The sequence below is a fragment of the Anoplopoma fimbria genome, chromosome 9 (assembly GCF_027596085.1).
Source record: "Anoplopoma fimbria isolate UVic2021 breed Golden Eagle Sablefish chromosome 9, Afim_UVic_2022, whole genome shotgun sequence".
Lineage (NCBI taxonomy): Eukaryota > Metazoa > Chordata > Actinopteri > Perciformes > Anoplopomatidae > Anoplopoma > Anoplopoma fimbria.
Genome location: NC_072457.1, coordinates 4,567,174 through 4,692,128, shown reverse-complemented (window position 1 = coordinate 4,692,128; position 124,955 = coordinate 4,567,174). Strand labels below are relative to the sequence as shown.

The window sequence follows — 124,955 nt, the reverse complement described above, 5'->3', positions numbered from 1 at the left end:
AGAGGATACAGTACGCAAAGACGGACTCCGAGGTCATCGCCAAGGTGAAAGGCACGTACGGCGACAAGGACAAGAAGAAGGACAAGAAGAAGAAACCGCAGGAGCCGCCAGCCAGCCTACTAAAGAAACCAGCAGGGGTGAGTGGCGTTTGTGTGTACAACGTGTGGTTTGATGTCTTTAAGTAGACATGAACACAACAGTGGCTTTGTAAGTTATGATTGGATACTTAAAGTTCTCATGTACAGATTAATACTGTTAATTTTTCAAAGCAAGATCTTTGAATCCATTTTCCTCCCTTGAGTCGGCCATTAGTCTCTCTTCATGTCACTCCTCTATTAAACTTTTACGGTTTCAATACAGTGAAACACTCAGTTTTGTCCTCGTATCACGGTTGAATACTAAGAGATATTCGGTATCAGATCGGTACTCGGGTAATGGGAACAATGGGGGGAAAAATGGGAAAAGTTATCAGTTGCATCGGTTTCTTTCATAAACTTCTTTAGATATGAATCTGTATGAGTGAACATGTCTGCCTAGGACAGAATGTTTGAGGTCCTTTTTAGAAAAATTATCTTCATTACAAACTGTAGTTTGACCACCAGAGAGCACTAACAAGGTTATTTTCACTCTGGAAAATATCTCGCATGTCAGGTTCACAATTCTTTCATGACTAAATTAAACATTAGCTAATCCATCATTTTCAGATGCTTAAAACTCATAAATATCTGTATGTGCCTCAAAAATCAAGTTATAATCTTGCAAAAAAAACCTTTACACGCCTTTTTCCATGCAATTAACTTGTAAGTAAATATATATTTTCGAACTGTAATATTTTGCAAATAAAGGCATCAACCAATCACGTTGCGCGTACACTGTATTGTACAACAACACAGAGGCTCTGTGGTCCAAACAAAGATGGCAAACTTTAAATTTCTCTTTCAACCTTTAAAAGGCAGCACAGACCAGATCCACACCTTCTGTTCCTTCCTTTTCACAATAAAAGCCCTAGACACAAACACTGTGCAACTGTTCAAACGGAACTCAACATTTTGCTAAAAGGAAACTCAATAAAATATCTAACAGTAGTTTAGGCTTTACAACAGTTTACCTCAGACAGACAGGACATGGGTATCTGGTCCTCTGCCTGTGCAAATCTATTCAAACCTTTTACTAGAATGTGTTGCAACTTTTCTCAATTTCACTTAGCTGCTGGCACGAATTGTTTTAATGCAAAAATACACTCCTGTGAATATCTGGTAATTTCTTGATGTTTATTTGTAAAGGCCTTAATGCTTTTGCTTGGAAAATGTTGATTGTTACTTGTAATAGTGTATTTGTACACTGTTATATTACTACATTTGATTAAGTGAAAGATCAGAGTACTTATTCAACCACTGCAAATATGAAATAAGTTACATCTGAAAATTATAAACATGATTTTATGATTCAAAAAGATGTATTTACCGCGCTTTCTTTTTAGGAAGTAAGCAATGCAATGTATTCACAGGAAATAAAAACTTCAATATTATAGAAAAACCTTTAACTGTAATACTAGTAATACACCAAACACTGTCTCACAGCTACTTAAAGTCACATTAAAAAACTTAATCAGCCCTCCACCCACAAGACGCCACTTCTGCTTCCTCCTCCGCTCAGAGTTGATGAATTTTGGATCACTGAACTTCACACATTACTGTCATTTAACAGGAAGACTGATGACTGTAATAAAAAACAAAACGGCGGAGGAAAAGAAACGGCTGGAAAAATATTCCCCAAAACTCCTTATTTCTCATGATTTGTGAATTTTATGGGCGTGTGATTTTTAAATATGTCAGTAAGTAGAAGCAGAGGAGAGAGGCGGCTCATCAGTCGGCCTGGTTAACATGAGAGAACAGTCAATCTGACACACACACACACACACACACACACACACACACACACACACACACACACACACACACACACACACTCTGTAGCTCTAACAGAGGTTTCAAACAGGAAATGGTTTGTTGGAGGAGTCAGAGCTTTGGACCGACGCGTCTCTATAATAACTTTCTGATGATAATAACGGAGGCTGTCAACAGTTATTCACGTTAATAAATAACGTCACTTCTGTTCTTGCTCACTGTTATTTGTGTTTTCTTTTTTAGCAGGGATCAGCAGCACCTGTTCACTCCAATGCAGTCCAGGTAAGACTTCAGTTGGCTGCAATATGAAACCTCACCACTAGATGCCACCAAATCATTAACACTGTGCCTTTTTAAAATCTAGCTGAACATTTTTTACTTATTGATACTATAAGAAAATGCATTTTGTTGCAACTTAAAATCTTTTCACATTATTTTGCTGCCTTTTATTCATCTAAACTTTAATACTTAAAGCCTTGTAAAAACGATCATCTGCGTATAAGCATTGATTAGACAAAGCTTTTGTACAGTAAAGGACAGTAAGGTGAATATATACGTGCTCTTCTTTTATTTATATATATATATATATATATATATATATAAATAAATAAATAAATGATGATGATAGCGTTTGTGGTGTATTGATCTCTGCTGTCTCCTCAGGTTCCGGACAATCCACCAAACTACATCCTGTTCCTCAATAACCTTCCTGAAGAGACCAATGAGATGATGCTCTCCATGCTGTTCAACCAGTGAGTCCACAGTCAGCACGTTTATCTTCACATTCTTAACAGAAAACATGTGTTGACAGAGTTTTAACTGTTTTTGTTTTTAATTCTCTGCAGGTTTCCTGGTTTCAAAGAGGTGCGGCTCGTCCCGGGGAAACACGACATCTCCTTCGTGGAGTTTGAGAGCGAGACGCAGGCGGGCGTGGCCAAAGACGCGCTGCAGGGCTTCAGAATCACGGCGACCTGCGCCATGAAGATCACGTACGCCAAGAAGTAGTCCCAACGCCGGAGACACAAAGAGACTCTGAGTCGGAGGACGCTCCCTGGATTTCCGTTGTGTTCCCGGATCTTTTTGATTTTTGTAAATGATACCGAGCTTCTTCTTCTTTTTTTTTTGTTGTTGTTACTTTTGGTTTTGGTAAAATTCTCTGACGTCATTCATGAGTTGGAGCGAATAATCCCTGGCCTATATTTTGTTTTGTAAAATAAAAGTCTTTTACATTATTGTTGCCACAGATGTGAGTTTTAATCCTGGATTTTCAGGAACAGATGTGAGTTTAATACCAAACTTCTGGTATAATAATAAATTATAATACTTTATCTTTAGTGTTCTGAAGTCTTTAAGGGCTGGAAGTAAACTATACTTGAATTATTGTCAACAAATCCCATTGCAATACTTTCTGACTTCCTGTTTGTTGCTCTCTGCTCCAAGCCCATTGGTTCCTACTAAAGACGTTAATATTTGAAGACCTATATTTATAGTTTATTTCTTTTTTTTAAAAGGTCCAGTAATTGCCTTAAACAGCTGGTCACTGTAGTTTTTATCAAACAGGAGGAAATGGAGCATTTGTCAGGGACTATTTTCAGTGGCAGATGAATCCACATTTGGTGTTCCAGTGAGTATCTGTGGCAGCAGGACGGTGTGTGCGGGTCATTGATACGATTAAATGGAGCTCTATGGAACAGAGGAAGAAGATGCATCATGCTTTGATACACACACACAACACATCACCGTTTATTAGATAAATCTGGAATATTACCAGACTATATTTAACATGGCTGTCCTCTAATGTAGCTAGTTAAGGGAAATTTGAGGCATGTAAATCCGTGATTTTAAATAAATATTATGGAGCATGAGTGTTTTAATTTGAAGTTGTTTTTTTTTAGTGGGATGCTTATCTTCTAGTGTTAATTAAAACATTGATTTATTATTATTCTGTGTCATAAATTCAGCTTTAATACACTCTTTTATCGTAATCTTTTATAGTAATCCAATATATAACCTTTATAAGTGTTTTTTTTTCCTTTAAGGAACATCTTAAACACTTAAACTCTCTAAATCTTAAAAAAAAACTTTTAGAGCTGAGATGCTGCACTTCTTTCTACATGTTATCCATCCATCGGTCGAAGGCCTTCTCCAAGTCCACAAAACACATGTAGACTGAATGAGCAAACTCCCATGCACCCTCCAACAGACTTGCAAGGGTAAAGAGTTAGTCCGCTGTTCCACGTCCAGGACGGAATCCGCATTGCTCCTCCTGAATCTGAGGTTCGACAATCGGACGGAGCCTCCTTTCCAGCACCCTGGAGTAACCCTTCCCGGGGAGGCTGAGCAGTGTGATATCCCTATAATTGGAGCACACTCTCCGGTCCCCCTTTTTGAAAATGGGAACCACCACCCCGGTCTGCCACTCCACAGGCACTGTACCCGACTTCCACGCGACAGTGAAGAGACGTGTCAACCAAGACAGCCCAACAATGTCCAGAGCCTTTAGCATCTCCGGTCGAATCTCATCCACTCCTGGCGCTTTGCCGCTGAAGAGCTTTTTAACTACCTCAACGACCTCCGCCAGGCATATGGACGAGACTTCCCCTGAGTCTTCAGACTCTGCCTCTTCCACAGAGGACGTGTTGGTCGGGTTCAGGAGTTCATCAAAGTGTTCTTTCCACCGCTCGACAATATCCCCAGTCCGGGTCTGCAGTTCTCCCCCCCCTGCTGAGCACAGCCTGAGAAAAGCCCTGCTTCCCCTTTCTGAGTCATCTCACGGTTTGCCAGAACTTCCTTGAGGCCATTCGAAAGTCCTTCTCCATGGCCTCGCCGAACTCCTCCCTCCTACATGTTATGAGTGACTATAATCATTCATAAACAAGAGAATACTCACTTCTTAATAGTCACATTTCCTCCTCCAGCTGTCATTGATCTGTGTAAGTCGCTTTGGATAAAAGCGTCTGCTAAATGACTGTAATGTAATGTAATGTAATGTAATGTGTAATTTCAACAGTTTCCCATCATTCATGTAGCCGGCAGGGTGAGAACCACATTTCACCGTGTCGAGAGACGGCAACACGTTTTTTTTTTCCCTCTTCTATATATACGACCCGAGGGGATTTATTGATCAGTCGGCACATCAGGACTTTGTGAAATTGCAACAGCAGACGTTTATGGGATGCGGGAGAAGAAGAGGAGGTTATTTACTGGTGGGTGTCCTCACAGTGATGGGAGAGCTGCTGGTCATGGCTGAGTGACCTGATGGGACGATAAGACCTGGAGATTGAAAACTTATCTTTTCAAGGGGAGGATTCACATATTCAGGTTATCAGCTCGCACAGTGACTCGTTATTATTTACTCTAGATCTTCTTCATCGCCAGTGTTTTGGTTCATTTTGAAAAAAGAAATAAAGTTAAATGAAATCTTAAATACGTAATAATGAAAAGCCAAATTATGGTTTTTAGTATGTACTGCATTGTCTTTTGCAAGTGCCTTCATCATTTGAAGTGTTAATAGTAAAAATAAATGTAATTTCAAGCTGTTTAACAAGCAGAGGAGCAGCTGACTGCTGTTATTCACTCGTCCTACATACCTGTCTGATCTCCATTTATAATTCAGGTTAGCATAAAATACAATCATTTTGTTGCCGCAGAAAAAAACAAAACATTAAATTAATATAAATCAACAGAATTTTAAATATTTTTTTGACAGTTTCTTTTCAGTATTCATCTCAATTTAAATATTATATTTTTTCCTGCCTACTGATGGATGATGACTTACATGATGTGACACTAAATGGAAATGCATTAGGAGACCGCAAAACAGGAGAAGTGTCAACAAACTGAGCCTCTTTTGTCCTCTAATAAATCCGTTAGCGCAGGTCATTAAGTAAAGTGATGTTGAAACAACCTTGCAGAGCCTCCTGCTCTGATATTTACCTAACTGTTCTACGTTCCTGTCTGACCTCAAATGTACAATTCAGGTCAGCATGGCAACACATAGAATAATGTAAGAAATTGTGAGGGTGTTAATGAAAGCAGTACATTTACTCAATTACAGATTTGAGCTACTTTACTTGAGTATTTCTCATGTTGACAATCAATCAAGTAAGACTACTATAAAATCAGACAATCTTTTTGCAACCAGAGGAGTCGCCCCCTGATGGCCATTAGAGAGAATGCAAGTTTAAGTGGCTTTTCTTTTCAGGAGCTTTTCTTTCATCTATGAATTGTGTAAAACATATTGACAAAATGGCATTCAGAGTCTATAATGATGTCCTCAATGTGCTATATTTTGTTCGACCAAATGTCAGAACGTTTAAATATTATATTTACTGAGATAAATGACAGAACAGCAAATCGTCACATATGAGAAGCTTGAAGCAGAGAATGTTTTGGCAATTCTTTGCTTGACAAATGACTGAAACGATTAATCGATTATCAAAAGAGTGTTCTTAATCCACAAGCAGCTCTAATAAACATGTCATAATGTAAAAGGGTGAATTTATTTCCTCAAACTCTCCTCTTGGACAGCTGCAGACAATCTTTTTGCAACCAGAGGAGTCGCCCCCTGATGGCCATTAGAGAGAATGCAAGTTTAAGTGGCTTTTCTTTTCAGAACCGTTTTTTTAATCAAATATACGTCAAAGTGATTCTTCCAAGATAAGCAGCAGACGTTATTTTATCGGCTTGACGTGCTCTGTTCATCATTAAACCAATAAATAACTATTTTGTCAGTTTCTATCCATTTAAAGCCAAAAGCATACCCTGCTTCATGGTCTATTTGACTCTAAATGGAGCATCATTTACTAAATGAACATCATGCTGTGTTGAAGAAGACTTGAAACTAGAGATTGAGACCATAAACTCATGTTTACAATGTTTACTGAGGGAATAAATCAAGAGAGAAGTAGAGTCATTTTCTCATAGACTTCTATACAACCAGAGGAGTCGCCCCCTGATGGACAGTAGAGAGAATGCAGCTTTAACACACTTCAGCATTGGCTTCACTCTTCAGAACTGGACGTTGCAAACAGGGCAGCTTCATAACAGGCTTCTTGAGAAACATAATTCCTGGAAGCCTGTTCCCTCTCTGCCTGGAAGAACTGGACATGTTGTGATATATTCCCCATGCTGACACACACACACACACACACACACACACACACACACACACACACACACACACACACACACACACACACACACCTAGAATGCATTGATTTTCTTTTAATCCTGTCCTAAGAATCATGTTTTGTACTCATGTATATATTTTATTTGTTGTATTGTCTGTTATTGTGACCTGAGCAAAATTAAATACAACAAAGAACATCTATCTACGATACGGTCCAAAACTCAACATAATTAATAATATTTTACAATTATTAGGGTATAATTAGGAAAAGAAAAGGCAGTAAATCTCCTCATTTGTGAAGTTGGAACTATGAAATATATGAAAAATGACTTAAACCATCAAAGTAGCTGCAGAATAATCAACTAATTAATTAATTAATGAACCGACACTTAAATTGTTGAGTTTAATTCATTTTCTCAAGGAATCAAGTGCGTGCACGCGCGCCTGTCCGTGCGTGTTGGGTCGCAAGACGTCGTGAACGCGCCTCGCGGTCTGGCTGTCATTCAGTGGATCAGAGCTCGTGGAGAAAGCAGCTTCAGGTCTGTGTCATCAAATATTACCTCCTTTATTTAAATGTCACCTCTGTGTTCAGACTGCAGTCATTAAACACCTGGTTTCATTTATGTAAAGGGATCCTGTTTAATGTCAGATGGAGATTCTTTAGTGTTTTAAAAACCTGAATGTCAGATTTTACATTTCACACATTGAAAACTTTGTTATTTGTTCTTCACACAGTCACAAATATTGAATGTACAACATTATTGAAATGATGTTTGCAGCTGGTTGCTCTGCTGCAGATCAGTCACCTCTCTCATGTGTTTATTATGCTTTTTTTTATTTTAATTTCTCATTAATCCAGAAGTGTCTCACTTGACTTGTTATTGATATTGCCAACAATCAAGGTCTCATTTGACTCTAATTCTAATATTTTTATATAACTGTATATTGATGTAAAGTTTGTAATGTTTCTTTTTCATTAACTACTTTTATACACACAGAGAGAACACAAACGTCCATGAGTAAAAAAAAAAAACATATTTCATTATCATCGTTATTATTATCATTATCATTATCATTATATTCGGCAAGTTGACAGTCTCAATTATACAGGTAAATACTGTAATTATGAATCGAGCAATAACAGCTAAATGTTCATAATTTGTAATTACCAGTTATGATACAGAGTGCTGCCTTCCATCATTTAAACATCATTGGAGACAAGTGAAGACTTAGCTGAAGCGTCTGTTTGACTGATTTAAGTAAATGTATTTCCAATTACCAGGTTATCTAATAAACAGATGCATCTAAAAACATATTAGAGCGGCAACTGATGTTTTCATTATGAATCTGCCTGATGAATTATGGATATGTTCTTGACTAATTGATCAGTTTAAGCTATGAATTGTGTAAAACATAGTGAAAAAATGGCATTCAGAATCTATAATGATGTCATCAATGTGCTATATTTTGTTCGACCAAATGTCAGAACGTTTAAATATTATATTTACTGAGATAAATGACACAGAACGGCAAATCGTCGAATATGAGAAGCTTGAACCAGAGAATGTTTTTGCAATTTTTTGTTTGACAAATGACTGAGACGATTAATCGATTATCAAAAGAGTGTTATTAATCCACAAGCAGCTCTTATATACGTGTCATAATGAAAAAGGGTGAATTTATTTCCCCAAACTCTCCTCTTGGACTGCTGCAAACGATGACTCCCAGTGGTGCAAAGTAACTAAATACATTTACTCAAGTACTGTACAAATATGAGGTACTTACGCTTGACTAGAGTCCTTTCTTTTTCTGCAACTTTATACTTCTATGTCTATATATATTTATATGAAAGCTTTAGTAACTTTAGAGATGAAGATATATTTCTCAAGTTTATACAGGTCTTCAATTAATCAATTCGTCAATTGACAAAAAAAATTGCTTTTGTAAAAACGTCAAAATGTTTCCAGCTTCGCAAATGTGTATCTCTTCCTTTTAAAGGTCCCACATTGTATAAATGGATATGTTCATCTTTTGGTTATAAAACAGGTCGAGGTGAAACATAAATACTGTGAAAGTATCAAAAAGCTCAATCCATGTAGAGATACACAAAGCCCTTATTCAGTCACTGTGCCTTTAAACGAGCCCTCAGGATCTCTGTATGGTTGTGATGTCACAGCTATAGAGAGGTGAGGCCCCTCCCCTTTTGGTGTCCACCATGGTACAATTTTTGGGAAGAAATAACAGTCAACAGCAAAAGCATTTCCTACTTTTTTCAACTGTGATTAATGGAGAAAATACTTAGTAGATGAATCAGTAATGAAAGTAATCAATAGTTCATAATGAGCTCTAACAACAACAACAACAGTAAAATTCTACTTATATAATAATGAATGAGTAATAATAATCCAAATATATAATAGTATAACAGTCACAGGGGACATTTTTATACTTATATGCTATATATTTATTTATTGAGGTAGTAGTACTTTTACTGAAGTAAAACATCTAAATACTTCCTCCACCTCTGTTAACTAGCTGTCCTTTAATTTAAAACAATGACCAGTGATGAGAACAAACGCTCTGATGAACAACAACAGAGTATTAAGTAGTATAGAGCTCTGGTGTCGGGGCTCTGAAAGAGTTTTTCAGACGTCTGAGCCGAGACGTAACATTCCTCGACCGGCGGACAAATCTAACAAGTAGACAACATGAACTCTGTAACCTAGCAACGGCAAAACTATGAAAATGATGCATCAAAAACTCAGATGTAACATCTGTAAAGTTGCACTGAACGGCCAAACAGATGTCAAACACTAACTCTAGTGTTGGTACTGTATGTGTGTGTGAGAGGCCGGAGATACACTGGTGACCTGTCCAGGAAGTGTACTTTCACGCAGTGCATGCTGGGATAGACTACAGTGTCCCGATGTATCTTCTTCCTCTGAGCCATAGAGCTCCATTTAAAAACCCATCAGTGAGCCTCACTGTTGTTCCTTCATCACCATGAACACAAATACTCACCAGAGCACCAAATGTGGATTCATCCGCCGCTGAAAATAGTCCCAAACAAATGCACTATTTCCTCCAGTTTGTTTGATAAAAAAAAATACAGTCCAGCTGTTTTAGGAAATCATTTTTAAAGATGAAACTATATATTTGTGTTTTTATGTATTGATTGATGTATTGAAGGGCTAACACACTGTTGGTTTTGATCTTTTCATGGGATTTGTTGACAGTAAGAAGACGTAGGTGTTGACGGGTTCTTCCAAATGTTTCTTTAGTAAATCTTCATCCTACTTCTTGTTTTTCTTTCTGTCCATATATTGAGTCATTTGACAACCAAGTGTCTGCTGATAAACTTAATTAGAGACCACCTTGGGATCACATTCACATCACACACCGCCAGACAAAATCGGACCAGTGGCGTAAATTTCGTCTTCGTCCAAGTTGAATTACAAACGTCAAAATGTCTCTGATTGGTCTAAATGCGAGCTACAGCTACAGCTCAAAGCTAGGAGATGGTGCTCCCAATAAGATGGAAAATATATTAAGTTTGTAAACAACAGTTAACTAAACTAATCTCCCCACACTGTCCTTTATAATCTACTCTTCTAGATCAGTGAAGCAGATAATACATAGCTTATTGAGGATTTCTCCACCATGGTTGCTCAAAAGTTAAGATTGGAACTTCATTCTTGATCTTGAAACACTAGTTGACAAATGTAAAGGTCCATTTAGTATTTAGTTCTGGGGCTTCAGTTTTATCACATGATTTCTTGTGCAATCAACTGTGCAATAATAACATTATTCTTTATTATTATATTCCTTTATTGATCCCCATGGGGGAAATTCGGGTGTTGCAGCAGCTCAACTACATAGAAACAGATAATAAATACAACATATTATACAATAAAATAAAAATAGAATAAAAATAAAAATGTACAGTATTCTGTCTGTTTATATAATATTTTATTTTAGTTATTGTGGATTTTTAAAGTTTTACTATTTATTATTCTTTACTGTGTGATTACTTATTTATAATACTTGTTTTGATCTTGTATTTGTTTTACTTATTCCTCTTGTTTGCACTATCCTCTCTGCTGCTGTAATCCTGCAAACGTCCCCGCTGTGGGACTAATAAAGGATTATCTTATCTTATCTTATCTTATCTTAGCAGAAACTCAACTCTTAAAGAAGTTCTCTGATGAAGAGCTTATGTATAAACATTGTGGTCAGACTGTTTTTATGATTTCACAGTGATCATAACCTTCCTACCTGAGCATGTTGACCTGACCCGTAAAAGATGGACGACCCGACCAACCGCAGCTCGACCCTGACGGACTACTTCCTGTCCAGCGTCAGCCCGGACTACGAGATTCCTCCGGACGACATCCCGGACACCACGCAGGGCCGGGCCTTCTTCGTGGCCACCATCGTCATCGCCTTGGTCCTGGTGGGCATCATGTTGGTGTGCGGCGTGGGGAACTGTCTGTTCATCGCCAGCCTCGCCCGCTACAAGCAGCTCCGCAACCTCACCAACCTGCTGATCGCCAACCTGGCGGTGTCGGACGTGCTGGTGGCGGCCGTGTGCTGCCCCTTCCTGCTGGACTACTACGTGGTGAAGCAGCTGTCGTGGGATCACGGCCTGCTGCTCTGCGCCTCCACCAACTACCTGCGCACCGTCTCCCTCTACGTGTCCACCAACGCACTGCTGGCCATCGCTGTGGACAGGTGAGTCCAGCTGTGACCTTCATCAAAACACAGTTCAGTCATTGGTTTTTAACAAGTCCATTAAGGGGGTTTTGGTTTAGTTTGCAAGATATATTAAATATTTACTTTTTTAAAGATTTAAATGTGATCTAGTGGAGGATTAGATCACGGGATGAGGAACAAGTGATCTGGTTTGGGTTTTTACAAAGTTTGAGCTGCAGAGGCAAAACATTTGTATAACATTTGTATGAACATAACATTTATTTATTTTGTGCATCAGTTTATTCACCACTCCAGTTTAATCTTTACCAGAATTAGTACTCCTTACTGTTTACCTTTCATTGGTTGGCAAATTCTGTTTAAAGCTTTTCATGACTCCTATTGCAAATTTCCCCGCTGCGGGACTAATAAAGGATTATCTTATCTTATCTTATCTTATCTCTATTGTACAACTGAAAACAAATTGAGACTTGAGTCATTCTAATATCACCTCTCGGTTGATCGTGAGCAATTTTATGGCTTTCGGCACAACAGCAACATGCTAAGTTTAAATGGCTGTAACTTAGTGGTCAAGTGTCTAGAATTGGTACAATTTTGCATGTTTTTATTAAATGCTTTTCCAGTTAAATCATCTGAGAAGAAAGATGGAGGATTAACTAACAAGCCCAACGAATTAAACATATAAAAATGTTGTTTATCTAGAACGACACATAGAAACGTTTTCTGGTTTGACTCCAATAATAAATGTAATATATATATAATAAATAAATCTGTTTTATGATGTGAAAATAGGTTAGGAATGTATTGGGTTTAGACAGAAGAAATATTTGGTTTTGGTTAAAGGGTAACTTTGCTATTTTTCAACCTGGAACCTGAATGTTTTTGTGCAAAAGTGACTGAAAAAAGATAAAGAAAAACATATTATTTCACTGTAGGATTCTTTCCATAATGTCGTCAGATGCTTATAACAAATAATAAAAGCACTTTTAGTGGATGTATATTGACGGTGAGCAGTTGCCCCTAGCGATGACATTACAGCCGTTGATTGAAATTGAAATTGAACCAATTTACTTTCCCTCAAAGAAAAATCTAAATTACCTCTTGGTGGTCTTCGCCATCATGGTTACAGTAATAACCGCGTGTCAAGAACTCAAGATAAAAGCAGGACGACAGGATCAGTGCAGTGATTTCATGGGAAAAAAGCTGCAAACTTACAGAGTTACAAGGTAGACAGGTGACAGAATCCGGGTAAATCCAGAACAGGGAAACAGGAACAAAGACAAATGACTGAAAGTAGTGGAAGTAGTGAGCAGTGAGAGGCTGAGGAGGGATTGAGGTGCAGGTGTGTAGATGGGTGGAGCAGTCAGGTGATGGAGAAAAGGAGGGAAAGTTCTGGACTTGGAGACAGGAAATGAACAACAGTTTTGGACTTGAAATATTGCTTTTTCACTGTTTCTGGGGACTTTATTCACCATATTCTGTATGTTCTCTTCAGCCCAGATGTCCATATATATATATATATATATATATATATATATATATATATATATATATATATATATATACAGTACCAGTCAAAAGTTTGGACACACCTTCTCATTCAACTACTTTGAAGAATGTAAAATATAAAACATATTCTGGTTTGTTGAGCATTTGTTTGTTTAACATGATTATAATAGTTTGGATGTCTTATATTAATACAATGTAGAATTTTTTTTTTTTTAAATTAAGAAAAACCATTGAATGAGAAGGTGTGTCCAAACTTTTGACTGGTACTATATATATATATATATATATATATATATATATATATATATAAAATGCATATTATACACATCATTTCATATTATATACGATGTTTCTGTATTAATATTGCTGTTGCATTAATGTGTAGGTGTTTTTTACTCCTTTAAATACTGTCTAGTTTAATCTACATCAATGCATCATATTCTATCAGATCATCATATGTTTGCAGCATATCTGTCCTGTGAGAATATCTCTAAAAAGAAAAACAGCCTTTTTCAGCTGATCCAAAAGCTGTTTGTCTCTCAAGTATTTTTACATCGTGACGCATGTTCACAGCAGTAACACAGACGGAGTGGATAACATGTGTTTCTTGACAGTCTTTCTGTCTCTCCGTGTTTTCTTTCTTGACATTTCCCACCCCCTTCCTCCTTTCCTTCCATCCTCTTTCATGTTGTAGATCAACAACACCTCCACCTCCCACCTCCCTCCCTCTCTGTGTTCGTGTGTGTTCCTCTCATCACCTCCTTCGCTTATTACTCTTGCATGTACGTGACCGCCCGCTGTGACCAGATCACATAATCAACATGTATGTGTGGGAGAACAGCCGAGGGCCGTGTTCTGGTTGGTTTGTGATAACAACCGAGACGGGAAAGCAAACCACCTCCTCCTCCTCCTCCTCCTCCTCCTCCTCCTCCTCCTCTCTGCTACTGTAGCTGCTGCCTTGCTGTTTGAAGCAAAACACAGAACACAAGGAGAGTTTTAATCCTCATTGTTAGCTGTGTTCTTCAGAATGTGCAGCTCATCTAAGCTAACTTAAGCTCTCTGTGTCGCTCCAAGGCTCGACCTTTTCAAAATAATAACCCATGTGTGAATGCAGCATAAATCCTTTAAACCTCAGCTTTAATTAATTCAACAAATCAACATGTTGGTGCGCCAACACATCGACCATTAGCCCCTTGCTAACATTAGCATGTCGCAGGCAGACTCAGTTTGGCCGAACTACAGAGCCTCATCCGTCAGAGAAACAGGAAATATTAATGATGGCTCCACATCAGACAAATCTCCGGACCTCTTGAGGACGATCTGACGAGGTGATTTACATTCCGCTGTATTAAAAGCGGCTTCTGCGTTTCCCCTAATCCATCATCGACTGACGCTCACACTTTAGGACCAGCAGCCCCACTCCATGTTTCATTCATCATGGCTGACATCCTCTCATGTATAAACAGCATCTGAAGGGAGGAAAGATGAATAATATCTGGGTATCCGGGAAGGTCAAAGTGGTTCCAGTTTTAAATCTTAAGTGTTGGAAGCTAAACATCTGGCAGTGGGTCCGATTGTGTCGTCCTCTCTGTATCGAGGGTTCAACACATCTGCATTGAATCAAATGAGACAAAGAAACATCCTCTCTTCCTGTCTGCAGGTACATGGCCATCCTCTACCCTCTGAGGCCTCGGATGAAGATCCAGACGGCGTACTGCGTGATCCTGACGGTCTGGATCGTCCCCATCCTCGTCTCCATCCCCACCGCCTACATGGCCTCCGAGATGACGTACCCGCACGTGGAAGGGCGCACCCACAAGACCTTCTGTGCCCAGATCTGGCCCGTGGACCAGCAGGTTTACTACCGCTCCTACTTCCTCCTCATCTTCGCCCTGGAGTTCTTGGGCCCCGTGACCGTCATGGCCGTGTGCTACATCCGGATCTCCAGGGAGCTGTGGTTTAAGGACGTCCCGGGTTTCCAGACGGATCAGATCCGGAAGAGGCTCCACAGGCGCCGGAGGACGGTGGTGGTGCTGATTCTGGTGCTGGTGGCCTACATCCTGTGCTGGGCGCCGTACTACGGCTTCGCCCTGCTGCGGGACTTCTACCCCACGCTCATATCCAGGGACAAGAACTCGCTGGTGGTGTTCTACATCATCGAGTGCCTCGCCATGAGCAACGGGGTCATCAACACGCTCTGCTTCATGAGCGTCCGGCACAACAACAAGCGCCTGAAGAAGGCGGGAAAGTTCCAGCTGAGGTTGGTGACGTTTGTGGCCGCCAAGTCGCTGGATGACGGGGAGGCGCCGACCTGCTCCCTCCGGGTGACGGAGGACTCGGCTCGGCTGAAGTAGAGGTCCAACATCTGACAGCTCAAACGGAATGCTGGATCTGCTGCAGCTCGACCAGGAGCAGGTCAAAGAGGCGAACATGAAGTGGGAATTTACAACCCTTATGACCCGACCAGAGACGGCGGTGCCTCCAACAGGAGGGCTGCAGGAACGAGTCCTAAAACCCTGAAATGAGGCGGCATTTTTACACTTCGGGTTCCTCCGTCTCGAAAAAAGGTCTAGGATTTACAAATGCTTTTAATGTTTTGTTCTACAACATAAAATACGTCAGCAAATATCCCTCTTGTGATTTTGGGATTTTAAAGCGTCTTAAAAAAGGCGGGTTCTGACAAGAGGCTTAATGAAACTACAAAACCTCATCACGCAGAACACCATGACGACGCTAAGCTTAGTAGTGGGGACAAGAAGTCATGTGACCGTGGTGTAGTTCCTATAAAGCCTAACGTTAGCTTTTTACTTCTGGCAAATTGCATTCATGCTTCAAAAACGTGGTCATTGGTAAAGAATATCTGGCTGAACAAAAGGGTCATAAACAGTTTGTTTGCCACAGAGCAACATGAGCAATAATCCAAAATCAAATGGAAAAATCCATTTCCTGGGTGGCCTATTAAAACAAAACATCACTGCATCATCACTTTTTGTGCGTAGAGGCTGTAGGTCGTACGTAGAAGAGTAAAATGTGGCCATGTTTGTAGTTCTGTTTCTGAGAGGCTTGGTACAGTCTTTTAAAATACTGGATTTTAACATTTGTTTAGTCCTCATCCTGGTCAGACAGTTAACACCTGTGTGATCAGGAACCATGAAAAGATACAAACCTCTATCGCACAAAAGCACATCTGCTGTTTTTGTTCATGTGCTCATCAGCTGTGCAAGGTTCAAAAAGATGCTGACTGAAGTGGATTATCAATCAGAGGGTGTGGTGATTAATAAAAACACTCTCGGCCAATCACATCTCTCTGAAACAGCTGAGCCAATCACAGGGGAGCATGACAACAATGACTCAACAAATGAAGAAGCCTCTTTTTCAGGAAATCCTACAGAGACAGATGGTTTGTTATTTTATTTGTACAATGATGATGAATAATAATAAAGAAAAAGTATTGATGAAGTCGTTTATATGATCGCATCAATCCAACAGTATTTCAGTTTGACTTCTACTGTCCCTCACGTCATAAATGGATCCATCATATTTTTAAATGTGCAGCTTTTACACCGTTATGGATCTCAAGATTAAAACTTGAAACTCCATTTCTGATAAGAAGTTTAAAGAAAATTGATTTTACAGAAGGACTCAATTTTGTGTTTACAGTGTATAGCAGCATTGGAAGAAGTATTGAGAGGCTTTACTTCAGTAAAAGTACTAATACCACACTGTGAAAATGCTTCAATACGAGTAAAAGTCCTGCATTCAAAACCTTTATTAACTAAAAGTATTATCAGTAAAATGTACCTAAAGCATGAAAAGTAAAAGTAGACATAGTGCAGTAAAATGTTCCCTGTCAGTGTTTTACTATTATAGAATATGTTTAATAATGGGTATGTTGAATTTTACTGCTAATTTTAACTCTTTTATATCGTGTTGAGTAGTTTATTCTACATCAATGCATCATATTCTATATGATCATCATCTTTTTAAATAGTTTATGTAGCTGAAGAAGTAGGAGGATTTTCTCAACACACAAAGAAACACAACATCCACATACGAGTTGTGATATGAAGATCATTTTCTCCAGCAGTAAAGGATGATGGGAAGCGGTTCGTGGTTGTGTGTTCGTAGGATTTAACTTCCCAATTGGACCATGTGTGAACAGAGATCACGTTTGCAGCTGTTGATATTCATGAGGCGCCCTGTCTGTCATGAATATTAATCAATGAGTGCAAAGCGTCAGGAGACGGGCAGCAGACCTCAGATCAGCTCTCTGTGTGATCTGTGCTGGTTCTGAAAGGAGCTGCACTTCTGCAGGTTTTTACTCAAGTAGTGAATTTAAAAGGTGCTAAAATTCAGAGCATTTCTTTTGCCTCCAAACTGATTCTGACTCAGGTAGACTTTACTCCACTGTAACTTTACATAGAGCTAACAGTTGAAATGTCATATCGGTACCTTTAACAACACTTTTGAGGTACTTTTCACGCTAATTTCTACATCACCACATTTTGGAGGCCAGTATTGTACTTTTTACTCCACTACATTTATCTGATTTATTAGATTATTTTCAGATTCAGGTTATTAATACTAAATATAAATGAGTAAAATATAATTACAGGTTAAAACATAATTTAAATAATCTCCACCTTTATCAGCTGCAACATTAAAGTGCTTAAGACATTAATGCATCAATAATTATCATCGAATAATATCAAATATTATTCTGAAAGGTGCCATTCTGCGTAAAGAGTCCTTTGACTTTTTGAGAAACAGCGGCTCTAGAGAGGAACAGTTTGTGTTTTCACGTTCCTCCGTTGGCAACCGTAGTTCTCTTTGTGCTTGAAACAGAGGAGAAGATGGAGTTAGATCCAGATGTTGTTCTAGATGCAGAATAAGATTTGTAATTCATGCAGCAGGATTGTACAGCCTTGGCAAACATGTGTGTGTGTGAATGCTAGTTTTCTGTTTGAAAACACCTGAAAATGTGACTCCAAATATTGAGAAAATCTGCTCTTATTTATGTTTAAAGATGAGAGTGAATAACATCAGAAGCGATAAAAGCTTCTATTAGTTTTGCTCTTGTGTTCAAGTAGAAATCACTTCAATTCCACGTAATTTATCTTGTGCAAACAATCAACCTTCAGTTTCAGGAAGACGTGTCCCTCAGTGTGGAGGTGACCTTCCGCAATATGTAAACCGTCGAGGGCATTGACGGGTTTGTAACTAAGAACTGTGATCCAGAACTAATGAGATTCCCATCAGCCTCAGATGGACTTTGTGTTTACTGCTAAATAGTAGGGCTGCACAATACAGTATATGATGTCAACTTGCATGATAAACACTTCCACCAAGGGAGTCTTTTTGTTAGGTCTAAGAGAGTATCAGAAGAGAACTGCATTTTAAAAAGTAACTTTTTTCTTTCTTTTTTTTAAATTGTGCCTTGTGTGTTCAGTTCAATGTTCCATTTGTTAAAATGTTTTGGGAAATAAATGTGTTTTTTTATTTTTTTCTTCCACAACCAATTTGTTGTCTTTAAGCAGAGAGCAGCCAAAAGGCAAAAAATAGTTCACTTTAATATCCGTTTATGTATCACAAGTAATATCGTCATTGCAATGTTCAATGTTGTCGCATAATTTCCTCTTATCGTTTAGCCCTACCAATTAGCGAATGTTAGCATGCTGACACGCTAAGCTAAGAAGGTGAACATTAAGCCTGCTAAACATTAGCCTTTTAGGACATTGATAAGTAAATACAACTATATAAAATGAAACAAATGTAGTATTTTCCACTAGAATGACTTTCATAATAACACTATAGAATCAAAAGGCAGAAAATACTTTGTCTTCATCAAATGTATTTAAACAAAGTAAGAAAAACAGTGCAACAAATTAGAGTAACAATTATAAAAGATCTACTCCTAAAACTCATTTTTACATATTTACATGAGAAGAATCAATCCCAAACAGGAACGGAATTACTGGAAGCGTTTATCTGGAATAAAATCCAAGCGAAAAAATACATTTTAGAAAATAAAAATCATTCAGTTTGGACTAATGCATAAATACTGTATCTCTGTCACAGCGTTTTCAGTCGTTCACAAAGAAACACTCAGTGGTTCGACGTATCGACTTCTGTGCTTTGTATCTTCAGTAAACAACCTGAGCCGATGTCCTGGGAACATTCCTCATTTTAAATTTGCATTTTAAAGCTGCTGGAGGCATGCTTTTCATACAACAAAACCTATTTTCTTTAATCAGCCTGAATTACTGCAGTCCACTGTTGTGTTTGAGGTTACCATGACGACACCTTGGCGAGGACACCTGATGGCTTTTGCACGTCGGCAGCTTGAAAGCGACCGTAGAGAAAGGAAATCATACTCAGAGATCTTTAAATGGGGTGTCAGTAAACAGACGAGTGCTGCTAGTAATTCACTTTTAAATGGATGCTCTTGTAAAGCTTCAATTCACGGCTTTTAAAGGGACAATTCAACACATAATTGAAAAAAAACATGTATTTGTCCTTTTACCCGTAGTTCTATTGATCAATCTTGATTGTTTTGGTGTGAGTTGCCTCAACTTGGAGATATCAGCCCGCCTTCTCTCTAATTTATTGGGATTAGAAGACTCTCGGCTTGAGGTGCTCAAAGCCCCCAAAAAACCTTTGAAAAACTCAACAACGATGTCTCTTTCCAGACATCATGACCCAGTTACTCAAGATAATCCACACACCATGTTGTGACCGGTTTCATGTAGGAACTACTTTCTTTCAACCGATTCACTGCGCAGAATAAAGCATTCATCTATACTCGATGCTGCTAACTCACCTAGCACGAATTAGCTAGCTAACGTTACAGCTCACCCGAGGAGGACGCAATCAATGTTCACGTCTCGTGATTTCAAAAGCATCTCATCAATGGACGCTTTCTTCTGTGCAGTGATACGGTTGGCGGGAAGAAAATAGTCCCTAAATGAAACTAACCTCAATAAGGTCTGTGGATTATGTTGAGTAACCGGGTCGTGATTACCGGATATAGACATTGATGTTGAGTGTCCTTTCCTTTGTTTTTGACTCTTTCACACCTGCAACGAACAAATAATAAAAAAATTCATAAAAAAAAATGTCTGAATCTACTTCCTCCTCTTCATGAAGGCCTTCGCTTCCTTCTGCAGTCCCGTGACGTCCTCCTTACCGCTGTCATCGGAGACGGGAGGCATGTAGTCGGAGTCGTCGCCCGCGTCCTCGCTGTCGTCATTGATGAAGCCGTCGTCGTCCCCAGAGTCGTCATCCTCGTCTTCGTCCTCAGCGGGGGGCTTCTTGTGGACGGTTCGTGTGGTGCGAGCTGTAAAAAGCATCAGCAGTGAGGACAGAGTGAGTCATAGATGGAGAGACAAGAATGAAAGGCTGGAAGTGCTTTTACTCTTGAAGAGAGTTTTGTTTCATGTCCGTCTTTGATGAGCTGGTTTCACTTTTTTTACTTTTGGTAAGAAGGAAAAAAACAGACGAAGGAACAAGTTTGAAATGTATCTTTTGAAATAAAGGTTTGTGGTTTAGGCAGCACGACACCTCCACGACTCGTCTACAAATACCAGACATGTTTGTGGAAAGTTAAACCAAGACTTAAGATTTTATAAAGATAGAACTTCTATTGTTATTTTCCCTTGACCTCTAGCAATAACATGTCAAATATAAATCTGCTCTTTCCTTATGTGTATTTTGATGCAGATGAGTCATTTCTCACACACTGTTTATTAATTGGCTGTCAGGCTGCACAACCAACTCTGCTCCCAGTAGACCACACATCAAATCTGTATAAATTTGTATAAATATATAAAAAATATAAAAATATGTGCAATCCACCTTACAATACTACAATAATTATTTCTGTTTATATAATATTTTAGTTATTGTGGATTTTTAACTTATTTATTATTCTTTACTGTGTTATAACTTATTTACTTATTTCTAATACTTGTTTTGATCTTGTTTTATACTCATGTCACCTGATTGCAGTATCCTCTCTGCTGCTCTAATCCTGCAAATTTAAGAATAATAAAGGATTATCCTATTTTATTTTATCTTAATTAAAAGAATGAACGAGGATTGAGAGCCCCCTCTAGCTGCTTTAGTTTTTATTTTTATAATTAAAATCATAAAAAATAAATAAATAAATAATAATAATAATAATAATAATAAATCTAGCAAACACCATTGGTGCCTGGGCCACTTATTAAATAAAATGTAAATATATATTGTAATTTTTACTACATATTTTATTCAGTAACCATCAATATAACACCCTATTTCTTTTCTCCGCTCCTCTATGGGTAGCAGTGCTGTCGGAGCCATCAGAGTGGATGAAATAAAGGGAGCCATCATTTCTCCGTCCTCCGTCCTCCTGTCAGCGGGGTCGAGGTGGAGACGCGTCACGGCGTCTTAAATCAGGAGACGACCGTCTACCGAGCGTGAACGAAGCGTCTAAGCTGAATATCAAGTGAGGCGTTAACGATCACGCTTCTCATCAATGTAGAGTGTTTCCTATTAAATGGTGACTGATCCAGTGTGTGTGTGTGTGTGTGTGTGATGTTCTTCTTCTTCTTCGAGGATCTGTCTCTCATCCCTTTCAGAGATGGAAATCCTCTTGATTTTCACTTTTGTTAGCAAGCTTTTTGAAATCCTCCTGGGCTGCTGTCGGTGTTTACGACTCATATCACTGACTGACAACCGTTTCCATAACGATAAATGTGGCGCTGTCACTTTTTAAATGCCTTTTCTTTTTTTCACCACCTTCCAGGTGCCCATTGGTTTAGTAATTGAAATGGTAAATGGACTTGAATTAATTCAGCGGCTCTCTATTTTTCCGACCACTCAAAGCACTTTACCCTTCACTCATTCACATACACATTCATACACTGATAGCAAAGCCTTCAGAGGTGGTTTGGGGTTTAATATTTTGCTCAAGGACACTTTGTCATCCTTAATCAAAATCATCTGAAAAAGAGACTTGAAACAAGCTGCATCACAATGAAACACACGTCTGCACTATTTTTTCTTCAAAGCTAATTAAAAGAGTTTAAATAGGGTTTAAAATAGTGAATCCTTCCTGGTGGTGCATTCAAGTCCTGAGGTGAAAGTCTGACATTATCGATCTAAAATGTTTGGTTATTATAGTCGGTAAAGCAGATAAAAGACAAAAAGTAACTTTTGTAATTAAAATAACACAGAATTTTACAGAAAAGTTATTAAAATAGGAAAAACTAATATGTTTAATCATTAATCCACTTTAAAAGACTTTATTGATTAGTATAATTTACCTGAATTAATGACTCGTTCCTGCATTTAGTAGACGTTTTCCTCAGTTCAAGAAATACATTTTATTTTGAAACGTATTATATTTGTAGAGAGCAGGAACATTTCTTTGATTAAAGACATTGTCTTTAGTGTTGTTGCTGATTTTAACTGATCTCAGCATTAATAAGAATCAACACATCAAGACATTGACAAACAGAAAACAAAGAGGTGAAGCCTCTTACCTGGTTTCTTTGTGTGTTTGAATTCTTTCCCGTGAAGAGGATTTTTCCTGTTAGGGAACAAAAAGTCAAAATCACTGTCAAGTTTTTCTGTAATAAATTCCATTAATAAACAAGATTAATGTTACTTTCAGACCAAGACAGTGATGCGTTTATGACCAACATTAACACCTCACAGTATTTAGACGATGTCACAAGAGGAAAGGTCATAACGGGGTAATTCAAATCGAAAGGGTTCATCCTCTGGGGAGCAGGAATGTGATCAGGAAATATCATGGAAATCTGCCTGTTTATATTGATTATAAGATATCTTGAGTATTTTGGTCTCTTTGATAATCCTTTGAAGTCAATGAAAAAAAAAACCCGAAAATAAAAAGACATACGGATGTTTCTGAGGCACTTTTTAAGGACAGGAAATGACGGATAAAGAGAGAGAGAGGTGCAACAAAGGTTACCGTTCAGACATGAAAGTGGATGTTGCAGTTCAAGGTTGGTGCTTTCATCTCTGAGCTACAGAGGCACTCCATCTAATGACTGTTTTAATGTCTTATTTAACCATCTGTAATATGTGTGTGTGCGTGTTCCACCTGTCCGGTAACACCTATTGTTTACTACCAAAACATGTCTTTTCTTCGGCACAGCATCTTGTGACATCACACCATCTCTGCCATTGAGGTCGGCTTCATCATCGGGTCACCAGGTTTCCCATCATGCCTTTCAATCCCTCCCTTTCATTTCGGGCTGCGCTGTGATGTCTGACCTGTAGCAGTCGGTGCCGTAGGGGCACTCGGGCAGATCTGCCTCCTGCGTCTCCTCATCTTCCTCCTCCTCCTCCTCCTCGTGGTCAGTGTCACCCGGGTGACTGCACTCCTGGAAATGGACCGGGTTCTTCCTGGAGGAACAAACAGGGAGGTCATGATGGATCTTCAGAGACACGTTGGAAGTCTGTGCACACACCAAAACATTTCTGCAGGATGTGTCCCTGCTGCTAATCCCTCTTTATGTACTTTTAGTTAAAAAAAAACAACCAAACAGTGGAAGTTCAATCCATTTTCAACCACTGGGGTCAGACTGTTCTTTTTGAAATGAAGAGCGATAATTTGAGCAACATTTTGTGAGGAGGTCAAGACAAACAAGCAGACTAAAAAAAAATAAGAATTACAGCTTGCGGATTACATTTAAACATCTTTAGATGTTGGTGAGGAAAAATGAATTACAGTTAATAACATCATGACTTGTAATCTTGCGAGGTCCAGTTTTGAGAAAATGTTCTCAAGCAAACATCACAATAATGGTGAAGTTGCGCTATGATTTGGTGCCAAATTTATATTGAAGAAGTTGAGTAGTTGTATCAATGTCGTGAGGAATAGTAAATAATATATACTCTAATAATAAATAAATGTTCGTCTCTCATTTCAGGTACAATAAGGGCTGGATTTAAATAAATAAAATACATTACGGAAAGCTTTTTGAAAAATGTGCATCTTAAAACAAAGTGCGGAATTTTAGAAAAATGTATTTAACTGATTTGTCAAATTTAGTTCTTTCAGTTGTAAGAGAGACAATTGTGTGCTTTTAGTGACCCATGATTTAAAACAATAACTTATTACATTTGGTAGCTAAATGACTAAAGCTGTATTAAGAAAAAAAACGTAAAACTCTAAGGTCTGTGGTGTGTTTGTGTGTTGTAGGTAAAAAGATTAATTAGAAAGTCCATTTAAAACTGTTGCCGTCTGTTGCTTTCAAGGTAAACTGTAGATTTAAAACATTGCTGCTACAGAATTGGAGGTGGCGAAAAAAGACAACTGAATATTTTAAATTTTCAAATGATAAAAGACTCACCCATAAATAATATGAAGAAGTAGTATGGCCAAATTCTTTGCATACTGCACGCAACAGAAAAATACAAACTGATAGCTGATAGCAAGTTAAAGAGCTTAAAATATTCTAAACATGGCCTCAACTTAAACTGCTATTTATTCTTTTAAGTGTCTGAATTATGTCTACAGCAGTACATTGATTTTCCTCCTGTACTGGGAGATTATTGAACCTCCATCTACTATGGATAAGTACATCATACAACCCCAGTTCAAAACACCCGTACTATCCCTTTAAAGCTCTGCAGACCGATGATATTGACTGATCTGGAGTCAGGTGCTTTACATCAACGTGAATGTCGTTAGCTTCTCTGATTTATGTCTGTTTTGGAGCCTCAGAAGTAAATCAATGTTTCTGTGAGGCTCTTTTCTCCACTGCAGTCCCACTTTTTCAAGAGACCTCACAAAATGAATGTTTCGCTTTAATGATTATGGAATAATCTTTTATCTTAAATTAAAGAAGGAGTATCTCTTGTGGCTAAAAATCAGAGAGACGATGAGGCGTCTGCTTTGAGAAGCTTTTGGACCTGATCCAGATTTTGTCTCTTTTTCATGTTTATCAGCTCGAGTGCACTTCATCTCATCTTTGTTGGAAAAATGAGGCACATCAAAGAAAAAGCCCCCAGTCAGGACTTCCTAATTCTTTTTTGTTTTTGCTCTGAAGAAGCTCAGCTGTTGTGTTTTTTATCAGGTGAATGTACCTGTAGCAGTTCTTCCCGTACGGACACGGCGCTCTGAGTCGAGGTCCGGTCGCAGAGACGCTGCTCGACCCGACTCCTTTAGGCTGTTGTCGTCCGTTTTTCTGCTTCTTTTCCTCATCGTCATTAGATTTAGCGATCACATTCGTCGGTGTTGTGGTGTCTAGGTCAGCTGTAGACGACTCTCCTCTGTCCTCCTCCTCCTCCACCTCCATGGTGAAGCCGTCAGACTCGTCGCTCACCTCCGACCTCTTGGATTCACTCTGAAGTCTGACTGAGCTCTTCTCTGGAGAGACATCCTGAGAGTCAACAACAGATACGGACAAACAAAAAGAGGTTTAATGAGTCTGTAAAGACAGAATGAAGACATTTTTGGACAGTTATTTTACAGAGCTACTCATTTACAGGTAGGACTGACTGTGACAGGAGGACTTATTTTGAATTTTTGGGAAAAAAGACAAAGAAAATAACAAATAAACGGTAAACAAGTCATTTTATTCTATTTAAATTCCATTTTAATTAATTAAATTAAATTTAAATAGCCCAATATCACAAATTTGCTTTGCATTCTGTAGAGCATGTGACATGGGGAAAACAGGGAAAAAATAACTACTACTCCCTAACAATACTCAACTGTTTTAGACTGAGCCGATTCCTCTTCTTCATCACTCAACTTCCTTCTCCTCTTCCTCGGCATTTCCTCCTCGCTGAGCTCCGCCTCCTCAGGTGAGGAGGTCTTGGTGGGCGTGGCCTGTTTGGCTGCTGCTGGTTTAGTGCTGGTCGAAGGTCCTTTCCTTCTCTTTACAGCTGACTGAACTGAAACAGAGAGACAAACGTCGATTTCAGAGGATAAAACGAGAACTAGAGCCCAACTGATACTAAATAATGTAATATTTCATCATATAAAATCTGTTAAAAATCAATACTAGTATTCACCGTATGAATCGGAATATCAGAAGGAAAACTTATGAATTAATTTAACACATCTTACAGTAGATGAAGAGGTATTCAGATGCTTTAATTAAGTAAAAGTACCCGTACAACTAAGAAAGTAAAAGTCCTGCAAAATGTTACTTGAGTAAAGTAATTATTAGCAAAATGTACTTAAAGTATCAAAAGTAAAAGTACTTTTTCTGGAGCAAAATGTCCCCTGTGACTGTTTTATTATTATTTATTAATGAAATTATTAAATGACTACTGATCCATCAATGCAGAAGTAAGTTTTTACTGGTGTAGCTGCTCGAGGTAGAGCTACTTTATAAAAGGTAGCTAGTTTAGCTCAGTGGTTTTCAACCTGGAGGTCAAGCTTCTGCAAACGGTCACCAGATAAATCTGAGGGCTCGTGAGAAGATTAGTGTGAGAGGAAAGAAGAAGAAACTTAGTTCTGATATGAACATTTAAATGTTTTTTTTTAATTTTCTCTCATTTTTTATGAAATACTATATAGTTTGAACAGCTTAGAGGAGAAAAAATCTCTATGGTGGATCAAGTAAGAGAGATCCGAAACATGGTAAGGAGACACAGCTACACAAGAACATACAAAAAAAAGCCTCACACAAGATTTTTTATGTAAAATCTTAATCTGAAAAGTAACTAAAGCTGTCAGTTAAATGTATTGTAGAGAAAAGGTGCAATATTTCCCCATAGAAATGCAGACGAGTAGAATTGTAAAATACTCAAGTAAAGTACAAGTACTTAAAACTTGTACTAAGGTAGAGAACTTGAGAAAAAGTACTTCATTACTTTCCATTGCCATTTGACAGTTTTTGTCAAATGTGACAGTGAACACATTTGTGAAAAAGACTCTGTGAATGAAACCAGACAGACAGAAGCCACAGTCACAAGTTTTTCTCTTTAGGAAACTGGAACTTTTCCATCTGCCCACTCTTCCCAGTTAAATTCAGCTCTCTAAGTGCAGCACAGAGCGGATGGACGCAGTGATGGACGCAGTGATGGAGGCAGTGATGGAGGCAGTAATAAGCTCACTGAGGGGCCAGTCCAGCGGAGCAGAGCCGTCTGCTTCCCTTCAAAGTAAATATCACAGCAGCAGAAAGGGAGGATCTCCATCGTCCTCTTTTAAACGGCTGTAATTATCAAAGAACACTCTGATATATACAGACAAAAGCTTCCGCTGTGTTAAACTTCTACTGACTCTCTTGTTAACGTCACTTCTTTAAATATCACGGCAGTCAGTCTGTCTGCCAGTCAGCTGCTATTAATGGTCAACAAGCGTCTGCAGCGTTCAGGTGGCGTCACCTGGACAAGATCACCTGAAAACAGACTCTCGTTCCTTCACCAGATACACTTTGGTCATTAGTGCTGAAAACGCACCACAGCTCAAGTAAAAAATGATATATTTTTTAATCCTGGATCTAACGGATCCATATCAAGTTCATGTTAGGTGTTTATGTTTAATATAATTTATTTTAAACTCTCAAATATCAACATTGGCCTTAAAAATCTGTTATCAGTTGGGCTTAAAATTATATATTTTTTAATCTTGGTTCAACTGTTTAAAACACTTTCTAACTTTTTTCTTTTAAGAAATATTTGCTGTATAAATAAAGTTTATTATAGTTAGTGCAGTGCACTATTCGGAACGGGTTGAATGGTTGGCCTGCTGTGTTTCTAAAGAACTGGTCATCCAAAAAACGGGTCCTCAGCAATGAACCCGCCAAGTGGGAAGCCGATTGGATGACGATTGTCGAGAGAATTGAAGGAAACACAGAAAGACAGACAGATATTCCCTCCATTTTAGTTGGATTATTATTGCACATATATTGGTATTGATCTATATGTTTATATGTAACAAGATGTCGGCTGATACGTTAGAAGAAAATGCAGTAGAGAAATGCAAAACTAGTTTTTGAGTTTATTTAGAAAGTTTTTTTTTTTACTCTGTTAAATATCCCACAATTTAAAAAACACATTTAACGTATTCATATCAACATTGTCAGTTCATGTTATGTGTTTACTTTTAATATATTTTCTATTAGCCAATATATTGTTTTCTGACTTTTTAAACTCTCAAAAATCAATATTGGCCTCAAAAAACTGTAATCAGTCGGGCTGAAGGGAGAAATAAAGACATACAGAACAAAAAAAAAAAACACAAAGTGCACTCTCTTATTCTTACACAAATTGAATTGAATGCCTCCCAAAAAATCTGGACATTTAAGACAATTTTCAGAAACGGAAAATAAGAATGGAACTTTCTGAAGGATACTTGAGGAACCAACAAATGTATTGTGACGTCAAGACAGATCCAATCAAGTGTGAAGTGCGGACGGACACAGGAAAATAAAAGCAATACATCAATGAAACCGGAACATGCTGGTACCTTTTGGGCTGGAGGAGGAGGAACCCTGTGCCGTTGCTACAACCGCCATCATCCACGCAGGTAAAACTCTTCTCCTGGTTACAGACGGAGCGACGTCCCTTTGGTCGTCCTGAACTTCTTTTGGACGTGCAGAGTCTCTCTTCATGAAACAAAAACAGAATAAACAGTTGTCAGTAGTGTGCAGTGGGTTTATCATCAGAGCTGGAAACAATGAGGCTGAAAACTAAAACGCTGATCATCTTAACTTATTGATATTAATGAAAGTTTAACTGTTAGAATTTGACTCCTAAAACTACAGAAACATTCGGTTCACTCTACTTGTACAGAGTGGAGCTTCTTCCTACACAGACTTTTCAGCCTCATTTTCTAAATGATTTCCATCCATACTAACAAGCCTGAAAACACATCACATGACTATTCACGTACACCGTGCATGTGGGCCCCGGTGTAAACAGGAAGTAGATTGGTTGCTTAGTTACAGTATATACAGCATATGATAGTACTCTTTAATAAGAAAAGTTTGTGCTTGATACTTATAATGCCGTTGGACACGCCGCCCACTAATCGCTCCAATAATAGGTTTCCTCCTTCGCATGTAGTAGAATTATACAATGCAGAAATGAAATGCACAACAGCTGCTAGTAAAGACAACGAGGTCAGCAATCCACTGGTTATTGGTCGAAGGCTGTTGAGGGAAGGACACGTCAAAGTCACTTAAACACAAAAACATGGGAACAAAGGGTCCAGGTTGAAATATACTAGTTAACCTTTAGGTAACTATCTTCACAGCCTCAGCAATCGTTTTTAGTTTTTCATCAGAAAAGATGAAATTTGGCGATAATGATCAATAACATTGGACAGAAAACTGATGTGAATCTGTCCATGGATCAAATGTGTGTTTTTTGGTAATCCAGTGAATTAAATACCTGAAAAGTTTAAGTACTTCATCCCAATACCACAAAAATATATAAAAGAAAAAGATACAAAATAAGCAGAAATGCTGATTTGGACCCTCTCATGGTTTATAATGACGTCATATGACCAAACAATAAAAGAGACGGACGTGACATGACTTCCTGCTGATGAACATTTGGATGCGAGTCGACACAAACCTTGTTCGAGCTTCTGTTGACGGCTTCCTCCTGGTTGGACAGAGCCGCTGGTATCGACTCCTGGCGAGGCGGAGAAGACCGTTTAACAGGAGGAGGTGGCTCGAAATCTGGCTCGGGAGAAACGGGACGCTCTTCTTCTTCAAACATCTGCCTGTTTCTACGGGAAGTTATATATGAGAAAATAAAAGAATAATAATGGTTTAAAGCCAAAAAACTGAGGATGAAGTGCACTTTTAAAACTCCTAATAACAACAAAAACCTTCTTCTTCTGCTGCTCAGATAGAAGCAGCTATTCCTGCATTCAATACAACATGAGCCTCTGCTGGTTTACATTTGTTTGAGTGTCCTTTTCCTGTTTGTTTGATCTAAACTTCAAGCAGACAGACGATATAAGGACAACGGATGGGGGCCCTAACAAAAAGATTAAACATTAAAGAAGCCTTCTACCTAATCTTGGCTTTTAATTGAACCAACAGACAACACTTGAACCAGACCCGTTTCAACCCCACGCAGTCCGCTCTGCAAAGATAAAAGACTTTAATCAAACAGTGGAGAGCAGCCTCTTCCATCTTGATTTAATGGCTCACGAAGACGTCGGGGGCGATATTGCAGAAAATGAGATTCATCTCTTGATCTTGATGGTGTTAACATGGAGAGGAGCATTTTTTTTATTTTTAAGTACCTGGGAGTGCGGTCTTCTCCACCCACGGCCACCACCTGGAAGATGAACTGCCCCGGCAGCAGAGAGAACAAGTCTCCGTGATGAAGAGGGTACCAGGAATCCCTCTGCAGAGGTCGGGGGTCGTCGGTCAGGGACGACTGAACAAAGCACGGGTTCATGTGGGTCTGGAGATCAAAACGAGAGGATGAACAAATAAACACTAGCAGGTTTTCATCCTTTTGTTTGAAAAAAAAAAAGAATAAACCTCTGTTCTTCTGTGGAACCAGGTTCCAGTTTCAGTCCAGGGGGCAGACACACTCACCACTTTTAAGAGCAGGCTTAAGACCTTCCTTTTTGATAGCGCTTATAGTTAGGGCTGGTTCAGGTTCGCCTTGGTCCAGCCCCTAGATATGCTGCTATATGCCTAGACAGCCGGGGGACTACTTAGAATACACTGAGCTCCTCTCTCCTCTTCTCTCACTCCCTCTTTATGTATTAATCCCCTATTTATGCACATTACTGATTTTGCTTCTTCCCCGGAGTTCTTGTGCTTTCTCGCCTCGCAGGTTCCCAGGAATCAGGGTTATATTTGGACTGTCATCGTGCCACCTGCTGAGGCCCTGCTGACACCCACTACTACTACCACTATCATTATTAGTCACATTACTATTATTATTGCCTGTACTATTACGCTTATTGACTTGCTTCTACCCTGGAGTCTTTGTGCTTTCTCGCTTCGCAGGCTTCTATAAATCGTGGCTGTACCTGGACCGTGGTCGTGCATCCTGCTACGGCCCTGCTGACACCGACTGCTACCACCATTATTATTACTAGTCACATTACTATTACTATTACCTGTACCATTAAGCATTTTAGCTTTACTTCCACCCTGAAGCCCTTTTTGCTTTCTCGCTCTGCAGGTTTCCATGAATCGTTGTGGTACCTGGACCGTAGTCGTGCCTCCTGCTGTGAGCCGACTGACACCCACTGCTACTTCCATTATTATTATTAATCACATTACTATCCCTATTTTCATAATTATAATTCTACTATAATAATTGCTGCTGTTATTATAAGTAGTCTTATTATATGAATCATTTATGTCATATACATTGAATGTGTTGTATCTCTGTTATGCTGTTCATTCTGTACACATGACATCTATTGCATTCTGTCCATCCTGGGAGAAGGATCCCTCCTCTGTCTTTCTCCCATAGGTTTCTTCATTTTTTCTCCCTGTTAAAGGTTTTTTTTAGGGGAGTTTTTCCTGTGCCGATGTGAGGGAAGGACAGAGGATGTCGCATGTGTACAGATTGTAAAGCCCTCTGAGGCAAATTTGTAATTTGTGATTCTGGGCTATACAAAATAAACTGAATTGAATTGAATTGAATTATTTCATGACGCAGGTATGAAGGTTAAAGCATCAACAGAGCCTCTGTGAGGATCACTTGTAGCTGTGTGTTTTCCACCGTGACATTTATTGATACTATTGATTCCTTCTTACGGTTAAAAGATTGGTTGTGGTGCCGCGACTGTGAAGAGTTCATTATTTATCTGAGACGTGAAGATGCATTGATGTCTATAACGCCTTCTACTCTTTTCCAAACAGACCTCCATCTGACATCTGCTTCTGGTGGGACTCAGTTCTCCCTCAAGACTAATAAAGATTTGAATATTGAATGTATCTGTTGGGAAAAAAGTCACAACTGTAAAAGGAGGCCTTTTCAGTAATCATTGACGGCCGTTACTCCTGAAACACGAGGGTCCTCTTGATGACGCCCTGGAAAGGTCGCCAGTCAATCACATTCTATTTTTAAATGATGTCTTTATTAGTGCACTGTATTTATTTTTTTTTTTTATTTATTAGTCCCGCAGTGGGGAAATGTACAGGATTACAGCAGCATAGGTTATAGTGCATTAAATAAGTAAAAAAAAAAGTAAAAAAATCCACAATAACTAAAAACACTGTATATACAGACAGGTAGGTAGGTAAACAGCTTCTGATTCTGATTTCTTTTTAGTTTATAGGGTATGTTTTAAATTTTGTTTCATATTTATTCTCATTATTTTCTACCCAAGATCTTCCTTGTTCCCAGTGTTTTGGTTCAGTTTGTAAAAAGAAAAAATAATAAGTTTAATGAAATCTTAAGTAAAGAGGTAAAAATGAAACACCAAAAAAACCACACTTGTCATTTGCAAGTGCCTTCATCCTTACAAGTGTTGATGTAAAAATAAATTATTTAATTATAGACAGAGAGAAGACTCTAGTTTGCACAAACTTAATTTCAAACCACACAGGCAGAAAAACATTGAATAATCAAATTTTACGGATTCTAGCTTTTAAAAACTAACGGTAAGCTTTTGGAAAAGGAAAACCACCGTCGTGGTGAGAAGACGTACCGGTTTGAGACGCAGCTGTCCGTTCAGGTTCTCCAGCAGCCCGTGAAGTCTGGACACCCTCTTATCGCTGACCTGAGACCACGTGAGGACAAACACAACAACAATATAATAACAATAATTCCAGTTCGAATCACAAATAATTTGCTGAAAAATGTGGAGATAACAAACAAAAGCTTCTTTTTTTTGTTTGTTTTTCACACACTAGATTTTCTTTACCAAAAAACTAGGAATGCCCAAACTTCAGCATTCCTGCTGTGAATTGTTAATTTATTACCAGATTTCCACCTGGATTTTTTTGTTTAAACATATATATATTGCAGATTTTCTTCTTCAGTTTTTTGGATATTCATAATACTATTTGACAACACTCCTTGCAAGTTGTACCAGAGGACATAAAATCAGGCTTTACAAGCAGAGATACTTTAGAGACTCGGATGTACAAATAAAGGCAGTAATAAATTATTGGAAAATCTGTCATTTAGGTGACAGCTCTGATAACATTAGTACTACACAGAAAATAAAATGACCCGTCCGGTTCCATGTTATCAGTAAAACAGAGTCCTCCAGTGGTTCAGCAGTAGACCTGCAGCTCTGCTGAAATACATGTTCTTTGATTTCATTCTTTAAGAGGCTGTCTTAAAACACAATGATGTTATATTGATCAGTTTGTCTGTATCAAGTATCAGTGCAATAAATAAACATGGACGATCTAATCTATTAATAATATAATCTTTGAATGCGACTATTTCAGGACTGTGTGAGAGTGACTGGAAAAATTCAAGTGCTGTATCAACATCATATGATTGCAATGAAATAAATATCAGCTGAAATGGCCACAGAAACACAGATTCACTGTTTGTCAATTCGTTTTCGGTTATTCAATTAATTGTAAGTGTGTTAAGAGAATTTACACTGATTAAGTACAATATAATGTTAGGCAGGTCCTAAAACTAATTTGATAATCAAACTACCACAAATGTACTTCAAAGTATTGAAAAGTGTAAAACATGTCCCTGTGACTTTTATTCTATTATATATTACATCATTAGATTATTATTATTACTCATGCATTCATGTAAAAGCAGGATTCTACTGATGTAGTTGGTTGAGTTGGAGTTCATCTGAACTATTAACCAATGATTATTTTCATTATGGATTAATCTGCTGATTATTCTCTCCATTATTTGATGATTGTTTGGTTGGTAACAATAGTGAAAACAGTAAGAAATGCCGTCACGATTACAAAGAGCCCAAAGTGACTCCTTCACAATGTCTGTTTAGTCAAACAGTCCAAACCTCAACATTATTTTTAACACATCACAATTATTAACATTATTAAATGGAAAAGCAACACATTTTCACATTTGTGAAGCTGAAACCATGATTTTTTTTTACATGAAAAAATGACTTAAACCATCAAAATGAATTAATTTTCTGCAAATTGTATAACGAATAATCAACTAATCATTTCAGCTGTATTATAAAGTATTATAAATAAGTAAATTTTAATAAAAACAGGAAAGTTATTTAAGTTTAATGCTTCAGATAAAATTGTACTTTTTATCAAAACATTATATTTTCCTCTGAGATTTAATAAACCAATAGTATTAATGTAAAAAGTATGTTAGTAAAACTATACTAATCCCAATCATTTACAGCAATGTTTATTAATGTGCATGTGTTTAGAGTATTGTTAGTATGAAACTATACTAATCAATCATTTACACCAATGTTTATTAATGTGCATGTGTTTAGAGTATTGTTAGTATGAAACTATACTAATCAATCATTTACACCAATGTTTATTAATGTGCATGTGTTTAGAGTATTGTTAGTATGAAACTATACTAATCAATCATTTACACCAATGTTTATTAATGTGCATGTGTTTAGAGTATTGTTAGTATGAAACTATACTAATCAATCATTTACACCAATGTTTATTAATGTGTATGTGTTTAGAGTATTGTTAGTATGAAACTATACTAATCAATCATTTACACCATGTGTTTAGAGTATTGTTAGTATGAAACTATACTAATCAATCATTTACACCATGTGTTTAGAGTATTGTTAGTATGAAACTATACTAATCAATCATTTACACCAATGTTTATTAATGAGTATTGTTAGTATGAAACTATACTAATCAATCATTTACACCAATGTTTTTATGTGTTTAGTATTGTTAGTATGAAACTATACTAATCAATCATTTACACCAATGTTTATTAATGAGTATTGTTAGTATGAAACTATACTAATCAATCATTTACACCATGTGTTTAGAGTATTGTTAGTATGAAACTATACTAATCAATCATTTACAGCAATGTTTATTAATGTGCATGTGTTTAGAGTATTGCTAAAGCCAAACTCTACTAATAAATAAAGCCACAGGTGGACTCACTCCCAGTAAAGGACCTCTGCCAAACACCGTCTCCCCAGGCGGCAGGTGGATTGGACCCCCGCCGCCACCGTCCACCGGGACCAGGTGGAAGTCGAAGCCGGACATCTGCTCTGCGGGACGGGCACTGGAGAGAGCTTCACCCCGGTTCACTGGAGGAACTGGAAGAAAACACAAAACATTCAAAGTGTTTAGCATGAAGTTTATGTGATTTGAAAGCTGTGAGGTGAAATAAATCCGGATTTAAGGAGCTCCTCTAACTTGTTGTTTCCTTCAGTAGAGACAAAGTATTCAGTCACGCTAACAACCATCATTGCAGTAATATATTTAACTTCTCCCAACCTGTAGTGGAGGTATACTGGATATGTTTTGTCTCTCAGGGGTTAAAAACACGCACCGAAAGCCCAGAAAGCGTTTACAACTTTCGCTGTCAGCTGCAGGCATGGATGCGATTCAAAACTTCCGGGTTTGCGCAGTAGACGTATTGCGCAGCTTCTTAGATCTTGCCTGGACACCGAACTCCGCTCAGATTTTGTTCAATTAAAGATGTTTCTGTTGTATTTGCGTGTAACTTAAGCTTATAAAATTAATTTAAAGTGGGTTTATGAATGATTAGATATCACTCTTTAATTCGGCATACATATAAAGTACATTGCACGACTTTATTACGACAATTTAAACGTTTTAACTTGAGAGTTTATTGAAATAGACCTCGGTTGAGCACGAAAATGGTTGAAATCTTGATAAATATAAACACGAAATTTATAATACGTGAATGCCGAATGAAAGAGTGATATTTTGTCGATTCATAACCGTCTGGAGATGTTATTTCGTTAACAACGAGAACATTTAAAATTCTAAAGTTTCAGTATTGGGGGAAAAAAAAACCTTTGTACGCATGCGCAAAGTGCACAGTGACGTCATCGCTACGTCTGTGTGTAAACAGCCGTCGAGACATTTAAACAGTCAGCTGTCACGGAGCGACCACACTGCCGGTAAGAAAACACTCATTTAAGACGAGACTGCATCATTATGTGCTTAAATATCCGGCAGGATATTTTGCATTTACGTAGTCCCGGCAAAATAAATGTATTTAGCATGAAAAAAACTGCAACAATCGGAAGGTTTCTCAGTGAGTCCCTGTTAGCTTCGTCAGCTAGCCACACTTCAGCTAGCCTGGGCGGAGATCACGTGACTCAAGAGTCGAAGCTGATTGGATTACAATGAGGTTCTGTTATCCTTCAACTTTGGACCCATATTTTGGATATAAAGTAACTTCATACATGATAACCTGATTATTTTTTATGATTTTTTTTTATTATTATTATTATCACACCATATACAAAAAGTAAACATTCAGCTGTGATTGTTTACTTTTGGCATGAGACTATTTTGAGCATATTCTGGCTTTAACTCTCTATTTTGTCTGGAAGGTAGAATCTCTAAAAGGAGACATTATTGTGGATTATATAGAGTTCTCTGAGTGAAAGCACACAGAATCTCGTCATAAATAAGGGGTGAGACATTTAAAGTTGTATTTAAAGGCACACATTTGACAATCCATCCATCCATTTTCCATAACCTGCTTATCCAGTTAAGGGTCGCAGGGGTGCTGGAGCCGATCTCAGCTGTCAATGGGTGAAGGCAGGGTACACCCTGGACAGGTCTCCAGTCTGTCGCAGGGCTGACATATAGAGACAAACAACCACTCACACTCACATCCACACCTACGGGCAATTTAGAGTCTTCAATGCACCTAAGCTGAATGTCTTTGGACTGTGGGAGGAAGCCGGAGAACCCGGAGAGAACCCACGCTGACACGGGGAGAGCCCGGGAATTGAACCCCGTCCCCTCTTGCTGTGAGGCGACAGTGCTAACCACTACACCACCGTGCAGCCCACATTTGACAATGATCTGTAAATTAAAATAGTTCTTTCTTATTTTATTGTATCTTTATTGTATATTCAAACATCATGTACGATGTACATGATGTTTGAATTCATATAAGTGATATTGATAACGTGTAAGAGGAAAATGTGTTTACATACATTCTGGTGCTGCAGAAAGAAATGGGTTCGATCCCTGTCACAACCCATTTAGACACAGGATTAGTCATTGATACCTGAAAATATTTATTTATGAATATATATTTATAGTACGTTACTTGTGTGACTGTCTAACTAATTAGTGAGGGTCAATGTCTGTATTTTTACTAACTAAGGAAGGCTTTTGACAAGTAATATGCTTGTGTAACCGAGCAAAAGTACAGAATTTACTTGTGAATTAATCTTTGCAACTGAGAGGAGAACTGTGATTTTGCTACTATTGCAGCATTTTGTTTAAAGAAGAAAATATAAAATGCACACTGCAGAAAAATCAAATCAAAAACATTTCCATATTCATGAAAATGCAAGCTTGGCTGCTCAACGAAATACAAAATCGTATACAATATTCTCCAAAACAAAAACAATTGAATTGGATTGTCATCCTTTGTTACATCTTCTCTACTAAATTAATCCTGAAAAAACGATGAAGCTTCAAATGTAATCAGTGACATCAGAATCTAACCTTAAATCCCTCTGTTTTTCCAGTCTGTCTCAAACTGTTGGACTCTTGAGCTACTATGCAGCATGTCTCCAGGAGGACCTCGCCCGTGTTTCACGTCTCTAAAAGAAGACCCTCCCTGATACCCACCGGCGACACCCCCGCCCCCAAAAACTTTGCCGAGACGCTGCCGACAGAAATGAGCGAGCAGATCTTTGGCGAGCTGGACGCCGGGAGTCTGTGCAGCGCCTCCCGGACCTGCAAGTTGTGGCACCACATCATCGAGGAGAGCGACCAGGTGTGGAGGAGACAGTGTGTGCTGGTCGGCGCCGTCTGTCAGAGGGAGGTGGACAGCGACCGGAGAGACGGCCTGTCCTGGAAGGTGGGTCAACTTTTAAGAAACGAAACCCCACAGGAACAAAGAAAAAGCTTGGACTAACCTGAGTAGCTGCTAGTCCAAACATTGTTTGTGATACATTCACCAGCTTTTAGTGCCATCTCCCACCTCCAAAGTTTTAATAATATCTCAATGCCCAAAATGATAATAACACATCATACCTCAGATTACCAAATCTGGATGTGAAGACTCTGCAGTTGTCAACATGCATACTAAGCAATAAACTCAGACTTAACAAAAGATTGAAAGTGACCCCATAAATAAAATACCACAACCCTCCTGAGCATTTAGCTTATAAATGTAATAGGATGAATTTGAAGTAATGGTAAAGTCGTCCGACCACTCAAAGCACTTTACACTACAATTCAACATTCTCCCAATCACACACATTCCTATGCTAATGTCAGAGGCTGCCATATAAACTGTCTCCTGCTCATCAGGTTCTAATCCAATCATTTCAACACTCACACAAGGGGAGCAATTTGGGGTTCAGTATCTCTTGTTCATGGGCACTTAAACACGAGGACTGGAGGAAACAGGGATCGAACTGCGAATCTTTCAATTAGATGCAGATCGAGTAAATGAAGGAAAATTGGTAGCAGAGAGTTATGAAACCAACAAACACTTTTCCTATTTTTAATCTAGATCAAATAGTCGGACCGTTGGAGTTTTGACAAACCTGATTGCCGTGAATAACTGAAATCGTGTGACAGTTAGCCGCTAAGCTAGCGTTAGTAAAGATGTTAACGGTTTCAGCTATAGGCTGCTAATTTAATGTGTATTTTTACATTATGAATGCCACCTGTTCATGAGCAGGTGTGAAATATGATCATTTGCCTGCTCTGCTTTGTTTCTGGGAAGGTTTCATTCTAAAAAAAATGACACCAAAAGTAATTAGAAGAACTTTAGTTATGAGTTTCAGGTTAGACCCAGCTCAGGCCTTGAAAAGACTTTAGAGGTCAAAAGGGCAAGTGGAAAACGTCAGAGTAGGCTGTAGGCTTTCATTGATGGAGAAGTTATAATCACCAATTCTGATGCTTCATACCGGCCCGTCTCCTCTCTGCAGGTCACTCTGGTGAAGAACTACACTCGCAGCCGTTTGAAGAGAGACTGGCTGAGAGGTCGCTACAGCCACGTGAGGTCAGCGGAGGAGCTGATTGGCAGGAAGATGGTGCCGCTGGACGCCGAGACCTGGGGAGAGATCCTGCAGGCCGAGCTGGACAGATGAACACCGGCCCATTTAGGGGTTCATTCAAAGCACATATGGCACTTCTAAGTGCCTGATTTTTTTTTTTTTTTTACTCTAATATATTTTATATTTACGAATATACACAAACAATTGTACATAATTTTTTTAAATATTTTTTTAAGAAAAAAAGGATCATGGAGAAATTGAAAATGAAACATTGACATTTGGAAAATATTTGTTACAAATAAACTGTTTCATTTCTTTGAAAAAATGGCTGAGATGCAATAAATCACATTGTCATGAAGCGGGTAATGCAGTTTTTGTTGTCTGAGAAGTTAATTCAGCTCTTACTAGCATGTTTTATGCTGTATTCAGTGGAGGTCGGGTATTGTGCAGTTACATTGTCCTAACTGTGTCGACCCAGGAAGCTTATTAATCACAACCTACATGATGTGTCTTTACACTGGAGGACACTCCACAACAACAACACAATTATCAAACAATACCTGCTTAGTATTTGAAAATTTTTTTGAAAGCAATCTGTAACAACAAACAAACTCATGTTTCAGCTTCTCAAATGAATTGTTGAACAGAAACAATATTTACATAATTAATTTTGTTTCAGGTCATTTTTAGCAATATTGGGGTTTCAGATTGATAAAGAAAAACATTTAGGACGGAAGGAAGGAAACTAACATTTGAGGAAGGAAGGAAGGAAACTAAAGAAATAGAGTCATTTTTTAAAGCAATACCTTTCATATTAAGGAAAAATTAAAATGGCCATTTTCTCAGTCTATGATAAGACTTTGGAAAAACTATCTCATTATCATTCAAATATTAAATACTGGAAAAAGATTAATCAATAATTTAAGTGACAAAAAGTTAATTGGCAACTCTTTTGATCATCAATCATTCAAATTTTGTCATTTTTAAATCAAAGTGAAGAGACAAAATTCAGGCAACTATTTTTCTCAAATTTGAATATTTATCATTTGAATATTTAATAATTTATAGAACGAATGCCTTTCATATTAAGGAAATTAAAATGGCCATTTTCTTCAGTCTATGATATGACTTTGGGTTGATAAAGAAAAACATTTAGGAAGGACAGGAAGAAACTAAAGAATCATTATTTGAATAGAAAATTTTCCAAAAACTATACAGTTGTGAAAGAAATGTGTGGAGCCATCATTGCTATCTCATTATCATTCAAATATTAAATACTGGAAAAAGATTAATCAATAATTTAAGTGACAAAAAGTTAATTGGCAACTATTTTGATCATCAATCAGAGATTTTTTGGGTCATTTTTTTAAAGCAATGCCAAACAAACTCTCAGCTTCTCAAATTTGAATATTTGTCACAATAAATTATAGAACGAATGCCTTTCATATTAAGGAAATTAAAATGGCCATTTTCTTCAGTCTATGATAAGACTTTGGGTTGCTATCTCATTATCATTCAAATATTAAATACTGGAAAAAAAAGATGAATCAATAATTTAAGTTTCAAAAAGTTAATTGGCAACTATTTTGATCATCAATCTTTTAAAGCAATGCCAAACAAACTCTCAGCTTCTCAAATTTGAATATTTATCATAATAATTTATAGAATTAATGCCTTTCATATTAAGGAAATTAAAATGGCCATTTTCTCAGTCTATGATAAGACTTTGGGCCCCACACTTTTATTTTGAAAGACGTAACCGGAATCCCCGCACTGCCCCGCTGGTCTCTGGTCCCTCCTCAGCATCACCGCATCCTCCTCCTCCTCCTCCTCCTCCTCCTCCTAAAGCCGGGATAATGGACGACGTGCCTCCGATCATCAACATCTCCATCTCGTTGAGGATCCAGCCCAACGAGGGGCCCGTGTTCTTCAAGGTGGACGGAACCAGGTTCGGCCAGACCAGAACCATCAAGCTGCTGACGGGCTCCAAGTACAAGATCGAGGTGGTGCTGAAGCCTGGAAACGTCGAGGCAATGTAAGAAGAAATGCAATCATTAAATTATCATTATTAAATTGCATTATAGGGTCATATATCTGCAGCAGGAGGTCATGTTATTTAATTAAAATAATACATTAAAAAAAAAGTCACACCTCTAGGATGAGAATAAATTGCATTATAGGGTCATATGTCTGCAGCAGGAGGTCATGTTATTTAATTAAAATAATACATTAAAAAAAGTCACACTTCTAGGATGAGAATAAATTGCATTGTTGCATTAAATGACATTTATTAATACTGAATAACACAGTGTTATTTAGTGCATGTGTTGCGTGGGTCTGTGGCCTTCCTCGAGCAGGCCTGCAGCATCAGATACCCGCCTGAATAAATCATCATGAGGATTGTGTGTGTGTGTGTGTGTGTGTGTGTGTGTGTGTGTGTGTGTGTGGTGTGTGTTTTGTTGTTGGTGGAGACAGGAAGCGTCCTCTCTCTCTGCTGATGCACAAACAGACACACACAGCTCGTGTCGGCTGTTCTGTTGTTGGGTTGTAGGAGGTGTGGAGCAGGGCGAGGTCCACAACAACAGCAGAGGGAGGTGCAAGAGTTAATAAGTAGAATGATAAATATACATTAAATGGTATGGGAAAAGAGTCACACTGATAAATCATGTATCTGCATATTCTAGGAGTTTTTTATGATGGTATTATGATATTTTGTATTCATCCTATAGCTGGTAACAGCCCAGATGAGGTAAATTATACATATATATATATATATTTCTTACAGTATCTAAAGAGCTCAAGTGCTATAAAACAAGTACAATCTGTATGCGGTACCAGCTTTGCCCAGTTGGTAATCCAGTTTTCTCCATTAAGTAATTACTCACAGCCTTCATTGTGTGGTTTATTAGGTACATTATACTTCCTGGTTCATGGTTACGTGGATAACATACCAACTGATTTCATTGGAAACTACAAAGCATTCATTTTTGAAGGTATATCTACGAACGCTGTGTGAGAACAGCTTGAATATTGAATATTGACTATATGTTTTCTTAAGTTCATCACTTGAAAATAAGAAATGTTGTGTTTTCATTATCTTTGAGTGAGCCTTTTATTGGAGAAGTTTGCTTTCAGGGCTTTCTTCCAGAAAGGGTTCATTTTTACCTTTGCCTTTACGGTAGCCCAGATCGGACAAACCAAACACTGTTCACCTACACGCTTGGCACACGGGAGAAGTTTCAGTTGGTTGCAATTCAGGCAGCAACGTTCAGTTCTGCAGGGTGAAGCCAAAGCAGAAGTTTCTTAAAACTTGCATTCTCTCTCCTGACCAGCAGGGGGCGACTCGGTTGCAAAAAAAGTCAGATTGTATAGAAGTCTATGAGAAAATGACTCTACTTCTCTCTTGATTTATTCCCTCAGTAAACATTGTAAACATGAGTTTATGGTCTCAATCTCTAGTTTCAAGTCTTCTTCAATACAGCATGATGTTCATTTAGTAAATTATGCTCCATTTAGAGTCAAATAGACTATAAAACAGGGTATGATTTAGGGCGGGGCTTACTGTAATTGACAGGTTGCTACCAGAGTTGTATACGGCGTCTCTACATCACTCCTCTGTATTCCAAATATGGTCACTTCCGTTCACTGGTTGCAAAAAACCCAACATGGTGACAGCCGTAATCCAAGATGGCGACGGTGAAATCACTGAACTCAAGGCTTCAAAACGGTAGTCCGCAAAACAAATGGGTGACGTCACGATGACTACGTCCACTTCTTATATACAGTCTATGGTTGCAATCTGAATACCTCACCTCAGATCCAACACACTGCTCCTTTAAAAGCCCTTAATATCAAACTACCTCCTCCTCGTTCTCTTCCTCACAGCAACATGAACATCGGAGGCATCGTCTTCCCTCTGGAGCAGCAGTCCAGGGACGAGGAGTCGGTGGTTTATCACGCGCAGTACGACACCGAGGGCGTCCCGCACACCAAGAGCGGAGACCGGCAACCCGTCCAAGTCGGTATGGAGGTAAGACCACTGAGACCACTGAGACCACTGAGACCTTTTTTTAATCAGTTTCAGATGGCTGCAGATTAAAGAGCAGAATTGAAGATTTTTTGCTTTAGTGTTGATGACGACGATGTTTCTTCCTGTCCAGTTTAAAAAAGCAGGGACGTTCGAGACCGTCTGGCAGGCGAAGTACTACAACTACTACAAGAGGGAGCACTGCCAGTTCGGCAACAAGTTCAGCACCATCGAGTACGAATGCAAGCCCAACGAGACGCGGACCCTCATGTGGATCAACAAGGAGACCTTCAACTGAGCCAGATCGCCCCTCCGCTGTCACACACACACACACACACACACACACACACACACACACACACACACACACACACACACACACACACACACACACACACACACACACACACACACCAAATACCGAGCAGAGGACATCAGCTGCACCAGGACTTTTGAACATCAGCATCCCAGTAAAAGGACAGCCTTCTCTTAAAGGCGTGCGTCAAGTAAGCAAGGGTCAGGTATTTGTGTTTTATCAAAAAGAGGAGAGAATATAGCTGTTTGCTATGCTGGTCTTTAACAGAGGTTTTTGGTTTTAATGCTGCTCTCAGCAGTGGTGCTTTTTTGGCAGCTTCACACGCCAGCACAATGGAGTAGTTCAGATAATATTCAGATATCCTAGACAATGATGTACTTTAACTGCAATCAGCGCGCTCATGTTTTGCCAGCTAGGCCGATTTATGGTGTTTTTATATCAAAGAGATAGACGGACAGAACATGGGAAAAGATCTGAGGCTTAAAAAGTGTAGTTTTCTCTAAAGGGAGCGCTCATGTATCTGTTTTTGTTTTTAAGTTTCAAACCGTCGCTCACCGTGTGGGTGGACTTCCTCTAGAGACGCTCCACGTTGTGTAAAGCAGGAGTGTTCAGGGGTTAAAGGAACAGTCAGACATTTTTTGAGATGCACTTTTTATGTCACATGAGAAGATTAATATACATTTCATATCAGTGCTGTCCAGAGATGTGTCCAGGATGTATTTAGCCTTGTAAATTGTTAAAATATGGACTTACCAGTTCAAATATAATGCAGCATTAGGCCTGAGTTTTATCCATTTATCTACCAAAACCTACTTCCTACACATACTTTGTTGCTCTTTATAGTACCACTACTACTAAGCTATTGCTTTTACTATCCTGCTACTTCTAAATCTTAAAGCATTACGGCTAGCTAGCTAATTAAATAGCCAAATAGCTGCCACATAACCCTTCTCACTGGTGGTAATCTACCTTTAAAAGCATGTGACGTGACTTGGCGTACATTTAAAAAGAAGAGGAGACATTCTGACTTTTCCCTTTTAGTTTGGGTCTATCAAATAGATTTAAAAAATACACTTTCCAACTAATGCAAAGCTGTCAGATTTTGCTAACTAACATGCTAGTTAGCATCTTGTAGTCAGCATGTTTTTTTTATTTTTTATGAACGTGTTCAATAAACATGATGCAGCATGTCAGTTTTTTTGGACTGTGTATTTTGTTTACTTTTGTTGGCGCTAGGCTAGCAGTTACCTCCACTGCTTTCATTCTTTGTGCTAAGCTAGGCTAAACACAGGACTTATCTTTATGGACGCACAGAAATTCACATCGATCTTCTCGTCTTACTCTGGTGAAGAGAATAAACAAGTGTTATCCCCCAAAATGTTCAGACTGTTCCTTTAAAGTAGAGTGAAAAGAAGCCTTTAAATTGTGAGCAATAGATAGTTAAATGTTGTGAGGGGACAAGCGCAGCATCTAGCATGGTGTTAGCTGAAGACCAGGATGGAAAACACCTATGGGTGCTAGAAGCATTTCATCTTATTTATAAAAACTGTGTGGATTTGTCTGTGAGAGAGAAGAGACGACGTGTGAAAAGAGTGTATTGTGATAGGTTCACCTATTCTTTTGTTATGTATTGTGTTATTTACTGGAAAAAAATCCACCCAATACGCAGACGATATGAGTCTGTCGGCATAAAATCTTTAAACCATCCAAAACAAACTAATAAAAAATCCACCAGAAATAAAAAAAAACCTCTATGAGACAATATCATATCTAACAGTGTGAGTAGATGATGGAGGAATCTTCCTTTAAAGGAAAATGCTGATGTTACTGTTAAAATTCAACAAATCCCATGAAAATACCAAAACCAACAAGGTCCGTCTAACGACTTTCTGACTTCCTGTCTGTGTCTCTCAGCTCCACGCCGATTGGTTTCTATGAAGACGTGAATCTTTGAAAACACAAATATATAGATGTATGTTAAGACAGGGATATATTATCCCTAAAGTTATTATCAAACACACAGGAGGAAATAGAGCATTCGTTGGGGACTATTTACTGCGGCGGATTAATCCCCATTTGGTGCTCTAGTGAGTATTTGTGGCAGAAGGACTGAGTGTGTGTGCGACTGAGTCAAAATAAACTACAGTGTGTGTGTTCATGGTGATGAAGGAACAATTGAGCTCTATGGCACAGAGGAAGAAGATATATCAGGCTTTGATACACACACAATAGTTGTTAGTAGATATATTCACTGTTGGTTTTGGTCTTTTCACTGAATTTATTGACGTCCTTCTGCTGAAAAGGGGAAGATTTCTTCTGTCTTTTATTTTGAGACAGGCTGCAAGTGCTTCACTTTTTTGTTTAATCTTTGCCGCCACAATTACTACGACTACTTTTTTTCCCCTCGGTTTTCTCTTCAAGTGCATGGCTGGATTCATTTTGCCAAATATGTTTCTGTTTGTTTGTTTTTTGTTAAAATATCTCAATGCATAAAGTCTGCTGTTTTGTTATGTGTTGAACTAAGGAGTATAAAGTGTATTTGCCAATAAAACTGTATACTGAACCAATATTATTTTATAGTAACAGTTGCAGTCATTTTAAGTGGTGGAGGAAGTGTTCAGACCCTTTAGTAAAGCTACTAATACCACACAGTAAAAGTGCTCTGTTACAAGAAATGCCTGGCATTGAAACTGCTTCTTAAGTAAAAGTACGCAACTAAAATCAATAAAATGTACTTAAAGTCTTAAAAGCAGTAAAATGTCTCTTATCGCCGTTATACTATTAACTATTATATCATTACATTATTATCACTCGTGCATTTATATAAAATTGAAGTGGAGCTCATTTTACATAATTAACTACTGATTAAAATCATTTTGGATTAATCTACATTAATCAATTGATTGTTAGGTTTATAAAAATAATGAAAACAGTGAGAAATGCCGTCACATTTACCCAGAATCCAAAGTGACACCTTCCAAATGCTTGTTTTTGTCAAGCAGTCCAAAGCTCAACATTGTTACTGACACATTACAATTATTACCATTATTAAAAGGAAAAGCAATAACTATTCACATTTGCGAAGCTGGAACTGTGAAATGTTTTTACATAAAAAATTACTTAGACCGTAGAAAAATTTTCCATTTTCTTTTTCTGTCAGTAGATTAATTGATTAATCAAATAATCATTGCAGCTGTTATTGTATTTTTTGGTGGGTAGCTAGATTTATAACAACACATATTTTAAAAACTCTTCATATTTTGGAGGTTGAAAATATAATAAGTAAAGTCTTTAGTTGTCAAATAAATGCAGTGCATTTAAAATAACAATATATCCTTCTAAAATGTAGTGCAGTAGAAGTGGCATGCCATGTAAATACTCAAGTAAAGATCAAGTACTTCAAATTTGTACTTAAGTAAAGTATCTGAGTAAATGGACATTAAAGCCACTGCATTTTTTTTGTGTGTATAGCTTTAAAACATTACATGTAAGAGAGACCTGTCACTCTCCTATATCTGTCCGTTGCAACAACAAAAATGACCTTACATATAAACATGTTACATGCAAAACATTAAGCACAGAAAACATAATGTAATTGAAATATAAGAAACAGATTCTTGTGCTTCACATCCCAAATGTAGTGCACACTGTTGCTGGGCTGAAGGCCTACCACTTTAAGTGCACTCTGTTATGCTTGTTTAAAAAAAGAGGTGAGCTATAGCACTTATTTAAGAAGAAAAGAGGACTGTGTTATAATGAAAACATGATGATTGTCATTTGTTTTATTAGGATATCAGTGATGTTTCTCCTCAGCAACGATGCTTCAGAGATTGAGAGAAAAATACTGTCTATGCCTGTATACCATTTTTTCCCCCAAAGATTGTGTGTGTTTAAGATGATGACTCACTCCTTGTCAAAAGAAAAAAACTTAATTTTGCAATGAGGAAGTACTTTCTTTCCTGAGAAAATAATGTTATGGTTCCCCCCAAATGTAAAAGTATTTCGTTAAGAACATCCTGCATTCTAAAAATGAACAAAAATATAATGTTGTATTGTAAATATAAACTCAGACTTGGAATTAGCATATACATTTATGGATCAGGTGTCAAGTGTTTTGCTATTATATGTGAAGTTTCTGGATTAGTATTTCTGCTGCATTAATGTTAATGTTGCATTTTACTTGCAATACAATAGTTATAATAGTTTCTGTCTGTATATATAATATTTCAGTTACTGTGGATTCTTTACTGTATTTTACTGTTTTGTTTATTGCTCATTTGCTTATTTATAATACTTATTTTTGATCTTGTTTTTACTACTATGTCTCTTGTTTGCACTATAACCTATGCTGCTGTAATCCTGTAAATTTCCCCGCTGCGGGACTAATAAAGGATTATCTTATTTTATATACTGTACATTTTTATTTTATTTGTATTGTATAATATGTTTTATCTATTATCTGCTGCAACACCCGAATCAATAAAGGAATATAATAATAATGACACAGATGAGGCTTTTTGAGGCTTTTTTTGTTATTCGGTATCTGATATTTCGAAATGACCTCTTACTTATTCAAAATACTTGTTTGTTTGTTTTTTACTATGTCTCTTGTTTGCACTATATCTATGCTGCTGTAATCCTGTAAATGTCCCCGCTGTGGGACTAATAAAGGGTTATTTTATCTTATCTTATATAATTGTATCTTATCTTATCTTATACTTAACATTTATGGATCAGGAATAAAAAAAAATATATACTATTATATGTGACGTTTCTGGATTAGTATTACTGCTGAATTAATGTTAATGTTGCATTTTACTTCTGTAGCTTCTTACTTATTTAAAATACTTTTTTTTTTTACAGATGAGGCTACTTGCTGAGTAAATGTTTTTTTGTGACTAATATCGGATTATATTTTATTTTATTCTTTACTGTCGAAATGATTTGTTATCTATACTTGTTTAAAATACTTGTTTGTCTTTTCTACTATAATCTCTTGTTTGATTACTTATTTTATCTTATCTTATATTGTAAATATAAACTCAGACTTGGTATTAGCAGATACTTTAATTATTTTATTTTATCTTATCTCATCTCATTTTATCTTATCTTATTTTATCTTATCTTATATTGTAAATACAAACTCAGACTTGGTATTAGCATATACTTTACATTATTTTATCTTATCTTATCTCATTTTATCTTAACTTATCTCATTTTATCTCATCTTATACTTAACATTTATGAATCAGGAATAAAAAAAACCAAATATACTATTATATGTGACGTTTTTCATCTCATTTTATCTTATCTTATCTTATCTAATTTTATCTTATCTTATTTTAATCTAATTTTATTTATGAATTTAGGAATAAAAACAAAAACAAATATACTATTATATGTGACGTTTATCTCATCTCATTTTTATCTTATTTATCATCTAATTTTATCTTATTTATCTTATCTCTTATTTTATCCTTAACATTTATGGATCAGGAATAAAAAAAACCCAGTATATGTATATATATTTTTTTTATTATTCCTTAGTATTACTGCTGCATTAATGTTAATGTTTATGACACAGATGAGGCTATTTGAGGCTTTTTTAACGAGTCGGTCTCTGTTATTTGTAACCGAGTGCTCCTCTGTCGGACAGACGATCTTCGGTTCTCTCCTCCCCCCCCCCCCTCCCCCTCTCTGCGGCTCTCTCCGGCTCTGCAGTGAATCTCTCCCCCGCTGTCAGAAGCCGTAAAGTCATCCAGCCGGCGGTGATCTCTCCGTTAGAAGTCATAAAAACCTTCCGCCACCGGAGCTGCTCTTCTCCCTCCGCGCCGCTTCACACCCTCCTCCTGCAAAATGGTGAGATTAATCCGCTCATTCCTCAAAGCATCGTTAAAATAAAACCCACCAGCAGCTAGCTCACGTTAGCACAATGCTACGTCGTAAAACACAGTCTTTCTCTTTACGACAGCGCTGCGTTCGTCGTTGTGTTCGTGTGTGTGGTTCTCCCAGCTTGTCACACACGTCGCAATGTGTGTGTGTGTGTGTGTGGTTGAGGCTATGTTAGCTTGGTGAGGAACCACACACCAGGAACGGGGTTTATGCTAGCATGCTAACTAGCTAGCGAGGCTAGCTGAAGGTGCGTCAAGTGCGCAGCGCGGCGACGGCGGAAGTGTCGTAATTTTTTTTTTTGTTGAAAAAGAGTCACCAAAATAAAAGCACGGGGGAAATAATTGTTATGGTTTGTGCATGAATAAGATAAGATAAGATAATCCTTTATTGTTTTTTAGTATTGTAAATAGGTTAATGAGCAATAAAAAACAGTAAAAAAATTAAAAAAAGACTCAAATAAGATAAGATAAGATAAGATAATCCTTTATTATTTTATAAGTATTGTAAATAAATTAATGAGTAATAAAAAACAGTAAAAAATAAAAAAAAGCCTCAAATAAAATAAGATAATCCTTTATTATTTTATAAGTATTATAAATAAGCAAATGAGCAATAAAAAACAGTAAAAAATAAAAAAAAAGCCTCAAATCAGATAAGATAAGATAATCCTTTATTATTTTATAAGTATTGTAAATAAGTTAATGAGTAATAAAAAACAGTAAAACAAAACTCAAATAAATTAAGATAAAATAAATAATCCTTTATTATTTTATAAGTATTGTAAATAAATTTAAGGATAATAAAAGCATAAAAAGTGCAAAAAGAGACATAGTATAAAGAAAAACAAGATAAAAATTAAGTATTATAGATAACAAATAAGCAATAAAAACAGTAAAGAATCCAAAATAAAATAAGATAATCCTTTATTAGTTTTATAAGACATTTAAGAATTAAGCAGCATAGAGGATAGTGCAAACAAGAGACATAGTAAAAAAAAATTTTAAATAAGTAAGTAGTTATTTCCAAATAGCAGAAAAAAAAAAAAAAAAAGCCTCAAATAAGATAAGATAAGATAATCCTTTATTATTTTATAAGTAACATAAATAACATTAATGAGCAATAAAAAAAGTAAAAAAATAAAAAAAGCCTCAAATAAATAAGATAATCCTTTATTATTTTATAAGTATTCCATAAATGTTAATGAGTAATAAAAAACAGTAAAACAAAACTTAGATAAAATAAAATAATCCTTTATTAGTCCCACAGCAGGGACATTTACAGGATTACAGCAGCATAGATATAATCAATCCTTTATTAGTCCCACAATGGGGAAATTATTTCTCTGCATTTAACCCATCCCGGAGGAGCAGTGGGCTGCAATGAAGCGCCCGGGGAGCAACTTGGGATAAAATAAGATAATCTTTATTCGCTCAAGGACACCTACAGGCATGTTGCATAGTAAAAAAAAAAAAAGAGGGGCTTGAATAACCAACCTTGTGGTTACGGGACAAGTCATAAAGAATGCAACATTAAGCAGTAATACTAACCTCATGCGCTCTACCTCATGTGCCACAGCCGCCCCATATAGTGCAAACAAGAGACATAGTAAAAGAAAAACAAGATAAAAATTAAGTATAAATAAGCAAATGAGCAATAAAAAACAGTAAAAAATAAAGAAAACTCAAATAAGATAAGTTAAAATAAGATAATCCTTTATTAGTCCCGCAGAGGGGACATTTACAGGATTACAGAAGCAGAGAGGATAGTGCAAACAAGAGACATAGTAAAAAGAAGAAAAAAAAGATCAAAAATCAGTATTATGAATAAGCAAATGTGCAATAAAAAACAGTTAAAAAAAAAAAAGCCTAAAATAAGATAAATTAAGATAAAATAAGATAATCCTTTATTAGTCCCACAGCAGGGACTTTACAGGATTACAGCAGCAGAGATGATAGTGCAAACAAGAGACATAGTAAAAAGATAAAAAAATCAGTATCATAAATAAGTTAATGAGTAATAAATAAACAGTAAAGAATCCACAGTGACTTAAATATTATATATACAGACAGAAACTATTATAACCATTGTATTGCAGAGGTTTTTAGTGTCATGTGGTCTACTGGCAACCTGACAGCAGCAGAAAATAAGATAAGATAAAATAAAATAATCCTTTATTAGTCCCGCAGAGGGGACATTTACAGGATTACAGCAGCAGAGAGGATAGTGCAAACAAGAGACACAGTAGAAAAAAAAGAAAAGTATTTTAAATAAGTAAATAAGAAAAAATAATCCACAATAACAAAATAAAATAAAAAGTACTCATTATGGTAATTGACCCATTTCAGATGTGTTTATGATGTTGTATTATTTCATGCTCTGCTGCTGGAGATGGTACGTGCACACGAACACGCACGGTGTATGCCAGTTTCCTCGGTTTTATTTTGAAAAATGTTGGCCGGAAGTGTTGGGGTTAGGGATCTTATGTGGGAAATGGCAGATTAGTCAGAACACTGGAGCTCCTGTCTGACGTCTCTGCTGTGGTTAAAGCACATCAAATCCTTCTTCTTTTAAGGGCTAAACTGTCTCACGCTCAAAACACGTTCCTGTTAATACAGATGCATTTAGTTAAAGTTAGAAGGGTGTTTGATCTAAAAATAAAATGGCAATCTGTGAAAGCCCCTTCAGGTCAATTTGTGATTTGTGGCCTATATATATATATATATATATATATATACATACACACAGTTCACCTGATGAGCTGCTAATAGCTATATTAAGGTAAATAAAGCCATTTATTTCAAATAAGAAATAGACAAAATATGTGAATATGTGTCCTTGAAAACCGCAGACGCCACCATAAACATTGTATCTGTCTTAGCGACAGTTTTAAGTTTTAAACTGTCTCAACATCAAATTAGAAGCCACAAGTTACGTGCATTGAAAACCTTAATCTTAATCTTTACTGAGGTGTCGTTATCTAATCATTTAAAAAAAATGGTTGTTTGTTTTTGTTGTGTAATTACACAGAAAAAGATCTTCAGGATCGGTAAATATAAGCTGTCCACTAAGGACGTTAAAGGACTAAGACAGCCGTGCAGTGACGGTTGTCTCATTTTGTGGAGGCAGGTTAAAGGTGTTATTGTAAGTGCAGCGCACACACAGGCCACGTTACATCATACAGACAGACGCCGTGGTTGAGGTATCTGGGATGTTCCAATCCAGGTAGCAAATGGGATATCGTTTTTGGAGAGTTCTTGTGCGCCCCGCGCTGGGAAATAGGTCGGTGGTCTATGTTGTAACAGTCGTATGCTGCCGGTGAGTGTTTCCCTTTTAGAGTTCACATCTTAATGCGAGTTAAAAATGGGCCGATGAATCCAAAATTGTGTGGAAATGATTACCCTAGTTCTGCCACGAGTAAGAATACGCCCACACTGAGCCAGCTGAATTTGAAAACACATCTTTTTCTCTCCGCTCCGGCCCTCCAGTCCATGCACACTACACCGCTGCCTTTCATACTCGGAAACTGAGTATAAAATGAGTATTTTCAGAAATTGTCTCCGTAGAGGATCACTTTCAAAATAAAGCAAAGTAAGACTTAAAAAACGATGGCGTTAACACCGTCTTTGTGATCACCCTTTTATGCAATAATGATTTGCAGATGGTTCACTTTTACTTTATTTTACCAGGATAATACCACTTGGTACTATTACTGGATTTTTTACTGGAGTATTTTGTCAGACCACATATGATCATAAGATATTGATTTAACTGACGCCTCATCTTCAGACAGGAATCACTGTTTACCTGTTCGACACATTGTATATATGACATGCAATCAAGTCATATATTTTCTTCTTGTTCCGTTATCAGATTTAGGTTTATAAAGCTATGTCACAGCAGATGAACCAGCCTGTCTCTCCCACTAATGGACACATGTTGTGATCAACAGTTTTTTTTGGTTAGCTGACTTGGCCTGGGCGCTATAATAGTATTACGGTATGCCAGGATATTTGGAAATACCCATTGTATGATTCTTCGCGTTTGGGGGAATTCTAAGTTAAGTCCTCATCCAACTACAAAAGCAGTTTCTAGCCGTACGGTTCATTCAATTGCCGTTGTAGCTGCTAACGTAGCGGTGTGTGTACTAATGTACTAGGGTCGTTAGCCACTAAGTTAGCAACACATTTAAGGTAGGCCGGCTCTTAAGGGGGACTAGCTATTCCTATTTCAGTTTGTCATAAAAGTGAGCCTCAGCTGAATTTGTAGCTCCTCCTGAGTTTTGCTCAGAATATACAGCAATGTACCACTGTGTGCCGTTACATACAGTCCAAAAAAAGTGTAAACACCACGATAATTTAACTTTCTTGCCCCCTCAATGTAGTGTAAAGCCACACTATACTTCCCAGCCTGGCCGCCATGCTCTGTGTGGTGTGAATCCTGTCATCTTTCCATGTCCACGAGGGACAAAAAATAAAACCGCCAACCGTGTGCATCTTTGTGTAGTTATGACAGTTGATGCGTCGGGTTTTTGTCCCGTCCTGATCAGAGCGCGGTGGTCAGCAGTTTGAGGTTCCTTTTAAGACGCCGCTGCAGCACCAGCAGCTTCACTGTCGCCTTCGCTGTGAAGCAATGTCACTCAGATTTATGTCAGAGATTGAAATAATGTGGCAGCAAAAAAAAAAAAAAAAAAAAAAAAAAACGAGCCGAGGTGGGGTTACCGCCACCGTCCCTAAATATATCCGGACAAGTGTTTCATTGTAGGTCAGATTCATAAATGAATTCCTCTTGGTGGAGAGATTGACCTGATTAGCTTCCCTGCTTATCACTAGCACTTGCAGTGTATAATAGTTATGTTTTAATATCAGTATTTCAACATCAGACATTTTCAACAGCTGCACAGTTTGCTGCATGATTGACAGGAACAACTCCATCAACAAATAGACAAACCGGAATATGCTTCCATCTCCTTTGACGCTTATTAACTCCAAAGGGCTTCGGATGGTCACCTTACTGCGAAGTGAAAACTGCAGGTTCATATGACAAGAGGAAATTGCAACATATGATGATCTTTTTCATGCAATTTTTTTTTTTCATTTAGGGAAGCATATTTTTTTTTATTGGTATTGCAACATGAATTTAATACTGGCTGGTGTGTGATGGATGTCAGTGTAGCGAAACCACCCACAGGACGAGGGTGGAGTGGCTGTACGTTAAGTGAGGCAGAAAAAAAAAATACTGCTGTAGTCCCTGAAGTGAAGTACTGCATGCAGATGACTAGGAGGGGAAAAAAAAAAAATGGAGAGAAACTAAATTTGCATGGACCTTTTTTTTTCCACTGCAGACATTTAGACATGCTAAATACAGACGTAAGTAATAACATACATGGTATTTTTTGGGGGGAACCACGGTCCTACACATTCAGTCCACGTTAGCTTTAATCTGAAGACCTGCTGAAGTACCAGGATGTGTTATGGTCTGCCAAGATCCTCGGTTCTAATCCTCCTGCAATCCCTTAATGCTGTTACGGACGCTCCCAGGATGTACGTTAGCTGTTACAGGAGTGCAGTGCTATATTGTTAATGTAGTGCACCGTTGAAAAGTTTGGAATCTGCTGCTTCAAAAGCTTGATTGTGTCCAGTGTGATGGCCGAGAGGACTACTCTTTACGTTTGAATGGTCTTTATGATGTTTTTGGTTGTAGAAGGTCCTCTTGATAAGTAGATTATATGTAGTTTGGCGGGTTTGTTTTGTACATGGCGAACACAACAATGTAACAATGGTTCAACCCGACAAATTTATATGTATTCATAATTTATTTATATATAATATCACTGGTGTGTCAGGTGCATGCCAAATGAATCAGAGCACACAAGGCCAAATTACCAAAGTAACCAGATGACCAGTTGCCTACGAGCAATGTAGCGTTGATATAGTTCTGCTCGGCCTATAGATATTTATTTTATATGACTTTTATTTGCCCAAAAAACAACAATTCAAATGATCAGGAAATAAATGATTGTATTTTTGTTAAATATATATTTGTATATGCTTTTTTTTTTATTTATCTTTGCATTGGTTGTTTTAATTATTATAAGCTTTTTAGAGCTATTGTCAGGAAGTTAAAGGTGCTATTGATGACATTCAGCCACCAGGTGTCCCACTGTCCCTCCCCCTTTACATTGCATTCATCACACAACAAGCGTTTACCAATTTGTTGCATATCTTATTGTAGATGGGTGTGAGACGCGACATTAGCTATAGATTTAGGATACTTTATGCGGAGGTGTTTCAAGGTTATTGTAACACAATCTATGGTTATCTTGGGATAAGGTGATCTAGTTTTAGGTAACGTTTAGATCGTCTTCCAACAGTGGATACCTACTTGTTTTTTTATTTGTTCACCTTCTTCTGAATCCGTTCTGATTTGCGTTTTCGGTGCACATTGTTTGAAGGAGCTTTAACGTTTGGTAACTGGACCTAACTGTCACTGATGCTAACGTAGCTCCTCAGGAAATGGAGCTGTGATTTTTCTCATTTTCACAAATTTGTTCAGGTTGTACTTTGTGTTGTGAGCTCTGGCTGCTTTTTTTTGTTTCGTGTTGCATTATATAACAACATAGACTGGAGTCTGACAAGAAAAATTTACTTAAATAAAATGTTTAATTAGATTTTTTTGGAATTGGAAAATTAATAATTTAGATTAATTGTCCAATCGGTGAAATAGGTGATAGATAAATCAGTAAAAAAATGAGTCATTAGTAGCAGCCCTAGCTCTCACACACTGTTTCTTTGCTTGGCGACATTTAAACACGGTCAGTGAAAATCAGTGTGACTGACGATCTAAATGCACGACAGCATCCAAACAGAATCCAGCCAAATCTAAATGTCATGAGTAACTCACAAGATAAAAAGGAAACCCCGTGTAGTGTACCAGGCCCATGTGACGCCTGTGATCAGAGCCAAGTAAGTGTGTGTGTGTGTGTGTGTGTGTGTGTGTGTGTGTGTGTGTGTGTGTGTGTGTGTGTGTGTGTGTGTGTGTGGGCTCGGTGTCAGAAAACAAGCTGGAGCAGACCTCTCTGCATGCGGAGTTCCCCGAGGAGGGAGGAGGAATGTTTGAGCGGCTGGCGCAGCAATCAAAGAAACCAAATCAGCTCTTCGGCCCGCCCTCGATCAAACTCACAAACGGAATAATTTAACTCTGGAGCGAAAATGATTGAGGAAAACAAAATGGCCTTTTTTGGAACGATGTTGGTTTTTTTTGCTGTCATTTTTTTTTGCAGAAAATGGCATGTGTTCAAGATCCAAATGACTCAGTTCCTCCCTCCGGAAATAATCTTTCATTATTTTATTTTTTCCATATTTCACTCTACATTACAGGAGTTAAACGATTAACCGATTAATCTGCCGACACATAAAAAAAATCGATAATTTCTCTGATTATCATTTAATTGTTTAAGCCAAGATACCAAATATTATCTCGTTCTAGTCTCTAAATTAATCTACAGCTTTTCTTCATTCATGTGACAGTAAACTTACCTCTAATATCTTTAGATTTAAGGCTGTGCGTTGGAAAAACAAACATTGTGCAGGTGTCACTTTGAGTTCTGCATAACTGTGACGGCCTTTATCACTATTTTTGCAAACCAATCGATCAATGTATTAATGTTATTTCACAATGAGCTCCACCTCCAGAAACATAAAATCCTGCTTTGATATAAATACACAAGTATTATAAGCTAATTATATAATATTAGTAGTAACAGTCACAGGGGACATTTTAATACATTAGAGGTATTTAACTTCTAATACTCTGTCATATTTTATTTTCTAAGTATACTTACATACTTTTATATATTCTCCATGCAGGGATTTGCCTTTTTTTGTTTGTTTTTTTTAAACAGAAAAAGAAGCTAACTCATGAAAGTAGATATCCAACAGAAACATCTTGTTAAGACAGAATAAGCCACAGCATTGTATTATTTTAATAACACCGTCATAGAGTCGGAAAGTAAACTTTGGAAGCCCCAAAATCTGAGACACTTGGCTCAGTGTTTTTTTAAATTCAGCGTGAGATTGTAGTTATTACGTTCTTGAAAGCCTCACAAACCTCACACATAAACTGTTGATGTGATTTCGAGTTAATGTTGCTCTTTAAGCTACGGTTTAAAAAGTGTAATTACATTTAATAAATCCCTGTATCCAGCACATAAAAGCCACACTTGTTACAATGCATACTGCTTTGTTCAGAAAAAAACAATAGGCTGAAATTATCAGTTGAATAATTGTTTAGTTGATCAGTAATACATAAATCAACAACTGCTCTGTTCATCAGTGAATAGTCTTTGATCATGCAAATATGTCAAATGCAGCTTCTCAAATGTGAGGATTTGCTCTCTTTTGAAGGTTGACAATGCTGGTAAATATGGATCTGCAGCCTCGGTCGAGAAGCCTGATTCAAGTCCTCGAGAGATGAGAGGAGGCAAACCAAGGCGGCGTGTTGGCCTAGATTTCAGAGTCCAGATCATTCTGTCGCTCATGCATAATGAAGAGCACCAACAATTAGCTAAGAACGGGACACGGAACAGTTCAATTCATCTGTGTTTTTTTTTTTTTTTTTTTTTTTTTACATTTCAGTTGAGCTTACAGATAAATTATAAATATCCCAGTCCATGGAGAACTGTTAAATACAGTATATCATTGGGATTTAATACACATTTTTCCCCTTTTTGGTAAAAAAATGACAAAGATATTCCTATTTGTTTTTAATCAGTCGCCTTAATATGGAGCCCTTTGTTTTATTGACAATCTTTCTCTCTTTTTCAGGGAAATGAAGCCAGCTATGCCCTGGACATGTGCTCGCACTGTAAGTATCAATCAGTCAGTGACCAATATTTCCCTTTTCCCTTAACTTTTAAATATGCTTATGTGTGTGTGTGTGTGGGTTTATCATTTTCAGTTGTGGTGTTTAAGAAAAGCGATTTCTATGTTATATTTATTTATTTTGAATATGAAAAGGTTTCTAACAATCTGTTCTTAAGCAAATCACTAAAAAATCTGAGTGTAGATTTAGTTTTGAATAAACCATTTAGTACTTGAAGCTTTTCCTGAGCCGAGCTACTGAAATGGTTTATTCTCATAATGCGAAACACAATGACTTTGCATATGCCGGATCAAAAGGATGTTATGTGGTTTTCTTTCTTTTCAGAATTGGCCTTAACAAATGTATATTTTCTGTTACTGATGCAGTATCAGAATTATACTACAAAACACAAACACCAAGGACAAACTTATTTTCCTACAAAGATTTTTATTCACTCGACAACATAAACACAACCAAGTCAAACACCAAATTCAGTGCATAATATTGTCAAACAGCTAAAAAATAAAATGTGGAATTAACAAAATAAGGTTTAAATCTGAATGTTTCTGATCAAAGAAATCTAATCTAATCTAATGAAGCATTATCTGCCAATTTTCAACGCCGGACAGGTTCCAATACTTGTTACGACATACACAATGTACACAGAACTCAAAAAAGTGTTTTAATTCGATTACCCTACGTGATCGGATAGTGATCGTAAAGGGGAGGAGCCACAGGTGCTCACACCGGGTCTGGGATGTGAGGGTGCAGCATGTAATGGATGTAAACGTCACCACATGCTGCACCTTCTTCTGCAGGCCTCTCCTGGCAGTCTGACACGGACTCCCGGCACTCCGAGGCTAAAAATGCCTCATCCCTCTGTAAAGGTCATTGTCAGGGCTGCAGGGAAAACCTTGTTTATTTTTAGTCTCGACAATATCCCAGTTTTAATTAGTTGGGGGAGCTTTGCTCTGACCCTCCCACTCCAGAGAGGGAAAAAGCTTGAAGCTTAATGAGAAAATAACGACTGTAATGGCTGGACCTACTTTTTGAGCAGCACCCACCTCAGGAAGATGGGTGTAAGCTGAACTTGGGTCTTTTAAAGAATTACGTCACCCGTTGCTGGTATCGGATAGGTTTGCTGAGTGAGTGGGAGGTTTGGGGGGTGCCTGCGTCCTAATGAGCTGTTAAGAAAGGTGTTAAAGACTGTTGGGGGGGGGGGTTGACCCTGCAGGAGGGGGTGACCCGGTTAAGATTAATAACATGTGCACCGTCTCGGCCCTCCGATCTCAGAGACCTGCCTCTCGTTGATTCCCAGAAAAAAAAAACACTCTTGCGACCTGGAAAGTAGATCGCAAATCTTTTTAGTTTTTTTTCTAATCTGTGAGCACGACCCGACCTTAACGTTTGACCGAGGCAATGGTTCACACAGGTGTCTCTTGTTTACTGCGGAGGACTTTTGTCGCCCCCGCCTTGTGGCAAGAAGTCACACCACCGACTCTCAGGTGTCTCAGCGCTCACCGAACCTTAAGGGAGGATTTGGAGAGGTGGCTGGTTTGACAGACCCGGAACGGGGGAGACGCGAGTGCCCGGTTTCAGTCTTGCTGACAGATCTCTATTTTACGCAGTCAACTGCTGGAATTTGCATTCTCAGGGATATTTATGCCCACCCCACGCCACGCCACGCCACGCCTCGACTAGCCACCCGTCCAGTCCAGTTCAGTGCAGCTGGATTCTCTGTAAAAAAAAAAAAAAATCAGAGCTGCCTTGTTGATTTACATTTAAAGGTACAAAGGCATCACAATGAACTGACGTCGCTTTAAATATGACGGCTCCATCTTTTTAAATGCCTTTTAGCCTCGACTCCTCTCTTCCTCGCCGCCCGCAGCTCGCATCCCCCGTGGGCGGGACTAAGAGGCAAGGAGAGGAGTTGAGGATAGGAATCGAGGAGACACGTTAGCATGATGAAAAACCGCCCTCAGTACTCGTCAACCCTCCTCCAGAGTCCACCCCACATAGCTGTGTCTCCCTAGTTTCCTTTACCGCTTCTGAAGAACAAGCTGCTGCCATTCTAGCCAATCGGCTGATGTTGCTCACTGGATGCTTGGGCAGAAACTCATTTTTTTCCCTCTGCTCTGCTATTTCTATGCTCCTGATCTATTTTTGCCGCAGCTGTAGTTCTTGCCGAGCAGTTGCTTAACAAGTGTTTGCTGTTGTATTAAACCACGCTTGCTGATTCCACCAGTAACCAGGGGGTGTCGCCAAACCAACCAGGCCTGATATCTGAAGGAGTACATTAACCTGTAACTGTAACAAAATACAACCGTGTGTGTAAACAAGGCTTTTCTCTTCAGTGTTTGGTGCTCAAGTCATTTCAATTTAATTTATTTTTTATTTGTATCACAAATATGCCTCAGAGGGCTTTACAATCCATACAGCATACAACATCCTCTGTCCTTTGACCCTTGTATCTTAAAAGGACCCCCCCACAAAAACCTTTAAAGGGGAAAAACAAATGAAGAAACCTCCGGGAGAGCAACAGAAGAGGTTTCCTTCTCCCAGGATGGCCAGAAGTGCAATAGACGTCATGTGTTCAGAATGAAATACATAAAAGAATTACAACATAGTCAATCTATATGATATAAAGGATACATATGAGCGTAGAAAAGGAAGTAGAGCACTGCTTAATCAGACTTTGTCTTCAACAACAAGTTTATTTTACATTTTACTCATAAGCTCATAATAAGCCAACTTATCAGTTCCCACAAAAAAAAATAATCAAAAAACGCAAATTAGCTACACAGAAAATACATCTTGCATGAATTCTATTAATTATCTTTTGTCCATTTACTTTTTATGGTATAACAATTACACATACTGTATTCTAAACACACTAATAGGCCTTTCTCTGAAATGAAGCTTTATGAAACAGTGAAATATTCAGCAATATATTTTCAGTGGCTACGAAAAAAAAATATTTTATCTACTTATAATTCAGCTTGGGATGTATGCTCTTTGGTTGGCACATTCGTCTTAGAGTTAACTCTTGCTCCAGTGGACGAAGAGTAAAACTCACAGGAAGAGAATTCTGGTTCGAACCGGCTGGCCATCCAGTTCCCTTCTGTGTCTAGTTTGCATCTTCTCCTTGTTCCAGCTTGATTTTTCTCCTAGTTTTCCTCATTTTACCCCTGTTAGTAACTGGCAACCAGTTCATGGTGTGCCCAGCCTCTCGCCCAATGACAGCTTGGTTCATCTCCAACCGCTTGCGACCCTGTATAGGAAAATAAATGTTGGTTTAACAGCAGTTCACATAAATCGTATTCCCCACATAACAATGATGCAGGCTTGAAGAGATGAAGGCATCAAATGAATGTGTTGCCTATGGAACGGGAATTCATATAATTAAGAAGTCTTACTCTGACAGGAGTGATGATCAGAGGTGCAGAGTTTTCACCACCATCATTATATTCAGGACAGAAGTAAGGGAAGAGTTTCTCAGTGAAGGAGCAGTCAGTGAAGGAGTAGATAAGAGCGGCAGCATCTACGTCATAAAAGGAGACCAGACCCTCCTCATAATCCACAAACACCCCCACCTTCTGAGGCTGAGACTTCAGAGGGAGAATGACATCAAGGTCATCAAGAGCTTTGTACTCCTTTCCATTCTTCAACCATATGGCCCAGTAGCCATCTTCAGGGCTCAGTGTGACTTTTCCCTTCCTGATGATCGACTCTCTGGCCACTCCTAAATCCCACTCAGTCTTTCCTTTGACTTGAACCTCAAAGTAAAATCTGCCAGAAGAGAAACTCTGCTTTCCTAAAACACAATAGTCATGAGAAAATCTCTCTGGGTTGTTTGGGAGATTCTTCTTCACATCACCATGATGCACTTGTTTCCAATCATCAGACAGGATGAGTTTAGGATGAGCTGTATCAGGATCAAGAGTCACATCCACTGCATACTTCTGGACCCTCTTCAGCTCAGCTTCAAGCAGCTTCTTCATCTCTTCACTGAGTGTCTCCTCCAGATGAACCACAGCTTTCACCACATTCCCCTCATATGATGCTGGAGGAACACTGACCTTTGTCCAGTCCTTGGTGGGTGATGGATTGTGGATGTTTAGGGACGGGAAGCTTTGGAGAAGGTGGAGGTGGTCTTCAGAGAGGGAGAGCTTCTCCACCTCAGTGCTTCTCTTCATCAGGTCAGAGATTTCCTGTTCCAGCTCTCTGATGACGTCTTCGGCCTGTTTCTTTGTCGTTTTCTGTTTCTCTTCTATCGTTTTGATGAGTTCATTCAGTCTTCTCTCAACGGACTCCTTCAGAGCAGTGAAGACCTGAACACCTTCTGCTTTCTCTCTGTCTGCATCTTCCTCACTGAGGCCAACTGAGTGTTTGATCTTCTGAATCTTCCGTCGTCTCTTCTGGATCATTTCCTGAATTTCAGCCTCTGTTTTCTCCAGCTCGACCTTCCTTTCTTCATATTGTTCTTTCAGAGGAACAAACTCGTGCATCTTGTGGTCTAAAACACTGCAGAGCATGCAGACACATGTCTGGTCGGTCTTACAGAACAGCTCCAGAGGTTTATCGTGCTTCGTACACATCCTGGCTTCCATGTTCTCCACAGGGTCGATCAGCTGATGTTTCTTCAGACGTGAAGCTGTCAGATGAGGCTCCAGGTGAGTCTCACAGTAGGAGACCAGACACACCAGGCAGGACTTCAGGGCCTTCAGTTTGGTTCCAGTGCAGACGTCACAGGGAACTTCTCCTGGTTTTGCAACCTGTTGCTCTGAGCTGCTGGCTTTCTGTTGAGCTGACTGTCTGAACTGAACAACCATCTCAGAGATGAAAGTGTTGACGTGCAGCTCAGGTTTTCTCTTGAAAACCTTTTTACACATTGGACACTGGCATCTGTTACTAGTTTTCCAGTGTTCAGTGATGCAGTTTTTGCAGAAGTTGTGTCCACATGATGTGCTGACCGGATCAGTGAACACATCCAGACAGATGGAGCACAGAAACTGATCTTCAGATGAGTGATAGTTTGCAGCAGCCATATCTACACAGATACTGTGGAAGAAAAGACAATAATTTTATTCAAAATGCAGTATTTATTATTTGTTTGTATTTGAAACTATTTGGATTCCCCCCCCCTTGTGAGCCTGGCTGTGACTTAATCACAGTCAGGCTCACAAGTTCAAGGTCACTTTTCTGCCATAACTGCACAAAAGTGTCCACATGCTGTTCTGTACAACACTTTTTGTTTAAGAACAACACTGCTAACAGCGCTCTGCTAACTTGATGATACAATTCATAGCATTTCCCCTAGATGCTTCACATTAAGAGCCTCCCGCTAGTTCACTGGTGGAAAACTTTTAATGTGAAGCAACTAGTGGAAATAGAGGAAGCAGTTTGTGGGAAGCGATCAGTAAACAGTAATAATAGCAGGAAAAGTAGGAGTGGGACTAAATTCCAAACCACAGAGATTCAGCTAAAAGCTATTAAAGTGATATTCTGTATAGAGGGACTGTGGAAAAACAGACATAGTTATATTGTTAACTATTTAACAAGTAGGAAGTAAAAAGAGTGGAAGTAAAGCTGAAGTTTTGTGTTAATCCTGGATGTTGAAAGTGTAAATATGATCAGCTGTACTCACCAGTGTTTTGAAGAGACTCTGCTGTGTTGTTGAGAAAAACCTGATGAAGTCAGTTTGAATAGTTTTTCAGAGAAAAAGCAGAGACTTGTCTCGCCTGCAGTGTGTCTGCCTCTCTGACAAACCTAACTTTCGTTTCTGGAGTGTGACGTGGGAACTCTCCTCCCTCCAGAGTAGCTCCTCCTCTTATTGAAACATCATCTGTTGGTGAGGTTTTATCTTTTTCATGTTTAGACATGATTTGAATGACATACAAGGGTGTTACCTGGCTGAGGTGGAGGCGGTACCTTTTTTTTTAATTTATCTTTATGAGCGGTAGCACTGAGCTCTGTAAGTACCTTGTGAGAAGTGGAAGAGTAGGAATACTCTGCACTACAAGTAGCCAAAACTGGACTATTGTTATAAGGTACATTGATAGAAAGCAATCCAAAAAAATTACAAACATGTTTTTAGGTATGATAAATAAAAAGCTGATAATGTTACATCATTGCAAAGATCAGAACAGAAATCATTTGACATATTTATCCAGTTGTTGTTGTTGTTGTTTTTTTTTCAGTTCCAGGAAAAGTCCATGAAATATAGTATGGTGATTGTTGGACTATTTAATGGATCACCATTTACAAACACTTTATTTGTTCTTGGTCAACGTGAGCGGTCATCCTGCACACGTGTGTCACAAACAGTGTTTTCACATATATCAGTGTTTGGTTAACAATACACCAACTCCATGCTTTGTGTTGTGCTCCATCTAGTGGTCGCTCTGTGCCATAACACCAGGAAGCATACATGAAAGCGTTTTGCTGTTGCTGTTCTGCAACTAATATTACTATGAACTTTGCACTGAGATTTTTATGGTGCTTAAATTTAATTGGATACCATTTTACAATTTAATTGAACTTCTTAAATTTGGCTTGACATGCCTTCTACTGAAGCATGAGTAAAGAAACATTAGAAGAAAATTGTCCAATTTATTTCCATTTCGACATGACAACAGTTTGTACTCCGTTATCTGCTTTAACTTTGAACTAGATTATCTTCTTGTATAGTTCCATGTTTATTACGAGGCTCTTGGTTGACGGTCGATCTTGGCCTCCCGTGGAGTCGACCGTACATCTCTGGCGTTTCTCAGCCGGCGCTGCCTGTTCAGACGGATCAGCGCCGTGGCTGAGCAACATGTCGGAGGTGTCGTGTTTCCCGGGCAGTGAATTAAAAAGAGATGGCGCTGATGTCCTGGCTTTGGCTGTTGCTTTACAGGTCACTGATGGTGTGACATCTACATCTATAGAAACGTATATCTTTATACCTAAATCTGCTTCTCACAGAGATGAAATGAAATATTATTTTAACCTAGTCTGACAGCGTAAGAGATCTATTTTTGCTGTAGTTCTTACCGAGCAGTTGCTTAACAAGTGTTTGCTGTTGTATTAAACCACGCTTGCTGATTCCACCAGTAACCAGGGGGTGTCGCCAAAGCAACCAGGCCTGATATCTGAAGGAGTACATTAACCTGTAACTGTAACAAAATACAACCGTGTGTGTAAACAAGGCTTTTCTCTTCAGTGTTTGGTGCTCAAGTCATTTCAATTTAATTTATTTGTATCACAAATATGCCTCAGAGGGCTTTACAATCCATACAGCATACAACATCCTCTGTCCTTTGACCCTTGTATCTTAAAAGGACCCCCCCCACAAAAACCTTTAAAGGGGAAAAACAAATGAAGAAACCTCCGGGAGAGCAACAGAAGAGGTTTCCTTCTCCCAGGATGGCCAGAAGTGCAATAGACGTCATGTGTTCAGAATGAAATACATAAAAGAATTACAACATAGTCAATCTATATGATATAAAGGATACATATGAGCGTAGAAAAGGAAGTAGAGCACTGCTTAATCAGACTTTGTCTTCAACAACAAGTTTATTTTACATTTTACTCATAAACTCATAATAAGCCATTTAAAAAAAAAAATAATCAAAAAACACAAATTAGCTACACAGAAAATACTTCTTGCATGAATTCTATTAATTATCTTTTGTCCATTTGCTTTTTATGGTATAACAATTACACATACTGTATTCTAAACACACTAATAGGCCTTTCTCTTAAATGAAGCTTTATGAAACAATGAAATATTCAGCAATATATTTTCAATGACTATGAATCAAAAAGACAAACAAAAAAAAATGATTTTATCTACTTGTAATTCAGATTGGGATATTTGATGTTCGGTCGGCACATTAGTATAAAAAAGACTCCCAGGGAGAGAATTCTGGTCCAAACCAGCTGGCCATCCAGTTCCCTTCTGTGTCTGGTTTGCATCTTCTCCTTGTTCCGGCTTGATTTTTCTCCTAGTTGTCCGTCTTTTCCCCATGTCATCCCTGTTGGTAACTGCTGACCTGTTCATGGTGTACCCGGCCTCTCGCCCAATGACAGCTTGGTTCATCTAGACATCTCGACCCTGTAAAGGAAAATAAATTGGGTTTAACAGGAGTTTAAATAGATGTTATTCTACACATAACGCGTATGTCATGATGCAGGCTTGAAGAGATGAATGTGTTGCCGATGATTCATATAATAGAGAAGTCTTACTCTGACAGGAGTGATGATCAGAGGTGCAGCGTTTTCACCTTCATCATTATATTCAGGACTGAAGTATGGGAAGAGTTTCTCAGTGAAGGAGCAGCCAGTAAATGAGTAGATGAGAGCTGGAACTTCTACGTCATAAAAGGAGACCAGACCCTCCTCATAATCCACAAACACCCCCACCTTCTGAGGCTGAGACGTCAGAGTGAGAAGAACTGCGGGGTTATCAAGAGCTTCATACTCCTTTCCATTCTTCAACCATATGGCCCAGTAACCATCTTTAGGGCTCAGTGTGATGTCTCCCTTCCTGTTGATCGACTCTCTGGCCACTCCTAAATCCCACTCAGTCTTTCCTTTGACTTGAACCTCAAAGTAAAATCTGCCAGAAGAGAAACTCTGCTCTGCTAAGACACAATTACAAAAAGAGAATCTCTCTGGGTTGTCTGGAAGATTCTTCCTCGCATTACAATGATGCACTTGTTTAAGATCATCAGACAGGATGAGTTGAGGATTAGCTGTATCAGGATCAAGAGTCACATCCACTTCATACTTCTGGACCCTCTTCAGCTCAGCTTCAACCAGCTTCTTCATCTCTTCACTGAGTGTCTCCTCCAGCTGAACCACAGCTTTCACCACATTCCTATCGTATGATGCTGGAGGAACACTGACCTTTGTCCAGTCCTTGGTGGGTGATGGATGGTGGATGTTTAGTGACTGGAAGCTTTGGAGAAGGTGGAGGTGGTCTTCAGAGAGTGAGAGCTGCTTCACCTCAGTGCTTCTCTTCATCAGATCAGAGATTTCCTGTTCCAGCTCTCTGATGACGTCTTCGGCCTGTTTCTTTGTCGTTTTCTGCTTCTCTTCTATCGTTTTGATGAGTTCATTCAGTCTTCTCTCAACAGACTCCTTCAGAGCAGTGAAGACCTGAACACCTTCTGCTTTCTCTCTGTCTGCATCTTCCTCACTGAGGTCGACTGAGTGTTTGATCTCCTGAATCTTCAGTCGTCTCTTCTGGATCATCTGCGGAATTTCAGCCTCTGTCTTCTCCAGCTCGACCTTCCTTTCTTCATATTCTTCTTTCAGAGGAACAAACTCGTGAATCTCGTGGTCTAAAACACTGCAGAGCATGCAGACACATGTCTGGTCGGTCTTACAGAACAGCTCCAGAGGTTTATCGTGCTTCGTACACATCCTGGCTTCCATGTTCTCCACAGGGTTGATCAGCTGATGTTTCTTCAGGCCTGATGTTGTCAGATGAGGCTCCAGGTGAGTCTCACAGTAGGAGGCCAGACACACCAGGCAGGACTTCAGGGCCTTCAGTTTGGTTCCAGTGCAGACGTCACAGGGAACTTCTCCTGGTTTTGCAACCTGTTGGTCTGAGCTGCTGGCTTTCTGTTGAGCTGACTGTCTGAACTGAACAACCATCTCAGAGAACAAAGTGTTGACGTGCAGCTCAGGTTTTCTCTTGAAAACCTCTTTACACATTGGACACTGGTACTGGTCACTAGTATTCCAGTGTTCAGTGATGCAGTTTTTGCAGAAGTTGTGTCCACATGATGTGCTGACCGGATCAGTGAACACATCCAGACAGATGGAGCACAGAAACTGATCTTCAGATGAGTGATAGTTTGCAGCAGCCATATCTACACAGATACTGTGAAAGAAAAGAAAATATTTTTTTTCAAAATGCATTATTTATTATTTGTTTGTATTTGAAACAATTATGATTTCTCCTCTTATTAGTATAAATAGAAAACTTGTAAAAGTACTTTTGAATCTGTTGTACTGTGTTTTGACTTAATCACAGTCAGGCTCACAAGCTCAAGGTCACTTTTCTGCCATAACTGCACAAATGTGTCCACATGCTGTTACAGTGGGGGAAATAATTATTTGATCCCTTGCCGATTTTGTAAATTTGCCCACTGACAAAGAAATGAACGATCTATAATTGTTATGGTAGGTTTATTTTAACAGTGAGAGACAAAATATAAAATTTGCATTTGATTGAGTGAAATAAGTATTTGAGCCCCTACCAATCAGCAAGAATTCTGGCTCCCACAGACCGGTTAGATTAGTCCTCTCACTTTAAGAAAGTACTCTGAATCTCAACTCGTTACCTGTATGAAAGACACCTGTCCACAGAATCAATCAATCAGATTCCAACTTCTCCACCATGGGCAAGACCAAAGAGCTGTCTAAGGACGTCAGGGAAAAGATTGTAGACCTGCACAAGGCTGGAATGGGCTACAAGACCATCGGAAAGCAGCTTGGTGAGAAGGAGACAACTGTTGGTGCGATTATTCGGAAATGGAAGAAACACAAAATGACCATCAATCGCCCTCGGTCTGGGGCTCCACGCAAGATCTGGCCTCGTGGGGTATCGATGATCATGAGAAAGGTGAGGGATCAGCCCAGAACTACACAGGAGGAACTTGTTAATGATCTCAAGACAGCTGGGACCACAGTCACCAAGAAAACCATTGGTAACACACTACGCCGTAATGGATTAAAATCCTGCAGCGTCCGCAAGGTCCCCCTGCTCAAGAAGGCACATGTACAGGCCCGTCTGAAGTTGCCAATGAACACCTGAATGATTCAGAGAAGGCTTGGGAGAAGGTAATGTGGTCAGATGAGACCAAATTCGAGCTATTTGGCATCAACTCAACTCGCCGTGTTTGGAGGAAGAGGAATGCTGATTATAACCCCAAGAACACCATCCCCACCGTCAAGCATGGAGGTGGAAACATTATGCGTTGGGGGTGTTTCTCTGCTAAGGGGACAGGACGACTTCACCGCATCGAGGGGAGAATGGACGGGGCCATGTACCGTGAAATCCTGGGCAACAACCTCCTTCCCTCATCCAGGACACTGAAAATGGGTCATTGATGGGTCTTCCAGCACGACAATGACCCAAAACATACGGCCAAGGCAACAAAGAAGTGGCTCAAGAAGAAGCACATTAAGGTCATGGAGTGGTCTAGCCAGTCTCCGGACCTTAATCCCATAGAAAATCTGTGGAGGGAGCTGAAGCTTAGAGTTGCCAAGCGACAGCCTCGAAACCTTCAGGATTTGAAGAAGATCTGCAAAGAGGAGTGGACCAAAATCCCTCCTGAGATGTGCGCAAATCTGGTGACCAACTACAAGAAGCTGACCTCTGACCTAGTCATGTTTTGTTAGGGGATCAAATACTTATTTCACTCGATCAAATGCAAATCAATTTATAACTTTTATATAATGTGATTTTCTGGATTTCTTTTTTTGATATTCTGTCTCTCAATGTTAAAATAAACCTACCATAACAATTATAGATCGTTCATTTCTTTGTCAGTGGGCAAACTTACAAAACTGGCAAGGGATTAAATAATTATTTCCCCAACTGTATGTACAACACTTTTTATTGACTTAATGACAAACTCATAGCATTTCCCCTAGATGCTTCACATTAATAACTTCCCGTCGGTTTACTGGTGGAGAACTTTTCATGTGAAGCTACTAGAGGAAGTGGTCAGTAAACAGTCATAAAGGCAGGAAAGTCATAGTGAGACTAAACTTAAAGCCACAGAGATTCAGTTACAAGTTACCAAAGTCCTGAGACTGTTTAAAGCTATAAGAGTGAGATTCTGTATAGAGCAGAGGTAGCCAACACGGTGGTCGCCCGCAGGGACCACGTGAGTCGCCCACAAGGCGTGTTCTAACAACAGCACTGGTCACCATGGAGCTCCGTCTAAACATTATATTTCAATGTGTTGCTGTTGTTTTTGAATCAAAAACACTTCAAAATGACAATATTTAATATAACATTTTAAAAACAAAAATGTTTCATCTATATATGAACTCTGACCTTGTCTGAAGTCAAAGTTCTATATTGTGCACAAGACAAACCATCATCTCACTCTTTGCTGAGACAAGGAAGCAGGCGCAGCTACGATGGGGAGCTAGATGTGGTTTACCCCCCCTCCCCCTTTCCCCGAAGCTACAAAGGTAGTGGTTAGTACAAACGGGAAACAATTTGAAGATGTGACAGTTAATGATTTCCTAAAGAATGCTAGAAGTGATAATTTGTACAAAAATATAACCGGTGTGATTTTGAAGAAAATGCTACAAATGTGCTCATTCAGACAAAACTGTCAAGAAAGATATTCACAAAAATATCAGAGATGTGATAACTCTGACTTTCAAATGTTGAAACCGATTAACAGAAATAAATAATGTTGCGAGTTTAAATATACGTTTCCTACCATGGGAAATCATTGTTAACAATTATTGTGAGGAATCATTAACATTGACATGTGATCAGACCGTCTCTTCACATTTATTATTATTATTATTATTAAAAGGTGATCTGTGCAACTTTGTTATTCAGGTTTTTATCAAACAAGTAGCCCTTGTAACAAGTAGTACTACTCAGTACCCTTAAAGTAGCTTTCAGTTTCAAAAACGTTGGTGACCCCTAGTATAGAGGGACTGTGGATAAACAGACATAGTTATATTGTTAACAATATAAACAAACATAGTTATATTGTTAACAATATAAACAAGTATGAAGTAAAAAGAGTGGAAGTAAAGCTGAAGTTTTGTGTTAATCCTGGATGTTGAAAGTGTAAATATGATCAGCTGTACTCACCAGTGTTTTGAAGAGACTCTGCTGTGTTGTTGAGAAAAACCTGATGAAGTCAGTTTGAATAGTTTTTCAGAGAAAAAGCAGAGAGTTGTCTCGCCTGCAGTGTGTCTGCCTCTCTGACAAACTTAACTTTCACTTCTGGAGCGTGAAGTGAAAGCTCTCCTCCCTCCAGAGTAGCTCCTCCTCTTATTGAAACATCATCTGTTGGTGAGGTTTTGTCTTTTTCATGACATGATTTGAATGTCATACAAGGGTGTTACCTGGCTGAGGTGAAGGCGGTACTGTACCTAACTTATTAATAATTAATAATGTATTTGTGCAAGGAGAAGCACTGAGCTCTGTGGGTACCTTGTGAGAAGTGGAAGAGTAGGAATACTCTGCACTACAAGTAGCCAAAACTGGACTATTGTTATAAGGTACATTGATAGAAAATAATCAAAAACATTACAAACATATTTTTAGGTGTTTTTAACCGTGTGTGTAAACAAGGCTTTTCTCTTCAGTGTTTGGTGCTCAAGTCATTTCAATTTAATTTATTTGTATCACAAATATGCCTCAGAGGGCTTTACAATCCATACAGCATCCAACATCCTCTGTCCTTTGACCCTTGTATCTTAAAAGGACCCCCCCCTTTAAAAAAACCTTTAAAGGGGAAAAACAAATGAAGAAACCTCCGGGAGAGCAACAGAAGAGGTTTCCTTCTCCCAGGATGGCCAGAAGTGCAATAGACGTCATGTGTTCAGAATGAAATACATAAAAGAATTACAACATAGTCAATCTATATGATATAAAGGATACATATGAGCGTAGAAAAGGAAGTAGAGCACTGCTTAATCAGACTTTGTCTTCAACATCAAGTTTATTTTACATTTTACTCATAAGATCATAATAAGCCAAGTTATCAGTTCCCACAAAAGAAATAATAATCAAAAGACACAAATTAGTCAAACAGAAAATACTTCTTGCATCAATTCTATTAATTATCTTTTGTCCATTTGCTTTTTATGGTATAACAATTACACATACTGTATTCTAAACACACTAATAGGCCTTTCTCTTAAATGAAGCTTTATGAAACAGTGAAATATTCAGCAATATATTTTCAGTGGCTACCCATCAAATAGATAAATAAAAAAAATACTTATAATTCAGATTGGGATATTTGATGTTTGGTTGGCACATTGGTGTAGTAAGAATAAAACTCTCAGGAAGAGAATTCTGGTTCGAACCGGCTGGCCATCCAGTTCCCTTCTGTGTCTGGTTTGCATCTTCTTTTTCTCCTAGTTATCCGACTTTTCCCCTTATCATCCCCGTCAAACGTGTTCATGGTGTACCCGGCCTCTTGCCCGATGTCAGCTTGGTTCATCTAGACATCTCGACCCTGTAAAGGAAAATAAATTGGGTTTAACAGGAGTTTAAATAGATATTATTCTGCACACAACGCGCATGTCATGATGCAGGCTTGAAGAGATGAACGCATCAAATGAATGTGTTGCCGATGATTCATATAATAAAGAAGTCTTACTCTGACGGGAGTGATGATCAGAGGTGCAGCGTTTTCACCTTCATCATTATAATCGGGACTGAAGTATGGGAAGAGTTTCTCATTGAAGGAGCAGTCAGTAAAGGAGTAGATGAGAGCTGGAACTTCTACGTCATAAAAGGAGACCAGACCCTCCTCATAATCCACAAACACCCCCACCTTCTGAGGCTGAGACTTCAGAGAGAGAATGACTGAGGGGTCATCAAGAGCTTCATACTCATTTCCATTCTTCAACCATATGGCCCAGTAACCATCTTCAGGGCTCAGTGTGACTTTTCCCTTCCTGTTGATCGACTCTCTGGCCACTCCTAAATCCCACTCAGTCTTTCCTTTGACTTGAACCTCAAAGTAAAATCTGCCTGAAGAGAAACTCTGCTTTCCTAAAACACAATTACAAAAAGAGAATCTCTCTGGGTTGTCTGGAAGATTCTTCCTCACGTAACAATGATGCACTTGTTTCCCATCATCAGACAGGATGAGTTGAGGATGAGCTGTATCAGGATCAAGAGTCACATCCACTGCATACTTCTGGATCCTCTTCAGCTCAGCTTCAACAAACAGATTATTAATCTCTTCACTGAGTGTCTCCTCCAGCTGAACCACAGCTTTCCTCACATTTCCCTCACATGAAGCCGGAGAAACACTGACCTTTGTCCAGTCCTTGGTGGGTGATGGGTTGTGGATGTTTAAGGACAGGAAGCTTTGGAGAAGGTGGAGGTGGTCTTCAGAGTGTGAGAGCTGCTTCACCTCAGTGCTTCTCTTCATCAGATCAGAGATTTCTTGTTCCAGCTCTCTGATTAAAGCTTCGGCCTGTTTCTTTGTCGTTTTCTCTTTCTTTTCTATCGTTTTGATGAGTTCATTCAGTCTTCTCTCAACAGACTCCATGAGTTCATTCATTCTTCTCTCAACAGACTCCTTCAGAGCAGTGAAGACCTGAACACCTTCTGCTTTCTCTTTGTCTGCATCTTCTTCACTGAGGTCCACTGAGTGTTTGATCTCCTGAATCTTCAGTCGTCTCTTCAGGATCATCTGCGGAATTTCAGCCTCTGTTTTCTCCAGTTCGGCCTTCTTTCCTTCAAATTCTTCTTTCAGAGGAACACACTTGTGTGTCTTGTGGTCTAAAACACTGCAGAGCATGCAGACACATGTCTGGTCGGTCTTACAGAACAGCTTCAGAGGTTTATCGTGCTTCGTACACAACATGCCTTCCATGTTCTCCACAGGGTCGATCAGCTGATGTTTCTTCAGACGTGAAGCTGTCAGATGAGGCTCCAGGTGAGTCTCACAGTAGGAGACCAGACACACCAGGCAGGACTTCAGGGCCTTCAGTTTGGTTCCAGTGCAGACGTCACAGGGAACTTCTCCTGGTTTTGCAACCTGTTGCTCTGAGCTGCTGGCTTTCTGTTGAGCTGACTGTCTGAACTGAACGACCATCTCAGAGAACAAAGTGTTGACGTGCAGCTCAGGTTTTCTCTTGAAAACCTTTTTACACATTGGACACTGGTTCTGGTCACTAGTATTCCAGTGTTCATTGATGCAGTTTTTGCAGAAGTTGTGTCCACATGATGTGCTGACTGGATCAGTGAACACATCCAGACAGATGGAGCACAGAAACTGATCTTCAGATGAGTGATAGTTTGCAGCAGCCATATCTACACAGATACTGTGAAAGAAAAGACAATAATTTTATTCAAAATACAGTATTTATTATTTGTTTGTATTTGAAACAGTTGATTTCTGTTTCTGAAAAACAGCCCCTCACCAGGATGTTCCCACCTCCAAACTTCACTGTTGGTATGGTGTTTTTGGGGTGATGTGCAGTGCCATTTGACCTCCAAACATGGTGTGTATTATACAAAGAGTTCAATTTTGGTCTCATCTGACCAGACTATTCTCCCAGTATTTCACAGGCTTGTCTAAATGTTGTGCAGCAAACTTTAAACAAGCTTCAACATGCTTTTTCTTCAGCAATGGAGTCTTGCGTGGTGAGAGTGCATACAGGCCACGGCGGTTGAGTGCATTACTTACTGTTTTCTTTGTATGTATGGATTACATTACATTACAGCCATTTAGCAGACGCTTTTATCCAAAGCGACTTACAATCAGTAGTATATTACACATCATTCACCCATTCACACACTGATGACAGGCTACCATGCAAGGTGCCACCATCAGACTCTAACTAACATTCATGCAACATCCAGTCCACAACTTGGGGTTAAGTGTCTTGCCCAAGGACACATCGACTGCCGAAGCCGGGTATCGAACTTCCGACCCTCTGATTGGAGAACTACCTTGCTCTCCACTACGCCACAGCCGCCCCACATTATTACTTGGGTTGTTACTGACATCTGGTGAAAATTCCATGTCAATAGCACCTTTACTGAGAAAAATGGTGACGTGTTCAATACTTATTTTACCCGCTGTAAATAGAAAACTTGTAAAAGTACTTTTGAATCTGTTGTACTGTGTTTTGACTTGATCACAGTCAGGCTCACAAGCTCAAGGTCACTTTTCTGCCATAACTGCACAAATGTGTCCACATGCTGTTATGTACAACACTTTTTATTGACTTAATGACAAACTCATAGCATTTCCCCTAGATGCTTCACATTAATAACTTCCCGTCGGTTTACTGGTGGAGAACTTTTCATGTGAAGCTACTAGAGGAAGTGGTCAGTAAACAGTCATAAAGGCAGGAAAGTCATAGTGAGACTAAACTTAAAGCCACAGAGATTCAGTTACAAGTTACCAAAGTCCTGAGACTGTTTAAAGCTATAAGAGTGAGATTCTCTCTTGTATTTTTATATTACATTGAGTTTATTTACCTGATGCTTAAATTGTTTTTTTAACTTTATTTTTGAAAAATGACATATTCAAGGATAGTGGATTTTTGTCCAAACAGCACTAGTCACCATGGAGCTCCGTCTAAACATTATATTTAAATGCATTGCTGTTGTTTTTTAATCAAAAACACATGCATTAATGTAGATTTGAAAATTACATTTAATATAACTTTAAAAAACAAAAATGTTTTATCTATATTGTGCGCAAGACAAACCATCATCTCACTCTTTGCTGAGACAAGGAAGCAGGCGCAGCTACGATGGGGAGCTAGATGTGGTTTACCCCCCCCCCCCCCCCCCTTTCCCCGAAGCTACAAAGGTAGTGGTTAGTACAAACGGAAACAAGTTGAAGATGTGACAGTTAATGATTTCCTAACGAATGTTAGAAGTGATAATTTGTGCAAAAATATAACCGGTGTGATTTTGAAGAAAATGCTACAAATGTGCTCATTCAGACAAAACTGTCAAGAAAGATATTCACAAAAATATCAGAGATGTGATAACTCTGACTTTCAAATGTTGAAACAGAAATAAATAATGTTGCGTGTTTAAATATATGTTTCCTACCATGGGAAATCATTGTTAATAATTATTGTGAGGAATCATTAACATTGACATGTGATCAGACCGTCTCTTCACATTTTTATTATTATTATTATTATTATTATTATTATTATTATTAAAAGGTGATCTGTGCAACTTTGTTATTCAGGTTTTTATCAAACAAGTAGCCCTTGTAACAAGTAGTACTACTCAGTACCCTTAAAGTAGCTTTCAGTTTCAAAAACGTTGGTGACCCCTAGTATAGAGGAACTGTGGATAAACAAACATAGTTATATTGTTAACAATATAAACAGACATAGTTATATTGTTAACTATTTAACAGGTATGAAGTAAAAAGAGTGGAAGTAAAGCTGAAGTTTTGTGTTAATCCTGGTCGTTGAAAGTGTAAATATGATCAGCTGTACTCACCAGTGTTTTGAAGAGACTCTGCTGTGTTGTTGAGAAAAACCTGATGAAGTCAGTTTGAATAGTTTCTCAGAGAAAAAGCAGAGACTTGTCTCGCCTGCAGTGTGTCTGCCTCTCTGACAAACCTAAGTTTCACTTCTGGAGTGTGACGTGAAAGCTCTGCTCTCTCCAGTGTAGCTCCTCCTCTTATTGAAGCATCATCTGTTTGTGAGGTTTTGTCTTTTTCATGACATGATTTGAATGACATACAAGGGTGTTACCTGGCTGAGGTGAAGGCGGTACTGTACCTAACTTAATTATTAATAATGTATTTGTGCAAGGAGAAGCACTGAGCTCTGTGGGTACCTTGTGAGAAGTGGAAGAGTAGGAATACTCTGTACTACAAGTAGCCAAAACTGGACTATTGTTATAAGGTACATTGATAGAAAATAATCAAAAACATTACAAACATATTTTTAGGTGTTTTTAACCGTCGTGTGTGCAATAGACGTCATGTGTTCAGAATGAAATACATAAAAGAATTACAACATAGTCAATCTATATGATATAAAGGATACATATGAGCGTAGAAAAGGAAGTAGTAGCACTGCTTAATCAGACTTTGTCTTCAACAACAAGTTTATTTTACATTTTACTCATAAGCTCATAATAAGCCACAAAAAAAATAATAATCAAAAAACACAAATTAGCTACACAGAAAATACTTCTTGCATGAATTCTATTAATTATCTTTTGTCCATTTGCTTTTTATGGTATAACAATTACACATACTGTATTCTAAACACACTAATAGGCCTTTCTCTTAAATGAAGCTTTATGAAACAGTGAAATATTCAGCAATATATTTTCAATGACTATGAATCAAAAAGACAAACAAAAAAAAATGATTTTATCTACTTGTAATTCAGATTGGGATATTTGATGTTCGGTCGGCACATTAGTATAAAAAAGACTCCCAGGGAGAGAATTCTGGTCCAAACCAGCTGGCCATCCAGTTCCCTTCTGTGTCTGGTTTGCATCTTCTCCTTGTTCCGGCTTGATTTTTCTCCTAGTTGTCCGTCTTTTCCCCATGTCATCCCTGTTGGTAACTGCTGACCTGTTCATGGTGTACCCGGCCTCTCGCCCAATGACAGCTTGGTTCATCTAGACATCTCGACCCTGTAAAGGAAAATAAATTGGGTTTAACAGGAGTTTAAATAGATGTTATTCTACACATAACGCGTATGTCATGATGCAGGCTTGAAGAGATGAATGTGTTGCCGATGATTCATATAATAGAGAAGTCTTACTCTGACAGGAGTGATGATCAGAGGTGCAGCGTTTTCACCACCATCATTATATTCAGGACTGAAGTATGGGAAGAGTTTCTCAGTGAAGGAGCAGCCAGTAAAGGAGTAGATTAGAGCTGGAACTTCTACGTCATAAAAGGAGACCAGACCCTCCTCATAATCCACAAACACCCCCACCTTCTGAGGCTGAGACTTCAGAGGGAGAATGACATCAAGAGCTTTGTACTCATTTCCATTTGTCAACCATATGGCCCAGTAACCATTCTGAGGGCTCAGTGTGATGTCTCCCTTCCTGTTGATCGACTCTCTGGCCACTCCTAAATCCCACTCAGTCTTTCCTTTCACCTGAACCTCAAAGTAAAATCTGCCTGAAGAGAAACTCTGCTCTGCTAAGACACAATTACAAAAAGAGAATCTCTCTGGGTTGTCTGGAAGATTTTTCCTCGCATTACAATGATGCACTTGTTTAAGATCATCAGACAGGATGAGTTGAGGATTAGCTGTATCAGGATCAAGTGTCACATCCACTTCATACTTCTGGATCCTCTTCAGCTCAGCTTCAACCAGCTTCTTCATCTCTTCACTGAGTGTCTCCTCCATTTGAACCAAAGCTTTCACCACATTCCTATCATATGATGCTGGAGGAACACTGACCTTTGTCCAGTCCTTGGTGGGTGATGGATGGTGGATGTTTAGTGACTGGAAGCTTTGGAGAAGGTGGATGTGGTCTTCAGAGAGTGAGAGCTGCTTCACCTCAGTGCTTCTCTTCATCAGATCAGAGATTTCCTGTTCCAGCTCTCTGATGACGTCTTCGGCCTGTTTCTTTGTCGTTTTCTGCTTCTCTTCTATCGTTTTGATGAGTTCATTCAGTCTTCTCTCAACAGACTCCTTCAGAGCAGTGAAGACCTGAACACCTTCTGCTTTCTCTCTGTCTGCATCTTCTTCACTGAGGTTGACTGAGTGTTTGATCTCCTGAATCTTCAGTCGTCTCTTCTGGATCATCTGCGGAATTTCAGCCTCTGTCTTCTCCAGTTCGGCCTTCTTTCCTTCATATTCTTCTTTCAGAGGAACAAACTTGTGCATCTTGTGGTCTAAAACACTGCAGAGCATGCAGACACATGTCTGGTCGGTCTTACAGAACAGCTTCAGAGGTTTATCGTGCTTCGTACACAACATGCCTTCAAGGTTCTCCACAGGGTCGATCAGCTGATGTTTCTTCCGAAGTGAAGCTGTCAGGTGAGTCTCACAGTAGGAGGCCAGACACACCAGGCAGGACTTCAGGGCCTTCAGTTTGGTTCCAGTGCAGACGTCACAGGGAACTTCTCCTGGTTTTGCAACCTGTTGCTCTGAGCTGCTGGCTTTCTGTTGAGCTGACTGTCTGAACTGAACAACCATCTCAGAGATGAAAGTGTTGACGTGCAGCTCAGGTTTTGTCTTGAAAACCTCTTTACACATTGGACACTGGTTCTGGTCACTAGTATTCCAGTGTTCAGTGATGCAATGTTTGCAGAAGTTGTGTCCACATGGTGTGGTGACTGGATCAGTGAACACATCCAGACAGATGGAGCACAGAAACTGATCTTCAGATGAGTGATAGTTTGCAGCAGCCATATCTACACAGATACTGTGGAAGAAAAGACAATAATTGCATTCAAAATACAGTATTTATTATTAATTATTTGAAACAATTATGGTTTCTCCTCTTATTAGTATAAATAGAAAACTTGTAAAAGTACTTTTGAATCTGTTGTACTGTGTTTTGACTTAATCACAGTCAGGCTCACAAGCTCAAGGTCACTTTTCTGCCATAACTGCACAAATGTGTCCACATGCTGTTATGTACAACACTTTTTATTGACTTAATGACAAACTCATAGCATTTCCCCTAGATGCTTCACATTAATAACTTCCCGTCGGTTTACTGGTGGAGAACTTTTCATGTGAAGCTACTAGAGGAAGTGGTCAGTAAACAGTCATAAAGGCAGGAAAGTCATAGTGAGACTAAACTTAAAGCCACAGAGATTCAGTTACAAGTTACCAAAGTCCTGAGACTGTTTAAAGCTATAAGAGTGAGATTCTGTATAGAGCAGAGGTAGCCAACACGGTGGTCGCCCGCAGGGACCACGTGAGTCGCCCACAAGGCGTGTTCTAACAACAGCACTGGTCACCATGGAGCTCCGTCTAAACATTATATTTCAATGCGTTGCTGTTGTTTTTGAATCAAAAACACTTGCATTAATGTAGATTTCAAAATGACAATATTTAATATAACATTTTAAAAACAAAAATGCTTTATCTATATATGAACTCTGACCTTGTCTGAAGTCAAAGTTCTATATTGTGCGCAAGACAAACCATCATCTCACTCTTTGCTGAGACAAGGAAGCAGGCGCAGCTACGATGGGGAGCTAGATGTGGTTTACCCCCCCCCCCCCCTTTCCCCGAAGCTACAAAGGTAGTGGTTAGTACAAACGGGAAACAATTTGAAGATGTGACAGTTTATGATTTCCTAACGAATGCTAGAAGTGATAATTTGTACAAAAATGTAACATAATAATATAATAATTTTGAAGAAAATGCTACAAATGTGCTCATTCAGACAAAACTGTCAAGAAAGATATTCACAAAAATATCAGAGATGTGATAACTCTGACTTTCAAATGTTGAAACCGATTAACAGAAATAAATAATGTTGCGTGTTTAAATATACGTTTCCTACCATGGGAAATCATTGTTAATAATTATTGTGAGGAATCATTAACATTGACATGTGATCAGACCGTCTCTTCACATTTATTATTATTATTATTATTAAAAGGTGATCTGTGCAACTTTGTTATTCAGAAAGTTTGTATCAAACAAGTAGCCCTTATAACAAGTAGTACTACTCAGTACCCTTAAAGTAGCTTTCAGTTTCAAAAAGGTTGGTGACCCCTAGTATAGAGGGACTGTGGATAAACAAACATAGTTATATTGTTAACTATTTAACAGGTATGAAGAAAAAAGAATGGAAGTAAAGCTGAAGTCTTGTGTTAATCCTGGTCGTTGAAAGTGTAAATATGATCAGCTGTACTCACCAGTGTTTTGAAGAGACTCTGCTGTGTTGTTGAGAAAAACCTGATGAAGTCAGTTTGAATAGTTTTTCAGAGAAAAAGCAGAGACTTGTCTCGCCTGCAGTGTGTCTGCCTCTCTGACAAACCTAACTTTCACTTCTGGAGCGTGAAGTGAAAGCTCTCCTCTCTCCAGTGTAGCTCCTCCTCTTATTGAAGCATCATCTGTTGGTGAGGTTTTATCTTTTTGATGTTTAGACATGATTTTAATGTCATACAAGGGTGAGATGAAGGCGGTATTTATTTTTGAGTTTATCTTTGAGCGGTAGCACTGAGCTCTGTGGGTACCTTGTGAGAAGTGGAAGAGTAGGAATACTCTGTAGCCAAAACTGTACTATTGTTATAAGGTACATTGATAGAAAATAATTTACATTAACTTTGCGCTCATCATTCTTTTGTCTTGTGATCCATCTAGCGGTCTTTCTGGGTCATAATACCAGTTAGTGGACGACATGGAGGCCTCTTGTTGCTCCAGTGTAGCAGGGAGTCATGTGGAAGTGGTCAGACAGAAGAAAGGTGGTCAGTGCTCAATAACTGTTTTGAATTTAAAATAATAACCTGTTTTTTGGTACTTTTAAAAGTACATTTTTTGTTGGATGACTCTTTTGATAAGAACTTAAGTTCCTGGAGTTGTTACCTGGAAGAAGAAGCACTAAAGAATAAGAAAAGTTCACTGATATTCCCAGTTTTTATTCCTACGTGACTTTAAGCTATCTGTATTAGTGAAATAATTTTGAATTTAAGACTTTTTATGAGGAAATCTTTGCCATGTTGTATCGTATGGATGTCATCACGTTTGAACTGCTGATGGTTTGTAGCAACGAGCTTTGGGATATTTGTATCTCCTTGAAACCAAACCTCTTTAAATGTTTGATTCTTTTAAAGGACAGGGTACATTATCTCCGTGAACCTCCAGGTTTCCAACACAATGCACCCCCCACCTCCACGGCTATCAGCGGAGTGATTAGTGTTGAAAGAGATGTCACATGACCCGGTGTTTAGGGCTTAGAGCGCGGCACCAGGAGGTCCGCTAGCACAAGGCTCAACCTAACTGGTGCAGTTAGAGACCATTAGCTCTGAGCAACAATGGCCAGTAGGAACAAGAAACCAGGTGAGTTTGGTCGCGTTGTATGGGAGATATATTTTCTACGTGCACAGAAAGGAGATAAGATACAGGTGGATGAAAGGTGTTTTCATTCCTGAGTGTCGCCCAAAACCTCGCTGGTCCGAAAAAAAAATGTGTCCAAATAATGTCCTGTTATGTGGAAACTTTTGTCTCTTTCAGTTGCTGCAACTAAGTCCGTCTCTCTCTCTCTCTCTCTCTGTTTCATTTCAGTTGATGCTGATGAGATTAAGAGGCTAGGAAAGAGATTTAAGAAACTCGACCTAGATAACTCCGGCTCCCTGAGTGTGGAGGAGTTTATGTCCTTACCTGAGCTCCAACAGAATCCCCTCGTGCAGCGAGTTATCGACATATTCGACACCGACGGAAACGGGGAAGTCGACTTTAAAGGTGATTTTTAAATTGTTTTCCCTCCTCGCTCTGAAATGTTTTGTGTTCTGGAATTTAAACTTTTTCTCCATCTTAAAGTTTTACTACTGACATCACTTTTAAATATGTGGTATAATAGTCTGTTTTCCTTATTAAACACTGTTAATATTTGTGTGTTTGGAGCAAAATGCAACAATGCATCAGTTTGTGAACCGTTGTTGCTGCTTTGATAGTGCAGTAAAAGTTGCTATGTACATCCATGGCAAATTCACAAAGAGCCAACAAGTCTGACATTTTGGGCCAAAATGGGAACAGTTATAAACAACTAAAATAGCATTACCTTATTAGTCAGTTTGGAGAAAATCACTTTTGTAAAACATGAATAAAAACGTTTGGGTGGCCGGATGATATGGACAAAAATCCACTATCCTTGAATATGTCATTTTTCAAAAATAAAGTTTAAAAAAAAACAATTGAAGCATCAGGTAAATAAACTCAATGTAATATAAAAATACAATATTTCTATAAATCATTCCTGTTCATTAATTTACAACATTGCCCACAAAGATCTAATAAAGAAGATGGATCCTTTTAGAGGGAGTAAGAAAGTAATATAGCCTTTGGGAACGGGAAAGATTGGAGCGAAAAACAAGTGTTGCATTTCTGTTTTTGTTCAGTGTAGAAGAGTAGAAATACAAAGTACAGGAAAATGGAAATACTCGAGTACAAGTACCTCAATGTGTACTTTAGTGCATGACAGGAGTGCTTGTATTGTCTGAATTCCAGCCTAGGCAGTATAATTTCTCCTGTACTTTTCCCAATATATGGTCAGGTTTGTTCCATTATGTACAATTTAATCCTTTTTGCAAAGTCATTTCTTATGCATATATTTAACATACTTATACTATAATATACATTTAAGTCTTTTCAAGACATCAATGGTCGGGGGACGTTTATGTGACAAAATCTGTTTCTTTCTTCATTTGAAGATTTACAATGGTCCTAGAAAGAAATATGATAAACTCTTTTATTGTCAATGGGTCATTTTGTGATTTGTAGCAGAGCAACAATCCCATCATGGCGTTTTGATCTTTGGTCATTTGTAGTTTAAATTATATTTAATATGTAACTACAGGTTTGTTATCTTAACTGCGTTTTTAACTGATGACGTTGTTTTCTGTCCTTCCTCAGAGTTCATCGAAGGCGTCTCCCAGTTCAGCGTCAAAGGAGACAAGGAGCAGAAGTTGCGTTGTAAGTGTCCAACATACATCAGAGCCTCTTTATCATTATTAAAATCAGTTATGTACACTACCGTCCAAAGGTTAAAAACCACCTGCCACAAAAGCTTGATTTGTTACAGTCAGATCTGTGTTTCTCAATGTTCTTTCATGCTTTTAAGTTTTCGAAAGTCCTCGTTACAAATAGATGTTATTTTGTATCATGTAGGACTAAACGATGTACAATGGTTTTTAAACTAGACTGACAGAAAAAGAAAAAGATCCCTCTAAGCAACAGTTCAATAAGAAAACAAGAAATCACCAGTCATTGGTAAAAGAAAGTGGAAGCTTAGCATCAAAACGTGGGCAGATTTGAATATGAACAGCTTCCTGTTTCAGTTTCAAATGCACAATACTTTACTTTATACTAATATAATACATAAACTGGGATTAACAGGTGTGTTGCTTATCGAGTTAAGCTCTTCTTCAAATATCACAATAGAAATCGAAGGTTAATTCAGGGATAGCACTACTAGAATAGGATCAGGAAATATCAGCTGAACAAACTATGGACTGATAAATCAAAGTTTAAACCTCTTCAAACTAACACTGAGTAGACTCCCAAAGAAAAGGTTTCTCCCCTGTCATGCAGCACTGTGGGGACATTGAAGTGTGAATAATAAAGTTTTTCTTTGGGGCCAAAACTATTTTAAATATAAATAATACATATGTTGTCTGAATTATATTGTTTTTATTCCTGTTAAAGTAGTAAGTATTGAAAGAAAAAGGTTAATATAACAGCTGATTCCAAACTATTGAACGGCAATTTATGTAGAAAAGGTAAATTTCAATGAAACTTCTATAAGTTTGACATTTAAATTTTAACTGGATTCATTAACCAAGAATCACTGAACGTGTTAAACACATACATGACCGTCTTAATATTCTATTCAGTCAAAATGAAACTCAACATTCCAGTAAGAGGCGTTTCGCAATCGTTAGCTGTGTTAAGTTTATTTATTTATTGTGGCAGCAAGTTTTTGTTAGATTGACCTCATCAAGATGAACAATTTAGGTGAAAACATTTTTTTTTTAAATTTTATTTGTACTCCTTTTTAATTGAAAAAAATATTCCACATTCTTTAAATTTCATTGCAACATGTGTTCACATATTTTTGAAAGTACGATGAGATGAACTTCTCTGTTTACGTCACATAATAAACGCTGACATCATTCCTCCATGTCGCCTCTCTGCCTCCAGTTGCCTTCAGGATCTACGACATGGACAAAGACGGCTACATATCCAACGGGGAGCTCTTCCAGGTCCTCAAGATGATGGTGGGAAACAACCTGAAGGACACCCAACTCCAACAGATTGTCGACAAAACCATCATCAACGCAGACAAAGACGGTGATGGCAGGATATCCTTTGAGGAGTTCTGTGCGGTGAGTATCGATGCTCGTTCAGCGTCGTCAGCTTCCTCTTCATTTCTGAGAGCTGCAGACTGAAAACCACATGTAACAGTCCGGCACAACTTGACCTACTTTGAAGGAAGGATATAATCTAAACCAAATGAATGAATGTGTTCTTTATGTGTTTAAGTGTTGCTGGAGTTTTGTCTTTGTTTTGCTTAAAGCAGCTGCTGGAAGCGATGCGATAAGATTAGAGTGCTGAGGAGCAGAAAATGTGCCATGTAACATAAACTAAGAGCTAAAGGAAAATAATCTAAATGAAAGTTAAAATAGTTGCAGCTGTCATAACTTTCCAGACTCGGAAAAATAAACCTCTCTGTGAGAGTTCTAAACCGTTTTGCAGTGTTTTAAACACATTTTAGGTTTGTGGATTTTCTTGTCAAGTCATAGTTTAGTCATTAAAAAAAAACACTTAAGTCATAGTAGACCCTTTTAAGTGCAGTTGTCATGATTACGTCACAGGGTTAGCTTCTGGCAAACAACGGAAAGAGTGAGGGAGAACGCTAACCACCAGTAGAAGGCTGAAGTTGCACATCTGAAGAGTCATATTGCTGTGTTGTTGGGTTCCAGAATCAGAGGAGAATGGCTCCAACTTGATTTTTACTGCATACTTTTGAAACGACAGACTGTGATCTGAGGCTCTAGCAAGCTACAATATTGACAAAGCGTTTTAAAGATGGAGAGATAATGATGCTAATAATTTAGCTTTGCCTTCTGCTCACTGTAGCGGTGAGCTCACTGCTCATGCAAAAGGCTTAAATAAAAAGATAACTCTGTCTTCCCTTTTTTTAGTCGCTTTGCATTGTGGGTAGCTGTTGCAGAAGCCGGAATAGCAACTATTTCTGCAGGATAGTTTTAAGCATTCTTCAAGCCCTCGGTTTCTAGTTTGGTATACACGCTTTCTCCATCTGTCGTGTAAATGTCTGACCATTACACCATAGGTTCATCTTAACTTTCTCAAGTAACACTGAGGTTCCCATAGAGTAAGTGATGGTTCAGAGTAATCTTCTATTTTCTCCAGTATGTTTAAAAAAACAAGGCAACAAGCCACCGTTAGCTAACAGACAACAGAAAAGGGGTCTTCAGTCCTAAAAAGTCAGTGTAGTTTGCCATAAGCATATCACTAAAACAAAATATTGTATGTCATTAAAAAGTCATAGTAAAGTATATCAAAAATAATGTTATAAAAATTGATCAATATTTAATTCATAAAAATGTCGTAAAAAACTCATAGAATTGTATGTCAGAAAAAACTAAATTATAGTATGTCATAAAACAAGTCATAGTATGTCAGAAAACTTTCATTAAAAAGTCATATTTATTTTGACGTTAAAATTTCATAAAAGTTATAATATTGATGTCCGAAAAATGTCATAAACTCAGAAAATATTAAAGTGTGCTATAAACATTTATTTTCATAAAAGTCATAGCAAAGTATGTCACATAAGATGACATCAGTTATACTATAGTATTCATGAAATTATCATAAAAATGTTGCCGTATAATACATCAGAAAAATGTCAGAAAAAAGAAATATAGTATAGAAATTCATAAAAAGTCATAGTATTCCATAACATTTTTATATAAAAGTCATACTAAAGTATGTCGTAAAAATATTATAAAAAGTCATAGTATTGTATGCAATACAATGTTGTGAAAAGTCATAGTATGTAATAAGACATCGCCGTATATTATATCAGTAAAAAGTTGGAAAATAGTTTAGTATGTCAGAAAATGTGTTGGTATAGTATTTTATAAATAATGTAATATAGTGTGGTATACTATGACTTTAAATACTATACATTTTCATAAAATAAAGTCATAGTATAGTATGTCACAAAAACATCGTCCAAAGTAATGCTATAATATGTCAGAACAATGTCCGAAAAAAATATTATAGTATTTCATAAAAAGTCATAGTATAGTATTTCATAGAAATGTTATACAAATGTTGTAGTATAGTATGCCATAAACATTTGTAATTGCATAGTTTTGTCAACAAAAAATGTCAGAAATCTCATAACTCTCCTTTTTTTTATGCGTGATGTTTAGCAGGTATGATGTTTATAATGTCCTTCATCTTTGACATGATAAACATCATAGCAGAAAACGCAAAGTACAGCTCAGGCAGAAAATTAGAATACTTAAGTAAAGTTAAAATACCTCAAAAAAGTGTCGTACATTTGTAAATGTACTTTGTTACTTTTGAACGTCCTCTTGACAGCCTTAGTTGTCGAAATATTTCACTCAAAATCCACAAAAATCACGATTTCAATAACAATATTGGTTGCGATATATTATGATGATGATGATGATGATGATGGGTTCATTAATTAAACCTCCCTTCCTTTTGTCTCCCGCAGGTCGTTGGTGGATTAGACATTCACAAAAAGATGGTGGTGGACGTCTGACAACTTTGCTTTTTTCTTCCTCCATTTACTGAAGATCTGCTTGAAGACATCGTCCAACAAAATGCTCAACGAAAGTATTTTCTCTGTGAAAAATCCCCTCCTCACCCACTATCTATATCCCTTCCTCCCTCCCTCCCCCCCCTCCTCCCTCCCTGAGCCTTCTGAAGCCAAACTTTCACCAAGTATTATCGAACAGGAACTCTCTGTGACTCGTCGCACTCTAAAAGCTGACGGACGGCTTTTTTAAGCGCAGAGCGACGGTTTCAGTTTGGTGGAGGAACGCTGGAGTGTGTGTGTGTGTGTGTGTGTGTGTGTGTGTGTGCGTGTGCGCGTGTGTGTCTTTGAGTGTGTGTGTCTTTGAGTGTGTGTGTGTTCTGTATGTTTTACTGGTTTTTCAAGGTATGTGGGTTTTTTATATTTATTTTGGTGTCATTGTTTTCGGTTTTTTTTTTTTTTTTTTTGGGGGGGGGGGGGAGAATCAAAGGAAGTCTATCTTAGAGAGAGTAAACTTTAGTGGGTGAGTGTCGTTAGCGGTGATGTTACTTGATTTCAGAACAACACAAACACAGCATGAAGTGCCAACAAGAATTTATTGACATGCAGTTGAATTACAGGTAAACAAAAAAAAAAAAAAATCTGTGTCTTTTTATTTTAGAGATGTAATTGTATTATGGAATGCATTTATCTTACTGGAGTATTGCATTATTTACACTTAAAGGACAGCTTCACTTTACAGTCATGTTTGGCTACATTTCGTCAGAGATACAGAGGGACATCGGGCACTACATGTTTTCAAATGACAGACTTTGGCTTACATGACCGTTTATATTTGTTAGCTTTTTTTTTTTTTTTTTTTTTTTTAGGCACTTTTTGTGTTTATATAGCACCAAGTTGTAATAACGACTTAGACGTAGACGTGAACATCTTTACAAAGTCGGGGAAAAAAAACTGTAATTACGATAACTCCGACGTGACATGAACTCAGCATACTGTCAGGGACGAGGCTGCATTCAGGAGTAATCTATAAAAAAAGATACTTCACTTACATGTTTGTAGATTTACTGTAATGCATAAAACTCTCAGCTGTATGGAATAAAACCAGAGTTTTTGCCATTTGAACTCGCATTTTCTGCATATTTAAAAAAAAAAAAAATGAAAATCAAATAAATAAACATGCATAAATTCAGATATTTCTCATTTAAGTATTTACATGTTTTTTTCTTTATGATAATTATAAAAAAACTGTAAAGCCACTGATTGTTGAATAACATGCAGGACTCTTAAAGGCTGGAAAAAGACTAATTTAAGTAACTTAAGTGTGGACTAAAGAAAAGTACATATTCTTTACATATAGATTTTAGTAAATATCATCGGTGGGGGTTTGGCCGAATTAGCAGTGACAAGACTGTAAATGATATTGAAAAACCAAACACGGTAACGTTCTGTAGTAGGGAACTGAATCTGCGTATGTGCAGCTTGTTGTCTTTGGACATCCACGTATTTATACTCCAACTTTCTTTTGGGTGGAGGATGAAAACAAAATGTCCGTTAAAGCGCTAACAGCTGCTGTACTCAGTATTTAGCTCACTGCCGGCTTTATTGACTGATGCTCTGCAAAAAGACTTTTCTACCTGAAACGACTTGTGATGTGTTTGCATGACGTGTGATCTGATCTCCTTCTTCTTCTTCTTCTTCTACTTCTTCTTCTGCCCGTTGCTCTTTGCATGTAGATCAGATTTTATTAAAAGCTTTTAAAGCTTTCTTAAAGCTCTTTTTTCAAAGCTGGTCTCGAAATTTAATGAAATGAGTGAAACGTCTTGCGAATGCAAAATAATCTATTCTGTGCATGCTAGTATATGTATTACTGGTTTGAACCACTTGCATATTTGAATTTTTATACAGTAATACAATAAAATCTACAGTTTTTTGGTGCATGTTCAATAGTTAGAAATCATGAAAAAAAAATTAGCTACTTCAATAGGACCTTAACCCTTAAGAAAAAAACTTTATTTAGCTGTAATAGTTTCATAATTTAAACGTGTGGACATGGTGTCAGGGTTGTGTTATTATCAGATAATGTATTTCATGGTGAGGATAAGTAATCTTAACATCGTTTGTATTGTATTTCATTAATTTAGCATTTCAGAGTTTTGGCTCATTTCATGAAATTCAGTGAGACCGTGTTGTGTTTACATATAAATAATGGTGATAAATAAGAACATGAACATTTCAAGCACGTTGATGTTGCCAATAAAGGTTTAAACATTGAAATAAAAATTTAAAAAAAGATCTGTAATCTTAAATGTTTTTTAGTCGCCTGCCACTCGCTCTGTTTTAGGGATAAAACATATTTTTTGTTTTCTTCACTTTATTTTATTTTATTTTTGTTTATTATAAACAGTTGGTATTCTGCTTGTTTGATTTGAGGTCTGTGCTGAAATGTCTGCTGTTGGTTTAAAGGGATGTTTGTAACGAGAGGCAACATGGATTCAGTCTTAGATTTTCACTCCTGTTTTCATCTTTGCTGCATCACTGAAACTTCATACATGGAAAAATGAGAAATAAACTGTTTGAAAGTTGTTACAGACGCTGTGGAGTTAAAGTCTTTTCATAAATGTTTCAGGGTATTAACTTCAAAACGTGACTTAATTCTAGTGAATTTCTACAAATTATGATGAGTCATTTTAATGTAAAAACATTTCATAGTTCCAGCTGATTTTCATTTAAATAATAGTTGTGTTTTAGTAATAATGTTGATGGTTGGCTGAACAAAAAACAAATATTGTGAATGCGTCACTTTTGGGCTCTGGGTAATCTGCATTTCTAACTATTTTCACATACAAAACAAGCGATTAATGCAGAAAATAATCAGGATTAATCATAATACTTACTTATACTTAAAACCCTGCATTGTAAATGTTACTTAACTTAAGTGAAGGATCTGATTTAAGTCCTTCACCACTGGGGATGTAATACAAAATGTGGAAGCACACAAAAAAAGAAAGTATTCCGACTATTTGTCAGATCAAAACATTCCCGACATAGTTACATAAGATAAGATAAGATAGTCCTTTATTAGTCCCACAGTGGGGAAATTTGCATGCACTACTTTGTTATTTCCAGCAGGAGGAGGCAGTCAACCAATGTTGACGTCTCTGTTCATATACTTTAGTTCTGGTTCTGCTTTGTGTGGTTTTTGCCTCTTTTAGTGTACCAAGTATAGTATAATTTTAATCAATAATTTGGTAGTTTTCTGCTTCGGGGCTTTTAATGAAAACATCTTTTAGTTTTAATCAAATTTTAAATATTGGAGTATTTTTAATTAATGAATTTTCTTCAGTTGATATAGCTGTCACCATCTAAACAAAAATTGTAACACATTTTCATATAGTTTACATTTTCAGAAGTTTAAGTTTCATCTTACTATTGTTGCGAAAGAAATGTCAACATCTTAAAACTGGGATTTGTTATATCTCATATTTCATACTGTTTCATATTTAATATCACAACATTATTGTTTCACCCACTAAGTTGATGCACCTGCTCATCTGTTTGGGATTTGTACTCCAGATTTATTTTCACACGAGCCAACATGAAAGACTTTTTTTCGACATACTATACTATGACTTTTTTTTTCGACATGCTATACTATGACTTTTTTATTTTTTTTTCGACATGCTATACTATGACTTTTTTTTCGACTTGCTATACTATTTTTTTGACATACTATACTGACTTTTTTTAATTTTTTTTCGACTTGCTATACTATGACTTTTTTTTTTTCGACATTTATACTTTTTTTGACATGCTATACTATGAATTTTTTCTTTTTTTTGACATGCTATACTATGACTTTTTTTAATTTTTTTTCGACATACTATACTATGACTTTTTTATGATTTTTTTCGACATGCTATACTATGACTTTTTTTTATTTTTTTTGGACATACTATACTATGACTTTTATTGACATTCTATACTATGACTTTTTTTTTTTTTTTCGACTTGCTATACTATGACTTTTATTGACATTCTATACTATGACTTTTTTTTCGACATGCTATACTATGACTTTTTTTTTTTCGACATGCTATACTATGACTTTTTTTTTTCTTTTTTCGACTTGCTATATTATGACTTTTTTTCGACATGACTTTTTTTTTTTTTTCGACATGCTATACTATGACTTTTTTTGACATTCTATACTATGACTTTTTAATTTTTTTTCGACTTGCTATACTATGACTTTTTTTTTTTTTTTCGACATGCTATACTATGACTTTTTTTTGACATGCTATACTATTTTTTTTTTTTTTTCGACATGCTATACTATGACTTTTTTTTTTTTCGACATGCTATACTATGACTTTTTTTTTTTTTTTTTACTATGACTTTTTTTTTTGACATGCTATACTATGACTTTTTTTTCGACATGCTATACTATGACTTTTTTTGACATTCTATACTATGACTTTTTTTAATTTTTTTTCGACTTGCTATACTATGACTTTTTTTTTTCGACATGCTATACTATGACTTTTTTTTTTTCGACATGCTATACTATGACTTTTTTTTTTTTTTTTTCGACATGCTATACTATGACTTTTTTTTTATTTTTTTTTCGACATGCTATACTATGACTTTTTTTTCGACATGCTATACTATGTTTTTTTTTTTGACATTCTATACTATGACTTTTTTTTCTTTTTTTCGACATGCTATACTATGACTTTTTTTTTTTTTTTTTTCGACATGCTATACTATGACTTTTTTTTTTTTGACATGCTATACTATGACTTTTTTTTTTTTTTTTTGACATGCTATACTATGACTTTTTTTTTCGACATGCTATACTATGACTTTTTTTTTTTTTCGACTTGCTATACTATGACTTTTATTGACATTCTATACTATGACTTTTTTTTTTTTTTTTCGACATGCTATACTATGACTTTTTTTAATTTTTTTTCGACATACTATACTATGACTTTTTTCGACATGCTATACTATTTTTTTTTCGACATGCTATACTATGACTTTTTTTTTTTTTTTTCGACATGCTATACTATGACTTTTACTATGACTTTTTTTTTCGACATGCTATACTATGACTTTTTTTTTTTGACATGCTATACTATGACTTTTTTTTTTTTTTTTCGACTTGCTATACTATGACTTTTTGACATGCTATACTATGACTTTTTAAAAATTTTTTTTTCGACGTACTATACTATGACTTTTTTTTCGACATACTATACTATGACTTTTTTTTTTTTTTTTTCGACATGCTATACTATGACTTTTTTTTTTTTTTCGACATGCTATACTATGACTTTTTTTGACATTCTATACTATGACTTTTTTTTTTTTTTTTTTCGACATGCTATACTATGACTTTTTTTAATTTTTTTTCGACATGCTATACTATGACTTTTTTTTATTTTTTTTCGACATGCTATACTATGACTTTTTTTTTCGACATGCTATACTATGACTTTCATTTATTTTTTTTTTTCGACATGCTATACTATGACTTTTTTTTTTTCGACTTGCTATACTATGACTTTTTTTTTATACTATGACTTTTTTTGACATGCTATACTATGATTTTTTTTTTTTAACTTTTTTTAGACATGCTATACTATGACTTTTTTTTTTTTTTCGACATACTATACTATGACTTTTTTTTTCGACATACTATACTATGACTTTTTTTTTTTTTTTTCGACATACTAATGACTTTTTTTTTTTCCGACATGCTATACTATGACTTTTTTTGACATTCTATACTATGACTTTTTTTAATTTTTTTTCGACTTGCTATACTATGACTTTTCTTTTTTTTATGACTTTTTTTTTTCGACATACTATACTATGACTTTTTTTTTTACTATACTATGACTTTTTTTTACTTTTTTTCGACATACTATACTATGACTTTTTTTTTTTTCGACATTGACTTTTTTTTTCGACATGCTATACTATGACTTTTTTTTTTTTGACATGCTATACTATGACATACTATACTATTTTTTTGACATTCTATACTATGACTTTTTTTCTTTTTTCGACTATTGCTATACTATACTATGACTTTTTTTTTTTGACATGCTATACTATTTTTTTTAAAAAAAAACTATACTCGACATGCTATACTATGACTTTTTTTATTTTTTTTTCGACTATACTATACTATGACTATTTTTTTCGACATGCTATACTATGACTTTTGACTTTTTTTTTTTGACATTACTATACTATGACTTTTTTTTTTTTTTTTTTTAAATTTGACTTGACATACTATACTATGACTTTTTTTCGACACATACTATACTATGACTTTTTTATGACTTTTTTTTTTTTTTTCGACATGCTATACTATGACTTTTTTTTTTTTCGACATGCTATACTATGACTTTTTTTTTCGACATGCTATACTATGACTTTTTTTTGACTTTATACTTGACATTACTATGACTTTTTTCGACATACTATACTATGACTTTTTTATGACTTTTTTTTTTCAACATACTATACTATGACTGTTTTTTTTTTTTATACTATTTTTTAAAAAAAATTCGACATACTATACTATGACTTTTTTTTTTTTTCGACATACTATACTATGACTTTTTTTTTTTTTTATTTTTTCGACATGCTATACTATGACTTTTTTTTCGACATGCTATACTATGACTTTTTTTGACATTCTATACTATGACTTTTTTTTTTCTTTTTCGATACTATGACATGACATTTACTTTTCGACACTTTCATTTGATTTTTTTTAGACATATGACTTTTTTTATTTACTTTTTTTACTATACTATGACTTTTTTTAATTTTTTTCGACATGCTATACTATGACTTTTTTTTTTTCGACATGCTATACTATTTTTTTTCAACATACTATACTATGACTTTTTTTTAATTTTTTTTCGACATACTATACTATGACTTTTTTTTTTTTTGACTTTTATTGACATTCTATACTATGACTTTTTTTTTTTTTTCGACTTGCTATACTATGACTTTTTTTTTTCGACATGCTATACTATGACTTTTTTTTTTTTTTTTCGACATACTATACTATTTTTCGACATACTATACTATGACTTTTTTTTTTTTTTTTTCGACATACTATTTTTTTTTTTTTCGACATGCTATACTATGACTTTTTTTTTTTTTTTTTTGCTATACTATGACTTTTTTTTTTCGACATGCTATACTATTTTTTTTTAATTTTGACATTCTATACTATGACTTTTTTTTTTTTTTTTTTCGACATGCTATACTATGACTTTTTTGACATTCTATACTATGACTTTTTTTTTTTTTTTTTTTTTCGACTTGCTATACTATGACTTTTTTTCGACATGCTATACTATGACTTTTATTTTTTTCGACATGCTATACTATGACTTTTTCTGGTGACATTAACGTATCCAGGACTTCAGAAAACGTCTCTGAAGTGAAACCTGTGCCGCTCTTTATCAGTTTGGATGTCGTCTGTAAAAGCTGGATGGACACCAAGCTGTCCTCTCACCTGTCACTGTCCTCTGTGATTAGCCTGGGAATAATTGATGGAGGAGAGGGGGAGACGGGGTCATCCAGAGTTCAGAGTAACTCTCAGGTAACTTAATTTCACCTGCAGGTAAGTGTCGACTTCAGCGGGTAAAAGGATATGCAATAAACACTTTCGGCCATGTTGTTGTAGGGGTCAAATGACACACACACACACACACACACACACACACACACACACACACACACACACACACACACACACACTATGAGTGTGTGTGTTTGCATTTCGCAAAAAAATGGAGCTACTTTTTTTCCCAAATGTGTCTGTTTGTTCTTTTTGTCAACACTTAAACAGTGATTCTATTAAAGCTGCATTCAATCACTGTTGGACACTAGGGGGCAGCAGAGTTCCACATCAGGCCGTACTGTACATACTTACAAATTGAAGTACTTTTCTTAAGTCTTTTCTTTTCTTCTTACTTTCTCCTTCTCCTTCGCTACCTATATCTGGTAGCTTTAATGAATTCACTTTTTTTATTACATTTTGCAGACAAAACATATGAAAAGTTTTTAAAACATGTCGTGTTATAAATTGAGCTACTCACATAATTAACCAATTAATCAATTGGTTGACTGACAGAAACTTAATTGCTAACTATTTTGATCATTTGATTCATTTTTCATGTAAATATATTCCATGGTTCCAGCTTTACATATGGGAAGATGATAATAATGTTACGTAACAATGTATTAGTGTTAGATATTTAGGTTTAGGCTGTTTGTTGGACAAAACATTGTGTCACTTTGGACTCGGGGTAATTGTGACGGCATTTCTCACTATTTACATTATTTTTAAAACCAAACAATCAATTAATGTAGAAATGAATCCTCTGATTAATACATATTAAAAATAATAATGATTTAATTGTCCAAAATGAGCTCCACCTCAACCAGCTATAACAGTAAAATTCTGCTTTTACATTAATGCATTATTATTCTTTTAATACTTAGAGTACATTTTCCTTATAATACCCACATACTTTGACCTGAAGTTATATTTTCAATAAAGGACTTTTACTTGTAACAGAGTATTTTTACAGTGGGGTATTTGTACTTTTACTGAAAGTAAAGGATCCAAGTTTTTTCTCCAGGATTGTCAACCAGAAAAAGGAGAAAGTAAACTTTGTGTAAACTAGTTTTCAACATGCTTTTAGCTGTTTCCATGGTGACAATTAGATCTGATGTGTACAGTATGACGAAGCAGGTAATAAAGTTATTAAAATGATTTGGATTTATAACAGAAGATCTCTAAACTATCTGATATGGAATCTGATTTATTAATTAATATATTTAAACCTTTCAGTCTGTAGGAGCTGATGTCTCTTAAATGAGCTGCTTTATAATTAAAAAAACGACTTCTACTCTGCAAAGAGAAACTTTAGAGAAATTTCCTTTACAAATGGAGTAAAGTGAATCCTGGAGTACGTTTTGGCACAAAGGCATGGTGATTAAACCGAGGCAGATTACATCTGAGCGCCTGTGATTTGTGCAGCAGCAGCGTGCTGGACTACAGTTACACACCTGTCTGCTGATAACGGGGCTCGGTTTACCTGCCGGGACCAAATATCTGCTCCATCAGACAGCTGCCAGACTGTTAATGAAGAGAACCGACGAGCCCGACCGGACCACCTGACCGCACAGGGACACAGGTGACCCCCGACCCCCCCAACCAAGGATGATCTACAGGTGAAGCTGCTGAAGCAATACAATCTGTGATCTGGTGCTTTTACATGAATAAAGTTTAATTTTACTTTAATGTATAGATACATATATTTAACCTTGCCTTCTATTTGATCTTATTTATTTAAATTGGTTGTGGAATGTAACTAAGTACATTTACTCCAGTACTGTTACTTCGGTATTTCTGTTTTATTGTATGTTGTTTTATACTATATTAAGGAATAAAATGTGTACTTTTCACCCTCTACATGTATTGTTTGACAGCTTTTGCATGGTTATTTTAAATATTTTGCATTCAAAGTTTTTGTTGAGATAATAAAATATTTGTGTTATACTACAAATGATTAAATTAAAACCTTCACCTCCATGAACTACAACATTAAAATCTGTAACAATAGTAATGTAAAATACAACACTAAGAGGGGCATTCTGCTGCAAAATGAGTATTTATACTTTTGATAGTTCTGTACTTTCACTTGAGTAGGATTTTAAATACCAGACTTTTTACTTGTAACAGAGTACATCGTAGTACTTTTACTTAAGTACATGATCTAAATAACCTTTCCAATACTGATCAAATGTTGGGCAACTTATCATTACACAGTAACTCTTCTGAAACTGTATTTCTTTTCTAGTATTTTCTATTATATTTTGCTGACTGATTGATTACTTTCACAGTTGCAGGTGGTGAAATACAAACTAATACTATCTGTTAATTTAAGCACTTTACGCAACAGATTGGTCGGTCCTCTTTGGAGGTTAGAACTTGGACGGACGGGCTGGCAAAAAGGACTTGAATGCGACACACTGTAAAAAGACATACAGGTGCATTAACGCTGTGTATTAGACTAAATAAAATAATTTAATAATAAAGCAAGCTATCAAGTGGAGCTGTGGTGATTCAGACTGCATCACAAAAACATAATAAATGGTCTTTAATAACTCACATTATTATATATATATATATATATATATATATATATATATATATATATATATATACATACATTTTTCTCTATTTTATACAAGAGGACATTGCAGCTAATTTTCAGGTCAGGGAGAAAGATTACTTTAATGTAGTATGGAGAGATTACTGATGATCACAGTGACCAATAACTCTTTAAACATACATATGACAGGTGAATATTTCTATTATAGAAGGACCTCATCACACAATCTGATTTTCATACAAATCAGTCAAAAGAACCATTAAAAACATGTTTGAATCAAAATCAGTTTGTGTTTAAAAATAGTCACATCAGCACATTCAGTCTGTTTTATAATAATAATAATAATAAAAAAAGACAGCAGGTCTGACCTGAACATAACTGATATCATGCTCTTCACTGTGCCTCTGTGGATCACATCAACATCCAACGAAACTAATAATAAAAAGACAACCAACAATTAAATCAATAATAAAACTTTTATTGGTAAAACACTTTTCAATCCGGTAAAGTGCTTCAAAGAAAATAAAGTGAATGAACATGAAAAAAACAGACGTTGTAGACAGACAGGTTAGAAAAGTGACTCCTTGTGTTCATGATCAGAAAAAAAAAAAAGAGAAATAAATTTGACTAAAAACTGCTAGCATGAAATTGAACTGATATACATCTCTTCATTTGAGTGCAATTTACCCTCCAAATGAATTGACGGTTTAAGTTATTTATCTATAGACAGATTCATTAATGTGCAGAAATGGAGTTTGGTTCCAATATTCTGGGGAAAAGGGTGATACTTTTAAATATAAATTACACAAATTAAGAGCCAAAGCTGGTACATATTAAATAACAAGTAACTTTAGTTTGTAGTTGGTAATCAAAAACAGATTACAAAATGTACTTTACAACTATAGTAATAAAACCTGGCCTTAAAAGGAAAAGTTCAACACATACATTAAATCGCTTTCTTTTCATGAGTTCGATACCAAACTCGAGTCTGTGTTGAATGAGTATAGATCTGGACGTGGTTAGCCTAGCTTAGCTTAAAGACTGGAAGCAGGGGGAAACTGCTAGCCTCGCCTCAGTGAGTTTTTGAGGTGTTGCTAAATGTATTTTTGAATTTCATACAGAGCAATGCTAGCTGTTTCCCTCTGCTTCCAGTCTTTATGCTAAGCTAGGCTAAGCACATCCTGACTGCAACTCTGTACTTGTCATCAAATACGTGTATTTCCCAATTCGTAGAACTATTCCTGTTAAGACACAAGAACATGGTTTGATTATTAAAAAAACCTTTAAAAAGAAATCTGAGAGATTTGAAATACGACATGAAGATGAAATTACAGTACCTGTAGTTTCATTTTCATATATTTATACAAGAAATGTTGGAGAAACATCTGACAGTCATCAGAAAATGTATTTGGCTAACAAACAGAGCTAACAGCTAACGGCCGTGCTGAACAGGTGGAGCTCCGACAGCACTTCAGCAGTCTGGTTTACTCTTCAGGCAGGTGAGGTGAGACGGTCTGTCTCCGTCAGGTTGGAGCTCGGGTGTTTTGGGTCGCCTGCTTTTTCTGTCGTCTCCTCTCCATCGCCTGCTGCTTCTTCAGCTCGATCTCAGCTGCTGAACATTTACCAGGAACTGCAGAAAAACACACAAAAGACAGTCAATTTTATCAACAAAAACGACTAAATGGCGAACATTTGAGGGTTGTTGGTCCACAGAGACAATTAAAACACATCTAACATCTAAAAAAATGTTGTAAACCAATACTATTCATCAACTTCAACAAATATCAACAAATTATGTGATAAAAAGATAAAAGGAAAGTCGGTTAAAAAAAGGTTCAGAGTCAGTTCCTTTAAACGAGCTCATAGCGGAATTCAGAGCATACCCATTGCCTCCAAATGGCTCTCAACATGGCGGAGGACTAGCCGGTGGCTCGCAGCTAACAGTGCAAACAATGGCAACAGTGCTGACAAAGCTAACACTGTTAACCCTGAGAGGTAACATAAGGGTGGGCAATACGTTTCCTTGACAACGCCGTCTTTTATCAGCTGTAAACGTGGTATGAAAGAACCAGCCGCTGGGTCACGCTCACGTGAACAAAGAGGCAAAAAGCGGCATACGCAGCCGGCCCACCTAGGTCATCACTCCTCTTGTCTTTACATAGCAAATAGTTGTTTGCTGCTATAGTTAAGCTCTAGGGTTCGTAACGAGAACCTTTAATTAACCTAGTTTAAATGAATTGTAACTAGATTTGCAAAATGATGGGAATATTCCTGGTGGGAACTTTTCATGAAAATTAACAGGAATTTATGCGAATTAAGGGGAAATAATGTGAATAAAATTAAAATATAGGTGTTATTTGCTCAGGCTTTAAAAACAGTGCAAAAAAATATAGAGATCCTGGTCTGACGTCAAAGTTTGATCAAAGAAGTTAGTGCCAACACTGGTGAGCATTTGCCAGCTGAAAAAAATATTGTGATTGTTTCTAGAATTTACAGACAATCAAATGATGTACTTAGTTTAATTGAGAGTCAAAAATAGTTTAGGAAACTCTGATTAGATCTGGTGGTATATGACTGTGCAGTTAGCTGGCCAGGAACAGTTTTTCTTTAACCTAATTTGAGCCTATGGTTGCTTTATCGTATTGTTTAGAGCTGCCAACAAGCTCCACAAAGCAACCGGTTAGCTTTAGCTGTCATATTAAAAAGGGTTCAGCTGAGGGGCGAACACTGACAGAGAGTTCTAGGACAATAAAGTTTTCCCCACAGTGGCTCCACGGATAATTATGTGTGGACAGGTTAGGAGTCAAACAAAATAAAAATAAATTGATTTCATACAGAAAACTGTGGTGACTGGAATATTCAAAGTTTGGACCCAGACCCAAAGTGGCGACTGGTGAAATAAAAAAGAATGTATTTGTGGAAAAATTCCAAAGATCTCAATATTTTTGCAAGAATTCTTTGTGTTGATTCATCCAATCACAACACCCCAAACTGAGCCAATGATGTGGTTGTTCCACACTGACTGGCAGTACCATTGGTTATCTGTGCTGTCCTTTACGTCCGTCTCTGCTGTGACATTACAGATTACGTCTAAAAGAGGGACCTGCTCTGCTCTTACCTTTGCTGGTCCCAGTAGAAACCGGGCTGTTTGGCTTCTTGAAGGTGAACTGGTCTTTGCTGGGGTTTCCCCGCGTCGCTGGCTGGACCCGGCTGCTCGCCTGCGTCCGTGTCGAGGCGTTCGTCGATCCTAAAGTGTTTTTTGTTTGTGTGTATCTGAAAGAATCCTTCATCTGTACATCTGCAGTGATGCTAGAGACGAAACCACCGGTCAATGAAGTGCCAGCTGGTTTTCCTGAAGCAAAAGGAACTGCTGGTCTTCCAGAAGCACTCATAAGATTTGTTGATGGTTTTTTGGGGGGGTCAAGAGGTTGCTGATTGGTTGGCTGTAGGTTCTTGGTGGACGGCGGCAGAGATGCTCTCTGGTTCGACATGTGACCCCCGGGAGGAGTCTGTTTGACGGTCACGTTCTCGGCGCTCTGGATCTGGCTCTCCACGTCTTCGCACATTTCACACAGCAGGTCGTCGTCGGCCGGGTCGTCCCAAACCGGGTCCGACGTGAAGAACGAGGACAGATCCTCATCCAGGAGGTCCGGGACGGCGGGCGCCTCGCTGCGGGACGAAACCGACGCAGGTTTCATCGGAACGCTTTGAGCTGTGTTTGTAGCCGATGTGTTCGATGCGGTCGTGGTTTGTTTGGAAACAGAAGTTTGGTGATGAAACTGCGGTATTTGTGGATCGGATTTCACCGTGTTTGATGTTTGCCAGGTACGCTGAGATCCAGCCTCAACTAAAACGCTGTTAGGAGATAAAAACTTGATCTGCCGAGTGTCTTTAGGAGCTGTTTTTGAGCCATAATCCACCTTTGAGTTTGTCCATGTGTCCGACTGTGTTCTTTTGAGAGAAAAGTTAGGATTAGGCTCCAGTTTGAAAGTCATTCTTGGTCGCACGTTGTCCTTTTCCACTTTAGAAGCAGCTGATTGGACTTCTACGTTTGCTGGACTTTCCCTTTGACTGGGTGGTTTCTGGGTTGAACAGTGCTGCGGAGCCGTGAACTTCTGTGGATTTTGTGTCATCTCCAACACCAAAGAGTCGTTCAGCAGGTCATCGTTGTCCCAATCGTCCTCGAACTCGTCTTTTGCTGAAGTGCCTTTAGTGATCGTCGTGGAAACACAAGAAGTGGGACCCAGTGAGAAGGCAGGCGGTTTCCCAGAAGCCTCTTTGGAAGCTGGTTTGACTTGTGACTGCTGAGCTGACGAAACCTGACTGAGATTTACGCTTATATGTTGCGTCGGTCCATCAAACAGGAAGTCCAAATCGTCCTCCATATGTTGATCCAGGTGGAGCGGCACATCTGTCCCGGCCGCCGCCTCCACCTTCACAGCTGGTTGACAACTCACGGGAAGCGAAAGTGAAACGTTGTTTTGATCATCGTTCTCCAAATCCAAGATGTCCTCTGACAGGAGCTCCAGACTCTGCTGGTGCTGGTCCTCGACTTCTTCTTCATCCTGACGGAACATGTTGAAGTCAAACTGCTTGGCGAGCTTCAGCAGGTCGTCCACTCCGTTCGGCCTGTGGAGAAAACAAATTAACTAGTTTACTGTCATGTCACAGAGATATATTCTGGAAACATCGTTATCTCTGTCAGCACTGTTGTCGTTGTTTGCACTGTTAGCCTCTAGCCGCCGGCTCAGCCAACGTCATTTGGAGAGCCGTGTGGAGGCAAACCATCGATCACATATACAGTATGTTGTAAATTGAGCACCTTTAAGGATTGAAATTGTAATTTTTTGTTACACTGAGATGAGGATTATTCATGTTAACCTCATTTTGCTTCTAGGCAAACATGTAACTCCAGATTTAATAGAATAAAACTCTCATTCTTGTTTTTATGAATGTTTGGAGACATTTTTTGTTTTTGAATAAAGAGGCAGTTTCACTCTTAAAGAAATACAACTTATCCATATAATTTTCTTAATTCATTTACTTATATAATTATTTATAGTTAGATAGTGCCTATCTGCTATGTAGAGTACTTATTCATTTACTTATTCTTTAATTATTTATTATGACTTTTAGTAATAGCAATTGCACCTCCAAAATTAGCTCCTCTGCTTGTAAATTGTCCGTTTGTGATGTGTCTGTTTTTTTTGTCTGTTTTTATGCATGCCCAAAATCAAATTGCCCTTGTGGATTAATAAAGTTGTATTGTATTGTATTGTATTATATTTAATTTATTTTTGGTTTTTTCCCTCCCTCATTATTTTTTTATCTTTATTTGTTTTGTTATGTGAAAATGTTTTTTCTATCGCCCCTTTGGCATTATGTTCCAGTGCTGTGTCTAAGGATGAAGATGAAGATTTGACACACATCAGTATTTGTTCCCTCTTCTGAACCTACCGCGGGGATCTCTTCTTGGGTTTGGGAACTTGAACATCTGGCGTGCAGGGAATGGTAGCGCTGTCTCCGATCCACTGCTGTAACGTCGGCTCTGCAACCTTCGGTCTGCCATGCTTCAGAGACACGAGAAAAAAACACAACAAACTGTAAATAAATGAAGTTTAAGGGCTCTGCATTTGCTTATTGTGGTGCATAGTCATGAACAATGAAAACACAAATAAACCTTTTATAAACGATGTCTAGGAATTGAAATGTAACTGACCTTTGGAGCGATCCTACTAACGATCTCTGAGATGTCCACAACTCCAGGAGGCTTCTGTTTCTTGCCTCTTTTGCCTGCAAAGAAATACAGAGTCACCACTCAGCTCTAGATACACCTTTTAATGTCCGACCTAAAGTCAAAAAATGAACCTCCAACAGTAATCATTCTGAATTTGTTAGGTATAAAATTATAGAAAATAAAGAAACGAGGTGGCGAATACATCAACTGTTTGGTCACTACAGTGAAATATGACCGGCATTAAACATTCTGGAGAGCAAACCCTGGCTTGAAGTTTACCGAGTCTGTTGGGTGAAGGAGAGGTGGCGTCCCAGATGATGTCCTGCTGAAAGTCAGAGTCGTTGTTTGGAGACTCTACAGTGAAACCAGCAGCAGCTCTGGGTCTTGGGATCCTGGTCGGGGTCTTAAAATCTGCAGGAGAAGAAATGAAAACTACTGATTCTTGCTGCTCAGTGTATTTGACTTCAATCCACAATTATTCAGCACTCTGCATGAGGTCAGAGGTCAAGGCCTGGAGTTGTTAAGGATATGGTGTTATGCTTCGGACACATTGGTAGGACACTGAACATTCAGAATGTTATAATCCATACACTGATGGATAATCATTTTTTGAGTTTAACATACATGTGCAGCACTGGACACAAGCTGCTTGTTTAATCTGTTCTGTTCTGGTCTTACTGTTAAAAAATCCACACATTAGCCTATTCAAGCATTGCTAGGATCTTAATGTAAAGTGACTGCACACCAAAATATACACATTTTAATCCATTTGTATTTAATTAAAAGTGTTATGTCACACAGCTTTCTAAGGCCACGTGGGAGTTGTTTTGCTTGAAGACAACACCTGAAGAAAGAGGCACATCCTTTTATTAAGAGTTAATATTTTACAGTAAAAAACTTAAATATATTGAATCTATCATATGCCATAATTGAAGATTGAAATCTCTTCTTTGTAAATAGGTATTTAGTCATGTTATAGCATGCCAGTTATCTCTCAAACACACAAGAAATTATGGCATATGATAGATTCAATATATTTAAGTTTTTAACTGTAAAATATTAACTCTTAATAAAGGATGTGCCTCTTTCTTCAGGTGTTGTCTTCAAGCAAAACAACTCCCACGTGGCCTTAGACATCTATCTTTATTTTGTTGTATAGTATGTGTATTTATTGTCTGTGTAGTTGTATAGTATGTGTATTTATTGTCTGTGTCTGTGTAGTTGTATAGTATGTGTATTTATTGTCTGTGTAGTTGTATAGTATGTGTATTTATTGTCTGTGTAGTTGTATAGTATGTGTATTTATTGTCTGTGTAGTTGTATAGTATGTGTATTTATTGTCTGTGTAGTTGTATAGTATGTGTATTTATTGTCTGTGTAGTTGTATAGTATGTGTATTTATTGTCTGTGTAGTTGTATAGTATGTGTATTTATTGTCTGTGTAGTTGTATAGTATGTGTATTTATTGTCTGTGTAGTTGTATAGTATGTGTATTTATTGTCTGTGTAGTTGTATAGTATGTGTATTTATTGTCTGTGTAGTTGTATAGTATGTGTATTTATTGTCTGTGTCTGTGTAGTTGAGCTGCTGCAACACTTGAATTCCCCCATGGGGATCAATAAAGGAATATAATAAAACCTTAAATCTGGACATGTGTCAATGTAGTTTGGCTTGTGACGTCACCAGCCTCAGGAGACAGACAACAACTGACCCGGATGTTGGCTCTTTGGAGAGGCGACGCGAGTCTCCTGGGTCTCCTGAGTCTCCTGAGTCCGCCTGCAGCTCCTCCTCAGGCGGTTCGGCTTTGCTCCCGTCAGCCCGCCCGGGTTCCCGGCCTCCCCGCGGGCCCGGTTCATGGCGCCGGGCCGCTATCGGTGCGTGTTTACGTTGTTGTGAACTCGCCCACTCCGCTGTGTTTTCGAACGTCCCGCCATCTTGTTTTTTTTCCCAGGGTTCCTTTCGAGGGTGCGTTCAGGGGCAACAGAAGCTGCTCGGATTTTACGCCACTTTTTTTTTTTTTTTTTTTTTTTTTTTTTTTTTACATCTCAATATTCAAATAACAATTTAAAACCAATATTAGTGGTGGAGTGAAACTAAGTACATTTACTGTGAGTTTGGTACTTGTAGCCTGCTTTACCAACTCTGCTCACATGACACATGTGCAATACAATACAATACAATACAATACAATACAATTAAATTAAATTAAATTAAATTAAATTAAATTAAATTAAATTAAATTAAATTAAATCAAATTCAACTCAATACAATTAAATTAAATTAAATTCAACTCAATTCAATTCAATTCAATTCAATTCAATTCAATTCAATTCAATTCAATTCAATTCAATTCAACTCAATTAAATTAAATTAAATTCAACTCAATACAATACAATTCAATTCAATTCAATTCAATTCAATTCAATTCAATTCAATTCAATTCAATTCAATTCATTTGTATAGCCCAGAATCACAAATTACAAATTTGCCTCAGAGGGCTTTACAATCTGTGCACATGTGACATCCTCTGTCCTTCCCTCACATTCACAGGAAAAACTCCCCTAAAAAAACCCTTTAACAGGGAGAAAAAAGGAAGAAACCTCTGGGAGAACGACAGAGGAGGGATCCTTCTCCCAGGATGGACAGAATGCAATACACTGTGCAATTATAGCCATAATAGTTTTTCTGTCTGTACATATAATATTTTAGTTATTGTGGATTTTTTTTTACTGTTTTTATTGCTTATTTATAATACTTGTTTTTTTATTTTTTCTATCTTGTTTTCTTACTATGTCTCTTGTTTGCACTATCCTCTATGCTGCTGTAATCCTGTACATTTCCCCGCTGCGGGACTAATAAAGGATTATCTTATTTTATCTTATCTTTATTTTTTAGAGTATTTCCATTTTATACTTCTTTATACAGTACCAGTCAAAAGTTTGGACATACCTTGTCATTCAACTACTTTGAAGAATCTAAAATATAAAACATATTCTGGTTTGTTGAGCATTTGTTTGTTTACCACATAATTCCATATGTGTTCCTTCATAGTTTGGATGTCTTCAATATTAATCTACAATGTAGAAAAAAAAAAAATAAAAATAAAGAAAAACCATTGAATGAGAAGGTGTGTCCAAACTTTTGACTGGTACTGTACTTCTACACCACAACAGTTTGGAGGTAAATATTGTACTTTTAACTCCACTACTTTTACTTGATAACTTAAGTTACTTAGCAGATTTTGATTATTATTACAAACTAATAAATTACCTCATACATTCTGCTATAGGCTTGTATTATAGGTTAAACTACCAAGCAGTATATAAAGTAATTGGAATAAATGTGACACATAAATGCATCACTTAAAAGGGTCATATAATATATAAAATTCTGAAATGTGCCATTTTGTGTAAAAGATACCTTTACTTGGGTACTTTAAGTATATTTTGATGCTTATACTTCTATTTCAGAATAATTTACTTTCCAGCATACACACCTGAATGATAGTTATTGATGCATTACTGTATTCATCTCTTTAATGTTGCAACTGGTAAAGGTGGAGCTAACTTTAATGACTTTACATACTGCTGGGCTTTTTTTTTGTATTATTAATTACATCTGCAAAGTAACAAAACTCATCAAGGACATGTAGATCAGACACAAGTACATTTGCCTCTGAAATCTAGTGGAGAGGAAGTATAAAGTAGCAGAATATGCAAAGTAAAGAATCTCAAAATTGTACTTAAGTACTGTACTTACAACATGCCAAACCAAACCAATGCTGCTCCCTTAGTTCCGAAAGCCTGATAAACAAGAGAATATGTTAAAACGATAACTTAAACTTGTGTTTGTTGTATTTAATATGGGGATAAAGGCACATATAGTGAAGTCTTTCTCTGAAGGCACTCATAGTGTTGCAATGGATTGTGTACATGTTACTATAAGTGACAGAAAGAATTGCAGAAAGAATGGAAACAGAGAGCAACCCATGTAACTTTATTTGGTGTGAATGTTTTTTTTATATAGTTATAGATATTGACGGACACAGAACCTCAATCTGACGTGGGAAAGGTGCGACTCCAGGGTGTTTCTGAAACTATTTGACCACAGACAAGCACTGTCTCTTGGAAATTATGGAACTAATATGTCCGAACAATTTCTTTTTGTAGGAAAATATAATGATTAAACTCTGATTTTGTTTTTTTCTGGTTTAAAATGCACCATGTTTATGTACCACACAGAGGTTGTAAGGCACTTTTAAGGCAAATTTGTGATTTCTGGCTATATCAATAAAATTGCCTTGACCTGACACAGCTGTGTGTTTAGCAGGAACATATTTATGAACAGGTCTAAACTTATGAGAAGATTATTTGTTCTAAAGATCCATTACAATCATCATGACTAAACACGAGAGAGTCAGAGCAGCAGTAAATCTCAGATACATTAGACATCAGCAATAAGTGTGTGTTCATAGTGCAGCTGCAGGCCGACTCCATCCAGCAGCAGCAGCAGCAGCAGGGGGTTGTTTGTGAAGCTGTCAGCAGCAGCAGCTCCTCTTCCTCCAACGTTTCCCCCAAAGGAGGGATTAGCGCGTCACATCCCGCTGGGCCGACAGTACATACACACTGTGATGTGAGCGCACTGATGCTGCTGCTGAAAACAAGCTCACTTCAAAATGAGATGAATGCTGTTTGGAGAAAAAAAACCACACACACATGCAAAGTGACTGATTCACTGGGTTATAACACATGATGGTGGAGGCAACTAAAGTCCACAAATGTTCTTTATTTCCATCTTAAAGGTCTCTTATTATGAAAAGTATTCCTACTGATGCAAATTAAAAAAATGCACTACAGAAATGCACTACTGTTTTTGTTTTGTTTATTTTGTCACAAGTTTTTTGTCTTGCAAATGGACTACAAATTCATGTTGTTGTGCATCCCTGTGTTGCATAATGACAATAAATGAACCTTGAATCCCTGAAGCCTTAAATCCTGAATCCTAAATAATGAATTTATTATAAAGCAGGTCTGAGTGCTGTATAAATACTGTGAAAGTATCAAAATGCTCAATCCATGGAGAAATACACGGCTCAAGACTGTGCCTTTAAACAAGCCGTGAGGATTTCTGTACTGTTGTGATGTCAACACTATATAAATATATATATACGTAGAGACCACTTCACAGTTTTAAATGTTAACATTCTAACATGCATGTGAATGGCAGCAGCTGACAGGAAGTAAACATTGAACCAAGCTGTTGCAAAGCAACGCAATTCCATTAAAAGAAACAGACAGAGAGTGAATACAGTTATATTCAGAGAGACAAAATTAGTTTTTTTTAAATATTAATTAAATATAAAAGCACGTGAACATGTTCTAGTTGACACGGGGTATGATATGCAACAAGGGTCCCATGGTTGGAATCGAATCGGGGACATTAAATATATTTAGGGGATGAATATTTTGTAATTTTACACCGGACGATCCAAGCAATATATTAGGGTGTTTTTATTTTACTACTTTGTCTGTTTGCATCAGTAGATTTCTCCTAAATTCACAAAATAGCATTAGATAATGCATAATTTGCATATTCAAGAAATCATATCCATAATCTTAAGGTTTTCACAGAGTGATATGTTCATATATCATTAATTGAACATTTTCTTCTTAAAAAAAAAAAAAGATAATGCCTCATTTGCACATTTTAGCATTACATTTTAGAAAACCTGTAATACAAATGTGGATATCTATGAGTTTTAGAAATAAAGTTTGCATTCAAAGCATCAATGATAGAATCATAACCTAGCAACAGCAGCAGTTATTGTTTGAAAGAGACAAAACTGTTTTTCACTCATTTTTCACTGCGAAAGACACTTTTAAGAACATTTTCTAGAGAAAGGGCTTCAGTCTTTGTATTTAGCAACATGAGAAAACTAGAAATGTTGAAATCGTTGATGAAACAGCAACTAAATGCAGCCGTTGGAGACATTTTGTTGCTGTTTGACAGAACGATAGCGGGTTACGAGCAGGAACTGTCTCGCTTAAGAGGAAATGAGCAACAACACACACTACTGGATGTGGTTTTAAACCCAAAAGTTCAACTAAACCATTCAGGTTTGTTTATTTCAAGTTTTTCCAAGTCTCTACACTTTGTTTTAAGTGAAGCCCTTTTTTCGTTGGCTGTTTTTTGTACTTTTGATTTTCTTTTGGTTTAAAATTTGGTTTCATTCTTTTGGTGAAATGTGTTAATTAGCATGTGGCTAAAGTTAGCTTAATTAAGCTATTGTTTGGAATGGAGTCTGACTCTGTTAGTTAATAGTGCTTTAGCTAAACTAATACGTTTCTACTATTTTCTCAAAAAATGGCTGCCGCTGCCATTAATGTTTATGTAGTAATATAGTTAAAATGAACACTGCTGAAGTTCATCAATGATCTCACTAATTAAGTATTGACCAGTGTGAAGTCACAGTCCATAACGTGCTTCCTGCAGATGTCCAGCAGCTGCAGGTGGTTAAAGATGACGTCCCCCCTGAGTGGAGCCCCAACCAGGACCAGGAGGATCCAGAGCTCCTCCACATCAAAGAGGAACAGGAGGAATTCTGGACCGGTCTGGAGGGAAAGCATCCCAGTGGGCTGGAGGAAACCAGTATCACCAGGCTGAAATCACCATTCACTTCGGAGGACGACAGAGAAGAAGAGCTTCCAGCCAAACGAAGGAAAACAGAAACAGATGGAGAGGACTGTGGAGGATCAGAACCAGCCAGGAGTCCAGATCAAGATATTCATTCACAACCAAAAACTGATGAAACGGCTTCAGACCCTTCTGAGACTCAAGTCAGTTATGATGAAACCGAAGACGGTAACAATGACTGTAAGGAGACCGGGTCACCTGAGTCTGCTGTGCATGCTCTCAAATCTAAGGGACCCCCTGTAGGTGATGATGGATTCAATGCTGGCTGCTTAAAGTACAAGGGGTCATTTCACAGACACATGATATGTAATTATGGAAAAAGGTCCTCCAGCTGTTTGGTTTGTAAGAAATTATTTAGAGTAAAGCAAAAGGCAGATTCACAAACAAGAGTCCACACAGGTGAGAGACCATTCCAATGTGATGTCTGTGGGAAAAGATTTAACACTCGGACAATTCTTAATGTACACATGAGAGTCCACACAGGTGAGAGACCATTCCAATGTGATGTCTGTGGGAAAAGATTTAACACTCGGACAATTCTTAATGAACACATGAGAGGCCACACAGGTGAGAGACCATTCCAATGTGATGTCTGTGGGAAAAGATTTACCACTCGGACACGGCTCAATGTACACATGAGAGTCCACACAGGTGAGAAACCGTTTGGATGTGATGCCTGTGGGAAAAGATTTACACAACAGGGAAATCTGAAGTCACACATGAGAGTCCACACAGGATAGAAATGGCTGTCTTAAGTTTGTTGTTTAATATTAGTTACATAAGTGAAATGGTAAAAAACAAAACAGTTTTCAATGTTGTTTTGTTCATTGTCTTTATAAAAAAATAGAAAATAAACGTTACTATATTAAGACCAATGATGACGTACAATGGGTCTGTGTCTGAGGAAAGAAAAAATAAATGAATTACACTGCACATAAGCGAATATCTGCATTTAAAATGCACATTTCATGTAATGTCTAATCAATAAATATTCAAAGTCTAAGACTTTATTGTGCAATTTTGTGTCTGAGTTTCACATTTTTAAAATCTGTATAAAAGTAACCAATGATTCTTTCTCAGGGGGTTTGTCTTTTTTTTTTCTTGGTTGATCACAAAAACTAACAGGTCCCATAGTTTTGTATAATTTCCTAGAAGGTAACTGTAGGATGATCCCTGGAAAGGACTTTGTAATTTGATACTAATTAAACAGGAAATTGAGTGTTTAATTTTCATACTTCAAATCAATTAAATCCATTAAATTATTGATGAAGTTTGTCTACTGGCAAATTTAAATTGATTATATATGGAAAATAAAGTTTCCAATCCTGAATAATAATTTCAGTTTAAAAGGAGCAAATCTTTTAAAGGAAAGTCCTCTATATTGTCATTGGTGCCAAATTACATATTTTCTTCCATGAAACTTGCAAAGAAATTATAAGAAAATTCCAACCCACGAAATTATGCGTCACCAAACGTTCTTGGTCACGACATCCAAGAAGAAATAGAAACACAGACTCTGAAAAGGTCAAGACTTGCATTCTTGAACTTCTGTTTTATGGTCTTTAATCAGACGGCTGCTAACGCTAGGTAACAACTGTACACTCAACCCTAACTTTTGGTTGAACATAGGACACGGACAGTCGTCTCCTGAGTGAAAGTCCTGTGTTTGTTTGATTCACCAAACCCCTAGTAGACTTTCTCAATTGTTATTTTGGTTATGAAACAATTATACCGCATAACTTTTTTAATAACCGTCGCTTAATATACTAATTTTTGTTTGTTGTATTTCGTCACTTGCTCTGACTGAAATAGTGCACATTCAACGTATCCATAGTTTACAGAAAAGTACAATGTCAACTTTTTTTTCTGGCGACTGGGCTGCGTTTCACCAAATTGGCCGAAAAGGTTAGTCCTCAGCCTCAAAACTTTTTATATAAAAGTGAAACACACAAAAGTTTTAAAGCATGACGTCCAAGTTCAATTCAAATCAATTCAGTTTATTTTGTATAGCCCAAAATCACAAATTACAAATTAGCCTCAGAGGGCTTTACAATCTGTACACATGCGACATCCTCTGTCCCGGAACCCTCACATCGGCACAGGAAAAACTCCCCTAAAAAAACACCTTTAACAGGGAGAAAAAAGGAAGAAACCTCTGGGAGAACGACAGAGGAGGGATCCTTCTCCCAGGATGGACAGAATGCAATAGATGTCACGTGTACAGAATGAAACACATAACAGATTTACAACACATTCAATGTATATGACATAAATGATTCATTTAATCACAGTAGTAAGCAGAGTAACGAAGGAAAAAATGAAGACTACTTATAAAAGCAGCAATGACTATAGTAGAATTAAAATAATGATATAGGGAATAGTATTAGTAATGTGACTAATAATAATAATAATAATAATAATAATCAAAGTAGCAGTGGGTGTCAGCCGGGTCACAGCAGGAGGCACCACCACGGTCCAGGTACCACAACGATTTGTGGAAACCTGCGAGGCGAGAAAGCAAAAAGGGCTTCAGGGTGGAAGCAAAGCTAATAAGCGTAATGGTACAGGTAATATTAATAGTAATGTGACTAAGAACAATAATGGTAGTAGCAGTGGGTGTCAGCAGGGCCACAGCAGGAGGCACGACCACAGTCCAGGTACAGCCACAATTTATGGAAACCTGCGAGGTGAGAAAGCACAAGGACTCCAGGGAAGAAGCAAAGCCAATAAGCGTAATAGTACAGGGAATAAAAATAATAGTGGTAGTAGCAGTGGGTGTCAGCAAGGCCACAGCAGGTGGCACGATGACAGTCCAGATATAACCCCGATTCATGGAAACCTGCAAGGCGAGAAAGCACTCCGGGGAAGAAGCAAAGTTAGTAATGTGCATAAATAGGAGATTAATACACAAAGATGGAGGGAGAGAAGAGGAGAGAGGAGCTCAGTGTATCCTAGGTAGTCCCCCGGCTGTCTAGGCATATAGCAGCATATCTAGGGGCTGGACCAAGGCGAACCTGAACGAGCCCTAACTATAAGCACTATCAAGTACGGTTTCCAGTAGTTTGCATGCAAATTAAGTTATGTCAGAAAGAGAGAAACACTATTTTGCATGTTTCCCTCATATAATGCAAACGGTTTTATATCTATCAGATACACTGATGCTTGAACTTGTCCTGCTGCTTTTATTGATTTTCTACATCCTGTACTTGATTGAGTGGCTGACCTTTGACCCAAAAGTTACCTGACTAGAGGGATTTCCCAGAGAGGAGCCCATCTGTGAAACGGTTGCTGCATGTGAGTCTTAAACTGTCTGGGAAATAAAACAATAAAAACAAAAACAACATTTAAAGCATTAACTCCTTTTGAATCACACCTGTACATAAGATGAGGGGGATTTGGAAACCCAACATTTGAGCGCCTCTTTTCCTGATGAGGTCATAAACATTAAAAAACAACCCGACCACCATTTACTGTCTTCCAAAAAGAGTGCAGCCCTGTTTCATACCTGCCAACTCTGTGGACTGAGGTGAAATCTGAGCGATTCATTGTTGGGCCGACATGGCGACCCCTCCGCCTGGCTCGAGGCCAAATACAGATACGCACCATATTTCATGGCTTGTGAGTCTGAATAGAATACCCTGCTGCTCTAAAGAAAACAGTTTCGATGCACCGAGAAAGGAATCCGTTGCAGAGCTGTCAGGAAGGAAAGAGGCAGCTACCTGGTTTTTACATTACAGCAGGGCTAAATGGCTCTTTTTTCCCCCAAGCAGACATTGTTCGTCTTTGAAATGCGATCCGGGACGCCGGCGGAGGCTCGTTAGAAAAAAAAAGGTCTGAGCGCTTTCAGGCCGGTGGATCAGAGAGCAGTGTCAGATATGCTGCTCTCTAATCTCACCAATCTATCACTGTCTGCTTAGAAGTGCCAGAGAGCCTCCAGGGTGCAAACTGCCGCACCAACGCTCATCTGTACGCTGCTGAAATCAGACCTGATTATAAGTCAGAGAGCAGCTACAGGACGAGGTCTGGATACTGAAAATACTCTGCAAAATGGTAAAACACCAGGCTGCTGAAAATTTGGTTTCATCACTTTAGTGTTTGTCTATGATAATAAATACTCACGACTAAATAAGCAACCATTTAAATAAAGATAAAAACACACAAACCATTTATAAAGAGTCAAAAACTCTGCTCCATCACAACCATGTGGGTGTATGGTTTGATGAGATTTGATTGACAGTTACCAAACAACCGATCAACCAACATCAGATACTAAGTCAGATATTGCTAAACCCTGATTGGTGCCAAAAACTAAGTACAGAAATCTGTGAGGTTCTAGAAAATAGACTGTTTGTGTTGTCCACCGTCGCTTGTAGTAATACTCTGATGGGGAAAACCAAAGTACATATGTGGGAGATAAACTTTTGGCTTATTTACGACCCGTCTGATCGTCAGACTTTTCACGCTACTTGCCTTTTGGATTTCTTTCTCATGTTTCCAGATCTCGTCTATCTTAACGTGTAATTAGATCATAACTGATAGAAATGATGTGCAAAACTACCAAGACAAGACCAGAATACTCCTTTAACGGTTCCCTGTTCCTGCAGTAGAAACTGATCCTTGTTGTTTCACTTTTGTAACATCCAGCAAATATTTCAGGTGCATATAAACACAGCTACTTTCATTTATTGGCCTTTTACTGCTCTCACGGGGCGTCTGAGGATGTTCCCAGTCGAGCTTCTAGTTGTGGTTTTGTGAATCATCACTCTACCTGACAGCTTCCAACACTTTTAATGTAACAGCTCATTTTGCGACAATATGCTTTTTGTTCATCCTCTTTCTTTAATGCTTTGTTCAGGATCTTTCTGTAGATGCAAGATTTCTGCGGCTCTGCAGACTTGAGGAGTGTTATGAGATCAGGCTGCAATGACTTCCCTAATTTTGGAAGTCAATGTACAATGTAAGCCTTTATTTTTGGTTAATGCTTTATTGACTGGTATTTTATATCCAGGTGTGGAAGTACATGTTCTCAAGAACTTAAGTAAAAAATGTGTGTCACTTGTACTTGAATTGAGTCTGTTCTTCTCATGCTAGTTTAAACTTCTACTTCACTACATGTATCTGACGGCTTTAGTTCTTTTACAGGTTATACAAGTACAGTTGAAATAATTAGTAGATTAGTCGATTGACAATTAATTGGCAACAATTTTATTGGTTGAAGTCATTTTCATACAAAAATAATCTATCAAGGTTCCAGCTTCAAATATGAAGATTTGCTGCATTTAAAAAAAAAAGAATGTTATTAAAGTAATAATGTTGAGATTTGGACTGTCGGTCGGACAAAACATCTGCAGACTTATAACTTTAACTTTTTGTTATTATTACCATTTTAATGCTGTTTTTTGCAAAATATTACAAAAAAAGCCCACAAAACAACATAAATACTCCTATTAAATAGTCCCTATTTTCTGGGGTGTCATCAGCATCAACCCCCATCATTTTGAACATTTCTATTTTAAGTGTGATCTGCATAGATTAATCTCAAATACATGAAGCAATGCAGTTTCTGTGTGAGTGTATGAACACAATGATTGGTGGTGGGATTGGCTGCGATGCAACGGGCACCAACTGACATTCTCACAATTTTTTTTAACTAATTTTACAAACCGGACAATTAATTGTTTATTGGAGAAAACAATCTGCAGATTAATTCATGATGAAAATAATCTTTAGTTAGTAGTTCTAAATAAGTAACATTTGAAACAATACAATACGGCTTTTACATGGATGCATGAGTACAAACAAGCTTATGATATAACATATAATAGTACAAGGACTTTTTAGCAGTATTTTAAGTATTTTAAAAGTTTAGTAAAGCATCGGATTACTTCTTCCACCACTGTTTATATCTCTACAGTAGTAAAACAGCTCTACCTAAGAGGCTTCGTCTCATTAAGAACATCAACCTAATCACCCTCATTAAGCTGATTGACTCTGAGAAGCTGTTTGTTTTTCTTTCTCTCTGGAAAGATTTTGTTTTTTCAGTCTCCAAGAAACTGTCGGCGTGTTTCAGCTCTTTGTTCCTGACCGACACAAAAATTGGGACGATTTAGCTGAAATATAAGGCGAGAACAAGAGAATCAGACTACAGAGTCTGTAGTTTCCTTTGAATTGAGTCTGCTTTGAGGCATTTAAACGTATATTTTTCCTTAAATAGAGTTATTAAAAAAGAAACCAGAGCTCAAAGATATGGACAATATGGGGTGTCTAAAACAGTGCAGATGTGGCTCAGTTAAGAAGACAAAGGTTTTCAGAGGCGGGGGATATTTTTAGCTCGTATGAAGCACAGGAAAGTGTAACTGGACGAGGTCTGCAGTCATGACGTCATTCATCCACTGTCCTCCCTTTGAGCTGCAGCCGGTTACCAGACGGAGATGAGCAACATTTCCTCTATCACAAGCTTGAAAAGAATTCCCGTGGAGAGTCCAGAGTACACAGTTTACAGCTCGCCGCACTTCAAGTCTAATGTTCCACGAGCCTCCCTTGCACATTTCCACTTCAACACCCACTTTAATGCGTGCAAACGACTCCGGTTACTGTTTCATTACCGGCCTATAAACTCCACGATAAGTGGCTCCGTCACATCCATCTGAAAGGCGTCCAAGACGTCGCCCACAAAGTGCCCGCTCCAGTGTGCAGGCCTGCGTGTGTTTGGGCGGAACTTAATGCCGCATTTATTGCCACCGACTGGCCCGTTGTAATTTATGTCAGATGGTGTCCCGGCTCTTTGTTTTTTGAGAGGCGTACATAGAGTTGGAGCAGAGGCACGCACAGACGAAACAAGAGGAAAAGTTTTTAAGTTTGAGTTTAGTAGTTCATTCTTGTTCTGATGAGGTCACTGCAAAAGGGCAGCTTTCTGATGAGAACAAATCTAAAGAAAAAGGTTCCTCACTCTGAACAGGTTGTTCTCATCCAGCATTTGTAGCTATACCTACGAAAAATAATCGGTCGTAATTCGTAGATATCCTATTTTGTATGTTATCGACGTAATCATGCACAAACTGCACTCAGCGGATCGGTGGGAAGGGAGTTGGATTGTTGGATCTGTCAAACATAAGACCGCTGTTCCTTCCTTCTGTTAACGATGTTCAATGTTGATTTATTTGTCACGTTACTTGTGTACTTCAGTAAATCGAACTTCCGCAGTTATTTTAACGGTTTGTATGATATCCTACAAAAAGTTCCTCCTCGTTTTTCGTGCGTTTTCCTACCAGCAACAGGTTTCACTTTCCACTCATTACATGCAGTCTACGGACTTTTCAAAATATACTTCCGTCTTCACAGGAAACTAATCAGTTAGGGAACTAAACTACTTAGTTTAGGTTAGGTTTAGGAAAAGCAAAGTACGGAAGTTAAGTGACAAATAAATCAACGTTGCCTTCTTGTTTCACACGTTGCACAAACAGCGATCTCCTGGGTGAATGACTGGATTTCGTTTCACCCATCCGCCACTCCTCCTTCACACTATTTATGGCCTTATGCAATCTGTTCCATTATTACATGGATTACACTTTAATTTATTTTGTGGGATTTGTACGAATTAGAGCGCATCATTTTTGGTCGGCGTAGCTACGAACGCTGAATGAGAACGGCCTGAAGTGGAGGACTGACCGACCAATCAACATGCCCCCCCATAGCCCTGCCAGTAGTGTATACTTCCTCGTAAGTTCGAGACATGAACTGAGTCCTGAGATTCCAGAGAGCCCATAACAGTCTGTAACTCTCTCTGAGGCGACTGGAGAACCACCTTGTTGTGGTGAGATGTGGTCAAAGTTTCACATGAACCGACTCTCTCATCGTTGGGCACAAAGAACCACAGCTGCTCTCTAACGGGCTCCCAGATTAAACAGAACACGACGAACATCTGATGAAACAACAAAGAAGAGCCAAACACAATGGATCTTGAAAGCAGAATATTTCTTTTGAGAGCTAATTGCGTTTGGGTTAACGCGTTTGGGAAGCTGCTCTGTTTTCTCTCCAAAAATCTGAAAAAGACACCCGCAGGAATGCTTTTCATTTTCAGAGCGTAGCTGCAGCAGGCTGAGCTGTCAGCACGCCGGCCCGCTGACAAAACAGCATCTCAGAGTATATCTGAACGTTCAATAGAGCAATGAAACCAATCCTCCAAAATCTTAACTCTTCCCACGATGACAATACTACGCAGTTCCGTGTCAGCTGTAGTCTACTTCAAGCCAAAATGTTTAACGTCTCTATAACAGCGCTGGTTTTATTCTCCCCCTTCTTTCCCCTGGAGTCCAGAGAAATCCCCTCTCCGCTCCAACAGCGAGAATTGTTTGGATTTATGGAGGAGCTTTACTGGACTGCTGGGAAACCGGGCGTGCAATCGCCACGCTGCAATGAAACCCTGACTGTTCCTCTGCTTTTCTCAATAATGGGCTTCAGTTTTGACCCGTAGTCGAGACGTTCAAACCCATTCAGGGGAGATTTCTGTCGCCGGCTGGAAAACTCTCCAACGCTGGATCCTCCGGCTGCAGTTTTTATAGACAAACTTGTGTAAAAGTTGACGAGGTGGGAGGGAGAGTATGTGAGGCCACGGGGGGAAGTAAAACGTTCATGGAAATTAACTTCTTGGACTCTGAAGACGGATGAAGGGACAGTTTATAGAGAGGGTCATTCTCAGCTTGGTTTAAATTCAGTTTATCTACTCACACAAGCTGAATTATAAGTATTGGTATACAGACTAATACCACACTGTTAAAATACTCTGTTACAAGTAAAAGTCCTGCATGAAAATGTTACTTAAGTGAAAATATGTAGGTATAATCAGGAAAATGTACTTAAAGTATTAAATGTTCCCTGTGTCTGTTTTACTAATATATATATATATATATAATATTTTTGGGTTATTATTACTCATGCATTAATGTAAAAGCAGGATTTTATTGTTTTGTAGTTGAGTTGGAGCTCATTTTGAACTATTAACTAATGATTATTATCATTATTGATTATTCTGCCGATTATTTTCTCCATTTGTCAGTTGATTGTTTGGTTCATAAAAATATTGTAAATAGTGAGAAATGCTGTCACAATGACCCAGAGCCCAAAGTGACAACTCCACCATGTGTATACACTATTGGGTAATTTACTTAATATCATATTTTAAACTATTAAAAAATATATATTACAAAAATAGTTGCCAATTGAATTTCTGTCAGTCGACTAATAAATCAATGGATTAATATTTTCAGCTGTACTATAAAGTGTTTGTTAATTAAATTTTTCACAAAACATAGTGTTTTAGAATTTTTTCATATGTTTTCTGTATTACATTTTTAATCTGTAAAGTAAAGTAAAGCTGTCAGACATTTGTACTGGAGTAGAAGTAGAAAGTTCCATGAATACCTCAGATTCTTACTGTTGTTCAGCATTTGAGTAAATGTACTTAGTTACATTCCACCACCGCTTATTTGACAGAGATAATGAACATTTTTCAACAGAGGAGAACCAGAATTTTTTGATCCGCTGTTCCTGTAAATAACCTAAAACCATCTCAAACTGGAGCTCTGTTGAATAAAAGCAACTGCACACAACACAAAAAGCTCCCAGCATTCACAGTGTTTACGTGAGCTCCTGTTCCTCCACGCTCTGCTGCCGTGATGGATCGTCACACACAGAGGAAGGTAAACCCCCCCTTCATCCTCACACACACACACACACACACACACACACACACACACACACACACACACACACACACACACCGCTAACATGATCAACCAAGGTCACGTCCAACCTCCTCGACCCCCAAAAAAACACACAAACACACAAAACCCTCGCTCAGTTTAAAGCTTCAAGTGAAGACATTTTGTTTATTCCGACTTCAATAAAGGGCTGTTTCAGATTATAATTCCTCATCCGCATATCTCCAGATGTGTTGAAAGGTTTGTGATAAACTGAAGAGTTTCTTTATGTGTTGAGAAAATTCTTCTTCAGCTAAAATAAACGACCTAAAAAGCCTTTTGGATGAGCTGAAAAATGCAAAGTCACAAAGCTGAAAACAGGACTTCTTTACATACTTTTACTAAAGTAAGGTTTCAGATGCAGTACTTTTACTTCACTAAAGGATTTAGGCTCAGAAGGCCTCACGCTTCTTCAGCTTGGCGTCGTAATGTCGTTTGTGGTGTTTGTTCAAAAAATGAAACCTGTTTAGGCCCCCCCGCGCTAACGAGCTAAGCTAATTGAAGTGGTTCTGATGGCCGGTGGGCGAGCTGCTGCAGGCTGAACCCTCTCGCTCTCATTAACCTGATTGATACTCACTCTCCTCACAGCCACAGATTACACGTCGCTGTGAGCCATTAGTCCGTCCTCTGAGCAGGAGAAATGAATCTGACCTCAGACCTGCCGTCAGGAGGACATGAGGAATGGTTGGCGAAATGGAGGAAGACTTTCAAACTGTGTTTTCACAGAGAACTCCCATCAGTTTGATGTCCGACTGCTTATTTAACTTCTGCTTTGAGAAATATGGAAGAAGTATTCAGATCCTTTACTTCAGTAGAAGTACTAATACCACACTGTGAAAATACTCAACTACGAGTAAAAGTCCTGCCTTAACAACCTGTTTAAGTAAAAGTATGTAAGTATTATCAGCAGATCACTTAAAGTATGAAAAGTAGAAGTAAAATGTTCCCTGACAGTGTTTTACTATTATATATGATGTATCTGGATTAATAGTACTGCTGAATTTATGTGTATGTTGTATTTTACTGCTGTAGATGTTTTTAACAAAAAAACAGCCTGTTTTCAGCTTTGTGACGATGCATTTTCCAGCTGATCCAAGACGTTTTTTAAAGAGTTTATTTAGCTTAAGAAGTAGGAGAGTTTTCTCAAAACATAAAGGAAACACTTCATCCTTCAGTTTATCACAAACATTCAACATCAAAACATCTGGAAAGCCACCATACAAATACCTCAAATGTAAGAACAGAACCTGAGTGAATGTAAGTAGTTACTTTCCACCGACGACCATTTTAGTCAAAAACACCTCAACACATAAAATAGTTAATTTTATCTGATTCAGTATTATTATTATTTATTTTTTTGGTCTATTTAATTGTTCTGGATTCTCTTCCTCAGCTTCTGCGCAGAAAAAAAACTCCATTCATGAAGTTCTTTTAATACAACCGGAAGCTCCAGAAAAGCTTCTAAATGGACCTGTTGTATTCACCCTTTTTTCTAACTTATATTCTTTGTATAAAAACTGTAAATAATCAAAGCAAATTTCATTTCTGGCATTTCAACTTGCATCTAATTTATTCATTTATTCAAGCCATTTAAACATTTTTATTTTATAATTCTTTTTTAATGTCATAAGTCGTAGATTTAGTCGTAGTTTTAGTTATTAAGTTAGTTCTTTATGCAAGTAGATTTTTATGGTATTAGTTTTATATATTTATTTTAAGTTATTATTCAGCTTTTTATGTCATTAGTTTCTTTTTAAATCACATTTTTATACCAAAATATAGTTTTATGCTCATATAGAAACATCTAAATGAGAAATGGGGAACACAAAAATAATACTACTACTACTCCTACTACTACTACTACTCCTCCTACTACTCCTACTACTACTACTACTACTACTACTACTACTACTACTCCTACTTCTGCTACTACTCCTACTACTCCTACTACTACTCCTACTACTACTACTACTACTACTACTACTAGTTCAACCCCTAATACTACTTATATTTACCCGTAGACAACAGTCCGTTCGTCTTTAAACGACCTGAACGTTCAGGTGAACAGATGACGATTGTCTCTCATAAACGAGGTCGACTTCCTGTCAACCAGGTGGAAGTCTCCCGTCGAGGTAAACTGACCCCTCCCTCCCTCCCTTTCCTCCTCCACCCTCACCCTCCTCCACTTCCTCCCAAAAGGTAACCATGATCCTCCCCTCCCCGAGTCTCTGGATCTTCTGTCCGACACTGAACACCTTCCCCTTTTGCCCCGCACATGGAGGAAACACATTTAATCCCTCCTGAAGCAGGCATTTAATTAAAGGCAATAAATTATCCAACTTTTGCGTTCAGGTCTCCCGGATCCCACGGACCTGGAGAACGAACAGAGAGGGTTTTTTTTTTTCCAGGAGGAGGCCAGTGAGCTCATGGCGACTGTTGTTTTAAAGCAGAGTATTGATGGACCGGCGGGTCACAGGTCCAGACCTGGAGGAGGCGGATTAATGTCTCCTCGGAATTTCTTTTAGGGGTCTGCTCCACTCAACGTTTGTGACTCGAGTCCACATTAAGGGGGTTTGTTTAGATAAACCTGGTTACCTCCAGAGAGGGTCATCTCCTGGGCACCAGAGCCAGGAGGAGCTCCTCGGGACCGATCCATCTCCATCTGAACGTCTCGGCTGCATTCTTTCCTGCTGAGAGACGACACACAGACGATGACAAACGCCGATACAGATAAACTGACTGACTCCCCTTCGTACAACTCACACTACTCAACATGAAATATCAGGGGTTTCCCGGGGGATATGGGGCTAAGTGCAGGGACGGGGGTCTTCATACATTGAAAATGTACCCTTTTCTCCATTACACGTCAAGATTTAACTGAATCACAAGAGTATAATTGTAGTGGTTGTTTCACAAAATCATCCTCTAGACTTTTGACTCACTGGATGACAAACTTAAAGGGAAACTCCACAAATTATTCAGATGAAGCTCCGTTTAGTCATCAAGGTTTGTTCTTCTTTAGCCTGCGAACGGTACTGAGATATTTTACTGAGGTTAAAAGTAGCAATGTCACATTGTACAAATATCCCATAAAAAAAAAAAATCGTACACTTTACTGAAGTAAAAGTACAGAAGTGTGGGAAGATAAATGTACTTAATGTATCGAAAGTCTTGTTCACATTAAAGAAAACTCACTACAGCTGCTGGATTTGTTGAAAAATGAATCGAAAAGTGAACTAAATCAAATTTGTGAAACTATCCAGCAGGCTCTACAAAGCTCAACTTCTAATTTAACTGTTATACATTGTAGCTCTTTGATTGATTGGTACTTATACCACAGCTCTCTGGGACATTTATTTATTTAACTTTAAAGAAAAACATGGGATATTTGATACTGTAATTTCGAAAAAAAAAGTCCTAGTATAATAAGTCGAAGAAAGAACTGAAAAAGTCATAAGAGTAGATCAATGAAAATCATTTGAAAAAAAGTATTGTAAAGTAAGTTGTAAAAGTTATTGATAAAGCATTTCAAGAGAGGTCATTGTATAGCTTGTCAAAAAAAACAGTCTAAGTATGTCGACAAATATCAATCAAAATAATTGTAATTTCCCTCTGAGACATAGAGAAGTGTCGTGAAAAAAAATCTTCAAGTACAAGTACTTAGTTATGTAGTACTACTGCTTTACATTAGTGTAAATATGGCAGTCAGTAACAGCTACCTTTATAGTAAATTGTTTTCTTTTATTATCAGTACGCTAAATACGACCTTTGACCCCATTAGACGGACACTGAAAGCTTAAAAGTTATCAAAGTATTCTAAATGAATATTCTTTTTACATGTCTTGACTCTGGCATGTTTGTGTGTGTTTATGAATAGTAGTTATAGTAATAACTGTAATAAATCTGCCTGCACACACTGCATTCACTGCCTGAGTGATCTGTGGGAAATCACAGCTCACCACAGCTCCAAACAGTTTACCAATTTTCTCACACACGATGTTCCCGTTTATTTCCTGCTGTGTTGTTGTCACAACCCGTCACCGTCTCCAGGGACTCTCTCTCCACTTCACATGATGTCTCATCTCCTTCATTTTTTATTCTTTGACATCCTCTGACTAGCTAATCACACATTCAGCTTTTAAAAAAGAGAAAAAATTAAAAAACTGAGATGAAGGCAGTTTCCACAATCCCCTAAAGAGGGCAGTCAAACATGGGAGTTGAAGCCGCCGCCTGTCAGTCAGCTCAGAGGGTGAAGAGCAGCAAAGAGGACACACATGTTGTTTTTGTGCTTCAAAAATAACCTCCAGTTGGTTTAAAAAAACAAAAAACAACAAAAAAATTATAAAAACACACATCACAACTACCATAAAAGTCATCAGTACGAATTCTGTTTCCTGCAGCCGGCTGAATGCTGTCTCTCCCCTCAACTCCCTGCTCCAAATTAGTAATTGATTTTAAGAGGAAGATAAATGATCTCTTTTGTGGCTGCCAGCTTTGAAATGAGGTGTATCTAGGAAACTCCCAGCGGATTGGGAGAGCACATCCATTGAGGAGGCCAACTGGAGCGTGAGGGGGAACTAATCTCTCCATTTAAGAGTTTGGAGCAGATTTACGTAAATCGCCCTTTTTTTTCACCTCTCCTCCTTCTCCTCCTCCTCCTCAGTTGAATTCCTGAGGAAGAGTTGCAACAGTCTTCTGCCAGACTTAAAGAGTAGAAAAAAAAAAACCTCCCTCAGGTCTGCACATGCTCGCTGTGTGTGAAGAAGTGACGATTTTGTGAGATTATTTTTAAACCAAAGTGGACGACAGGCCGAGTGCCAGAAAAAGGCAGAGCGAGCCAGCTGCTGTTTCTGTTTCCCTCTTCTAAACCAGAGTGACTTTCAAAAAAATGACACATTCAAATTAAAGTTGTA

The 124,955-nt window shown here is 37.7% G+C and overlaps 10 protein-coding genes across 14 annotated transcripts in view; 5 read left to right on the top strand and 5 right to left on the bottom strand.

Annotated features, from left to right (window-relative positions):
• Positions 1 to 3,139, top strand: part of snrpb2 (small nuclear ribonucleoprotein polypeptide B2) — a 4,411-nt gene extending 1,272 nt beyond the window's left edge. For 2 of the 3 annotated variants that reach the window (XM_054603649.1, XM_054603650.1), the window contains exons 4-7: positions 3 to 137; positions 2,151 to 2,189; positions 2,571 to 2,659; positions 2,753 to 3,139. In XM_054603649.1, the coding sequence (XP_054459624.1) occupies positions 3 to 137; positions 2,151 to 2,189; positions 2,571 to 2,659; positions 2,753 to 2,912 (423 nt within the window). In that variant the 3' untranslated portion in view covers positions 2,913 to 3,139. The remainder of the gene's footprint in view (positions 1 to 2; positions 138 to 2,150; positions 2,190 to 2,570; positions 2,660 to 2,752) is intronic. The other variant, XM_054603651.1, reaches the window with a different exon arrangement.
• An 8,202-nt stretch (positions 3,140 to 11,341) lies between these two features.
• prokr1a (prokineticin receptor 1a) lies at positions 11,342 to 15,611 on the top strand. The gene is made up of 2 exons (XM_054605220.1): positions 11,342 to 11,769; positions 14,918 to 15,611. The coding sequence occupies exons 1-2, from the start codon at positions 11,342 to 11,344 to the stop codon at positions 15,609 to 15,611; spliced, it is 1,122 nt and encodes a 373-aa protein (XP_054461195.1).
• A 3,226-nt stretch (positions 15,612 to 18,837) lies between these two features.
• Positions 18,838 to 35,730, bottom strand: aplf (aprataxin and PNKP like factor). The gene is made up of 11 exons (XM_054604680.1): positions 35,619 to 35,730; positions 35,280 to 35,437; positions 32,870 to 32,941; positions 30,491 to 30,654; positions 29,809 to 29,965; positions 28,697 to 28,835; positions 25,991 to 26,172; positions 25,360 to 25,655; positions 23,542 to 23,673; positions 22,785 to 22,831; positions 18,838 to 20,593 (listed from the first exon to the last, which is right to left on the bottom strand). Exons 2-11 carry the CDS (start codon positions 35,382 to 35,384, stop codon positions 20,382 to 20,384), a joined length of 1,506 nt encoding a protein of 501 aa, XP_054460655.1. The 5' UTR covers positions 35,385 to 35,437; positions 35,619 to 35,730; the 3' UTR covers positions 18,838 to 20,381.
• A 454-nt stretch (positions 35,731 to 36,184) lies between these two features.
• Positions 36,185 to 39,694, top strand: LOC129096312 (F-box only protein 48). The gene is made up of 3 exons (XM_054605068.1): positions 36,185 to 36,271; positions 37,868 to 38,202; positions 39,284 to 39,694. Exons 2-3 carry the CDS (start codon positions 37,900 to 37,902, stop codon positions 39,443 to 39,445), a joined length of 465 nt encoding a protein of 154 aa, XP_054461043.1. The 5' UTR covers positions 36,185 to 36,271; positions 37,868 to 37,899; the 3' UTR covers positions 39,446 to 39,694.
• A 1,514-nt stretch (positions 39,695 to 41,208) lies between these two features.
• cnrip1a (cannabinoid receptor interacting protein 1a) lies at positions 41,209 to 43,677 on the top strand. The gene is made up of 3 exons (XM_054605217.1): positions 41,209 to 41,387; positions 43,238 to 43,382; positions 43,513 to 43,677. Exons 1-3 carry the CDS (start codon positions 41,209 to 41,211, stop codon positions 43,675 to 43,677), a joined length of 489 nt encoding a protein of 162 aa, XP_054461192.1.
• Positions 43,678 to 49,408: 5,731 nt separating this feature from the next.
• On the top strand, positions 49,409 to 87,772 carry ppp3r1b (protein phosphatase 3 (formerly 2B), regulatory s1ubunit B, alpha isoform, b). The gene is made up of 6 exons (XM_054604741.1): positions 49,409 to 49,554; positions 58,410 to 58,449; positions 82,381 to 82,557; positions 83,728 to 83,787; positions 85,015 to 85,199; positions 87,590 to 87,772. Exons 1-6 carry the CDS (start codon positions 49,552 to 49,554, stop codon positions 87,635 to 87,637), a joined length of 513 nt encoding a protein of 170 aa, XP_054460716.1. The 5' UTR covers positions 49,409 to 49,551; the 3' UTR covers positions 87,638 to 87,772.
• Positions 60,708 to 71,400, bottom strand: LOC129096083 (E3 ubiquitin-protein ligase TRIM39-like). Of its 3 annotated transcripts, none has more exons than XM_054604738.1 (3): positions 71,291 to 71,400; positions 66,676 to 68,320; positions 60,708 to 61,717 (listed from the first exon to the last, which is right to left on the bottom strand). In XM_054604738.1, the coding sequence occupies exons 2-3, from the start codon at positions 68,305 to 68,307 to the stop codon at positions 61,574 to 61,576; spliced, it is 1,776 nt and encodes a 591-aa protein (XP_054460713.1). In that variant the 5' UTR covers positions 68,308 to 68,320; positions 71,291 to 71,400; the 3' UTR covers positions 60,708 to 61,573. The 3 variants fall into 3 exon arrangements, with proteins under 3 accessions (XP_054460713.1, XP_054460712.1, XP_054460710.1); XM_054604737.1 differs by lacking the exons at positions 66,676 to 68,320; positions 71,291 to 71,400 and adding exons at positions 61,863 to 63,507; positions 64,094 to 64,209 and having other exon boundaries at positions 60,724 to 61,717; XM_054604735.1 differs by lacking the exon at positions 60,708 to 61,717 and adding an exon at positions 66,070 to 66,544 and having other exon boundaries at positions 71,291 to 71,375.
• LOC129096085 (E3 ubiquitin-protein ligase TRIM39-like) lies at positions 71,899 to 76,737 on the bottom strand. Its single transcript, XM_054604740.1, has 3 exons — positions 76,649 to 76,737; positions 72,813 to 74,493; positions 71,899 to 72,668 (listed from the first exon to the last, which is right to left on the bottom strand). Exons 2-3 carry the CDS (start codon positions 74,478 to 74,480, stop codon positions 72,654 to 72,656), a joined length of 1,683 nt encoding a protein of 560 aa, XP_054460715.1. The 5' UTR covers positions 74,481 to 74,493; positions 76,649 to 76,737; the 3' UTR covers positions 71,899 to 72,653.
• On the bottom strand, positions 77,130 to 81,096 carry LOC129096084 (E3 ubiquitin-protein ligase TRIM39-like). The gene is made up of 3 exons (XM_054604739.1): positions 81,012 to 81,096; positions 77,935 to 79,558; positions 77,130 to 77,803 (listed from the first exon to the last, which is right to left on the bottom strand). Exons 2-3 carry the CDS (start codon positions 79,543 to 79,545, stop codon positions 77,789 to 77,791), a joined length of 1,626 nt encoding a protein of 541 aa, XP_054460714.1. The 5' UTR covers positions 79,546 to 79,558; positions 81,012 to 81,096; the 3' UTR covers positions 77,130 to 77,788.
• A 10,558-nt stretch (positions 87,773 to 98,330) lies between the features above and the next one.
• Positions 98,331 to 105,547, bottom strand: etaa1a (ETAA1 activator of ATR kinase a). The gene is made up of 6 exons (XM_054604734.1): positions 105,303 to 105,547; positions 103,871 to 104,002; positions 103,574 to 103,647; positions 103,312 to 103,424; positions 100,973 to 102,483; positions 98,331 to 99,484 (listed from the first exon to the last, which is right to left on the bottom strand). Exons 1-6 carry the CDS (start codon positions 105,445 to 105,447, stop codon positions 99,378 to 99,380), a joined length of 2,082 nt encoding a protein of 693 aa, XP_054460709.1. The 5' UTR covers positions 105,448 to 105,547; the 3' UTR covers positions 98,331 to 99,377.
• Positions 105,548 to 124,955: the final 19,408 nt, after the last annotated feature.

Excerpts from the sequence above, each read along its gene's own strand:
- prokr1a (XM_054605220.1), top strand. The coding sequence starts at position 11,342 with ATGGACGACCCGACCAACCGCAGCTCGACCCTGACGGACTACTTCCTG. Across the intron at positions 11,770-14,917 it reads CTGGCCATCGCTGTGGACAG|GTACATGGCCATCCTCTACC; the intron begins GTGAGTCCAGCT and ends TCCTGTCTGCAG.
- etaa1a (XM_054604734.1), bottom strand. The coding sequence starts at position 105,447 with ATGAACCGGGCCCGCGGGGAGGCCGGGAACCCGGGCGGGCTGACGGGA. Across the intron at positions 104,003-105,302 it reads TCCAAAGAGCCAACATCCGG|ATTTTAAGACCCCGACCAGG; the intron begins GTCAGTTGTTGT and ends CTTCTCCTGCAG. Across the intron at positions 99,485-100,972 it reads TTCTACTGGGACCAGCAAAG|TTCCTGGTAAATGTTCAGCA; the intron begins GTAAGAGCAGAG and ends GTTTTTCTGCAG.
- LOC129096084 (XM_054604739.1), bottom strand. The coding sequence starts at position 79,545 with ATGGCTGCTGCAAACTATCACTCATCTGAAGATCAGTTTCTGTGCTCC.
- LOC129096312 (XM_054605068.1), top strand. The coding sequence starts at position 37,900 with ATGCAGCATGTCTCCAGGAGGACCTCGCCCGTGTTTCACGTCTCTAAA. Across the intron at positions 38,203-39,283 it reads GAGACGGCCTGTCCTGGAAG|GTCACTCTGGTGAAGAACTA; the intron begins GTGGGTCAACTT and ends TCCTCTCTGCAG.
- LOC129096085 (XM_054604740.1), bottom strand. The coding sequence starts at position 74,480 with ATGGCTGCTGCAAACTATCACTCATCTGAAGATCAGTTTCTGTGCTCC.
- ppp3r1b (XM_054604741.1), top strand. Across the intron at positions 83,788-85,014 it reads CAAGGAGCAGAAGTTGCGTT|TTGCCTTCAGGATCTACGAC; the intron begins GTAAGTGTCCAA and ends CTCTGCCTCCAG. Across the intron at positions 85,200-87,589 it reads CCTTTGAGGAGTTCTGTGCG|GTCGTTGGTGGATTAGACAT; the intron begins GTGAGTATCGAT and ends TGTCTCCCGCAG.
- LOC129096083 (XM_054604738.1), bottom strand. The coding sequence starts at position 68,307 with ATGGCTGCTGCAAACTATCACTCATCTGAAGATCAGTTTCTGTGCTCC. Across the intron at positions 61,718-66,675 it reads TGATCATCACTCCTGTCAGA|GGTCGCAAGCGGTTGGAGAT; the intron begins GTAAGACTTCTC and ends TTTCCTATACAG.
- cnrip1a (XM_054605217.1), top strand. The coding sequence starts at position 41,209 with ATGGACGACGTGCCTCCGATCATCAACATCTCCATCTCGTTGAGGATC. Across the intron at positions 41,388-43,237 it reads CCTGGAAACGTCGAGGCAAT|CAACATGAACATCGGAGGCA; the intron begins GTAAGAAGAAAT and ends TCTTCCTCACAG. Across the intron at positions 43,383-43,512 it reads CCGTCCAAGTCGGTATGGAG|TTTAAAAAAGCAGGGACGTT; the intron begins GTAAGACCACTG and ends CTTCCTGTCCAG.
- aplf (XM_054604680.1), bottom strand. The coding sequence starts at position 35,384 with ATGTCCGGCTTCGACTTCCACCTGGTCCCGGTGGACGGTGGCGGCGGG. Across the intron at positions 32,942-35,279 it reads GCAGAGGTCCTTTACTGGGA|GTCAGCGATAAGAGGGTGTC; the intron begins GTGAGTCCACCT and ends ACGTGGTCTCAG. Across the intron at positions 23,674-25,359 it reads TACGGGAAGAACTGCTACAG|GAAGAACCCGGTCCATTTCC; the intron begins GTACATTCACCT and ends TTGTTCCTCCAG.